The sequence below is a fragment of the Ruditapes philippinarum genome, unplaced genomic scaffold (assembly GCF_026571515.1).
Source record: "Ruditapes philippinarum isolate M1 unplaced genomic scaffold, ASM2657151v2 ctg4827_1_1_1_1, whole genome shotgun sequence".
NCBI lineage: Eukaryota > Metazoa > Mollusca > Bivalvia > Venerida > Veneridae > Ruditapes > Ruditapes philippinarum.
In genome coordinates, this window is record NW_026865223.1 from 27543 (window position 1) to 171721 (window position 144179).

Sequence of the window (144179 nt, forward strand, 5' to 3'; positions counted from 1 at the left end):
TGAGGTTTTCTGTTTCTGGTTTTGTGCTAATTTCTTTAAGCTTACACTGATTGCATTGTCTATACATACAATATTTGTTCTTTGTATCACATGTAATACATGAAATAAGTTGGCGTAGGTCTTTTGTTTCTAATACCTTTTCATCATATAATTTATTGACTTTCATAGTTGGGTTTTCGTGAGTTTTACAAAGGCATGTTACTCTATCCTTCTCAGATGCTCTTATAACCCAAAAAGGTTTCATTCGTGCGAAAAGACTATAGCTTATCCGTTTGTCCGTTTCAAAAAGAAATTTTTCGTGGAGATGTTTAATACTGTCATTTAATAGCCTTATTTGTTTCTTTATCTTTCTTCGTGTAATAGTGTATTTTTTGCCTCCTTTAATTCTAGAGTTATCGTCTTTTTCAAAGAAATCATCTATACTAGACTTCAATATGGTTTGTTTTGTCATAGAAATAGTGCGTGACTTTCTGATACGGATTTCGTTTATTCCCGTCTTCTGTTTGGCATAATGCATGCTGATTTTGTATTTTCTAAGAATTGCTTCTCTGTACAGTAAATTCTTAATCAGTTGTTTCTCGGCAGTTTCTCCTTTCTTGTATCGTTTTCTTATGTTTCTCAACAACAGACAATTTCACTGTCAGATTCATCTTTCTTTCTTCTCATTCGATAATACCTTGATTTGTATTTATTCTTTAGTCTTCTTTCTTTATTTAGCTCAATTCTTAATTTAAACTGATCTCTGTAAGCTTTTGATCGATTTAAATTCTTTTTTTTTTCTACCTCTTAATCTATTTGACTCACTTAATTGGTTACTTGAAGTTGAACTATACGGATCTGGTGTAGATGGTGGAGACAATTGTGCCTGTAAACCCTTCATTAGTTCTTTATTTTTTTTACGTTTAGATCTTTGGTTATATTTCCAGTTCCTCCTTCTTTTTCTTTGGTCTCTGGCACTCAATTCAGAAATAGACTTTAGCTGACCTGATTCTTTTCTCTTTTGGTACCTTTGTTTTTCTTTTTCTTTGTATGCTACGTGTTTTGCTGGGTCCTCTCTTTGTCGTTTTCTCCATAAGGTAGCGCGTTCTCCACTTGTGAGAGCCATGTTTCATAATGCTGTAGCTGATCACTGAAATTCGATATTTCACTTTTCTTCAGTTTTATACAATCTTGTAAAGTTTCAATTTCTTCTATAAAGTTTTGCACAGATTCAGGGTTCTTTTGTTTGATTTGTTCGATAAATAATTCTGCCTTTTTAATTTGATCATTCAGTATTTCTATCTGTTTCTTCACTCTATTGATGTGTTCTGTAATGAGAGAAAGTATCATGTCATTACCGAAACTTAATTTTACGGGTGTAAAATTGTCAATTGAAATGGTTTCAGTTGTTCTAAATATTTCTGATTTACAAGATTGATGCAAACCATCACTATGGTTTTTATTTAAACACATACTTTTAGATAGAAAATGTGTTTTTGCTTGCAATTATGACATATTATCATAATATGTCATATAAACTTCTCCAATAACTTGTTCTGAAAAAACTTATATCTTTTTTCTTAAATCCTGATAACAGTTCACCTAAACATATTAAGAAGAAAAAATTATCAGACAATATGACAAGACATCTGCATATTTATTAACACTTTAGTTAAAAAAGTCATCTCCGAAACATTTTTGTCATTACCAATGCATAAAACCCTGTTTTCGGTAATGACTGTTGCGGTAATGACATTTTAAATATTTTTCTCAATAAGCGTCTGAATGGCCCAGACTGTGTAATGTTTACCGTTATATTTTTCAACGTACACATATTTTTATATACAAATATAGAGCGATTGTGAATAATAGTACAAATTTAGTTGCTATGTAGCATTCGGTAATGACTAGATAAAAACTTACGCATAAAAATCTGAAACTTACCTGGTAAATTTTCAGCGTCAGCCATTTGCATGTCACATGCGCCCAAAACAAATTTTCGCGCCGATTTCAACTTTTCTATGACGTCACGAGTTATTGACGAATAATAATATCGCTGTCGACTAATTGAGTTTATTTGTGACCGTTTTGGTAATGACATGAATTCAAGATACCATAAAAAATGAAGTAAATAAATTGAATTGATGTAAATAATATATTTCTGGCTCAAAAATAGACATCTTATATGTCTATTTAATTCCTTTGAATACAAAAAAGAATTGAACTCTTTTTAACTAGACACCCAGTAAGCGTATAAAGATGGATGTTAAAACAAGTGACATTGTTAATTTTGGACCCCTTGTGTGAACAAATCGCAATTTATTTGTCTTTTTGTAAGAAATGAAATAAAAATCAATCACTTTCTACCTTATAATTATGTTTAATTTATATAACAAATAATTTCGATTTCATTTTTATTTCATTTTCATTTAAATAAGAACTCAAGGTGGAGTGACACCGTTTCGGCAAAAAATTTAGAATCACCCAAAAATGATTCAAACTGATATAATTTATATCTTGATTGAAGTATCTAAAAGATTCAGAAAGAAGGTCTACTATGTTATTAATAAATAAAAAGGTACCCCTTGTACATGCTGGCAATGAAATCGAACTCACCAATTGTACAAATTATAAGTTTTCAATAATACTAGTCTACAGTATAGTTCACATTTTTTTAAACTATTCATAACCCTCTCCAATCGTGACGTCATCAAGTCATGACGTCACAAATGTATATTGTTGAAAAAATAATTATACCCCAATTGTGTTATTTATAGCATACTGTTTTGCTTAATATTTAGTTGTACCCTTCAACGTTTGGTTTGTTTTTATTCAGTTTAGGTAAGAGATACATGATATTTTACCCTTAAGAGAGAAAAAAAAATACACTTACGAACGGGGAAGACCTATCGTAAAGTTACGACAAATTTTGCGCTTAAGATTTTCTTAAGATTTTTTGTGAAAAGGAGATTTATCGTAAGATTTCTCTTACGACAAAAAATTATCGTAAGATTTTTTGTGAAAATGTCTGCTGGTTTTTAGTACTTTTGATAAACCGTGTTGTAATTGTTGGATGATAAATTTTGCTAAATTAAATCATATGGCAATATATTGCACTTTCCTTTGTACTCAGTCATTTCCACTTGAATATGACATGACTTTTTTTCAAAAAAGTTGCAAAAGGACAGGGAATTTGGCCTTTCAATTGATCACCAGCAGTTTAATGTCATATAAATTTGTCAGCGCAAGCGACCCTCCAGTGCTTTCAGTGCTTTGATTTCTTTATAGTTTTAGTATGTCACGATTGGACTGAAGAAGACGACAAGGCAATCATAGCAATGGGGGGAGCAAGTCGCATGCCAATGTATGAACAAACATATTGCGAAAATTGCTTAGGCTATACGTGGACAGAAGAGTATGATCCAAAATATCCAGAATGTGGGGTATGCAGGTGTTGTAAACCAAAGAGGTATTTTTCATTTTTCAGTCATTGATATATAATTTTATTTTCATGTAGGATTTTCCTTTTGCCTTCCACATAAATGTACAGTTTACAACTATTCCGTATAAGATATACATGTAGCATTTAACATTTTTCTGAAAAAATATATGTGTAGCATTTTTCTTTTTTTTCAGTACAGGATTTTTTCACATATCGTTCAATAAAGAAAGTTCAACAGTGTTCTGATGTATTTTTACAGTTAAGGTGCTTGATATGGTTAACCGGTCACTTCAAATAGGCAAAAAACACTTTCTTGGACTAAAGAACAAGGCTGATTAGCATTTCATTAAAGTGGTAAAATCATAGCTAAATTGAATAAATAAAAAAATCAATTTTGGCACAGTTTTGAATATTTTTTTCATGTACATGAGTTGTTTAAATTATTAACGAGGGCTACCCAATGAAATAAAAAAAATGGTCGATTGAATGGAGGGTTATGTAAATAACTTGTTGACCATCCACTCCCCCCTAAATCAGGTTAATTCCCCAAAAATGAATAAAAAAAAAAGTAAATAAAAAAATAAATAAATAAAATTAAAACATCCTCGCAAACAAAGGCAAAAGACCAACAACAAACAAAAGAAAACAAAAACGTGTTTCGTTAAACACAAAATGCCCCCGGCTCAGGTTCTTGTCAAGTAAGCAATATTTCAAAAAAAAAAAAATTTAAACCCATTCACCTCCGTTTGGGACAAAAAAAAAGCCAAAAAATTGTAACCCCCAAAGTTAAAAGGTTTTTTAGCTTGAACAAAGTCATGGCAATTTTGTTTATTTGAAAAATTATAAGTTGCCAGTCCATTGCTCTGACTTGGTTGAAAGTTGAAAAAATATTCCAACTTCATGCCAGTTAATCTTCCTACCAAAAAATGAAAATACATCTTCAATAAATAAAAAACCCTGTTTATGGGCAAAAAGTGTAAAAATCTATTTTTAAGCACTGGGTGACCTTGAACCCCCAACTAACCCCTTTCTCCATCCCCAAAGGAAAAATACCAATGCAAAGTTATCAGCCTACCAAATATGAAATACATATGGTCAATTTAAATAAAAGTTGTATGGGCAAAAATCTGTAAAAAATCTTTTTTTAAGCACAATGACAAATTGACCCACTGATCCCCTTTAACGGCCAATCAAAAAGGAGTGAATTACCCATTAAAGTTATCTTCCTACCAAATAAAAATATATCTGTCACTTTAATAAAGGGGGTTTATGAGCAAATGTGTAAAAATCTGAAATTTAAGCATTTTGGTGACCTTGACCCACTGCCCCTTATCTCCCAATAGGGTTAATTGTTTCTATCAAATTTTAAAAAAAAACGATCTGTCCTATAGCAATAAGGGTCAAATAACACCTGTAAAAAATCTATTTTGGAAAATTTTGGTGACCTTGGGACATTTGGTAACATATGCCCCTTGTCCCAAAATGAAACCCTTACTACACCCAAAGGAAGGAGGGACCTCCCTTGGCAATGTTTGTATTAAACTAAGACTCAAACTAAAAAATAAAGGCGTATGAGCAAAACTGCTTTATTTATTTTTTAAAACCCAGTGACCTTTGACCTTTAACCCTAGAAGACCCCATTACTCCCACCCAAAAAATTAGAAAAGGCCACAAAAGGTATCCCCCTATAAATAATGAAATTATATTATTTAAAGAAATTAAAGCAATTGGAAAAATTTAAATAAATCCAACTTGGCGGCCGAAACAGAGTTTTAACCGACAAAAGGCCCTATTTTTCACAAAGTGAAAAAAGGAAAATAACTAGAAGGAAAATATGGATGGAGCACGTTTATATAAACTTTGGCCCAATATCATGTACTTTGTATCAAAAAAAGAAGTGTGGAAAAAATTATAAAGGGCCATTAGTATGTAGAGGCTTAAGATTTTCCCAACGTGGCCCGTTTTTAGGTTAACCATTTTCATTTTGTTTAGTGGCTTGAAAAGGGCAATAACCCTTGGTAAATATGAAAGCCAGAGGGTTAATGTAACTTGCCCAGATTCGTGTACTTTGTATTGATTAAGTAAGGTGGTGTAAAAATTTGAAAGCCATTGGTACCAGGTAGAAACTTAAGAAAAAATCCCAAGCCTTGCCGTTCTAGGTTTAAAACCTTTTGTACGGAAACGACGAACGGAACGGAACTTCCAACAATTTTGGGCCTTAGGGGCCTATTTTCTTTGTTTAAATTTTCTTTTTTTTCTTAAGGGCCTACTTGCCCCTTAAACCCTTTGATCACGGATGAACTTATTTTTCTCTTTTGTTCTCTTTACTGTTTATATAGCCCCTGTAAACCCAAAATGTTTTCCCTCGGATAGACGGACAGACTGACGGACGGACAGACGGTTCCAATTAGCTATATGCCCGGGGGCAATAAAAAGTACACAAGCCCTAAACAAAAACCAGAAACTAATGACATTCACATTTTTAAGAGAAGTAACAAAAAACAAAATTTTAAAATTGTACCCTTCATCCCAACGGCAATTCAAAATATTTTGGACAATATTTTTATATGCCAAGTATCTAGAATGTCACTTTTCGACGATGCAGTTCTCCTAAAAATATCATGAATGCGAAAAAAAACTAATCCAGATCAGAAACAATGAGTAACATAAGCCTGATCACCGCTGATAATGTTTGGTAAAGAAATTGCAACAAACCAAAACTCACAAACAGGAAATGGTCTAAAGTTAAAGCAGCATGTTCCATGTAAAATTTCATTATCTTACACTAAAGACAAACTTGCTGATGATAAAAAATTCACATTTTTTTTCCAAGACACCAAGGCTTGGCATTATAATAATAATTCTAAGCTTTGATATAGTCCATGAAAATCATAACGAATTCTAAACTGTCGCAAATGAATGAATTTTATACGATAGTTTGTCAAAAAGTACTGCAGTTCTACGTTCACATTTTTGTGATTCACATGGCACAAGTTTACAACAAAAAAACTATCGAAACCTATCCATAAAATGCACTGAACAAATCAATAAAAATATGTTTACAACAACGAGTCTCTGTGAAAATTAACAAAATGACAAGGAGAACGCGATCCGTACAATATATGTTAAAAATAATAAAGAAAACAAAATGTAAAAAGCTTTCATTCCTTCTAAAAGTAATTCTCCCTAAAGCTCTAGGTGTCTTAATCATGTTACTATGGACCAGACCTCGTACGTGAAGATGATGCCAAAAGGAAGCGATCACATTCTTGTTCCAATCTCCAAAAAAGGTTTGCTCGATGACTTACCTATCTTCCCTTTTTTCAGTATTTGTTTTTCAGTTATCATGGATGAAAATAATTCTAAATTGAGTGGAATATGCAGAAAAAAGAAGAACTCTAAGTAAATATTACTTTTTAACAGCCCTGCTATATCCCCAATAATTGTCGTTTTGTCGAGTGCAGCTTGTACAAGTAGGAAACAACTTGTCATTTCTTTATATCTAAATAAAGAGAATTCATTAAAGTGTTTGCGTCTTATTCTTCATTGTAAGAGAAAATTAAAGGTAAAAAGTGATACTCTTCATCAACCTATAAGATTCATTATCTACACGTATTTCTATCAAAAAAGAATAGAGGATGAAGAAAAGCATAGAACAATAAAGGAGAATCAAGAACATTCTTAAAAGTTTTGTGCAGTAAACAATCTTTTAAACATTTTTTAACTTGGTTTGGTAAAAATGATAATGAAACGTTTGAGTTGTTTAAACATCTCAACTATCATTGAAGGATTACGAACTGCCGTCTTGACAAAGTCTATACCATATAATTTTAACCCAAATATTTTCGCCCCCAAAGGCTATGTGTATTTGCCCCCCTACTTTCCGGGTAACACCATTTACTATGCAACAAAGCAAAAAGCTTTTTAAACTATTTCTTTTTTTCGAAAATACTACATAATAACTTCGCCAACTGCATCGATAAATACCCCACTCGGTTTTAGAAAAGTATGGTGCAAACATATTTGTTCTAAAAAAGAAATTACAAAGAATTTTTGTTAGCTTGTAATTTAGAGGATATTTAAATCGTTTTTCCTTCACTTCCAAAAATGCACTTTTATTCCCAAAAATAAGTTTGTTCCCGAAGATAAATACAAAACGATTTCTTCAATTACACAAGTATGATGTCTGACCTTCCTTAGATTTAACCTCCTTCTATAACAACAACAACAGCATCATACGCTTTTTATAAACATTATTTTTAAAATGATGAAGATTAGGTCAGGATGACATTAATTTTATTATAACTTAATAATAATTGGTTTGGATGACTATTAGTTTTTATAACATGCTTCGTTAATAGAAAAAAAAAACAAATAAAAAACCCAATCATTTTTGCATATACTCTACAAAAGAAGAAAGTTTACTAATAAATTATTAAGTGTACAGAATAAAGAAGATAATTTCTAAAGTTCTAGAATATGTTATACCTCTTTTCAATGTTTGTTTTTGTCAAAAATTTTATTCGAAACGAATTAGCAAAATGATGACTAAGTTTTTTATTTGAAGGTTCATCAATATGTTAAAAATACTCTGGGAAAATAATCAACTGGTAATTGATGGTGTTTAAGAAAAGATGACATTCAATGTAACAATACCTAACATACTTTATATAAAAAAAAAAAAAAAAATATATATATATATAAATAAGAAAATAAATAAGAAAAATGAATACAAAATTGTTTATTTTGTGATAAAAAAATAATTATAGAATGCCTAGAACGAATGAAATTGATCAGTACATTTTATTGAAAATTAGTAGGGCAACCACAAAATCGTCGTCAAATCTAATAAAATTGACAGCTAAGTATTTTGTTCAAGACCATTTTATTCAGATTTTCGTACAATTTTCATGTACAATAGAATCATTAATTTTGATGTTAAAAATCTTCGAAGAAACGGCCATATGCTTATTAAAACATCCAAGTAGTATTGTTTTTTTTTAAATATTTTCTTTACATATGGTTTAATACACTTTACACGGATTATAAATCAATGTTACTTGTGCACTTTATAAACAAGAACCGGTTGAACCGGGTGATGCTCCCCGAGAAGGTTCTGGACACAGGAAAGTATAAAAAAATGAACAAAGGGCAAAACCTCCAAAATTAGGCAAAGCGGAGTTATGTTTATTTTGCACTGCACTTCTATTCAATGAGATCTATCTATCTATTATGTTTCCTGATGATATCATAGATATGTCCCGGGTAAAATTCAAAGTGTAAAAATGAACAAAGGGCAATAACTCCAAAATTAGTTCAGGCTTTGTTTAGGCTCTTTAAGCATTGCAGTTCTATCCAATTATATCTAGCTACCTACAAAGTTTCATGTTGATATCTCTAATAGTTTTAAAGTTATGTCCCAGACAAAAGTCAAAAAGTAAAAATAAACAAAGGGCAATTACTTCAAAATAAGGCAAGGCAGAGTAATGATTCTTAAGCACTGCACTTCCACCTAATGAGACCTATCTATCTACAAAGTTTCATGTTGATATCTCTTGTAATTTTAGAGTAATATCCCGGACAAATTTCAAAGTGTCAAAATGAACAAAGGGCAATAACTCCAAAAGTAGGAAAGACAGTGTTACAGTTTGTATGCACTGCAAACTTACTCAATGAGATCTATCTACCTACAAAGTTTCATGTTGATATCTCTTATACATTTAGAGTTATGTCCCGGACAAAGTTCAAAGTGTAAAAATAAACAAAGGGGGTAAATTCAAAAATTAGGCAAGGCAGAGTTAAGGTTCTTGTTCACTGTACACCTACTTAATGATATCTATCTACCTACAAAGTTTCATGTTGATTTCTCTTATAGTTTTAGAGTTATGTCCCGGACAAATTTCAAAGTGTAAAATAAACAAAGGGAGATAATTCAAAAATTAGGCAAGGTTGAGTTACGGTTTTTGTGCACTGCACACCTACTCAATGAGATATATCTACCTACAAAGTTTCATGTTGATACCTCTTGTTGTTTCAAAGTTATGTCCCGGACAAGAAAAGGGGACGGACGGACGGAAACGGACGGACGGACGGACGGACAAGGCGGCGACTATATGCTCCCCCGAAATTTTTCGGGGAGCATAAACCTATTATAGTTTTAAAGTTATGTCCTGGACAAAGTTCAAAGTGTAAAATAAACAAAGGGGGATGATTCAAAAATAAGGCAAGGCAGCGTTACGGTTCTTGTGCACTGCACACCTCCTCAATGAGATCTATCTACCTACTAAGTTTCATGTTGATATCTCTTATAGTTTTAGAGTTATGTCCCGGACAAATTTCAAAGTGTAAAATAAACAAAGGGAGATAATTCACAAATTAGGCAAGGCAGAGTTACGGTTTTTGTACACTGCACACCTACTCAATGAGATCTATCTACCTACAAAGTTTCATGTTGATACCTCTTATACTTTTAGAGTTATGTCCTAGACAAAGTTCAAAGTGTAAAATAAACAAAGGGGGATAATTCAAAAACTAGGCAAGGCAGAGTTACGATTCTTGTACACTGCATACCTACTCAATGAGATCTATCTACCAACAAAGTTTCATGTTGATACCTCTTATACTTTTAGAGTTATGTCCCGGACAAAGTTCAAAGTGTAAAAATAAACAAAGGGGAATAATTCAAAAATTAGGCAAGGCAGAGTTACGGTTCTTGTGCACTGCGCACCTACTCAATGAGATCCATCTACCTACAAAGTTTCATGTTGATACCTCTTGTTGTTTCAAAGTTATGTCCCGGACAAGAAAAGGGAACGGACGGACGGAAAGACGGACGGACGTTCTCAAAGGACAGTAATTATGTGGCTACTCTATTGTTCTCTCTATTGTTCGTTTTAGCCACACAAAAGAAAATAGCCACATAAAAGCATTACGGAATGAATGATATCAAAGAGAAAGAACAGTTACCTATTGTCCCTCTAGCCACATATTTACTCTCCTGTGAGTGCGGACGGACGGACGGACGAACGGACAAGGCGGCGACTATATGCTCCCCGAAATCTTTCGGGGAGCATAAAAAAATGGAGACATCTAACAGTTACTTGCAAACATTTCTGGATTTATCGAACGATCATCTGACAAATACAATTGAAAATCCCCGCTTCCTAGAAAAAAACAACCCATTTCCTTTTCTGAAATAATTTTCTTCCTTTGCCAAGAAACCTGTTTATTGCCAATAAAAATGTCATTAATATAGATTGTAAAGTATATGTAAGAATAAATTCAGTAATTCGACATCATGTGTTTTGAACATTCTATTTGGGTAGCGCTATAACACATGAAATATATTATCTCAATAATTGCTAAGGGATAACAAATAGACAGAAAAGAAAATAATGATATCTACAATCATTAAATTCAAATGAGTATTGTAACACCAAATGTTACCTTACATTACAAAGAATATTCACAGAACAGAATTTGCCAGCCTGTGATTTTTATCTCGTCAGTTTCTGGGGACAAATCTGATTGATAACATGTTTCATACATGCTGTTTCACCTTCCAAAGCACTTTTATATATACAGCAGTAAGGTATATTAAATATGTACGATAAATATCACGAATCAAACACATTTGAAAGGTATCTGCAAGATGTTTCACGTTCTGATATAGCAAAATAGAAATTCATTTGTTGCTAACATGCGTCTTTTAGATAATCCCCCACGTAGTTCAATAGGGATATAATTTAATTAATTAGTAATGTTGGAGTTGCTAGTTTGATCCTTGGAAGAAGTTATTTCTCCATGGCAACTGATCTTGGACATTGAGTCATTGGTCATTTGTCTCTCATCGATACTCGAAATTATATTTGATTAGTCTCAATAGTTTAAAATGACATTTTCTGGAAAGTTATCCGGGAAAGCATGTTAGGTTGATCAAACGCTGAATTATAACAACATATGTAAGATTGGCGTAAAGACCAACCAACTAGCAAGCATGTCAGCAAGACAACCAGCAGGGCAGGTAACCAACCAACCAATCAACCAACCAACCAACCAACACACCAACCAAACAAACAGACATATTACATATGCGAATGTTCGTAAGTATAGTTATAACAGAAAAGTTATAACGGCAGCATAAAGTCGAAAAAATCCGTCATGTGCTATTCGCCATATTATAGTTTCGCTTTTTTATTTCGTGTTTTCGCACTGTTGCATACCAGACACTACAGAATGTAAAACTCCGTTAAACGCAAATCCCACGCTTCAAAGTATAAAATAAATGTGATTATGAAAATTTGTTTGTTTCGGCTTGATTAAACTCGTATGTTGATAAAATGGTTATATCATGATAACTTTCATTCTTTACAAACTTTTGTTTTACTGTCCCTTTGTTTCTTGAAACATAATGAAGATAAAAGCTTATGAAAGCTGCGATTACATATGCTGATAGTGTTTTCTTTCATATAAATGGCTGGAATGTGTATCTACAAAATCAACATTTAAGGAAAAATTTCTCAATTCCAAATGTTTACTATTATTACAAAGAGTTTTCACTGAACAGAGTTTGTGAGACTTAGATTTTCATTTTGTCCGTACTTGAAGACAAATCTGACTGATAAATGACATGTTCATATATGTATAACAAAAGGAACAGACACGGTTTTACACTTTCCATACATACAATAATCTTTACAATCCTGACACGTTATATTACATCATACTATAAATACCACGTATCAAACATACATCAAAGGTATCTGCAAAATGTTGCTCGTTTTATTTATTTATGGAAAAAATTCAATTTTTTTATTCATGTTATTTTATTTTCCATCCCCCATAGCCAAAAAAAAGCAATCGAATTTAATTTTTGTAAATTAGGGGACGGCTTTAAAACCTCTCGAACAGTTACCCCAAAGGCAATTTAATCTTGGGCATTGAAACTTATGGCCATTTTTTCTCCCGCTGGTTAAAAAAACCCAAATTTTTTAAAAAAATGAGTCGCTTGAGGCGAACTCAGTTTTTTTATGAGTTATTAGTTGATTTCCAAGATTATTAGTTGATTTCCAACCTTCCTGATGTTTTGACTTCAACTCCGTTTCAACAACAACAACAACATAAACAGCAGCAGCAACAACAACAACTACAAACAACAACAGCAGAAGCAGCAACAACAACAAAAACAATATCATTATTTTGGCATGAAATTGTATACAATGGTAGATAAATACTTTTTTTATCCAATATTGAAGAGCATAACAGATTAATAAAACTGAACATTGAAAGAGCATGGTGTGTGTACAATTAAGTATCAAACGTAATTTCAAAACAATTACATCTCTTACACAATCAGTTCAATTGAACCATATACTGTATAAACACAGGTATCGGCATTATTAGAAATAAAGATTAGGTTTGGTTGACACTAAATTTATATAACTTAACTACAATATGTTAGAATGACATTACATTTATAAACATACTTAATTAAGGTGTTGTTTTACCCGATATATTGGAATAAACTTAGTCAAGTCAACAACTCTCTGCATTACATCACTATTTGTTTACATTTAACGTTTCTAAGCGTACGTTAGACCGAAATACAGTATCCGTTCTTTATCCGAAGACTGACGGAAACGTTTGATTAATATCACAAAACAACACATAATGTCATCTGGTTAAGCAGGTAACCTCACGTTTAAACAATAATTTCACAGTTACCAATTGAAAATGCACGTCACTCAAGATGACTTGATATGATTGAAGATATATAATGGGATATGTTTGGTTGACAAGCATTCAGAACATAATGCTCAAAATGCTACATGGCGACTGTAACGTGTCATTTCTAAGCTTTCTTACTTTGAATTTTTGCAATACTTCATCTGTTTAGGTGGAAGGTTTTAGGAAACACTATGCGCAAAAATACATACCTGTTGTTACTTGGATAATCTTATAGGGATTTTACATATAAGAATGTACAGAATATATAGGTAAAAAATCCAAAGGCTCCTTATTTTAGGGTTGTTTCTGCTAGTACTGGTGTTCAAAAGCTGTAGTCTATATATTCATTTACAGATTGTACAAGTCTTGCGGTGTCCACAAAATAAAGCCTTGGATGCAATAGATGAAATAAATGAAATATAGGAATGAAATCGGTTGTATTGGACAGTATATGTGGTCAGCTCTATAGTATCAAATAAGATGAATTATCTCCGTGTATAATCACTTATTGCTGAGGGATAACAAATTGAAAAGAACGAATGCAAATAATTATATCTACAATCATTATTATTAAATTATCTCCTCACATAATCACTTATTGCTGCGGAATAACAAATAGACAAGACAACAAATAATGATATCTACAATCATTAAAGTCCAATGAGTATTGTTACAACAAATGTCACCTTACATTATAAAGAGTATTTAACATAACAAAATTTGCAAACTGAGATTTTCATCTTGTCAGTCAGGGACAAATCTGATTGATAAATAACATGTTTAATACATACACAATGAGTACCAACAAGCTGTTTCACCTTTCAAAGCACTTTTAGAAATACAGCAGTAAGATATATCAAATCTGGGCGATAAATATTACGAATAATACACATTTGAAATGAATCTGCAAGATGTTTCCCATTCTAATATATCAAAATAGAAAATTCATTGTTGTTGACAAGTTTATATTTCACATAACCGCCCACGTAGCTCAATAGGGAGAGAACCGGATTTATTAGAAATGCAGGGTGGCTAGTTCGATCCTTTGAAGCGGAAGGTATCTGCAAGATTTTTTCCGTTTTGAATTATCACAATGGACAAATCCATTCCTTGAAAACATGCGTACTTTTCCCGTGTTGGACTTTCTTTAGGGGTTTCGTTCTTCTCTAAACACAACCAACCAACCAACCAACTCACCAACTAACAAACCAACAAACCAACCAACCAACCGAACAAACAAAAAACATATTAACCATGCAACTGTCCGTTAGTATAGCTATAACAGAAAAATCATTGCAGCATTTAGTAAAAAAAATTCCGACAAGCGCTATTCGCCATGTTTCCCAAGCTTCAAAATATAGAATAAATTTAATTATGAAAACGTGTTTATAGCGGTTTGCTTTGATTCAATATGATGCTAAGAAAGTGATAACATTCATTCTTTACAAACTGTTGTTTCATTGTCCCTTTGTTTCTTGAAACATAATGAAGATAAAAGCCTTATGAAAGCTGCGATTACATATGCTGATAGTGTTTCCTTTCCTATAAATAGCTGGAAAGTGTATATTCAAAATCAACATTTTAGGAAATATTTCCTAATTACAACGAAGGAAGCAAAGTAATAAGGTATGTACATTTATGTATTTATTTATTTATTGTTTGCATATTACTTGTTTTTAAATATGATTCTTCAAGTTTGGACAGATCACTTTTAAACTGAACTTACTTTTTTACAAAATTATTTCTAAATCTTACTTTAATAAATAGGACTTTGGTAAAGAGCAAATATGAGTTTCAAAATGTTGAAGCAATAGATGTAAAACTTTTAAGATGTTTGACACCTGAAGAAGCGATGAATGAAAAATGTGTGATAAAGGTGGTTAAACGATAACGAAATAGTATCTTTACTTCCATACAAAATACTCAATCAGTATAATAATTATTGTTCTTATTGCAAAATGTCAAAAATGAATAAATAAATAAATAAATAAATAATAAAAAAATAATAAAAAAGAAAAAAAGAACCTTTGAAAAAAACTGTAACAGAGTATTAAAAAAGAGATTTTGAAAAACATTCGCAATTTTATGCTTAATTGGTCTTTACCAAATGGTATGTGAGGTTAAAAAGCTATATACGAATATGATATACTATCATATTAATTCATGGACGATAAAATGTATTAAACATTACGCGCGTGTTTCGGTTTTGTTCGTACATCGTGTAATGATGTAAACATGTAAAGTTTGAAACTAATAGTATGTCTTGAAGTGAAAATATAGATACATATTAGATTTAGATATTAAGGACCTACCAGTGTTTTAATCAGATTTTCTATAGAATTTCCCATCCCTTTTTATATATAGGCATGTGCTATTTGAAAAAGATGGACGCCATTGTTATAATTGATAAATTTTCAAGTTTCTTTAATGACAGTAATGCTTTAAGCATTTCAACTAAAAGATGAACTATTTTTGCCTTTTTATCCTTTGGAAGTTTATGAAATAATAGTGATTTCCTTTTATTTGCATGAAAGTCAAAATATTACTTTATTTACAAGTTGCTACATTAACACAGTTAATACAATTTAGCGTTACTTCTTTCAGCTGTTTAACATCTAACATACATGCTGTAAAGCCATTATTAAAACATTATTTTAACACATGTTTGATGTTTCAAAAAAAGGTAAAAATGTAGAATTGTAAGGTATAATTTACCTTCAATGCTAATATCTTAACGAATTTGTGCTTATATCAAGTTAACTTTTCTATGAGAGCATACACATCCTCTAATATTCCAGTGCATCATAATATTGGTAACGGACCAAACTCCTAATGTCTGAACAGTTATTCCGCTGAAATACACGTTTTACCAATCTCTTCTACAATATGTTAACTGTAAATCATTTTTATATATTTATCAATTTTAGATCAGGTTTGGAATAATGATGCGCCTAGTTTTACTCAGTGTTATCTCAGTCTTTTTATTGGTGGATTACGCTAAAGCTGGTACGTATTATCGGTAATAACTTAGTGAAAATTGTTTTGCATAATAATTGGCATAATAAGCATAATTTTTTGCATTCATAAATAAGATGAATTAAACGCTTTAAATGATATAAAATAAGACAAGAATTGTCTCATATAAATTTTTTTCAGACATGCAAAGTCTGTAATTTTTAATGAAATTACAATTTGTTTTTGATTTTTCCGGAATAATCACCACTTTTCAGAACTGATATGTTACCGCTGGACTGAAGAAGACATCAAAACGATGGGACCAAGTCGTACCATAGAGACTGAAAGAAATCATTGCGAAGGTGTCTTAGGTCATACATATACAGAAACTTTTGTTGAATGTGGGGAATGCTCGTGTTGTCAACAAGGTATATTGACCTCTAATATGTTTTCAGATTCATCATCTTTTCATTCTTCAGCTTGTGCCAAGTAACTAACTCTAAATTCAACTGTTGTAAATTACCATATTTTTTTTTCATCAAATAATCACCTAAGTTCAGTACCAGGTTACTCACTTTGCACCACATTATCTTATTACCACTCAATAATCTGCATGACGCGCGTTATGGATTGTTTATTTAATATCAAATATAAATGGATCAAACATGTCAGTTTATTTTGAATGGAATGATTTTTCCTTTAAAGTTTTAGTATGTCACGATTGGACTGAAGAAGACGACAAGGCAATGGGATCAAGTCGCTCAAACGAGGATGAAAAAAAATATTGTGAAAGTGTCTTAGGCTATACGTGGACACAAGGGGATAATGCAAAATATCCAGAATGTGGGTTATGCTATTGTTGTAAACCAAAAAGGTATTTTCTCATTTTTTTCTTCATTGATATACTTTTTAATATGCATGTAGGATTTTCCTTTTGTACCTCTCTTCCGCAAGGAACATAGATGTACATTTTATAATAGTTTCGCATCAGATATACATGTAGCATTTAACTTTTTTTCGAAAAGATAATGTGTATTTTTTCTTTTTTTTTCGGTAAATGATTTTTTTAACTAAAATAATTTGAGTTATCAACAATTTAGAAATGTGTCCTTATATTTCAGATATCGTTTAATAAGGTATCGTTCAATAAATTGTCCAACTGTTGTTTTTTTTCAGTTAAGGTGCAAATATGGTTACTTCAAGCAAAGAGCAAACTCTTTTCTGGACTAAATAGGTGATTGATTTCATTTAAGTGTAAATCATAACTCTTTAATAAATAATAAGAATTTATTTGCTCAGTTTGAACATCTTTTTTTGTACATGACATTATTGATTATTTTCGGGCTACAATTGAAACAATGAAAGTATTCGATGAATGAGGTTATTTTACACAACTGTTGACCCTTACTGTGCTAAATACCAGCGTCCTTTTTCAGCAGTATAGAGCCAGGCAAGCTTGAATATCATGCGCGAAGTATGATCGGCATTCACCAATGTTATTACAAGTATCTTTTTTTAAATAAATTAATAAATATTAGCAACATACCCCTTCCAACCATGACCATGCAAATTAAATGGAATACTAACAAACCCTGATAAGAGAAACAAAACAAATTCTTCTTCAAAGCGCGAACAATCTCAACCAGATTAGAAACACGGGTAATTTAAGTCTGATTACCGCATATAATGAAATCCTACACATTTACCTTTCCAAACCCTCACAAACTTATTACTCTTTAGCAGCATGTTGCACGAAAACAAAACTGAATTGGTTATCTAAAGCGTAAAGACAAACTAACTGAGGCATACTTATAAAATATCATAAATATTATAATGCTAAAACATCAATATTACGAGTCAACACAGAACGGTAAAGTTGAAAAAAGTTGCAGGTCTGATTTATCCATTAACAAGAGAAATTTATTTAAGTTACCGTCGACGCACACCAGCGCCGAATTAAACAAGAGTCAATATTGTGACACGACCGTTTAAACGAAATCTGTTCTTCTTATCGACAAGTAACTCTTGAAAGAATTTTTCTCAATATTTATATCAGACATATAAGTTTTTATCAATAAGATTTATCCCCCAAAACGGACAAGATGAAAATCTCAGTCTTTCAATTTTTGTTGTGTAAATACTTATTGTAATGTAAGGTGACATTTGGTGAAACAATACTAATTGGGCTGAAATGATTGTAGATATCATTATTTGTGTTCTTTTCTACTTGTTATCCTTGGCTATCATTGAGATAATTTATTTGATTAAGTTATAGCGTTGCCCACATAGACTGTTCAAACCAAGTGATGTGAACTTTCTATATTCATTCTAACATCACCATCTACATAAATGGCATTTATTGGCTTTGGCATAGAAAAGAGAATGGTTGTTTTCAAGGGAGCGGGAATTTTTCAACTGCATTAGTTACACGATCCGTCATTAAATCAGGAAATGTTTGCAAGTAACCGTTAGATGTCTTACAGTTTGTTAAAGTATAGAAGTGACATTGATATATACTATTCAGGTGCTTTTCAAGTGTGTAAAGCTATATCTGATGAAATATTTAATAAAAATATAAAAAATGATAACGTTATGATATTTTAATAACCATATGGCCGTTCATTTTGATCACAAAATAAATAATATTTGGTCAATCCACGGGACAGCATATATATTTAGGTTTTAATTGGATACACTTTTGTAAGTTTCGTCTTGAGTTATTAAAAAAATTCAAGAAAAACATCTTATCATTTTGCACCACTTTTGCTTTCGAACTGAAATTTAAAGCATATCAATCATAAATCATTCATAATTATAAGTAAACTATGAAGATCATATGTTTATTTTATAATTTAAATCTAAATGCTGGCAGAAGCAAGCACTTATTAGATTAGATAAGTCAAAGAATAACTCAACTTAGGCTCAAGGGAAACAGTTCTTTATTACATGATATTACATATCAAAATCCTAATTTCACAAAGAATTTGTCTGACAGAAATCTGGAAAAATAAAGACAGCATTGATAGCAATGTAAACAAAAGCAAACGGGTGAGAAACGCAGATTTGGTTTAATTCAGCGCATTCTCGAAAGCTGCAACATATCACAGGCCCTGTAGCACTGGCTTAATATAATTGACAGTCAAATGACCATAAGACTCAATGTCCAAGATCAATTGCCATGGTGACATTGTCCATCTTCAAAGGATCGAACTAGCAACCCTTGCATTACTTATTTATTTCGATTCTCTCCCTATTGAGCTAAGTGGATGGAGATGTAAAATACGCATGTTTACAACGACTATATAATTTTCTTTTGTGATATTATCAGAACGGGAAGCATCTTGCAGATACATTTCAAGTGTGTATGATTCGTGATATTTATTGCACAGATTTGTTATATCGTTCTGTTGTATATATAAAAGTGCTTTGGAAGGTAAAACAGCTTATTGGTAATATTTGTGTGTATATATGAAACAAGCTGTTCATCAATCAGATTTGTCCCCAAAACCTGACAAAATGACAATCTCGGTTATGCAAATTTTGTTGTGTCTATACCTTTTGTAATGTAAGGTGACATTTGGAGTAAAATACTCAGTTGGGCTGTAAATAATTGAAGATTTCATTATTTGCAATCTTTTTTTATTTGATAGCTTTGAACATGAAACAATGTATACAGTGGTAAATAGATACATTTTTATTTCTCCAGTATTGAGAAGCATTAACATATTCATAAAACTGAACATTCAAACGCAATGCACATGTAACAAAACACATTTTCAACAATTTATTTGTTACACAGTCTATTCCATTAAAACAAATGTCATATAGAGATTTGTTTATATCTACATTTATCTCATTAATTATACAGTATTAACACGTGTATAGACGTTATTTAGAAAAACAGATAGGTTATGATGACATAATAATAATTTAACTTACTAATAATAAGTTAGCATATAACATTAAGTTTATATAACTTAACAACAATAATAGGTTTAGATGACATTAAGGTTATATATCGAAATAAATGAAACAAACATTTTACTCGAAACGAAAAAGCAAAATGTTGACTAAGTGCTTTGTGTATTTGAATGTTCATCAAAATGTAAAATCAAATAGAGAAAAACAGAATCCTTAAAGAAAGTCCAACACGGCAAAATTGTAAAATGTTGCAGGCTCGGTTTGACTGAGCCTGATCATGGACGGTACTGGAAAGTGCAAGTTACCGTCCACGTCCCCGAGCACCGGCTTAAGCAGAATTCAACATCAAAACACGAAAATGGCGAAATTTTGAATTTAGAAACCTCTGCAGATGTGTTCATACGGCGGTTATCATGGAACCTTCAATGTGACACAGTCGTGTCATTCCATGAAAAGCGGAGTATGGTCCGTAAGTAAAAGAATGCGTGTGCCCTAAACGAGAAAACAATGGGCGGAACTAAATAAGATGGAATTTTGACAGGGGATCAGAGGTTATGAAGCCTGCATATCACAGACAAGACGGGGATCAGAGGTTATGAAGCCTGCATATCACAGACAAGACGTCAAAAGACAAATTGAAAAAGCAGGCAACATATCCTTAGGGTGATTATACAGTATTCAGAAAGGAATACTGGAACCACCCAAATACTGGAACCATCAAGTTGTCTACTCCAGGAAAATAATTAACAGTAAATTGATACTTATTAAGAAAAGATGACATTTAATGTTACAATTCTAACAGACTGCACAATATTTAAGATGAAGAAGAAAATAAAGAATATAAGAAAATATTATAAAATAGAAAATTAAAATTGATAAAATAAATAAATACATGAAATAAATAAAAATAGAAAAAATAAATAAATACAATGATAAATGATAGCATTAATGAGACATAGGATAATACTATTGTAAAAAACGTTAAGTAAAAACTTCATAATAATACATGGAAGTCAAAGTAATTGAAGGCGGAATAAGGGCATGAAATACTGAAAGGCACCTTTAAAACGAAAAATTTAAAATAAAAGTGAACAAAAACTTTTATCTGACTTTCCCGTTCATAGGCTTTGCCCCTAGTTTTTATTTATTTAATTTATCCCCTCCCCCCTTCCCCGGGTCTCATGTCCCCTTCCCCTTAGCCCTTTGACTTTATGGGCCTATTATTCAATCATTTTTTTGTTTGTTTTCTTTTAGTTTCTTATCAGTTACTAATTATTTATTCTTATGTATGATTTTAGTGGTAATCCTGTCCATGCTCTGCCTTGTGCCCTGTCCTGTTTTTTATTTGGGTCCTCCTGGGCTCTTTGCCACCGGCTCTTGTTACTGGGTCGGGTGGGGTTGCGTTCATTGAACGCCGCGTTTCCTTGTTGATCTTGTTTATCATATTTTTTGCCTAATTTCATAATTTTTATATACAATTATATGTAATTGAATAACTTGTATAAGCATTTTGTAATACTATAATTGTGCAATATCTCCCATTATTACCAGAGGCAAATTGAACGGTGCTCTAGCACTGACTTTTTATTGATGTTGTATTAAGGGTTATTTTTATTGCATTCGATAATTTAATTATTAAAGAAGTCAATCTACAGATATAATTGTTTAAATATTTATTTCTCAGTTCTGTGTGTTTTGGACAAACCAAAAGGTGTCGATCATTCGCACATAATAAGTCATTTTCACGTTTGTGTTTTGGTAAAAACTTTTATCTGGCATGATTATTCACATTTTTCTCGTTAGATCTTCCATTTTGTTAATGTAGTATAGAAATGACATTATATAAATAACACATGGGTTTGTGGGTAACAGTAAAAATATCATCCCGAGGAAAATACTGTTACCCGAAGCGTAGCCGAGGGTAACAGTATTTTTACGAGGGATGATATTTTTACTGTTACCCACAAACCCATGTGTTATTTATTTTATTACCCCGAACAAATACTGTGATGATCTGAATTTGGCAACTAAATCTAACTGTAACAAAAATAAGCCAAGAGAAGCAATAACTAAACTGTCCTTACCTTGCAAGTTTTAAGTGCACTGTAGGCCTACTTGAGAAGCTGTTTTTCTTTTATTCTTTAAGCAAGTGATGATATCTACCAGTCATAAACATAAAATAAGCTGTGTTTTAGTCAGAAAGCAAAACACTAACCAATTTATAAGGTTATGATCTGTGAAATCTGATTCTTCTGCATCCAGAATATTCTTCGCATGGTTTTTGACAAAGTGCATTTAGAAAATAACGATGATATCCTACAGATGTATGTCCACAAACTCTTTCTGTAACGTTTCACTGGTTAAAATTGTTAAATTATCCTTTGTTGCATGCTTTAATTGTCTGCATGTTCCAGTTTGACACAAAATTATTTACATTACAATTACTTCCGTTGAAAACGGATGTTTCCTGTTGACTATTCAACAAAAAGATATTTAATACGCGAAAGGGACTCTAGGTTGAAAAGAACTAAATTTTATCAGAGTAATAGTTACTTCGGCGATGCCCTATCGTCAAAAATAAGAATGAATCGAGAGAAAAATGGCGGCCATTTTATTTCATTTTATTTAGAAAATAGACCACGTGACCAGATTTTATACTGTTAAAAATACTGTTACCTATGTACAAGGTTAGCTTTTAAAAAAGCTAGTAGCGACTCGCTTCGTAATTTCTTTCCAGGGGCGTGTTTAAATGTAAAAATGACAGTTCTGTTAGCTGAAAAGACTTCAGCGAACATCAAAATAAAAGTGACATATAAAGTTAACCCATTGCTTCATGAGCATTTTGTGAAAAATGGCTGTTTTCATTGAAAAGTCTCCCGTTACAAGTTCAAATTGCTATAATACTATAAAAACTGCTTCAACACTAATCAAACTTGGCACAAATGTTGACTGGACCATTGTCCTTGCAACAACATGCTCAGGCTTAAATTTTCTGTTACCATGGCAACGAGGGGACATCTCAAAATTGCCAAAAATCACTATTTTGCGTTGATTTTTTCCATCAAAATTGATTTCAAAGTGCTGCAACTTCTCAATGGATTGAGATAGAGTCAAATGCTTTTCAGCGTTGGTTACACGTTACCTTATGATCAATCTGGGGTCATTTACAGCCTCTCACAAGTCCAAAATTTTCTTGGCGATGAGGGGGACTCCGCCCCCCTTCAAACCCCCCAAACAGAAGGGGGCACATCCCCCTTCTGGCAACCCCCCGATGTATCTTTTGGTTGGGGGGCCGCGCCGAAAAAAGGGTCACTTTTTTTAACAACATTTCTCAAACAAAAACAAGTGTTTGGGGCCTAAATAAGGCATTTTTTCATCATTTGAGACAACAAAAAGGGGGGGGGGTGAAAAAGGCGTTAAAAGGCGTGTATATGAAGTAATGGGTTAACAGAAAATGATGAAAATACTTGAAATTACCCTAAATCGCGTTTTTTCATGTTTAAACATGGCCTGTCATATAAATTTGAAGAAAAATTGTTGTTTTGTAGATTTTTTTATTTTTTTCATTAACCCATTGCTTCATGAGCATTTTGTGAAAAATGGCTGTTTTCATTGAAAAGTCTCCCGTTACAAGTTCAAATTGCTATAATACTATAAAAACTGCTTCAACACTAATCAAACTTGGCACAAATGTTGACTGGACCATTGTCCTTGCAACAACATGCTCAGGCTTAAATTTTCTGTTACCATGGCAACGAGGGGACATCTCAAAATTGCCAAAAATCACTATTTTGCGTTGATTTTTTCCATCAAAATTGATTTCAAAGTGCTGCAACTTCTCAATGGATTGAGATAGAGTCAAATGCTTTTCAGCGTTGGTTACACGTTACCTTATGATCAATCTGGGGTCATTTACAGCCTCTCACAAGTCCAAAATTTTCTTGGCGATGAGGGGGACTCCGCCCCCCTTCAAACCCCCCCAAACAGAAGGGGGCACATCCCCCTTCTGGCAACCCCCTGGTTGGGGGGCCGCGCCGAAAAAAGGGTCACTTTTTTTAACAACATTTCTCAAACAAAAACAAGTGTTTGGGGCCTAAATAAGGCATTTTTTCATCATTTGAGACAACAAAAAGGGGGGGGGGTGAAAAAGGCGTTAAAAGGCGTGTATATGAAGTAATGGGTTAACAGAAAATGATGAAAATACTTGAAATTACCCTAAATCGCGTTTTTTCATGTTTAAACATGGCCTGTCATATAAATTTGAAGAAAAATTGTTGTTTTGTAGATTTTTTTATTTTTTTCATTAACCCATTGCTTCATGAGCATTTTGTGAAAAATGGCTGTTTTCATTGAAAAGTCTCCCGTTACAAGTTCAAATTGCTATAATACTATAAAAACTGCTTCAACACTAATCAAACTTGGCACAAATGTTGACTGGACCATTGTCCTTGCAACAACATGCTCAGGCTTAAATTTTCTGTTACCATGGCAACGAGGGGACATCTCAAAATTGCCAAAAATCACTATTTTGCGTTGATTTTTTCCATCAAAATTGATTTCAAAGTGCTGCAACTTCTCAATGGATTGAGATAGAGTCAAATGCTTTTCAGCGTTGGTTACACGTTACCTTATGATCAATCTGGGGTCATTTACAGCCTCTCACAAGTCCAAAATTTTCTTGGCGATGAGGGGGACTCCGCCCCCCTTCAAACCCCCCCAAACAGAAGGGGGCACATCCCCCTTCTGGCAACCCCCTGGTTGGGGGGCCGCGCCGAAAAAAGGGTCACTTTTTTTAACAACATTTCTCAAACAAAAACAAGTGTTTGGGGCCTAAATAAGGCATTTTTTCATCATTTGAGACAACAAAAAGGGGGGGGGGTGAAAAAGGCGTTAAAAGGCGTGTATATGAAGTAATGGGTTAAGGAAGCCAGTTCTCTCAGTTTAACAAAGAGGAATATGAGTATATATGAAGATGTAAACAGATAGAATGAAGTCCCTATGTCTATGCACATTTACTATATGGCCTGTTGACCTTGACCAGAAAAAAATAGATAAGTAGAATTCATAAAAATGTCTCTTTATACGAAGTTAAGTTGTAATATGTTATTTAGTATTGGAATAAGTGACAGATACAAGTCCTAAAGTAAACACAAGTTGTCTATCAATTCAGCCAGAAAAGCCGGGATCCTATTAAAAAAAATAGGATCCCGGAAATTGACCAGTTCAAGAATATAGTTTTCAGAAAAACCGGGATCATATTAAAAAATTAAGAGATCCAAGGAATTGGACAGTTCAAGAATATTGTTTTCAGAAAAGCTGGGATATAGGGATCCCGGGATTTGACCAATTCAAGAATATAGTCTTTGATTTTTCCAATTAATTAGGCATATAATTATAAGTATTGTGATTTTGTTAATAAATAGCTCTAAATATATCTATATCCTAAGTTAAATCAATTTAACTTTCATTACATACAATAAAAAAACTTAACGTTTAATGGCCTTTCATTACGACAATAATCAACACAAATTAATAGTTTATTAGTTTTTTCCCTTATTATCTTATACGATCCCGGATCCCGGCCAGTAAATACATACACTAAATACCGGAAAGGATAAAATGACCGGAAAAAAGGAAAAAGAAAAAATGCACAGAACCAGATGTCGTTTAAATGTTAATTAACCAAACGAAAACTTACCACAGAGTAAACAGGACTGATGAAATCGCTAAATCAAAAGTCAGTGTAAATATGATTTACTGAAAAGAATCCATGAAAACAAACATTTTAATCATCAATATATCTTTGCGCTCAAAACAATACTTGCTGCTTTTTAAAAATGGCGTGAAAATTGAAGGTTTTTTGACGCTATATAAGATCAAATTTGATTGGCTAAATAATTTTGGATCCTAGCCCTGATAGAAAAATTTTGTAGAAAGCTGGAAGCTAAGCTTCGATTAAATTTTTGGATTGATTCGGAGTTTTAGGTTGTTTCTCAGTAAAATCCTATCGTAATACCGGCTCGCCGTGGCGAGCCGGCAACAGTACAAAATTCGTAGTCACGTGGTACACTTGCATTAACAGTAAGAATAACTCCCAGAGGCCTATGGGAAATTAGCATTACGAAAAAAGTGAGGGGTAATAATGATTTATACTATTCAGTTGCTTTTTAAAGGCCCATTACTCCCCTAGAATGCTTTTATTTTATTTCACAAAAGCTTAAATTATATTTGGTGTCCTGTTATAGTTTCCAAAAAGTTACTAAATTACGAATAAACAATGTTGCTTCAGTTGCTTTTTTGAGAATAAGTACAGTTATTGTGATTTAGTATTTTGTATGGAAGTCAATATACTATTTTGTTTACATTTTGCTACTTTTATAACAAATACTTTCACATTCAGCGCTACTATTTTTCAGGTTAAAGGATTCTTATATGCTCGAAAACCACTATTTAAACATAATTAACCCATGTTTGTCCATTCTAAAGAAGACAATGTTTTATTTTTTCTGAGGCATAATGTGACTTTAAATATTTAAAGCTATATCTGATGAAATATTAAATAAAACAATAAAATTATGATGTTTAAATAACTATATCGCCGATTCTAGAACGAATTGTAACAAAAAAATGTGTATGTACTTTATATTAATTTACATAAATATTGTTCGCAAACAGAATAAAATGAAACTATTCCGCTGTCATTTTACTAAGTTTGACAATGATTACACAAAACAAAATATTCAAGAAACAGCGAATCTTCTTGCACTAGTTTTGTTTTCAAACTAGAATTGAAAACACATCAATCATAAATACCAGTCAACCAATAAGATCAAATGGTAATTTTATAATTTAAATATTAATATAGAAAAAAGAAGAAACTTATTAGATTAGATAAAGCAAATAATAACTCAGCTTAGGTTGTAGGAAAACAGTACTTTATCGCATGAAACGAATATATCCATCGTTACAAATGAAAGACCAAAATATTACTAAATAGACCATTTTACGACGTGGTATGTTACTATGAAAAAAAATGACAGCATGTAGTATTTATCGTAGTTATGCTTTCAATGCCATCTTTGACATTTTACTTTATTTATTTTACTTTTTTATTTTTTTTATATCATTCCTATTTTTTTTTTATATCATTCTATTTTTTTCATCGTAATTATCGTACAGTATGTTATGAATTGTAACATTTAATGTATTTTTTCTTAAACATCATCAAATTACAGTTAATTACTTTCCCAGTTTATTTCTAACATATTAATGAATCTTCAAATATATAAATCACTTGGTCATCATTTTGCTATTTAGTTTCGTTAAAAAAACTTAATGTCATCATAACTTATTTTCATTTCTATATAATGTGTTAATACACTATATGAGATCATTGTCGATATCAGCATATATCTGTATGTTTGTTTCAAATGAACGGATTGTGTAAACACATGTTCCACATTTTCATTATATTTTTTTCTTTCCCGCGGTTGGGATAGGGTTGTCGGGTTTCTTTATTTATTTTTAAGGAAATACTTGTTAGTAGATTGGTGCATGTCAGTGGTCGGTTAGACTGCACTCATACTATGCAAGCGACTGGCTCCGTAATGGTACAAAGGGCACAAGGTTTCAGCAAGTTAAGGGTCAACAGTTATGTATAATGAACCTCATTTATCGAAAACTTTCATTGTTTCGACAGCAGCCCGTAATAGTAAATAATTTCATGTACAGAAAAAAGTTCAACTTGAGCAAATAAATTTTAATCATTTATTAAAGAGCATGATTAACACATTGATGAATAAAATCAATCAACTATTTCGTCCAGAAAAAGTGTGTTTGCTCTTTGAGTGAAGTAGCGATCTTTGCACTTTACCTGCAAAAAAGAAAAAAACAAAAAGCTATCAAATACTTAGAACAGTCGGGCAGTATATTGAACAATACCGTAAAAAAACTGAAATTAATTACTATTCGTATATTTTTGATAACTTGAAATTATCAAATAAAAAAATCCTTAACTGAAAAATAGGAAAATGCCACATATATATCCCTTACAAAAGAAGTAAAATGCTACATGTATATCTTATGCGGAACAGTTATAAAATGTACATTTATATCCTATTTACGGAACAGTAGGAAAAATATACTTAAAATGATATATCAATGATGGAAAAATAAGAAATACCTTTCTGGCTTACAACACCAGCATTCCTCGCAATTTGGGTAGAATTTATTATCCCCTTGTGTAAACGTATAACCTAATACATCTTCACACTGTTTTCTTTCATCTTCTGGTGTACGACCTGGTCCCATTGCGTTGACGTCTTCTTCAGTCCAGTCGTGACATACTAAATCTGTAATGTAGTGATTTTTCCGGAAAATAATAAAGAAATGTAAGACATATGTAAGACTAGTTAAAATTGAAGACTTTGCATATCTGAAAAAAAAATGAGAATAAAGATCAACAAGTCAAAGGCAACGTTCATAGGACGCAGACACCGACACACCGCAGCCAAAACACAACAGCAGCGTGCCCAGACGACACCAAACCAAGATCGGGTGTAGACAAAAGGACAGCAAAGGGGGGGATGGATACGCAATAAGTGAAACCATAAGAAGCAATAGAGAACCAAATGAAATAAAAGGGACATTGGCTGAAAGGGGAAAGAAAGGGGGTAGGGACAAGGGGAGGGGAGAAAATTCTAACCGTTTACGACATTTAACAAACCTTTCAATTCTTCAGATAAATCATTTGTTAGAAAATTATTGTTAATAGCAAAAAGTGAATTAAAATATCCTTACAGGCTTAAGCTAAAATGGCACACTGGTGGGACGATATGGGCGTCCGTGGCCGAGTGGTTAATGTCGTTGACTTCAAACCACTTGCCCCTCACCGCTGTGGGTTCGAATCTTGACAGGGACTTTGGATTCTTTCATGTTAGGAAGCTATCCAGCAAGCTTACGGAGCGTCGGTGGCTTTACTCAGATGTCCGTTCGTGCCTGAAATAATGCACGGAATGGCACCTGAGGCCTTTCTCCACCACTAAAGCTGGAACGTTGCCAAATGACCTATACTGTGTCGGTGTGACGTAAAACCCAAAACAAAAAAGCAAAAACAAACAAGATAAAACGCTCTGTGCTGTTTGAATTTTAAAGAAATGAAAGTAGTTAAGTTAGTCATATATCACTTAAAAACTACCTACGTCAGAAAGCAATTTTAATTCAATATACCTTTTGGTTTACAACACCCGCATTCCCCACATTCTGGGTAGTATTTATTATCCCCATTTGTAAACGTATAACCTAATACATCTTCACACTGTTTTCTTTCATCTTCTGGTGTACGACCTGGTCCCATTGCGTTGACGTCTTCTTCAGTCCAGTCGTGACATATTAAATCTGTAAAGTAATGATTATTCGGTAAAACATGTGAAAATTTAGGACTTTGCATATCTGAAAAAATTATAATGGACAATAAGCAGAGCATTATGTCTGACGACTCAATGAATATTACTTAATCCCTTCTTCAGTACACCGGATACCAGCTGATGAATGACATGCTGGTAGGACGGTTAGACTTGTGTGAATTTTTTTAAAAATGAAAAAAATTAAGTTAGCCATATAAAACTAAATAAATACAAAAAAACATTTTAAAGTTAATATACCTAATGGTTTACAACACCAGCAGTCGCCGCATTCTGGATATTTTTCATTATTCCCTTGTGTAAATATATAACCCAAGACACCCTCACAATATTGTCTTTCTTCCTCTGGTGTTCGACTTGGTCCCATCACGTTGTTGTCTTCTTCAGTCCAACGGTGACAAATGAATTCTGAAAAGTGGGGATTAATCCGAAAAAAACAAAAAAAAAATTACTAGCTTTAGAGACTTTGCATGCCTGAAAATGTTGAAAGCAGAAAAAAGCAGCATCAGTATTTTATCATTTAAAGCGTTTATTCATCTGATCTTTTTATTAAGCTAATTATGATACTTCCATATCATGTTAATTATTTTTACTAAATTATTATGTATAATACATACCGCCTTTACAGAAATCCACTAGCACAACTGCTAAGACAATGGTGAGTGAAACCAGGCGCATCATTTTGCGATATCCTTACTAAAACTTTAAAACAATAATCAACAATCAACATATTGTAGAACAAATTGTTATGCATATATTTCAGCTGCAGGACTGTTAAGTGGGGAAAATTGAAATACATATGAAGTTAAATTTGTCACTGCTTTTGAAATGTCAAACATGTGTTTAAAATTATTTAGTTATGGCTTAAGAACATTATGTTAGATGTTTAACAACTGAAGAAAATAGTGTTAAATGTACATTACTGTGTCGTAAATGTAGCAAATTGTAAACAAAGTAATATTTTGACTTGCATGCAAAATACAAAATCACAATAACTTTATGAAGTTCCAAAGAGTAAAAGGAGCCAAAGATAGTTCATATGGCCAATGAATACTTGTTTGGAGACTGTAATAACATATCCAAAATAAAACGTTTTTGAAACGTAAATTTTTTTATATCATTCAAGGACTTAATGGGTCTTAAAGTCGAAATGCTTCTAGCATTTCTCCATCAAACTTGAAAGTTCATCAATAATAACAGTGATATCTGATTTTCTTTAAAATACCCTATTCTTATATGCAGATATATATTTAGGGATAGGGAATTTTATAGATAATCGGGTTTCAAAATACTGTGCTTTTATAGACCTGATCGGTTCTAAAATTCTAAATATGAACTATTATTTACATAATATGTAACAATATTTTCACTTCGAAACATAAAATTAGTTTCAAACTTTACATGTTTACATCATAACCCAAGGTACGAACAAATCGGACACACCCGCGTAATGTTAAATATATTGTAACGTCAATGAATTAGGACTAAAAAGGCGAATGTTTTTGAAAAGCTTCTTATTTTTATTACTATGTTTCTGCTGTTCTGAAAGGTTATTTTTTTATTTCATTTCTTTTTTAAGACTCGTTGCAATAAGTACAGTTGAACTGATTTAGAATTTTGTATGGAAGTCAAATTACTATTGCGTCTACGTTCTTCTTCAGGTGTTAAACATCTTAGATTCTACATTATTATTGCTATAACATTTACAATTATTTGCCTTTTCAACAGAAAGAAATATGTATTCAGAGAAGCTCGTCGTTGGATTGCAAAATTTAAAATTTAAAACTCGATCGTTTAATAAATTTTGTAAACGTCATTCATTCAAGTAAAAAACACTTATTTAAAAATAAATAAAGTTTCTATTTATTTAAACAGTTATCAGTCAACGCTGAACGGTAAATAAAATCAGAGTTAAACTAACAAAAGAAATCTAAAAAAATAAGATCAGTTTGAAGTGATTTGTCGGAACTGGAAGAAACAAATGTTAAAACAAGTGATAATAATAATTAATGCAAGCAATAACAAAAACATAAATGTACATACCTTATTACTTTGCTTCCTTCGTTGTTATTAGGAAATATTTCCTAAAATGTTGATTTTGTATATACACTTCCCAGCTATATAAAGGAAATAAAACGCTATTAGCACATGTAATCGCAGCTTTCATAAGGCTTTCATCTTCATTCCTTTTTAAGTAACAAAGGAGCAGTGAAACAACAGTTTGAAAAGAGAATGTTATCACTTTTATTATCATCATATTAACAAGCCGCAACAAACCAGTTTTCATTTGAAGTGTGATATTTGCGTTTTATCCGGGTTTTACATAAAAGATAAATGTATATGTTGTCACGAGTGATATAAAGAGTTGGAACCATAAGGACCGCTAAATTAAATCAAAATGAATTTTCCCCGACTGGCCGACGTGAGCATTATACATGATGAATATAGTAAATGAGCAACAAGAGAAAAAGTCAATTACAACTACGATGACGGACGTCAAATTCCTATCTGCAACTGAATCTTCAATAAGTTTCTTACAAAGTATCCCTGTTTTAGAACTTTACTTTTTTCAAAAATACATGCAAAGCTATATTACTGCAGTCCTTACAACAATTCCATGACATAATGACACTTTAAGCCACACAAAATGCAAAAACGGAATAAATGATTAAGTTCAATTTAGTTTGTCGCATTCTTGATGTTAAAAAGCAAAAGGGCAACAAAACTTTGCAAACATACGAAACAACATAAATAGGTCGAGATTTTTTTTGCATTTTCGCGGCAAAGTGCAACACCGCGATAATACAAAATAGAAAAAAACAACAACAAAAATACAACATGGCGTAATTTTTCAACCAAATGTTACCAGTTCAGCGCTTGAGAAATGGCAAAAGACTTTAACCACATTTTTGTTATAACTATAACTGCAGTCATTATCATGTGCAATATGTTGGTTGGTTGATTTTGGTCGGTTTGTTTGTTTGTTGGCTGGGTTTTTTTTTCACGCCAGTCTTACACTAATATTTTGTCATCCCAGCGTCTCTAGATAACTGATCAGAAAAGGGTAATTTATCCGCAAGTGACAGCTTACTTATCCTATATAATTTCTGAACTAATGATCAGAAACAAATGCCCAAAAGATTTCATATCCAAGGTCAATTGCTATGGACAAATTATTCTTCGTCCCAGGATCGAACTAGCCACCTCTGTATTACTTATTCATTCGATTATATCTCTATTGAGCTAGGTGAGTATTCATGTAAATACGTATGATTACAAAGAATGAATATTTTCAATTGTGTTATTTCAGAACATGAAACATCTTGCAGATACCTTTCAAGTGTGTAGGACACATGGTATTTATCGCACAGATTTGTTAGACTGTTGTTTATGTATAAATATATGAATGTACTTTGGAAAGAAAAACATGTTGTCGGTATCTGTTATGGTTGAATTTACGAAACATCAATCAGTTTTGTCCATAAAACTGACAGGAATGAAATTCTCAGGTTTGCATATTCTTTTATGTGAATAGTCTTAGTAATCTCAGGAAACAGTTGCTGTAACTTTTATTATTGTAGATGTAATTGTTTCTATTTGTTGTCTTTAGAAAAAAACAACATAATGTACGGGTATAATTAAACTGATATTACTATAGCTTAAAACACAATAAAGATGATTTGTTATGATTGAAGATTAATATATATGTCACGTCCATTTGGTTGACAAGCGTTCAGAAAATATTATATCCGATATTTATGCTTTTAACAATTTCAAAGGGATACGATTCATAATCAACTTCTTCTTCTCATCGAAAAAAATCCGGAAACAAAGTTTTCCTTCGGAAGCATTAATCACAACAACATTACAAGAGAATTGCAGACTCGGTTTGATTGAGTCTGTACATGAGGGATAATGAATAATGAATACGTGCAACATTACTCACGCAGTCGTAAATATCTTTCTCTAAAGCCAAGGACAGAAGGGTAATTTGACACAGACTTATTCATGAATGCCGTCTTCATATTTACCGACAAGAGCTGACAAGAGCTCTCCATTAAAACGTTGTTTTTTGTTGTTGTTTTTTTGTTTGTTTATTTTTGTGCAAGACCATATTGCATTACTCTTTTCATGTCAATTCATTTTCTGAAATTACGTAAATATTCTGAGCCGAAAAATAAACCAAAGAAAATAAAACCTTTCATTACAATTTTTAATCAATTTTTCACACATCTCAATCAAGCTTTTGAAATCTCCTTCAAAGCTCTCAAAAGCTAAATCTACAGGGCGACTGTAAAATGTCATTTCTAAGTTTTTTTCTTTGTATTTTAGCAATTCTTCATCTTTCTGGGCAAGAATACACACAAGTTATTTCTTTGATTATCTTATAGGGAATTCACATATAAGAAGCTACATAATATAAAGGTCAAAAATCTTAAGGCTCATTATTTTAAGGTTGTTTCTGTGCTAGTACTGGTGTTCAAAGTTGTAGTCTATATATTCATGAACAGATTATACAGGTTTTGCGGTATCTATAAAGCCTTGGATACGATAGATGTAATAAATGAAATATATGAAAGAAACCCGTTGTCCTATACCATGTGTATTGAAAAGTCTATGTGTGCAGCGCTATAGTAAAATCAGATATTAGATTATCTCCTCACATAATTACTTATTGCTGCGGAATAACAAATAGACAAGACAACAAATAATTATATCTATAATCATTAAAGTCCAATGAGTATTGTTACAACAAATGTCACCTTACATTATAAAGAGTATTTAACATAACAAAATTTGCAAACTGAGATTTTCATCTTGTCAGACAGGGACAAATCTGATTGATAAATAACATGAATCATATATACATACACAATAAGTAACTACTAGCTGATTCATCTTCAAAAGCACTTTTAGAAATACAACAGTAAGGTATATCAAATCTGGGCGATAAATATTACGAATAATACACACTTGAAAGGTATCTGCAAAATGTTTCCCATTTTAATATATCAAAATAGAAAATTCATTGTTGCTAACAAAAATTCCGGTGCATATTATATGTGTTAATCGTAAAATTCGGTCATATCTAACGCCCGACTGCGGATCGAATACTACATGATCAAGGAGTACTACATGATAATTTTTGTTTTCGATTTTCGTATTGACCGTGCATTTCATACTATGTTTTTCACGTATTTGCCGTTTCTGATAAAATAAAAAAATTTGCCTTCTCGTTTGAAGTGATATTTAATATATGTTTTGGGGGGAAAATATAAAAAGGGAGATAATTTAGCAAAAATACCTGTCAGGATCATCTGTCCTTTAGAAATGCATTAGTACTTTTATATGAATTAAGTTTAAAATGAATATTTTTGAAATTAGCTGTAACCAAAAGGTTAATCAGAGCGAAAACATCTTAGAGAAATAAGGGGAATAACTATATCTAGGATTATCTGCCCTTTGATATTGCATTATATGATCATAATAAACAAATAAACCACTTGTAAAGTAAATTCGGTAGTGTCTGAGAAAATAAATGAAATTACTTAAACCAAATTCTGAGAGCGACAATACCATAATACCTTTAATCTGTTATCAATCAGGGTTACAAATGAAAATAGGAAACAAAAGAAAAATAAAATACTTATCTATTGGGAATTTAGTATCAATTATCCTTTCTAGCCTAAAGATTACATTATATAGCAGCTCAAAACCTCGATATTTAGGTTCATAAAAGAAAACAAGTAAAACAAAGATGGCAATTACAATAAAAATAACTATGAGAATGTTAAAAAGTAATATAATACTACTTTAATCATGATTTTAACATGAATTTACATCTTGCGACATTTAACGGTAGTGTTGCGACATTTAAGGGAAATTCGTGCGACATTTAACGTTAACATTGCGACATTTAACGGCAAATGATTTTGCGACATTTAGCGGTGGTTGCGACATTTAGCGGCAGGTGCGACATTTAGCGGCCTAGCGACATTTAACGGCGCCACACCCAGGACTCGATCAAAATGTTCGTTTACCTAACCAAGGACTCAATCAAAGTGTACGTAGGCCTTTCCAAGGACTCAAAATGTCCGTAGGCCTTACCCAGGACTCGAGCAAATGCCCGTAAGCCTTACCCAAGATTCGATCGAAATGTCCGTTGCCCTTAACCAGGTCTCGATCAAAATGTCCATTGGCCTTAACCAGGACTCGATCATAATGTACGTAGACCTTCCCAAGAACTCTTGTCAAGATATTAAAATCAAAGGGACATTTTTAAAACAAAACTAGCAAAAACAAAATTAATGCCTTTATTTCAAATGTTTCTAACTAACAAATTCTGTGATGCATTCGAGATACAAACAACTGCTAGAAAAATAAGAAACAGTGAAACTTTGTGAAATATACCTTAACTTTAAACAATTTATTTAAATATCGTATCATTATTTTGTTAAAGTTAAAGTAAACATACACTGTAATAAAATATAAGCAGTGCCAGCTTTATTGGGGAAGGGAGAAGACCTTAGGTGCCTTAACTTTGTATTGTATATAAGACAAAACATGACAGTATTCTGAAAAGTTTAACCATTAACCCCCTTAATCTTAAATGGACTGGCCCATCTTTTAATCTGGACAAAACCATCCATCTTTTTACGGGATATTACTAGTATAATGTAATTCTGATTTTCAAAACTTACTGAATCTTTAGATTTTAGGCAATTATGTTCATTTATATCTTTTTTTGCCCCTGTGCTTATTCAAATGAAAGAATTTGTCTTTTCTACTTAATTTAAAACCTTCACCAAACGTTAATTAACAAGGTATATGGGTGGAAGAAACACTGCTTTTTTGAAGAATTTCAGTGAAATCGTCACTAACTGGGAATAAAGTTACCAAAGTATATGGATTTGAAAAACTTCTTTTTTGAAGTGTTGTTACAAAGTCTTGACTAATTGGGAATTAATCAACAAGGAATATGGGTGGGAGAAAGAACTGTTTTTTTTAAGTTCCAGTGAAATCGTCACTAACTGAGAAAAAAATATGGGTCGGAAAAAACGAATCTTGACTAATTGGGAATTAATCAACAAGGAATATGGATGGGGGAAGACTGCTTTTCTGAAGTGTTCTTGTGAAATCTTGACTAATTGGGAATTAATTAACAACGAATATGGATGGGGGATAAGTGTTACAGTGTACAGTGAAAATGTGTATTAACATTATTTACAAGTAAGGAAATGAGTTTTTCACAGTCAATAACATTGGTAATTTAAAAAGGCATTAATGGTGATATCACATGATAGGTATATATACAGTATTAGGAGATAGTAGCATACTCTCAGACAGTCAAGAAATTATTAATTACAAAAGACAAGGTACTAAGACAGAAACAAAATATATAGGTAACTGACCATCCGGTTATCACAACTGACCATCTGGTTATTTTACAGATAACTAACCAATCAGTTATCTTGCACACTACTGACCATCTGGTTATCTTTAAATCCAGTTATCTCACAGATCACTGACCATCTGATTATTTTACAGATAGCTGACCATCCAGTTATCTTAGGGCTTACTGACCAACTGGTTATCTGTAAATCTGGTTATCTTACATATAACTGACCATTCGATTATCTTACAGATAAATGACCATCCAGTTATCTTACAGATAACAAACTGTCCGGTTATTTAACAGATAATAGACTGTCCCGTTATTTAACAGATAACCAACTGTCCGGTTATTTAACAGATAATAGACTGTCCGGTTATTTAACAGATAACCAACTGTCCGGTTATTTAACAGATAACCTACTGTCTTTCTTACAGATAACTGACCATTCGGTTACCTTTTATTAAAGTAGCCTACTCTTTTTATCATTGGAGTATAACTTAATTTCCTTTTCTTTTCATATTTGTAAAGTTATTTTGGAAAATATAGATTGATAAAATTATTCATTATCTCACTAGTTACCATGAAGGTTCTTGTACCAGATTTTAACTTAGTGCAAACAAAAATGTGTTGGGTAAAAATACTGTCTATGAGATGTATACTAGTATGCCAAAGTTTAACAACATAGGCAAACAAAAATTTGAGTGGATAATTTACATCAAATACACATTTGAACAGAATTTCTTATCAATTTCACTCACCATGAGGGATATTTAATCTAAATGTGCCAAATTTTTACAACATTGGCAAACAAAAAAGTGAAAGAGAAAAAAATTACATCAAATTACACAAATGATAAAAAAATTTCAACATTTTTTTTCTCTGCCCTATTTTTTTTATTAATATAGTACATGCCACATGAATAAAACAACTTGATAATGATGATGAATTGTATTTGAGGAAGCAATCTGTGAGCATGGATAAATTTGTAAATCTTGAAATTGAATTGAATTGAAATCATGAAAGACCTCTGTCACTATGAATATGGTAACATTTCAGATCTGACAGAAAAAATGAGCTGTGAAAACTGATAAAGAACTAATGAAAAACATTATTTGGCCTCTAGAAAATATACAACAATTATTCCTTTAAATTATGAAGAAAAGAATATATACACAAAAATTATGAGTTGATAATAAACTATCATTTTTCCAATGTATCAAATTTCCATTGTGAAATTATCTCCGCCTTTTTTCCAATTTATTAAAATGCTCATTATGTTGAAATTATCTCCCCTTTTTAAGTTTTTTTTTTTCTTTGGATAAATGTTAGAAGCCAATTTGACTGTGTTTTTCTTATCAATTTTGATTATTTAAAGGGACTCCACTGAGGTTTAAAAGCCTAAAAACATAACATTTGAATTTCTTACATAAATGAGCTGGGGCACTTTAAATAGAAATATATGCAAAGAGAGTTAGGATGTACTTTGAAATATATTGAAAAATCTATTTTTATGCTTTTCTTAGCCCGATTTGAGTGAAAAGCGTTTAAACGCTTTTCATTTTGGGTCATTTTTTACATTTTGAATAATAATTCTGGAAAAACGAAGTGCGCGAATGATCTGAAATTTTGCATAAAGATTAGTGGTCTAAACCAACATCAAAAGGTACGTTTATCTGGAAAAAATATTTTCAGTTCCATCATGTCAAAAAACCTCAGTCGAGTCCCTTTAAAGTATTTTCAACTTTTTTTCCTATCAATTTCCAGATTATCCAATTAATTCATTAAATACTACTGATCACTGCATTATCATTAGTTGCCATGGCAACATTTTTAAAAAAAATCTTGTTGCAGACTTATTTACATTTCACACTTTCTGCTATAACCAACAAACAAGAGGGCCATGATGGCCCTAGATCGCTCACCTGATTTATCAAACTCATCCAAACAATTACCTAGACAAGCATTCTGACCAAGTCTCATGACAGGTGAGTCAAAAATGTGACCACTACAGTGTTAACAAGGATTATCCATATTTGAGCAGTGCGACCTAGTTTTTTACCCAGGTGACACATATTCAAACTTGACCTAGAAATCATCAAAACAAACTTTTAGACCAATTTCAAGGATACTTGGATCAAAACAGTAGCAACTAGAGTGTTAACAAGATTTTTCTATTTTTAGCTCCGGTGACCTAGTTCCACATGCGATTTCGAACTCATCCAAGCAATTACCTATACAAGCATCCTGACCAAGTTTGATGATAACTGAGTCGAAAATGTGACCACTAGAATGTTAACAAGGTTTTTCCATATTTGGGCGGTGTGACCTAGTTTTTTTCATCCAAGATGACCAATGTACGAACTTGACTTAGAAATCATCAAAACAAACTTTCAGACCAATTAACAGAATATTTGGATCACAACAGTAGCCACTAGGGTGTTAACAAGATTTTTCTATTTTTAGCTCCAGTGACCTACTTTTTCATCCGAGATGACCATGTTCAATTTCTTCCCAGCAATGACCTAGACAAGTTTCCTGACCAAGTTTGATGACAATTGAGTCAAAATTGTGACCACTAGAGTGTTAACAAGGTTTTTCTATTTTTAGCTCCTGTGACCTAGTTTTTCATCCGAGATGACCCATGTTCGAACTCATCCGAGCTATCACCTAGACAAGCATCTTGATCAAGTTTGATGATGATTGATGCAAAAATGTGACCACTAGAGTGTTAACAAGGTTTTTCTATTTTTAGCTCCGGTGACCTACTTTTTCATCCGAGATGACCCATGTTCCCACTCATCTGAGCTATCAACTAGATAAGCATCCTTACCAAGTTTGATGACAACTGATTCAAAATGTGACCCCTAGAGTGTTAACAAGGTTTTTCTATTTTTAGCTCCGGTGACCTACTTTTTCATCCGAGATGACCCATGTTCGAACTCATCCGAGCTATCACCTAGACAAGCATCTTGACCAAGTTTGATGATGATTGATGCAAAAATGTGACCGCTAGAGTGTTAACAAGGTTTTTCTATTTTTAGCTCCGGTGACCTACTTTTTCATCCGAGATGACCCATGTTCGAACTCATCCGAGCTATCAACTAGATAAGCATCCTGACCAAGTTTTGATGATGATTGATGCAAAAATGTGACCGCTAGAGTGTTAACAAGGTTTTTTCTATTTTTAGCTCCGGGTGACCTACTTTTTCATCCGAGATGACCCATGTTCGAACTCATCCGAGCTATCACCTAGACAAGCATCTTGACCAAGTTTGATGATGATTGATGCAAAAATGTGACCGCTAAGTGTTAAAACAAGGTTTTTCTATTTTTAGCTTCCGGTGACCTACTTTTTCATCCGAGATGACCCATGTTCGAACTCATCCCAGCTATCACCTAGACAAACATCCTGACCAAGTTTGATGATGATTGAGGCAAAAATGTGACCTCTAGAGTGTTAACAAGGTTTTTCTATTTTTAGCTCTTGTGACCTAGTTTCTCATCCGAGATGACCCATGTTCGAACTCATCCGAGCTATCAACTAGATAAGCATCCTGACCAAGTTTGATGATGATTGAGGCAAAAATGTGACCGCTAGAGTGTTAACAACTAAAATGTGAACGGACGACGGACGGACGGACGACGGACGACGGACGACGGACAATCATCGATCCTAAAAGCTCACCCTGAGCATGCTCAGGTGAGCTAAAAACAAACAAATTTTGGACATAATTCTGCTTAAAAAATAACACATCTTAAAATCCTGACAATATGTGCCAGGACACTTGATGACAATGATTTGGTGAAAGATTAAATGTAATCTCTTGAATAATGTCAAACTTACGCAAAGGAGAAATTGTTTATTCTAGGTCACCCTATTAGTCTGCATGCTGGCATTCACCAGTCTTTTTACTACCCAGAGATTTCTTTTGGAAAACCTGATCCATCAGCACTAAACAATCTGTATAATATAAACTTCTAGAATATCTAACACCAATATAAATATACAGCTATAACAAACAAAAACTAAAATGGCCAGTAGCCAACATTCTGAGTGTGTGTGTTTTTTTTTTTTTAAAAGAAAGAAAAAACTTAACACACTTATTCAAATATTTACACAATAAAGTAGATATTAAATACATACTTAAGTTAAAACAATTCGTTCTAAGTCCAATATGAAGACCCTAAACAATTGACTGAAACATTTCATTTTCCAATTTAAATATGCTGATAAATCAATAAATATACAAAAAATTTCATTAGTTTTACTTTAAGCATTAATATTTGGATCAAAAAGCAAGTAAAAATTTAATAACCAATATCGTATATACTTAGGAACAAACCTATTTTACTTGTTAAATTTCCCCTTAGTGCATTAATGAGTTTAACCAAAAATTTTATGATTGTATTGAGTTAAGGGGGGTTATCCACTAAAGGTGACAAAAAAAAAAAAAAATTATTACATGGGTAGTAGCAATTTTTAAAAAGGCCAAATTTAATTATTTATGCCTGTTATATGGCACAAAAAAAAAATATTTTATATTTCGAGAATTCCAAAACTATTATCAAGGATTGACTTTTAAAAAAAGGGGAAAGGTAAAAATAAAAGGATATGGAAATTTTATAGGGGGGAAAATTTGGTTTTTTATTATTTAAAACCTTTTTGTTTTTTAATTTTTAATTGTTCCCCCTTTTTTTTTAAAATTTAATTAGAGTTTTGGGGGCAACCAATTTTTTTTCTTTTTTAAACCCGGTTTTAAGGGTCCTTTTTTTAGCCCGTTAAAAATCCAAAATTTTTTTCCCCGGTTTTTTTTAATTTTTAAAATTAATTTTTTCCGAATGAATTTTTAAAACATTCCTTATCCCGCCAAAAATGAAACCAAAATTGGTTTCCCATTTCCTTTTGTAAAAAAGGGAAAAAAGGTTTTTTTTTTTTTGAAAAAATTTTTAAAGATTTTAAAATTTTAAGTTTGGGGTTTTTAAACCCAATTTTAAACAGTTATTAGGTCCCGGGTTTTTTTTAAAATTTTAACAGTTTTTTCTTTTAAAAAAGGGGAAACGGAATAAAAATTTTTCAAAAATTTTAATTTTTTTTATTAGAAAAAGGGGGCCGTTTTTTCCCCTTGTTTTAAAACAACCTTTAATTTTTTCCTTTTTTTGCCGCCTTTTGGGTATCTTTATTGTGTTATTATTGTTTGGGAAAATTTTTACGGAAAAAGAAAATTTTTTTTTTTAATTTTTTCCCAAAATTTTTCAATAATACTTAAAATTACAATTTGCCTTTTTATTTTTATTTTAGCTTAATTAAAATTCCAAAACCATTTGGCCAAAAAGGGCTTTTTAATCTTGGGGGGCAGGATGCCGTTTTTTCCTTTTATGGTTTTTTTTTTGGAAAACCCAGCTCAAAAGTAGAAAAAGGAAAGGGAATCAATATGGCAGTGTTTACATATATATAAATCTTACAAAAACACTCATATTTTGTCAATTTTTTTATGTATATTAACAATGGTTTGTAAATAGCAGTAAGTATTATTTTCATCAACAGTAATTTTGTTGTTTATAAACAAGCTATGGTTACCAATACAGGTAATAAATAAACACCAATTATTCAATGCAGGAGTTTATAAACAGTGTATAGAAACACCAAAAGATAACACCCCCCCCCTCCCGCCAAAAAAAAAAAAAAAAAAAAAAAAAAACACAAAAGGTTAAATAAACCTACTAAATGATCAAGGATTTCCTTATTTGACAATCCAGATATCATAATAATTTAATATTTCAATTATCAACAAAGGTAAGTAATCAGGAAATCATAATTAAGTACACTTAAGTTTCATGATTCCATATTTAGTATGTGATATGTACTGTATCATTAACTACATTACGTTTTTTTCTACAAAAATAAAACTAGTAAAGAGGTTAGCTATTGCTTTGAAGATAAAGGTACATACAAGTTCAATACAGAAATAAAAAACATCCATTTTAGTGTATAATTTGTTTCCCCATCATTTACTTAAAGCTAGGATATAATTTTTAACGCGGCTCTATTTCAAGCAAGACTAGATAGTTTTGGGATACATAATACCTGAATGTACAACCAAGGTTTCAGATCACTAGCCTATTCCTTTAAATTGCAGTTTAGAATACTAAATTATGTACTAAATATGGTTGTATACCACATACAAAAAACTATCCACGTTAAATTATTCAGCCAATGTTGAACACCAATGTTAAACTTAAATGACCATCAGGGTGTTCAATTTAAATCATTCAGTGTAATTTAACATTATGGTGTGACACTTAAGTCTGAATTAAATTATCGATAACACTGTATTACTCTGAAAACTGTGAAGAAACGGTGGAAATGTACATTCCAAATGTGTTCCATTTGAGTATAATTGGGTCGAAAAGGGATGGAAAAAAGGAAAAGGACAGTTATAAAATATTTGGGCCCTTTGACATCAAAAATTTTTTAAATTTAACTAAAGAATTAATCTCCACGGTTTTTTTTAGATATAAAATTGTCAAAAATTTTCTTAAAACAGGAAAAAAAGGGGGGAAAAAACCATTCCCCTATCCAAACAAATTTCCCCAAAATTTTATTTTTTTCTTTTTTACCCTTTTTTATTTTAAACCTTTTTTAATGTAGAAAAAGGGGAGAAAAAATCATTTACTATCCCAAAACAAAAAACCCAAAATTTTCCCCTATATACCTTTTTTTATTTTACCTATTTAATGTAGAATTAATTAAACAATTCAATTTTGTCTCTGGCAGTGTACTTTAAATACAAATAATGTATTTTTGGTTTAAGGCAGCATGCCTCCAGATTCATGCAAATTTTCATGAAATTTTTGAAATTTTATTAATCTATTTAAAAGAAATGTATTGTGAAATGAACAAAGATATAAATTTACACATTGCAAAGGGCGCTTAAAATCTACGTAAATTACCAAAAGGAGGTCAAAAAATGCAAAATTAGCACTAACTTAAGGCTAAATGGTGATAAATACTTCAAAATCATAGAAATATGGTGATTACATACTGCATAATAAGTTATCATTCACACATAACATATTAATTATTACCTGAATCTTTAATCTTTTTACTTTTCCCAAAATTGAGTGTATTTTTCTCAAGTTCTATTTTCTTGAAACATTTTTACTTATCTGGAGGCATGCAGCTTTAACTTGATACAATTTTCAGGAATTTCTATGAAATTCCTTGTCAACTAATTTCTGTAACATGATTGGACAGTTTTCAAAAATCTAACTTTTTAATATTTTATAATTTTAAAATGCAAAATTCAAATTTTCCCAAAAAAAAAACCCCCCCCTTTTTTTTTGTCTATTTTTTTTATTTTTTAAAAGGTTCTACTTATTCAAACTTACCTGGGTTTACTTAAATTTTAAAAAATTTTGATGTTAAAAACAAACAAAACTATTTTCTAGTTTACACCCATTTTAAACTGTTTGGGGAAAGAAATCCCCTTTTTTTTTTTTTAGGGTCTCTTTTTTAAAAGGGGGTCTTTAAAAAACAGTTTAAACCCTTTCCCCGTGCTTAAATTAAACCTTAAAAGGATTTTACTATAAAAAAACCCGGGAAAATAAAGAAATAACAATTCCCCTAGAATTTTAATTTTAAAATTAAAATTTTATTCCCCAGCCCAAAAATAAGTTAAAAAATTGGAAAAAAGAAGTGAATTTTTTAAAACTTTAAAACCCTTTCCTTTTTTAAAAATGTACAAATTTTTTTTTATCATTTTAAAATTCTTTCTACCAAAAAAAAATCTGAAAAAAAAAATTGTTAAAAGGGGGCTTTTAGGGGCAAACAGAAATTACAAAAAATCTAGGTCAAAAAATTTGCCCCCGCCCCGAAAAAATAAAAATTTGTTAGCTCTCACTAACAAAAGAAAATCCGTAAAATTTTTTAAGACAAAAAAATAAAGCCCATAAAATTTTTGTAATATCTAAATCCGGATATTAAATTTTATTTATAAATAAATCTAAAAAAAAAATTTTTGTGTAAAAATCCCAGGGCAGAAATTTGGACCTGGTTTTTTGAACTCTCTTTTTGGTGTTTCCAGAGTTTTTTTTCCCCCTGAAAATTTGAAAAAAAAAACATTCTTGTTAACTTCTTGGACTTTATAGGTGCTTATTCATGGGCCAGGACTAAAAATTTAGAATTTGAAATTTAAGACTTTATGAGGCTAAACAGACTGGTTGAGAAATACCTCAAGTGCACCTTCATGCTTATTACACTGCCACTCTGTTATAATGTGCCCCGTTATAATCTTAACCCCAGTATAATGCATTGGCTCCCAAAATAATATCATATTTCATCAAGGATCATAATTTTAAAATAAAATGTAATTCTGTATCAATTTTATCTTCACAAACTGTACAGTTTTGAATTGTACCATTTATATGCATGCTTACGAAATTGAAATTATTCTATTAAATTCTTAAAACACCAAAAATCAATTGCTAAAGCTTACAGATAAGTTCATTCAAACATGCCAATAAAGTAAGAAAGAATATACTGCAAAATTATTATTATTTGTGGGGAACTCATTTTCGTGGTTTTCCCTGATATGTAAATCTAAAAAATTAAAATCCAACTTTTGTCTGCTATGAGATTATTATGCATCACATTATTTTCATTTTAATCATTTCAAAAAATTAACAGTCTATGAATTTAAGAACCCACGAAAATGTTAATTGAGACAAAAACCACGAAAAGTCATGGCCACTTACAATAACCATTCATTAGTTAATGTGGGTGTGAATTATTTAGAAACTTACCAAATCCCGACGTATTCTCGTTTCTCGATCGAATGAACGTACTAGACATAGATGGAGCAAAGGACATATGAGCTAAAATAATGGCGAGACAGTCGGCTACACGATCATTCGGAGCACAGGACAGAGCCGGAGAATAGCCTGAGATAGAAAAAAATAAATAAAAGATTAAGAATATAAAATCATGACCAGATAAGTGTAGATATATAGAAAAATCAGCAAGCTTTTCATAACCATTAACATGCTAAGTTTTGTATAATAAAAAATTGTCTGGTTGTGTCTTCAGAAGTCTACATTGGTAATAGGACTGGAATTTGACATCAAAATGCTGACATAAGGAACCATAGTCTAGCAGTTAAGATGTCTGACTTTAGTTTATACAAAATACATTTTAGTTTGATTGTGAAGGAAGCTATAAGCATTTCTAGAACGAAACCGAACCAGTACTGAGATATATGTATTTTCTTGCTCAAGGAAACAACAGCTTTCTCCTGATGACGTCTGAACCCAGGCGGCTAGCAAATATTTATATTACTTTTTTGACATATTAACCACTAGGCCATGCAGCCACTTATATATGCCTTTTCGAACCAAGGGATCATGGGTTTGTGCCCTTTTCTGCGTCATGCCTATGTTCCCTCATATGAAGCTAGCACTGATTAGTTTCAGTAGCCTTAGACTTTAACATTTATGATTTATTCCAAACAGTAAGCCTTTGCTTCTTAATCAGGAGTGAGTTAATAAACATAAGACTGAGCAGCCTAGCCCTATACTGTTGGCATAGGCATCTTATCACTGCAGCTAGCATTCAAAAGGTTAAATAACATTAAAAAAATGCTCCTAAAATAACAGAATAACCAACAGTTTGATTAAGATCATGCAATCAGAGAGTGAGACAAGAAATTCAAGCATGTTTTTTCGATAGGTTCATGCATGACTGACTATTAAATGTAATCCAAAATGATTCCATAATCAGAAGTGAGAGACAAATGACCACGAGACTTAATGTCCGAGATCTATTGTCATGGAAAACTTTCTCTTTTTGGTGGATCACTCAAACAACCCCTAGATTACAGATCCGATGCTCTCCCTATTTAACTATGTGGGCAGACACTTATTCTGGTATCTTAAACGAAAGACTAGTGATCATTATCTCTGTATAAGAGTTTATACAAAATATATTTCAGTTTCCTTGTGTAGAAAGCTATAAGCTTATAGACAGACTCTTGAATCTGTTCCTGGAACCAACCAATACTTAGCAATGAGTGAAAAGTTTCTTGCTTAAGGAAACAATGGCTTGCCCTGGTTAGGGTTTTAGCCCACATGGCTAGACAAATTTTGTCTGACATGTCAACAACTTGTCCATGCTGGCACATATTGAGCATACCTACAGCTTACCAATTTATTCTTAAGAAGTACATGTGACTGGAATATTTTACTAAAGGTAATTAAAAAATTATGTTTGATTGTGTTGGTAGTTTTCACCCCGGATCACAGCAGTAAGCCACATTGATTAACCAGAGCACTGTTCAGCCACTGCATCTTGTCAAGCAGTTTACCAGTACTAGTTGCCTTCACTTTTGCAAGGAACTGATAACATCTGTACATGCCAGAGCAGAGGTACTGTGTGAATGACCATAGAAAGGATTTAGGATCAAGCACAACGGAAGTGACTTGCATATCGCAGGAGTCCAACACTCTACCTATTGAGCTAATCGGACCATACTAAACTTACGTATTATGTGAGATTTTTCATATATAGGGGGAAGTCAATACAACAAGTGGGTAAATTGAAGTTACCTTTATTATCTACAGCTGTCAGACTGGCTCCTTTAGCAATTAAATCTTGTACTACAGGTGTTAATCCTTGTTTAGCTGCTATATGAAGGGCACTGAAAACCAACAAAATAAATAACATGTAAAATTAATCATTATAATACTGCACGTTTGTAACTTCACTTTTCATTGGATAATCATGATGTTTATATGTTTTTTGATACTGCATGTTTGTAACTTCACTTTTCATTGGATAATCATGATGTTTACATAGTTTTATATACACAGCTGCTGTCAATTTATGAAGCAATCTCAATTTTCTTTCTCTAAAAAAAGAGTTGCTTGCTGTTTTATAAATTTGTTACAAATATTTTTGACAGGCTGTATATAATTGGTTGTTTGCAAAATAACCCTCTACTAGACGAGGGTTATATTCCAAACAACCAGTTATATACAGCCTTTTGTCTAGGGACTTGGGTTATATTTCCAAACAACTGTTTATATAGGGCCATTATTTCAGGCAGAGGCCAAAATATGCAAAAATAGCCCTTACTGCGTTTGTAACGCAGTAGTAAAAACGCAGTAGTAACCTGGTGATATATACTCCAAAACCAGTCATTAATCGCACATAACATGTAAATTATTACTTAAATCTTAGATCTTCTTGCTTTTCTTAAAACTATAGTACATTTTTCTCAAGTTCGATTTTTTATCAATATTTTGGCACATCTGGAGGCATGCAGCTTCAAGAGAGAAAACACTACTGAAACTACTTACGTTTTCATATCCTGATTAGCTTTATTTATTACATTTTGGTCATCTATCTTATCTAGAATTAACAGTGCAAGATCTTCATGGTCCTGAAATATATTTGTTGTATATAAATACTGGTTTTAAGTAAACAAGAGCCACCGCCGGGCGGGGGCAACGCTCGACTTTTTACTTTTTCTAAACGCAAACATAGAAAGGTTTGAACATATATATTGATGTTTCCTTTTTATAAATTTAGTTGGTCTGTTTTGTCACATTAGTTTTGTTTATATATTTTGTATATATATGAATAGAAACATTAAGCATATTTCTAAAAATAGCAACAGTACGCAATTTCTAAAAATAGCAACAATGACGCAATTTCTAAAAATAGCAACAATGACGCAATTTCTAAAAATAGAAAAAATGACGCAATTTCTAAAAATAGAAAAAAATGACGCAATTTCTAAAAATAGAAACAATGACGCAATTTCTAAAAATAGAGAAAAAAAATGACGCAATTTCTAAAAATAGCAACAATGACGCAATTTCTAAAAATAGAAAAAAAATGACGCAATTACTAAAAATAGAAACAATGACGCAATTTCTAAAAATAGAAAAAATGACGCAATTTCTAAAAATAGAAAAAAATGACGCAATTTCTAAAAATAGAAACAATGACGCAATTTCTAAAAATAGAAAAAAAAAATGACGCAATTTCTAAAAATAGCAACAATGACGCAATTTCTTAAAATAGAAAAAGAATTTCTAAAAATAGAAAAAAATGACGCAATTACTAAAAATAGCAACAATGACGCAATTTCTAAAAATAGGAAAAATGACGCAATTTCTAAAAATAGGAAAAAATGACGCAAATTCTAAAAATAGCAACAATGACGCAATTTCTAAAAATAGAAAAACATGACGCAATTTCTAAAAATAGAAAAAATGACGCAATTTCTAAAAATAGAAAAACATGACGCAATTTCTAAAAATAGAAAAAAAATGAAGCAATTTCTAAAAATAGAAAAAAAATGAAGCAATTTCTAAAAATAAAAAAAATGACGCAATTTCTAAAAATAAAAAAAATGACGCAATTTCTAAAAATAGAAAAACATGACGCAATTTCTAAAAATAGCAACAATGATGCAATTTCTAAAAATAGAAAAAAAAATGACGCAAATTCTAAAAATAGCAAAAATGACGCAATTTCTAAAAATAGAAAAACATGACGCAATTTCTAAAAATAGAAAAAAAATGAAGCAATTTCTAAAAATAGAAAAAAATGACGCAATTTCTAAAAATAAAAAAAATGACGCAATTTCTAAAAATAGAAAAACATGACGCAATTTCTAAAAATAGAAACAATGACGCAATTTCTAAAAATAGAAACAATGACGCAATTTCTAAAAATAGAACAAAAATGACGCAATTTCTAAAAATAGAAAAACATGACGCATTTATATACATGTATATATATATATATATATATATATATATATATTTGATATATATATATATATCTATATATGTATATATATATATATATATACACATGCATATATATATATATTTATATATATATATATATTTATATATATATATATATATATATATATATATATATATATATATATACCTGCATATATGTATATATATACACACACACATTTATATATATATTTATATATAATACATTTACTATACATACACACACACCGATAAATGCACAATCTGAGAAAATTCAGTAATATAACCTTCAAGGTCAAGGTCATTAAAGAGCCCAAGCAAATTTGGGTTTGATAAACAACAAGGTCTGGTCCTTAAGAATGTTCTGTTATAATATGAAGTTTATCCCTTCAAAAATAGCAAAGTTACAGTCAGTTACTGCCAAAACAATGAAAATTTCAATAATTTGACCTTCAAAGGCAATGTCATTAATGAGTGAAGGTCAAGGTCTTTCGGTATATTTTTAACAGTTATATTTGAAGATTATTATGTTCAAGTTTGAAGACAATTCATTCAAAAACAAGAGCTGTCCGTAAGACAGCGCGCTCGACTTTTTTATTGCTTGCCAATAAAAAAAGTTTTTGCAGTAAAAGGCAATACAAGAATCTCTGTATTTTTAAAGTGAACTAGTTGTTTGATACCCTTGAATATTACAGCAATGTTTATATGACATAATTTATGGTAAAGTGAACAAGTGGATAGGAATGAATTTTTTTAGATTTTTTAAGTTTTTTAGTGCTTGCCTATAATACAAAACATTGACAGTTAAGGGCCATAATTCAAATAAAATCTTTGACAGAATTACCTTCTCCTGGACATGTTTGGGAATCATGATTGTAAACAAGTATTCCAACTTTCAAATTAATATCTCAAACAGTTCAGTCAAAAAGTGGACTGGTACTAAAAACTTAACCAAGATTCTAAGTCGATAAAAGGCCTTAATTTTTAAAACAAATCCTTGACAGAGTTACCTTCTCTTGCGTACAGATGGGGGTAATGATGTGAAATAGCATTAAAAGTTTCAAAGCAATATCTCAAAGGGTTAAGGCAATAAGTGGATTTTACCCATATTCAATGTATTTTCTAAGTCAAAAAGGGGCATAATTCTGTCAAAAACCTTGACAGAGTTATGTCCTCTTGTCTGTTGATGAAGGTCGTGATGGTAAACAAGTATGGTCAGTTTCAAAGCAATACCTCCAATGGTTTTGAAATAAAGTGAGGTGGTACAAAAAACTTAACCAAGCTCAATACACTTTCTAAGTCAAAAAAAGGGCCATAATTCTGTCAAAAACCTTGACAGAGTTATGTACTCTTGTCTGTAGATGGAGGTTATGATGGTGAACAAGTATGGTAAGTTTCAAAGCCATACTTGTAATACTTCTGAAATAAAGTGGGGTGGTACGAAAAACTTAACCAAGGTGTGAGGCCGACGCCGACGCCGACGCCGGGGCGAGTAGGATAGCTCCCCTTTTCATAGAAAAGTCGAGCTAATAACAAAGTTACAGCCAATAATAGCCAAAAAAATGAAAATTTCAATAATTTGACCTTCAAAGTCAAGGTCATTGATGAGTGAATGTCAAGGTCTGACTGGTTATTTTTAAGGGATATCCTTGAAGATTATTATGTTCAAGTTTGAAGACAATCCATTCAAAAATAACAAAGTAACAGCCAATAACAGCATGAACAAGCAAAAATTGGACTTTTAACCTTGAAGGTCAAGGTCATTTATGGATGAAGGTCAAGGTTAGTGTGGTCTACTGAAAGGTCTTGTCCCAAGGGTTGTTGTGGCCAAGTATGAAGACAATACACCAAGAAATAAAAAAGTTATGATCCAGGTACAAGTTTTCGGACGGCAACGGCAACGGCAACGGAGACGGCAACGCCGACCTGACTATAACAATACCTCTACTTTTTTTTTCAAAAAAAAAAAAGTCGAGCTAATAAATTAGATATCATACAACCATTCTGCACAAAAACACTCTAAATAACCATGATGAACTATCAATAAATTTTATAATATATGTAGAAGAACTCCACTGAGACGTCTTTCTTGATCAAATAAAAGGGAGACAAATCAATAATGAAGCTGATTTCATACTTACATTCATACATGCATAGTGTAAAGCTGTATTTTGGGACTCATCAGCAAGACTCAAATCTGCCTTGTTCTGTACTAACAATTCTGAAATGTATAATACGAGCAAATATTGTACTGCAAACAATGAGTACGAGGGATGATCCAAAATAATGTAAGATTTTTGCTATTGCTTATAAACAGGTTGTTTAAATTAAGTAAACCACATATTGAAATAAATCAGAACATTAAATTAATAAGATAAGATAGAAAAACAATATATTTTGTAAAAATTGCAAGCACACTAAGAGATTCTCACATTCTCTTCAAGTGACCTTGACCTACTTACCAAATGAGGCTAAATGATCCTGAGAAGCTGCTAAAATCGAATTATCTTCCAGTGACTTTGACTAACTTACCAACTAAAGCTAAATGACCTTGAAGATCTGCTAAAATCATTTCTCAAAATAAATTTACCTACTTCCCTCCCTGGGGCCCTTAAAATGCCCTTTGAGAAGCTGCTAACACCCACGGGTTTGTTCTACAAAGTTGTGGGTTGTATTAACTAAGGCTTTAATGTCAATAAAAAACTGTAGAGATTCAATTTGGGGCCCCGAAAAGTCCCTCCCAATGAACGGGGGCCCAAAAATATAAATTTTTTTCATTGTTAATAAAATTTAAAAACCGGTTTTCCTGTTTTAACCCTTTTTTTTAATTTATTAATCGAGCCAGCTAGTGGCAACTGACCTCATCTCAGGGAAAAACCATGCAAAACCTAACCCAGGCACATCATTGTCTGTCGGGCACTTTTTCGTCAGTATTTTTGTTTTTTTGTTTGGGGTTTAACGTCAAAACCAAAAACAGTAAAAGGTTTCTTTAATGGAAATTTTTTCCATTTTTACTGGTGGAGGAAGACCTCAGGTGTCTTTCCTTATATTATTTCTGGCACAAACGGGCACCTGAGTAGAACCACCGGCGTTCAGTAAGCTAGCTGGATAGCTTCCTCACATGAAAGAATCCAGTCCCTTTCAGGATTCGAACCCATAGCGATGAGGGACAAGTGGTTTGAAGTCAACAACCTTAACCACCCTGCCACAGATGCCCCTAGTCTATATGTCATTTAAATTTTTTCCCTAAGAAATAATGAATGTTTTTGTTCTAATGATAAGATAGATGAGTGCATTTAAGATTTTTAGTGTGGTAAGGTTAGAGATTGTACTTTTATAAATATGATACATTATTATAGGTAAAAGCGAACACTAGAGTAGAACTGCCAACATTGTGTAACCCTTTACCACATGAGCATATTGTGAAAAATGGCCGTTTTCAAATGAAATATGTATTTTGGGCCCAAATAGGACATTTTTTTCACTATTTGAAGCCTAAAATTGGGGGTGGGGGGGGGGGGGGGGGAGGGGTCCAAAGTGCGTTGTTTTGCGTATATATGAGGTAAAGGGGTAAGCTAGCTGGATAGCTTTCACACTGAAGTGATTCTAGAGGAGGAGAATCAAAAAGCTTTTCAAGGATTCAAACCTACATTTATTGGGCAATTAATCTGAAGTCAGCAAACTTAACCACTCAGCCACAGAGGCCGATTCTTAAATAATCGAGGTTTGTATGGAAATAATTTCACTACAAATGTTGTAAAAACTGTCATTACCTGCCCTTTGAGTCCTGGAGGTTAACTATGGTATCCCCTAAAATGTCCAGCAACAAATCTGTACAACTGTCATTACCATTTGACCTGTAATTAAGTTAAACACACATCAAATTACAACCAGCAAAGATAACTGTATTTGTCACTGGATTATATTTCCATAAACTCTTGCCAACAAAACAATGTAAATCTTAAGCTTATCACTTGGCCCTTTCACTGCCTACAAGATTGGTATATATACACGTCCCACTCAATGTATTATGGATTTGCCTACAAGACATATAAATTTCATCACCTTAGTGTAATAACAGGTAAACTCCTATTAAATAATAACAGGATTTAACCCGTTATTGCAATAAGGTGGCAACTTGTCCTTGTTAATATTTTTTCTGATTACTGATTGTTCTTTTATTTTTAGCTTGTCTGTTTAGAAGAGAAAGTCCAGCAGTTATGATCACTGCGACATCATTGTTGTCATCGTTGTTGACATCATACAAAAACTTCAATGTAGCCCATTTATTAACATTTTAAACATAAAACTTGGAATGCTTGCATATCATGACAAGGTGCAGTTCTACGACAAGGGACATAATTCTGAAAGCAATATATTTGGAGTTACACTCCATTTTAACTACGAATTTAAAAACAGATTGTTAACACCACTTTGGTGCTCTTGTTATCATTACTATAAGCATACACAACTGAATATAATGTTGAGAATTTTTTATATACTTACACAGCACAATGTAAAGGTGAGAAAGAGTTCCCTGAGAATTGCCGATGTTCTTCGTTCTCCAATAACAGGTCCACACACGCCTCATGACCTAAAAATAAAATTGAGGAAATAATTTAATGGTCTACTTTCTTAATCTTTATAGTGTAAACTGCGATAATGAAAGGCCTCTGCAAACAGGATGAAAATATACCAGCATCTTTGCATATCCATGGACCTGACAGGGCCGCATATCTGTAACAGGGTGAAAATGGAAAAAGTCTATTACAAAGATTCAGTAAGATATGTGTTATTACATGTATGTTTGATTTCAGCAAAGTTTTACCATCAATTTTAGAATGTTAATGTACATATCATGACATACAATATTAATTATACTGTTTTTTTTAGTTTGTTCAGTTTTCAATTTTAACAATATTTGGTTATATCTTGGTGATCCTATCCACCAAACTAGCTTCCCTGAAAAACTAACAAGTAATATTAAACCGATTTCTCCATAAGGAAGCTTCTACTAATCTCACATTATTTCTGAATGAGCAGTGAGAGACAAATGTCCATTACACTGAATGTACGAGTCAGGATCAAACAAGCCACCTCTGGATGACAAATCTGACGCTCACCCTATTTAGCCAAGCCTGCCAACAACAAGGAGTGAAAATGGAAGAACTTTTTGCAGGGGTTTAGAGGGCCATGTAGGCCCCTTGCAGGTCCAGGACAATGCTCTTTTGGGGGCCCCCTTCAGCTCCTGAGATACATGCATGTATCACCAGAGCAAAAACTTCCGGGAAGCGTCTAATACCTTTATTGAAACTAAGACCAGAATGGATGTCTTTATTGCATTTACACTGAATTTTTGCAGAATGGTCTCTGGCACATAAAAATTAAGGAATTCTGCGGAATATTGGCAGCACTTTGAGCTAAGCTGACAGACACATTGAATATACCATCAATTTTTTTTATGTATCAGGTAGTGATTAAAATGAAGTAAGATAAAAAGTTACCATTATAACAGGCAAAATGAAGAGGTGTATAGCCTTGTCTATCATGAAGTTTCTCTAATGGTCCCATCTGAAAAAATAGACAAAACAAAACTGTATCCTTTCATGTTTCTTTTACAAATATAATCTAAAATGTTGTTTAAAAAACCCCCGCAACAACAACAACAATAAATATATCTACTTTGAACTTTTAAATCAATTGAAAAAATAGAAAGATTTAATCAGAATAAATAACAATTTCAAATTAACAATAGTACAGTACAAAACTTTTAATATAAAGAACTAAATTTAAGTGGTTCAAATTCACAATTTTAAAGAAAAAATAGCTAACCACGCCTACCACAATTTATCACATGTCATGGAAGATTGAGAAACCAAATGTGTAGCCTCGATAAATAAAGTCTTTACTTACATTTGCTTACTTAGCTAAGTTAAAGTAGGCCTTTGAAAAATATATTCACTAATTGCTTAAAAATGGTAGACATACATAAATTTCCAGGGGCAAAAAATTGGCAAAAACAATCCCTATATAATGTGTATAAATGTAAAGTATTACATACCAATAACATTGATCCTAGAAGCCCTACATGTCCGCACAGAGAGGATAAATGTAGTGCTGTACGACCTTTATGATCCTGTATTGATATATCAGCACCATTATGTAACAAGGCATCCACACATTCTTCATGACCATTAGCAGCCTATAAATAGTAACACTGACATGAGACAAGTGTCACATGACCAACAGCAGTCTATAAATAGATTGACAGACATGAATGTTTGTTTCATGGCCTTTAGCAGGCTATAAATAGATATACTGACATGAACATTTGTCACATGACCATTAGCAGTCTATGAATATACTTCAAGACATAAATTTATATAATTTTCATGAATGTTTGCCATGTGATCATAAGCAGCCTATAAATAGATTGAATGGCATAAAAGTTTGTCGTACAACTTTTGGCAGGCTAAAAATAGATTTACTGACACAAACACCTATTACATGACCATTAACAGTCTATAAGAAGATTTACTGACATGAACATTTGTCAAACGACCATTAGCAGGCTAAAAAAAAGATTTACTGACTTGAATCTTTGTCACATGACCATAAACAACCTATAAATAGATTTATTGACTTAAACATTGATCATATCACCAAAAGGCAGTCTATAAAAAGATTCACTGACACAAATGTTTGTCACGTGGCCATTTCAACCTATAAATGGATAAACTGACATGGACATGAAAATAAGATGGAATACTAGTACTACTATGTATGGTTAATATTTCAAATTCAGACGGTCATCTTGCGGATATATAAACATTAATCTATTGGCCATTAGTATCCATGTAATAAATAAAGGTTATAAATAAGATGTCAATTAAGCAGTTACTTACCCCTCTATGAAGAGCTGTACGACCCTGAATATCACGAGCATTTACTATGGCACCATTTGCTATCAGATATAGAACTGTGTCCACATGGCCATTCTCAATGGCTAACATGAGAGGTGTTCTGTAAGAAAAACACAAACGTGTGATTCACAAATGTTCAATATTTTTCAGTTAATAAAATTAAGTTGATACGTCTTCATTTTATATTGGAATTAACCGATCCTAGTGAAATGTCTCAGTGGGTCAAAACTGGTTGACCTTATTATAAAATGATATCAAAATACCATAGTATTTAACATGTTGATCTCCCCTTCTATAATCTTGTTAATACTTTGTTTTTGCTATCAAATATTAAAGTTTGGCTGGCCTGGCTCTGTCCTTGTTTTAGTTTGTTAAAATGATTTCACATTACAGCAGTCAATCCATATAACTGGCTTTCCTGCATAACTTCCTAGTAATTACAAAATTCTCTGCAAGTGACTTGACTACGAATCTCACACAATTTCTGAATAAGACAAATTGGACTTAATGCCCAAGATTAATGGTCATGGAGATATACCACCTTGCATGAGGATCGAACTGACAAGCGTGTGAAGTTTCAAACCATTCCCTTCAGTAGTTATGGAGATACCAGCTTGCACGCAAAAACTTAACAGAGAATTTTAAGTCGAAAAAGGGGCATAATTATGTAAAAAAGCACATCAGAGTTATTGGACTTATGCCAATCATGTTAGATAATCACAGAGAACAAGTGTGTGAAGTTTCAAGCCATTCCCTTCAGTAGTTATGGAGATACCAGCTTGCACGCAAAAACTTAACCAAGAATTTCTAAGTTGAAAAGGGGCATAATTATGCAAAAGAGCAAATCAGAGTAATGGGACTTGTGCCAATCATGTTAGATAATCACAGAGAACAAGTGTGTGAAGTTTCAATCCATTCCCTTCAGTAGTTATGGAGATACCAGCTTGCACGCAAAAACTTAACCACAGGGACGCCGACGCTGACAAATGGGTGACTGCATTAGCTCGATTATTCTGCGAATAGTCGAGCTAAAAACAAAAATTGTGACCCCAATTTTTTTTCCGCTTAAAACGTTTCTGATATCTTATTCTAACAACATGCCAAGTTTAAAGAAATTCTATTGAACAGTTTTAATTTTGCCTATGTCTATATGAAAACGTCCTTAAATAAATACTGTTCCACTAAACAATGAAGCACATTAAACTGTATATACCTATCTCTGGCATCGTTGATATCTACAATATTATTATCATCAGATGTTTCCATTAGTAACCGTAAACATTCTGTATGACCATTTATAGCTGAAATATAAAAACAGTCACTTAACTAATTAATCCCCAACCTATTGCAACCAAAGTGATTATCCTATGTCACAAGTATAAGGCCAGGCCAGCCTACACAATCGTGTAGTCTGACCTGGCTCTATACTGGTGGCTGACAAATTTACATTACTATGTACAATACAAAGAGTAAAGTTTTTGTCATTATTGTCACAGCTGCAGCATCGTCACAGCTAAAATATCGTTACAGCTGAAGCATTGTCACAGCTGAAGTATCATCACAGCTGAAGCATTGTTACAGCTGAAGCATTGTTACAGCTGAAGCTGAAGCATTGTTACAGCTGAAGCATTGTTACAGCTGAAGCATTGTTACAGCTGAAGCATTGTCACAGCTGAAGTATCGTCACAGCTGAAGTATCATCACAGCTGAAACATTGTCACAGCTGAAGTATTGTTACAGCTGAAGCATTGTTACAGCTGAAGCATTGTTACAGCTGAAGCATTGTTACAGCTGAAGCATTGTCACAGCTGAAGCATTGTCACAGCTGAAGTATTGTCACAGCTGAAGTATCGTCACAGCTGAAGCATTGTCACAGCTGAAGTATCATCACAGCTGTAGCATTTCACAGCTGAAGTATCGTCACAGTTGAAGCATTGTTACAGCTGAAGCATTGTCACAGCTGAAGTATCGTCACAGCTGAAGCATTGTTACAGCTGAAGCATCATCACAGCTGTAGCATTTCACAGCTGAAGTATCGTCACAGCTGAAGCATTGTCACAGCTGAAGTATCGTCACAGCTGAAGCATTGTCACAGCTGAAGTATCGTCACAGCTGTAGCATTTCACAACTGAAGTATCGTCACAGCTGAAGCATTGTTACAGCTGAAGTATCGTCACAGCTGAAGCATTGTCACAGCTGAAGTATCGTCACAACTGAAGTATCATCACAGCTAAAGTATCGTCACAGCTGAAGCATTGTCACAGCTGAAGTATTTCACAGCTGAAGTATCGTCACAGCTGAAGTATTTTACAGCTGAAACTTCATCACAGCTGAAGCATTGTCACAGCTGAAGCATTGTCACAGCTGAAGTATCGTCACAGCTGAAGTATCGTCACAGCTGAAGTATTGTCACAGCTGAAGTATTGTCACAGCTGAAGCATTGTCACAGCTGAAGCATTGTCACAGCTGTAGTATAGTCACAGCTGAAGCATTGTCACAGCTGAAGCATTGCAAAAGCTGAAGCATTGTAATAAAATTATACATTTACAGAATTTATGCTCTAAATTGCTTTCAAAGCAAAATATGTTGTGTTTTGTCAAATTTTGGAAATTTATGCTCACTAAAGAACAATTAAACTATCTATATACCTGCAGCGTGAAGTGGTGTCCTACGTGAGATGTTATCATGTACGATTATACTGGCACCTTGAAGTAGTAACGTCTCTACACATTCTGTATGACCATTAAAACACGCTAGGTCCAGCATGGTTCGTCCTGTAGCAAGATTATTGATTACATCTTCATATACTTTGTAATGAAATAAAAAAATATCTGTATATGTGCATTTTTAAATTAAATTAATATATCGTTAGAGTTTAGTGTTACTAATTTTTTGTTGTGTGGTTTGGATGCTGTTAAAGGAACTCCACTGAGGTCCAAAAGGCTTAAAAACATAAAGTTTAAATTTCTAACATAGATCAGCTGGGATACATAAAACAGGAAGACATGCAAAAGATAATTAAGATATATACTCAGAAATAAAAATCGTATTTTTGTGATACTCTTAGCCAAATTTGAGTGAAAAGCATTGCAACCTTTTCATTTTTGAGTGATTTTTAACAATTTAAAGAATTATTCTAGAAAAAAAATGCCTCTGTATCAAAAGTCCCTGACTATACATTAATTCTGTCCATTTTGCCAGTATACATGTAGCTATACACTTTAAATCAAACTAACTTTTTAAATTATATGGAAAATAGTGTGTGATGAGATATAAATGATATCTCATTGAAAACATAATTTTTTGTTAGTAAACATAAAACAAAAACATAAATATACCATTAACATCTCGGATTTCAAGGTTCATAACACACGACAACAATACAAGCAGTGCTTCATTATGTCCTCGAGATGCCTGAAATATATAGTGAAAGAGTGTAAACTTTTACCTTTAGTCCCCTATATTTGTGAAGTGGACTCTTCCTGCTTCAAATTCTAAACAGTCACTTGTAATGTACCAGTTAACTGTGACAACAAACTCCTAAGGGGTGGTAGGATTTAGACTTTCAGATTCCAGACGACTGTTGTGTTAAGTTCAGGTATACTAGTATATCAAGGTTTGTCTGTTTGGTTTAACAGCTCACCAACTCATTTTAGGTCATATGGTGCCGAAACGGAAAGTTGATTTTGGCTAACCTTAAAAACAACAAGGCTTTTTTTCCCTTGGTTTAGTTTGATTCACTTAGACAATGTTAATGTCATCAGGCAACTTTCCAGCTATAACCATTGGACAGATATGCAAAGATATCTATTTATATTTTTTACCAATCACATACAGGCACCTATTAGTGCTTCGAACTCGAAGCTTTGTAGGAAAAATGATTCAGAACCAATGATCTTAACAGGGAAAGCAGTCACAAAAGAGAAACACTTTCAATGATTGGGAAAGATTGAGGTCTATTTCAAAACAGTGAACAGGTGTTCTAGAATTTTAAGTGTGGTGTAACAGCATACCAACACAATTTAGGTCATATGGTGCCGAAACAGGATAGATGATATTGGCTAACTTCGGTTGTTACAAACTTGAAGCAATACAGAGGTTAAAACTACCCCACCTGCTGGAGATAAGAGATGCATAGACACCAGTAATTTTAAGTTGCCTCTTATGATCAAGCAGGGATAAGATATGTATATATATTGTAGGAGCAGTAGTCCAGTGGTAGGACGCGCGCTTAGGGATCAAGAGGTCCCGGGTTCGAACCCAACCAGGGGCACTGCTAATTTCCTTGAGCAAGAAATTTACCTGCGATTGCTTCACTTCACCCAGGTGTAAATGGGTACCTGCGAGGGTGGTATAATTCCGTTGCGCCAAGTGTCGGCTGCACTAAGCGGAGTTAAAAGACTCCCCAGGGAGATTGATTGATAGATACCAGTAGCCCGATGACCAGGGGTAATAGCTGTAAAGTCGGTGAACGTGCGTAAGCATGAAACTTAGACTATAAAATGCAATTACTTTTACTTTTTACTTTTATAAGTCTCCTACAAGAATAGTGCAAATCTATATGGGACAATTAGCATGGTTTGCGATGAGCAAAATGTCGAAATTTTATAATACTGCTTAAATGAAATATTACAGTAAAGATGGACTGACACAACACCTTGCCCAGTCACATTATATTAACAATGCAATGACCAGACCTATTATCCTGGTAAGTAAAGTAGAGGAACCACTACATCAAGAGGGCAAAATATATAAATAAAATGCCTTGAAAGAATATGAAATGCAGATGTGGATATGCAATATGTTGAATTTCTTTTTTAAATTTCCTTATATAAAACATGCTAAACCACTGCAATATGGGGCAAAGTGGGGATGCTGGGGAGGGGGATAATGCTCATACAGGGGGATTAAAAAAAACCAAAACATTCCATCAGTGAGGCCAGTCCAGAATTGCCTGTATTATAGATGTTGGAAACACTTGCACAGAGATGAAATAATCAATTTTCCTTGAGTAATTTTGTTTTTAAAATAAAGTGCAATATTTTACAATATTTGTATCATTATTAACCAATCAAATCTGTTGAATGCATTTTATTTAGGAAATAAGAATAATATTGACTTACACTCAGGTGGGCAGGAGAATAAGGGGCTTCCCCTTTAACCAAGTTTATTGCTGATACATCTAGTAACTGAAAATAACAATAAAATATTGTGTATAAATTTATATATTTTTAAAATTGTGGCTGAAATTAACTTAAGATGTGCTGAATGTGTATATATCAAAAACAGAAGGCACATTTTTCCTAACTTTGCACTTAAAATAGCTTAAAGAACCAATATCTGAATTAAAACAGACTTATCGCACATATCTTTAAATTGTAAATAGATTATGTTTTACACATAACAAATTCTTTAAACTAATATATGTACTTATGAAATTAAACTGATTCTAATTCTGTCTTATTAAATTAAGCTTAAAGCTTAAAGATGAATAACATTTTTTAATAACAATCAAAACATTGCTAGTGTTGGTAGAAATTATAAGATTTTTTTTTGAGTTCATATTTTGTTCTATCACCTTCTGAGGGATCAGATATTTTTTTATATAATTTATTCATTCTAATTTTATTATATCTATTACATCCATATTAATATTATCATCTATTACATCCATAAATAACAATTACCATTTCAAGGGCTAATCATGTGCCCCTTTAAAGCTGCGTAATGTATAGCATTGTATCCCTGATTGTCAGAAATTCCTGGCCGAGCCTCGTGCTTCAACAGTAACTCCAGTACCCTGAAAATATATAAAAACCATTCAATATATATTTGTAAGATCATTTTTGATACAGTACTACACATGGAGTATTCCTCTGAAGTTTCTTTAACAATGGTTGTTTGTTTGTTGGTTTTTACAGCGCACCAAATACAGTATAGGTCATATGGAAAGATGATTTTTGGCAAACCTCGGGTGTTAAAAACACAATGGTTTGAAGAAACATATATATGTAAGCTAACTTGTATTATATGAATAAGGACTGCTAAGTGCATTTGAATTGATACTAATCACCATTATGAGTACACCACCTATTCGTAACCCTGGCCCCTTCGACCCGAGGAAAAATGGGACAGGAATCAAATTATTGTCCTTTTGTCTGTCCTCAGTCCTAATAAATAACTGGGACAGAACATTAAGGGAAAGGTCCATAAAATCATAAAATGAGGTTATTAGGAGGAAGTTTAAATTTTTTCGTTTTCATTCAAATAAAATTTCGTTCTTCAAACAACCAACTTTCACATTATTAGCAATTGATATATCTAATATTTGTTCAGGTATTTTAACTTACTTAGCATCATCATCAGCAGCGGCTGCAGCAGCAAAGTTGTAAACGGTGTGCAACCCGCGTGATCCTGTACATCTACTGCACTCCCCCGCATTTAGCAGAGAAAATACACATCCATGTGTACGTTTGCAGCTGCGTAATGTATAGGAAACCTGAAAAAAAACAAGAGGGCCATGATGGCCCTGAGGTCGCTCACCTTATATAGCCCCCCCCCCCCCCGGGCCAATTTTTACCCAAGGGCTTTTATTTTTTTATTTGAACAGACTTGGTAGACCCCATAAGAAGATGTTCATGCTAAAAATCTAAGTTCTAGCTCATTGGGTTTTTTAAAAGAAGATTTTAAAGTTTTTTACTATACACATATAGTTAAAAACAATGACACCCCCTGGGGCAGGGCCAGTTTTTTGACCCCGGGCTTTTTATTTGAACAAACTTTGTAGATATTTACTTAAAAGATGTTTCATGCTTAATATCTAAACTCTAGCTATTTGGGATTGAAGATTTTTAAATTTTTGCTATATACATATAAGGAAAATCAATGACCCCCCCCCCCCCCCGGGCGGGGCCAGTTTTGACCCTAGGGCTTTTATTTGAACATACTTGGTAGACACCCATTAGAACATGTTTCATGCTAAATATCTTAGCTCTTGCTCTTTGAGTTCTTTAAAAGAAGATTTTTTAAATTTTTACTATATGCATATAGGGAAAATCAATGAGCCCCTTGGGCGGGACCAATTTTGACCCCAGGGCTTTTATTTGAACAAACTTGGTAGACACTCATTAGAAGATGTTTCATGCTAAATATCTTAGCTCTAGCTTTTTGGGTTCTTTAAAAGAAGATTTTTTAAGTTTTTACTATATGCATATAGGGAAAATCTATGACCCCCTGGGGCGGGACCAATTTTGACCCCAGGGCTTTTATTTGAACAAACTTGGTAGACATTCACTAGAAGATGTTTCATGCCAAATATCTAAGTTTTAGCTCATATGGTTCTTTAAAAGAAGATTTTTTAAGTTTTTACTATATGCATATAGGGAAAATCAATGACCCCCCGGGGCCGGGCCAATTTTGACCCCAGGGCTTTAATTTGAACAAACTTGGTAGACACTCACTAGAAGATGTTTCATGCTTAATATCTTAGCTCTAGCTCTTTGGGTTCTTTAAAAGAAGATTTTTTAAGTTTTTACTATATGCATATAGGGAAAATCAATGACCCCCTGGGCCGGGGCCAATTTTGGCCCCAGGGCTTTTATTTGAACAAACTTGGTAGACATTCACTAGAAGATGTTTCATGCCAAATATCTATGCTCTAGCTCTTACAGTTCTTTAAAAGAAGATTTTTTAAGTTTTTACTATATGCATATACGGAAAATCAATGACCCCTCGGGGCCGGGCCAATTTTGACCCCAGGGCTTTTATTTAAACAAACTTGGTAGACACTCACTAGAAGATGTTTCATGCTTAATATCTTAGCTCTAGCTCTTTGGGTTCTTTAAAAGAAGATTTTTTAAGGTTTTACTATATGCATATAGGGAAAATCAATGACCCCCTGGGGCGGGGCCAATTTTGACCCCAGGGCTTTTATTTGAACAAACTTGGTAGACACTCACTAGAAGATGTTTCATGCCAAATATCTAAGCTCTACCTCTTAGGGTTGTTTAAAAGAAGATATTTAAAGATTTTTCTTTCGGTTTCCATGGCAACCAGAGTTCTGCATGGAATTAAATTCTTTGAACAATTTTTAAAGGTGACCACCAAAGGAACATTCCTGTGAAGTTTGGATGAAATTGGCTCAGTGGTTTATGAGGAGATGTCATTTAAAGCAAAAGTTTACGGACGGATGACGGACGGACGGACGCCGGACGAAAAGCTATCACAAAAGCTCACCCTGTCACTTTGCGACAGGTGAGCTAAAAAATTATACCAGCGTAAAATTAACATTGCTTTTTTGCATGCCTGTAAATTGATCTGGGGTGAAGGTGCAATACCATTATAACATTAAAGGCCCATTATGCCCCAGTATTGCTTTTATTTTATTTTCAAAAACTTTATATTTGGTGTTCTGTTATAGTTTCCAGAAGGTTACAAATTTGCCAATTACTTGAACCATCTATTATTGCTGGAGTGTTCAATAATAGTGATTTACAATTTCGTATTGAAGTCGAAATTTGCCCTTTTTAACGAAGAAAATATTTATTTGTTTCTGAGGAATAATGTGCCTTTAAATTATTGTTGTACCACTGGCTATTTTTCTACCTGTTTCTACCATCTCTCTAAAGAGAACTTAAAACATAACTATAGTACAAATTCATTCTGTAAGCTAGAACCATCCATACATGGACACAACAGTTGGACAAAAAATTACATGTTAACCTATTTAAATATGAACTAATGTTGACCTTCAAGGTCAAAATTTGAAGATTTTAGAAAATTTTGCCATAATTCCTATTGATAAATGCCCCTATAGTGACTAACTTGCTGACAATAAAATTATCATACCTTCCGGCTGTGTCCTCTTGATTAACATTGGCTCCCCCTTTTATCAGCATCTCAACATTGTCAATCTTCCTGTAAAATAATATAAAACCCCATAACTTAGCATATATTAAAAGATGGACAGCTTTCAAATTCATTCAATAAAAACTTTGAAAAGGAGTTTTGTGAGATACATTTTGATTTCAAAATAATAACAAGAGCTGTCACAGGAGACAGCGAAGCTCGACTAATAAAATACTGGACGCAGTAAGGAGGACAAAACTATGAAAGAAAAATCAATTATGTATAATTATGTATTAAGTTATAGTAAAAAAATAATATTTGTTAACATAAACTCCAAGATCAAGGGGAATAATTCTAGAAATAGTCATGCTAGAGTTATGGACCTTGTCACACAACATTTGTGTAATGATAAGAAATATATATTTGAAGTTTGAAGTAGATACCTTAAAAAGTAAAGAAGTTATTATATTTCTTAAAGAAAATCCTAAGTTCAAAGAGAGATTAATCTGTAAATATTGCATCAAGAGTTATGAACAATGTCACATAAAATGTAATTGTTTGATAAGGAATAAGTATTTGAAATTTGAGGTAGATACCTTTAAAAATAAAAAAGTTATAATAAAAAATAACATTTTTCTAGTAAAAAAATCTAAGTTTATGGGGAGATAATTCTTGCAATATTGGTGCTAGAGTTATGAACCATAAGATGTGGATGATGATAACGTAAACATATTTGAAGTATGAAGTTGATCCCTTTAGAAATAAATAAATAACAGTAAAAAAAAATATTTTTTATGGAAAATTCTAAGTTCAAAGGAGATAAATCTGAAAAATATTGGTGCTAGAGTTTATGAACCTTGTCACATAAGATGGGGATGATGATAACGTAAATACATTTGAAGTATGAGGTTGATCCCTTAAGAAATAAGGAAGTAACAGTAAAAAATAGTATTTTTTAAGGAAAATTCTAAGTTCAAGGGGAGATAAATCTGAAAATATTGGTGCTAGAGTTATGAACCTTGTCACATATGATGTGGTTGATGATAAGGAACATATATTTGAAGTTTGAAGTTGATACCTTAAGAAATGACAAAGTTATAGTGAAAAATATTTTACTGCACCAAAACTTTAATCTAAAATCTGGACGCTGACGCGGACGCCGGGGCGAGTAGGACAGCTCTCCATATACTTCGTATAGTCGAGCTAAAAATTAAACTGGCTGTGTGTATTAAGTGAAATAGGTAGAGAGTAAAATTTATCTACAATGACACTAAACAACTTCATACACCTTTATTTACCTACTACATTTTGCTAATCTAACCTACTAATATATATTAACTTAACAATTACATTGACAATTACTTACCCACTCCATAGACTATAATTTTACCAACTGCATAGAGCTCAACTTACCCACTACAAGCAGCAGCATGAAGGCAGGTTCTACCACAGTCATCAGGGACGTTAAGATCTAATTCAGGCATCACAGATAGTAATTTTCTAACACAGTCCATATGACCATACAGGGCCGCCACATGTATTGCCATCATCCCGTGTACACCACGTCTATAATATAATATAAGTACATTTTAAAACAACCTGCCAAAAACATCACCAAAATGGTCATTCTTAGAGATTTTATTTTTATCTGAGGCAACAGATGCGCCAATGAAAACAACCGATTTGGCCAGGGTTCAAGGGGGATATTTTAATCTAAAAGTTGAAAATATGACAGATTTGTATAACAATTCAATCAATGATATGGATCGCCAATCTATTAATAATGAAAACCCTGCATTCTCTTTCCTGTTTTTATTTTGGACGTTCTAAATTATTTTTTAATAATAATCAGGGTTGTAGTTATTTTTGCATAAGATATTTCACACTATTATCTTCTTTCTTAAAACAGAAAAATTGACCTGTTTCAAATAATTAAAAATTGAAATTTTTCCCAAATGTGGACAATAATATTCAAATTCATTCTACATGTAATATGATTTTTTCACCAAACTACCTTATTTCATGACTATTTTATTGTTGTTGTTGGGTTTTATGTCGCACCAACACAGTATACATCATATGGCAACTTCCTATATTTTTACTGTAGAAGACGTCAGGTGCCCTTTCCATGCCTTATCTCAGGCACAAAAAGTCACCCGAGTAGAACCACAAACATTCTGTAAGCTAGCTGGATAGCTTCCTTACATGAAAAAATTCCAAAGTCCCTGTCTAGATTCAAACCCACAACAGTGAGAGGCAAGTGGTTTGATGTCCACGACCTTAACCACTCGGCCATGGACCTGTTCATTTTATGTCTAAAATATTTTCCAACTGGCCAGATCTAAATCTCTTCCAAAGAAAGAGTGAAAAAACACTACTAGTTCAACTTGAACACCCTGACCAACTTACCTTGTTGGATCAGACCCGTTTTCTAGCAAGGTATTAATCAGTAATTCGTGACCGTATCTGGCAGCTATGTGGAGTGGCGTGTTCCCCACTTTATCACAGCAATCAACCTGAGCACCTGGCAAATGTAATAAAAATCATAAATATGATATTATATGTACTTTTTTGTAGATGTAAAAATATAAAACATAAAATAGTTAAAATTCAAAACGCTATAACAGACTAGCGGTCACTCTATTTTTTCAATATTTTTACAGCCAATTAAAAATTTTTTTTGTTTCATATCATAATTTAAGATAATTTGGTCAAGTGCCTATTTTTTTTATTTTTATTTATTTTTTGTTTTGTTTTTTCCTTAGAATTTCAAGTTAAATAATGTTAGTTGTCTTAAATAAAAGTCTAAATTAATGATACTTTTTGTTCTCTAAAAAGAATTGCACAAAAAGGATATCACCAATATTATGGCTGTAACAAGTATATCAGATATTTGCAATTCAGACCTTTACAATACAGATTGGGTATCCATTAGTCAAATCAATGTGAATTTTTTTGTTATTATAAAACTCTTCAATTATTGCATAAAACCTTGAGAAAAACTATCATTTCACTGTTAAACTTTATCTTCTTTACATTCATATGCATTTACCCTGTTCTCAAACATTTACTGTCAGCTAAACTTCATATTCATATCTGTTGTTATAGGAATTACGTAGAACTCATTTTTTACATATACTTTTAGTTTTTCATTTAAATTTCTTTTTAAACAACATTTTTGATTCATTAATTTCATTCAGAATTAAAACAATTAGATGATTCATGATATGATTTGTGAATTGACAGGTCTGAATCAGAGATTGGATTGGAGCGCCACCTGGCTAGCAAACACAGTCAAAACCAGTGCTTTTTTTTCAAAAATCCTGGCAAACAATCAAAAACCTTCCCCAGGGCCTTCAGTACGGATAATATCTCCCCATAAGTCTACAGAAAGTAGACTCCAACTCAGTGCAGCAATAGTCACATAATAAAAACATCACTTATCTGTTTCTTGTATTCATTACCACGGTAACCCTTAAACCAAATTTCATTTGCACAGCAAATTTCATAATCTGCATCAAGAAACCTAAATCTAATTCCAGCCTGCATCACTTAAAATCTATAGAGACTACTTTTCCCCATAACCTCTCTAATCAGTGGAATATTCTATCCTAATTTCAAAAATTTCTTTATTTATATCCCAAATTTTTCCCCCTTCCAAAAATATACAGATTTCCAGCTCCTACCCGTAAAATAACAAAAAAAATCTGTTCCAAAATGCTTTATATAGAAAAAATCCCGGAACTAAGAATTTTACTATGATTTTTTCATATGTTAACTGTCATGTCTTTTTATGACCTTAATATCAATGGTATTATTCTTTATTTTTTTATGAATAATTACTGAATCTATCAACAATGTTGGTCATTCATTTGACTTCAGAGACCGAAAATTCCACTTGTCGTAATTACGAGTAGAATTTAAGAGAACTCAAAGCAGGACTAGTAGAACAATGTTGTCTGCACATTGGATTTAGAAGCTACTTGTTCTGCAGGACAAGTGACTCTGAAAATATTTTTCCATGGCTGAACTTCTTAAGCACGATAAGCTGTATACACCAAAGAAAATCATGATGAATCTTATTTGTTGGTAAATGTATGTACTAATGCTTTTAAATGTAATTTTACAAAATAATTTCAACCGAATTAAAAAAAGTACATCTAACTTTACAGCATTATGTTGAAATAAATAAACTTGTAAAAATTATATGTATAATTAAGCAATGAAAATAAATAAGAAACCAAATATGCACAATTTTTGTAACTAAATATTAAACTTAAACTTGAAATGAGTATATATAATAATCTCCATCAAAAATATCAACCCCATACCCTGCTGGAACCAAAAATGATTAACCCTTGCCACACCAGTATAGTGCCAGGCCAGCCAGTACGTTAGGCCAGCGTAGCCTGTACATTAGGCCAGCCTAGCCTGAACATTAGGCCAGTCTAGCCTGTACATCAGGCCAGCCTGAACATCAGTGCAGTCTGACCAGGCTCTATACTACAGTGCTGATTGACAAGGCTCTACATACAGTTGGCTCACTAAATTAAAATTTTCATTCTGACATCCCCACAATTGAAAATGGACAGTTCTAAAAATAGAAGCTGGACAAGTCCATTAAAAAATTCCAGCATGTTGGGTTAATCACAGTATACACATGATTGTGCAACATGCATATGTCACCATTCAATCATGCATTCATAACAACCAAAATAAATAGTTCTTATCCGGAACCCGGCAAATATTGGATTTTCCCTTTATATAATCACAGAATACAAACAAACTTTTACCATTTATTAATTTATAACTTCACAGTGTACTACCATTCACAACAGTGATCAATGCACTGTAATTATTATTAATATCTTTTTCGAATTGTAACTGTAAAAGTTTGTTCCCTGATAAGATGGGAAAACCCCAATATTTTCCGAGTTCCGGCATATATCTTTATTCTACTATGTACTAGGAAGGAAAATCAAATTCCATACATGACTCATGCTAGAGAAGATACCATATGTACCTAAACCATGAATATATTTCCTAACATCTGACAGCAAACCTGTGCCAAAAAATAATAAAAAAAAGTTTTCCATAAATTTTATAAAAATATTTTCTATTTTTTTCCAGTAATTTATCGAAATCAATCATTTAACCCTATTAGACCACAAAAATATTGTTTTCTTATAAATTATAAAAAAAATCCCTAAAATTCACAAAAAAATCATTTTCCGACAAATTCTTAAAAATAGTTTTGAATTCTAAAATTCACAAAAATACTCTTTTCTTATAAATTCTCAAATAATAATTATATTTCCAATAGATTTTCAAAAGAATTCCACTCTTCCCTCAAAATAATTTCTTTTTTTTTTACTATTGTCATTTTCCAAAAAGGCTATTTTTAGAACCTCAATGTGCCGTTTAAAGTGTAGTTATTAACTCAATGGGTGATCGGTCAAATTGATAAATGATGCATATTATGGTATTGAAACAGACTGAGTCAAGTGAAGTTTAATAATACTTAATGTTATTTTAATTTTAATAAATTATTTTTACTCATATAATATCCTTTTATTAATATATCAAGATGCTTAAGTAAATGCATCAATGATCCTAAATTAATGCATAAATATGCCTAAATTATTGTATACCTAAATGCATTAATGTGCCTATACCAATGCATTAACATGCCTAAATCATTGCTTTAATGTACATAAATTATTGCATTAATGTACCTGAATTAATGCATAAATGTACCTAAATACATTCATGAATGTGCCTAAATTATTGCATTAATGTCTCCAACTTATTAACTCCCACATCATTGCTTTAAGTTAAATGTGCCTCAGTTAAGTTTAATGTGTCTATGTTACTGCTTTAAACAGTTATTTTGTGACAAAAAATGCAAAATTCATACAAGCTAAAGCCACAGTTTAGTGAGGATAAGTTACCATGGAAACCACTTTTAAGTTGATTGAATTCTATTAACTGATAGACTGTCGAATTTAATCGTCTGATTTCTTTTTGTATTCAAGAAAATAGCTTACAAGTCTTACAATTTCCATTTCAACGGGATTAAACTTGTATATATTTGGAAAAAGAATAAAATTCCCTACTTCAGTTGATATAGGGAACAAAAATAAATCCATCATCTACTTCAGTAGATAAAGGTGACAAAAATAAATCCATTTATTTGAGAATCAACTCAGATACAGTTATAGATAAATCCTTGTAACAGATAAATACTTTTAAGTTTCCTGCAGATAAATTTAGAAAATTTTCATCAAATTTGTTGTCTCCATAAAATGAAAATGTATCAAGTAGGAAAATATTTTTAAAAAAGGAAGTCAAGTATATCATATTCATTAATAGGTCTGGGAAATACTACATTTACCCATTAAAAGACAGAACCCTCTGAGTAAAGTAAGATGGTAGGTAGGGTAGTTTCAACCAAACCATGATACTTGAAAATTGAATTGTTAAAATGATAACATTGGAAAGTTGTCTAAAGTTGTTGAAATGAAGGATATCAAATTATGAAAATAAATGTTCCTTTACAAATTTATTGCTTTCTTTCAACAAAATTGGAAATGGGTATGTATTCATTACTTTCAACACAGAATACTGCTACAGCAGTGGTTTTTAATTCTCATTTTTGGGAAATTTTTATTGTACTGTACCAAAACAAAACTAGGGGAAATATATAATATTATATCAAATGATCATTAAGAACGTTAAGAATGATTTTGTAAATTAAATTTAAAAAAAGTTTGTCATAATTTGTTTCACAAAGTTGGGCAAAAACTTACAGTTAAATATTTTGGATTAAGACTGTGTCTATTTAAAACATTAATTTCATAATTTACAAAAATTTAAAAATACAAATGTACCAACAATAATATTTGCTTTTTCCTAAAGATTTTTTTTCTCTCATTACTTCCCTGAAATATTTTTTTTTTCCCTGACTTCCGTGAAATATAATTTAAATTTAAAGTTGTTTCCATGGTAACATTAAAGCATTAGTAAGTGGATTAATATTGTCAGTAGTCTCACCATGCTCAATAAGGGTTTGGGCACGAGTAAACCGTCCATGCAAGGCAGTCATGTGTAACGGCGTTCTCCCGTCATCACACTAGAAAAACAAAAACATTCATTTTGTCAATCATATTCAGTCATTCTGCTGTACCATTCCCTTTAGGGTCCAGTCTTATCATATTCTATCTTTCTGCTGAACCATTCCCTTTAGGTTGCAGTCTTTTCCAATACAATACTGCACAAACTGTTCCAAATCCTTCCATGTTTTTTGACCACTGGGTTGCTTCTTTTTTTTCCTTGAAATGTTGCTTAGCACTAAAGCATGTAGATATTTTTTGCATAAGGAAAAGATAAAAAAGAATGAAATTCCTACATTTTACAGCAAGAGTTCAGGACCATGCATTTACTTTGTTTCCTACATGATCCTCGAAGGAATTTTCAGATTGCAAGAAAAAGAGATTCTGTGGAAATTATGCAGAATTTAGGCAACAAAACACACACAGACAGGAGTGGTAAAAAGCTTATTTTGAAAGGAATGTTGTGGCCCATTTGGCTCAATAGCCAACCAGAAACATGTCTTAAAATTAATGTTCCTGGTCTCGAGCATGTTTCAAAGACAAAATGGTAAGACTATTGACCATTTAACAGCTGTGGTAACTCCCATTTACCAATCTTTACGAAAAGAGAGCATCTAAGGCTAGTGCACATACAATGCAAAAAAACTACTGACATCAACAAACCCAAACAACAAATCATTGTAATTTTTTTTACAACACCCCCACCCAAAAACAAGAGGGCCATGATGGCCCTGAATCGCTCACCTGACACAACCGCATCGAAGCAATGTCTTGAACAAGCATCATGGCCAAGTTTGATGACAACTGAGTCAAACATGTGACCTCTAGTGTGTTATAAAGATTTTTCCATATTTGGGCAATGTGACCTAATTTTTGACCGGACACGACCCATATTCAAACTTGACCTAGAAATCATCAAATCAACCTTCCTGACCAATTTCCAGAAAATTTGGATCAAAACTGCAGCCACTAGAGTGTTAACAAGCTTTTTTTATTTTTAGCTCCTGTGACCTAGTTTTTGACCTGAGATAACCCATCTTCTAACTTTACCTAGAAATCATCAAAACAACCTTCCTGACAAATTTCTAGAATATTTGGATGAAAACTGCAGCCACTAGAGTGTTAACAAGCTTTTTCTATTTTTAGCTCCTGTGACCTAGTTTTTGACCGGAGATGACCCATCTTCGAACTTAACTTAGATATCATCTAAACAACCTTCCTGACAAATTTCCAGAATATTTGGATCAAAACTGCAGCCCCTAGAGTGTTAACAAGCTTTTTCTATTTTTAGCTCCTGTGACCTAGTTTTTGACCGGAGATGACCCATCTTCGAACTTGACCTAGATATCATCAAATCAACCTTCCTGACAAATTTCCAGAATATTTGGATGAAAACTGCAGCCACTAGAGTGTTAACAAGCTTTTTCTATTTTTAGCTCCTGTGACCTAGTTTTTGACCGGAGATGACCCATCTTCGAACTTGACCTAGAAATCATCAAAACAACTTTCCTGACAAATTTCCAGAATATTTGGATGAAAACTGCAGCCACTAGAGTGTTAACAAGCTTTTTCTATTTTTAGCTCCTGTGACCTAGTTTTTGACCGGAGATGACCCATCTTCGAACTTGACCTAGAAATCATCAAAACAACTTTCCTGACAAATTTCAAGAATATTTGGACGAAAACTGCAGCCTCTAGAGTGTTAACAAGCTTTTTCTATTTTTAGCTCCTGTGACCTAGTGTTTGACCCGAGATAACCCATCTTCGAACTCAATCTGTATTTCATTGAGACAAACATTCTGACAAAGTTTGATGATGATCCAATTAAAACTGTGACTGCTAGACTGTTAACAACCCAATTGTTAGAGTGTTAACAAGCTTTTTCTATTTTTAGCTCCTGTGACCTAGTTTTTGACCGGAGATGACCCATCTTCGCACTTGACCTAGATATCATTTTAAAACAACCTTCCTGACAAATTTCCAGAATATTTGGATGAAAAACTGCAGCCTCTAGAGTGTTAACAAGCTTTTTTCTATTTTTAGCTCCTGTGACCTAGTTTTTTGACCCGAGATAACCCATCTTCGAACTCGATCTGTATTTCATTGAGACAAACATTCTGACAAAGTTTGATGATGATCCAATCAAAACTGTGAATGCTAGACTGTTAACAACCCAATTGTTGACGACGCACAACGCACGACGACGGACGACGGACATAGCCCCATCACTATACCTCATCTTGACCACTTCGTGGTCAGGTGAGCTAAAAAGCACAAGCTGTCCGTCGACTATTACAGATATAGGACTTGGAGAGAGTCCTATTATGCTCTCAAAGAAGAGTATAAAATTTCAACTTGTTTCAAAGCAATATGTCAATGGACTTTGAAAATATTTGAGGTATTACAAAAACTTTAACGTAAATTCTAAGTTGAAAAAGGGGCACTATTCTGTCAAAATGCTTGATACAGTAACCTCCCCCTGTCAACAGGTTAGGGTTATGATGGTGAACAAGTGTGCAAAGTTTCAAAGCCGTATGTCAATGGACTTTGAAAATATTTGAGGAATTACAAAAACTTTAACAAAAGTGGTTACGCCGACGCGGACACCAACGCCGACACTCGGGTGACTACAATAGCTCTACTTATTCTTATCGAATAGTTGAGCTAAAAACAACATTTGCACATGCTATGCCATCAGCCATTCTAAGACCCTAGTTAAACAATAACATAGGAAAAATACCCTCAAATCCCTAGATTGAGAATGTTGTAGCCCCCCCCCCCCCCCCCTTTGACCCCATTCACTCCACTTTGAAATTCTAAACAAGAATAATAAAAGATGCTGAGATGCTTTTAGATGGAAATACGAAAATATGCAAATAATATTTGCTACAAAAGGATGTTTAGTACTTTATGCTTTATCTAAAAAATGTCTTCAAATCTCAAAGAAAATCATGCTGGTGAGTGTTACTAAGGTGACCATGCTAGAAATGCTTAAAATAAAACGAGCTATTAAAATATAAAGCTGAGAAGAAACAAGAATTAAACAAGAGGATATACAACATTTTTCTTTTTAGTTTCTCACTAAGATTTGAAATAATTTATTGCTGTTGGCTAAGGTTTAATCTTAAAATAGATTTCACCTTTTGCATGCAGCTCTTGCAAAAGAGACAGTTTCAGATGTTTTTTGGTTGTTTTTTTTTCATAACAAGGTTTACAATTTGGCTGTGAGTCTGCAGCTATTGTACAATAGGCAATAACTAATAGATTGTCATTGTTTCTATTTGCTTTTTTATTATTGCTTCTAAAGTCTTGTGCAAAGAATGGAAATAATTTTCCACTATTAAATTTTGTAAATTTGATATAACAGAGAAAGGCTTTATGTTATTCATCTCCTTTGGCAATTTGTATTAAATGGCATTTTGTAGTTAATTTGCATTTTGTAGTTACTAGTAAATCAGCATTTTGTATTTAATAGCATTTATTTAATGTGAATTTTTGCACAGGTTGAATTATCTTTATTGAATAAACTTTCTGCATTTTAATAACATATGATACAGACAACCTTCCAGCATCAAAAGTATTCAGAAACAAATTGAGCTATATATATACAATATTTCTTATACAATACATTGTATACATTATTGTAAACCAAGGATATAAACAAAACAAAGTTTTGTTTAATCTCTGCCATATTGGACAACTTTTGATCTTTATCATTCCTTTCTTTGCAATGTTAGGCAACTTTTATCAGTTCTATCTTTGCCATGAAGGGCAACTTTTTAAGGTTCTTATTTTTGCCATGATGGGCAACTTTCAGGGTTTTTGTATTTTTGCCTTGTTGGACAACTTTTAGCAGCTCTTATCTTTGCCATGAAGGGTAACTTTTAAGGCTTGTACCTTTGCCATGAAGCACAACTTTTAAGGTTCTTATTTTTGCCTTGTTGGGCAACTTTTAGCAGCTCTTATCTTTGCCATGAAGGGTAACTTTTAAGGCTTGTACCTTTGCCATGAAGCACAACTTTTAAGGTTCTTATTTTTGCCTTGTTGGGCAACTTTTAGCAGTTCTTATCTTTGCCTTGTTGGGCAACTTTTAGCAGTTTTTATCTTTGCCATGAAGAGCAACTTTTGGTTTTTTGAATCTATGCCCTGTTGGGCAATTTTTTGCTTCGCAATTCTTGCCATAAAGGTCAACTTTAAGGTTTGTACCTTTGCTGTGAAGGGCAACTTTTAAGGTTTGTATCTTTGCAAAGTTTGGCAAATAGAAGGTGCCTATCTTTGCAATATGTAGAACAACTGTAAAGGTGCCTGACTGTACAATATTAAAGATGTTTTAAAAATATTGATCACAAATAAAAAATTTCCTTGTTCCTTCTCAGTATCTCAGAAAAAAAAAGAGAATTATTAATTCTAACATGAACGTTGTTATTTAAGTCTGAAGCTGTTAATTATTCAAAGCTGTTACTAAACAAATAAATAAATAAAATAATAATAGAACACAATTCTCATATTTATCTAGCGCTTTCGTACCCCCGTCCTGAATCAGGGTTTGTGATCTGGTCGCCCAACCGTGCCGCGCTGTTATATGAAGTGGGGTCAAACCATCTCTGGTCTAAAATTCACACACATGTATATGTAAATATAATGATTTCGTATCTGAAAATACTGTGAGTTTTCTTAATATGGGGCAAAGACAACTTCAATGACTACCTCAGTCTAGGAAATTTATGAATTCTGAAAATAAAAACATCTTAATATTTCATGCAAAAATGGTGCTCAATTCATACCATTTCATAGAAAATTTAAAACAAGAGGGCCATGATGGCCCTAAGGTCGCTCACCTGTATGTAGGCCCCCGGAGCGGGGCCAGTTTAAACCCCAGGGCTTTTATTTGAACAAACTTGGAAGACACCTATAAGAAGACGTTTCATGATGTACATGTACACACTTATAATGAAAAACAATGATCTGCCCTCCCCTACCCCCGGCAGGGCCAATTTTAACAAGGGCTTTTATTTGAACAAACTTGGTAGACACCCATAAGAAGATGTTTCATGCTAAACATCTAAGCTGTAGCTCATTGTGTTTTTTTAAAGAAGATTTTTTAAGTTTTTACTATACACATATAGTTAAAAACAATGACACCCCTGGGGCGGGGCCAGTTTTGACCCCAGGGCTTTTATTTGAACAAACTTTGTAGACACTTACATAGAACATGTTTCATGCTTAATATCTAAACTCTAGCTTATTTGGGTTTTTTTCAAAGATGTTTTTCCTATACACATATAAGGAAAAATCAATGACCCCCGGGCGGGGCCAATTTTGAACCCAGGGCTCTTATTTTGAACAAACTTGGTAGAACACCCATTAAGAACATGTTGCATGCTAAATATCTTAGCTCTAGCTCTTTTGGTTCTTTAAAAGAAGATTTTTTAAGTTTTTACTATATACATATAGGTAAAATCAATGACCCCCAGGGGCGGGGCAATTTGACCCCAGGGCTTTTATTTGAACAAACTTGGTAGACAACCATTAGAACATGTTTCATGCTAAATATCTTAGCTCTAGCTCCATGAGTTCTTTAAAAGAAGATTTTTAAATTTTTACTATATGCATAAAGGGAAAATCAATGACCCACTGGGGCGAGGCCAATTTTGATCCCAGGGCTTTTATTTGAACAAACTTGGTAGACACTCATTAGAAGATGTTTCATGCTAAATATCTTAGCTCTATCTCTTTGGGTTCTTTTAAAAAAAAAGATTTTTTAAGTTTTTACTATATGCATATAGGAAAAATCAATGACACCCTGGGGCGGGGGCCAATTTTGACCCCAGGCTTTTATTTGAACAATCTTTGGTAGACACTCACTTAGAAGATGTTTCATGCCAAATATCTAAGCTCTAGCTCTTCGGGTTCTTTAAAAGGAGATTTTTTAAGTTTTTACTATATGCATATAGGGAAAATTAATGACCCCCTGGGGCGGGGCCAATTTTGACCCCAGGGCTTTTTATTTGAACAAACTTGGTAAGACCACCCATTAGAACATGTTTCATGCTAAAATCTTAGCTCTAGCTTTTGAGTTCTTTAAAAGAAGATTTTTTTTTAAGTTTTTACTATATACATATAGGGAAAATCAATGACCCCCCGGGGGCGGGGCCAATTTTGACCCCAGGGCTTTTATTTGAACAATCTTGGTAGACACTCACTAGAAGATGTTTCATGCCAAATATCTAAGCTCTAGCTCTTTCGGTTTTTTAAAAGAAGATATTTAAAGTTTTTTCTTTTTGTTGCCATGGCAACCAGAGTTCTGCATGGAATTAAATTCTTTGAACAATTTTTAAAGGTGACCACCAAAGGAACATTCCTGTGAAGTTTGGATGAAATTGGCTTAGTGGTTTATGAGGAGATGTCATTTAAAGTAAAAGTTTACGGACGGACGACAGACGGACGCCGGACGAAAAGCGATCACAAAAGCTCACCCTGTCACTTTGTGACAGGTGAGCTAAAAAATAAGTATTTAATATATCATATCAACTAATTCTGTGCATATATGTAAAATCAACAAAAAAATTTGCTGTTTTATTTCAAGCCTTAACTCAAGTCCATATATTTTCCCCTTCAAAATGGATTCAACCTTAAAGTTTTATTAAAAAATTATGATGTTGTAAACTAATAAATATTTTGGGACCATTTTAACATTATGTTCATAATGGAAAAGAATATTTTTCTAAGATCAATGTATGTAAGGGATTCAGACACTGAAAAGAGTGCAGCACTGTATACATGACATTCTGAATAATGCAAAGGCTGAAATAAGAAGAGAATGATATATCTAGTATAATACATGTACATTCATAGTCCATCACAAGACTTGGAATATTTCAAGAGAATATCTGTTTGTAAAAGATCTTTATTTAATCATGATCTATATTTAATCATTCAAAAGCTGGTACTGAAAATAAATAAACAGTCTTTGCCATAAATATAGAGTCAGATCAGTCTGCCTTCATAATAAATGATATCTTATGTACAGTCATCTTTTCATTTTGGTCATAATCTTTTGGAGGGCAGATATTGCCCATACATTAAATAGCACAATATCTTAATAAAGCAGCATACCTCCAGATTTACGCTAATTTAACAAAAAAATATGAAAATTTATTAAAAAGTAAAATGTTGTGAAGGGAACAGAGGAAATAATTTACAGTCTCTGCAAGCGGCACTTACAATCCAATCAAATAACCAAAGAAAGGTCAAATTATGCAAATACAGCCCTTGCTGCATCAGTCACGCAGTTGAAATATAGAGATTGTTTGAATTGTTTTGGGTTTAACGTCACATTGTCACAGTATAGGTCATATCGCGACGTTTTATCTTTACTGGTGGAGGAAGACCTCAGGTGCCCTTCCGTGCATTATTTCAGGCATGAACAGGCACTTGGGTAGAACCAACGACGTTCCATAAGCTAGCTGGATAGCTTCCTAACTCGAAAGAATCCAAAGTCCCTATCGGACTTTGAACCCACAGCAGTGAAAGGCAAGTGGTTTGAAGTCAATGACCTTAACCACTCGGCCACGGACGCCCCTAATATAGAGATAAATACTGCAATGTGTGTCATTAAATCGCACATAACATGTAAATTAATACTTGAATAACACGTAAATTATTATAATTACTTGACTATTGAATCTTTTCACCTTTTAAAAAATATCATTACATTTTTCTCAAATTTGACTTTCTTGAAATAGTTTTGCTCATCTGGAGGCATGAAGCTTTAACTAGTAGTAAAATGTGTTTGGCTAGCCATCTGCCCAGACTCTACACTTTTAGCTACTTATTTTAATCATATGCAGAAGTGGAACCCTTTAGATCAGCAATGGACCGATCCAAATTCAATGCAGGTCAAGTCCATGTCACAAAATATGCAAATTCAGGATTAATTTTTTTTTTGAAAAGTGTCCCTTATTTCAAAAACATTTCAATTAATGTTTGAACAATGGCTCATGTTATTTTTATATCTTTTATCATTTTATCCTCTTTTTTTTCTTCATCTACTTCATAATTCAGAGATAAATCTTTTACAAAGCAGAATCTATAGTACAATAAGAGAGTATCACAGATCTTGATGGCATTATATTTAGAATATCATGCACATGAATATTCATGACCACTGGAATATGCAAATATTTCCCCATTGACAAGGGAGGTAATTCTCTGCTGGATTAACATACTTCCTGTATTACTGCCCTTGGCATCTGCAACTTTGGTTACATTTTCTTGTTTATTTTCCTGCTAATAAAAGAATGTAAAGGCTTTTGCCATGAATAGGCTGTCAACATAGGGCTTAATGTTAAAACTGCTAAAAGAACATAACAAATTTTGACCTGAAATTAAGAAACGGTTATCATAGGATTCATCTTTAAAAGTAAAAAAAAAAAAACATATTCGGTTATAGACTAGGATACATTTAATAGCTTTAAAATGGAAATGGCATTTAATCATTCATCACCTAAATGCAGTAATGGTCTAAATCCTATTTTAAACCAATGGGACTTAACCTGTAACTGCACTTAGGTGACAATATTTAATATTAAAAGAAAATCGTTTACATGGCAAAGTCTTCAAAAAAAAGCTGAAATAATCTTTGACAAAACTGCTTTAAAATATGGACGTGGTATTGAAATTTATATCAATATGTATATTAAAGTATATTATTATACTAAATATTCAAGAACCCAATTAAAACCTAATGTGAAGCAAATGTGTGTATTGTCATGCTGGTGCAGTCACAGGTTAACTCCATATTCAATTTTATAGAAGTTAACCCATTACTGCACTTATAAAAAGACTAGTATATGGCCAAAATATATCTCTGCTTCGAGAATATTATAATTGAACCTTTCGACAATTATTCAAATAACAATGGAATATTTACTGTAATTTTGTTTGAGGCCCCTCTTTGATTACCAGGATCTCAACACATATACCACCATGAGTAGATGCTGCGGCATAATGTAATGGTGTCTGAAAAACATAAATATTCATGTATATATAAAAGTAACATTGCAATAATAAACTCGCATCATGAATTCGCACAGCAAAAGAATTGCGAATAACAGCGAAAATTAAAACATTGCGAATAATACTGGATTTTCAGTATAACATGAAATTAATGTGTCTGCAATGTTTATTTCATTAATATTTATGATACGCAAATATCCAAAAATTAATTAATTGAGTCTAAAAAAAAATTTGAACAAGAGCCACTGTAGCTGTACATCAAAGGACAAAACAGTAGGTCACTTCATCAAATTACGTACAAAGTTCAATTTTACATCTAAAACTGTGCCTATCCACCAAAATTCATTGCTGTACATCATAGGACAAGACAGTAGCTCACTTCATCAAATTACTTAGGTCAGCTGATATCAAAGTTCAATTTTTCATTTAAAACTGTGCACATGTATGCATTTTCTTCATTGTTACACAATTAAAAACCTTTTTTGTTAAATGTGTATTTATTAGTTTTGATCTCAAGTAACTAGATAAGAACTAGAAATGTGTCCATAGGACACGGGTGCCCCCACCGCGCCACTGTTCTGTCAATCTTTTTACTAAGTCAAGGGAAATAACTCTACAAATACTGGATAAATCCACAAGCGAAACCCAAGGTGCAAATCTAAATATGCTGAGCAACCTGCCCATAAGGTTTAATGACTATGTCAAATCCTTTTTGAGTAACTTTCAACACCAAGTTGAAAATTGCAAAAATTTTCTAAGTTGAAGGGCAATAACTCTAAAAAAAATACTACATAAAAAATCCAGACGAAAATATCTGGTGCACAACTACACATGCTGATCAACATTCCTGTAAAGTTTCATGACTCTAGATCAAATACTTTTTTAGTTACGTGCGACACAAGTTGAAAATTGCAAAATTTTACTAAGTCAAGGGCAATAAATCTGAAAATACTAAAAAAATATCCCAGACGAAAATACCCAGGTGCACAAACTACACATGCTGATCAACATTCCTGTAAAGTTTCATGACTCTAGGTCAAATACTTTTTTAGTTACATGCGACACAAGTTGAAAATTGCAAAATTTTACTAAGACAAGGGGCAATAACTCTGAAAATACTAAAAATATCCAAAACGAAAAATTTACCCCAGGTGCACAACTACACATGCTGATCAACATTCCTGTAAAGTTTCATGACTCTAAGTCAAAATACTTTTTGAGTTTACATGCGACACAAGTTGAAAATTGCCAAAATTTTTACTAAGTCAAGGGCAATAAAACTCTGAAAATACTAAAAATATCCCAGACGAAAAATACCCAGGTGCACAACTACACATGCTGATCAACATTCCTGTAAAGTTTCATGACTCTAGGTCAAATACTTTTTGAGGTACGTGCGACACAAAAGTGAACGGACGGACGGGCGGAAGGACGGACGGAGAAGGGTAAATCTAAATGCCTGCCACTAACGTGGGGGCACAAAAATATTCACTTACCAGTCCAAGATTATTGACGGCATCAATCTGTGCCCCGTACCCAAGTAATTCCTGAACCACCACATCTTGTCCGTTATGACAGGCCACGTGAAGTGCTGTGTTACCATAGCAATTGACTGCATCCACCTCTACACCTAACTCTAGCAGTAATTTGGCAACACTCACTTGACCACTCGATGAGGATGCATGAAGTGGGGTATACATCTATAAAATAAAGGGGCGTTTATTAACATGGAAAAATAAGTATCTTCTACTTAATTAAAGACAAATAAAGTAACAGAAATTAAATGGTCTTAGATGTGGCAGAAATTTAAAAGGCATTGAACATAATTAACAGAAATTAAATTTGACCATAATATAATTTTCAGTAACCTCCCCCCCCATCCCTCCCTAAACTTGTATAGTTCAAGTGACATTATGCTATTTTTCCATTGTCAAGTTTGCTCATTTTTCCGTGTTCAAGTTGAGCTGAATTGACTGTACATTTCAAAAGATTGACTTTATAATGGTGATTGACAAACAGTTGATATTGGAAAATGTTCAGGATAAAACATTAAATCTCCCTAAAATATAAAAAGACTGTCCCACTCTTTTTTATAAATTGAATTTTACGTGTAAATTCTGATGGATATTTTCAGAATTTCCTTGAGCCATGTGAGTTATGGTTCATGCAAAGTAAATTATAAAATTAAAAGGAACTAAGGCAAACTATAAACTTATACTGACTTTCACCTGCATACTCACTATATACCCTTGAATGAGCATAATACCATTTTATCTTTTTCTGCTTCAAACTGCATCTTGTTGTTGTTTAATTTGCATCAGATTGTTTGAATGCAGTCGCTGACCAGGCTCTATAATGGTGGCAGGGGTTAAATTATTTTGGTTTCAAAGATTCAAAAAGTTGACATACCTGTTTATCTTGACAGTTTAATTCAGCACCATGATCAACCAGCATTTTAACAATCTCTACATGACCCATGTAGGCCGCCCAGTGTATTGCTCTACGGTCCTTTTTATCAAAGGCATTAATGGTCGCTCCTTGGTCTAATAATAGCTTTATCATCTAAAAATAACCACAAAATATAATATATTTGTATATCAAAGAAACAGAATCATAACTAGATAATAAGAGTAACCAAAAAATCCAAATTGATGCCAAGTTTTTATTACTAGTTATTATTCTAGAACTGAAAATAAGGCAGTGATGCTAATTTCAACACATTCATCCATTGGCCATACCTAAGTAATCGGTCCAACTTACCATCTTTCCTGGATATCTAACCAGTAATGGCCAATTTTTTGTGAACAATTTACAACTAATTTCTGAATCAGTGGTGAGAGACAAATGACCACGAGACCAATTCCCCGCAATAAATTGCCAAAGGGAAATTTTGCTGTTATGACCAATAGACTCAACGCTTGAGATCAGTTGTCATACAGATATTCACCTAACTTGAACAACTCCCAATTATAAAGCTGATACTCTCCCTATTCAGCTAGGTGGATGGTCGCCAGTAGAGTATGAAAAGTGGGTCCAAGGTACAAGTATAATAACTGACATCGACTGTCATTGAGATATTGACCTCATCCAAGCAACTCCAAGATCACAAATCTGATACTCGCCTTTTTGAGCTAAAAAAACAGACCCCAGAAGTGTACGAACGTAGGTACAAGGTACATATATCAATTTCTAGACATTTAAAAAAGCATAAATACCTCTTTATGGCCGTTGAAAGCAGCATGATGTAGACTTGTCCGGCCTCCTCTATCTGACACGTTCACATTGGTTAAATGTGGAATAAAAGCCTCGGCACATCGCACGGCATTATTTGCTGCGGCCACATGCAGCGGAGTCTGCCAGTTCTTGTCACGTGCATTCACATCAGCTTGATGTTTTAGGAGGGTTTTTACTGTGTCCTGTTGTAGATAAAAGAATAAAGTATATAGGACAAAATTGTCGTGTTGTAATTAAAGGAATACTGTATATAGGACAAAATTGTCGTGTTGTAATTAAAGGAATACAGTATATAGGACAAAATTGTTGTGTTGTAATTAAAGGAATACAGTATATAGGACAAAATTGTCGTGTTGTAATTAAAGGAATACTGTATATAGGACAAAATTGTCGTGTTGTAATTAAAGGAATACAGTATATAGGACAAAATTGTCGTGTTGTAATTAAAGGAATACTGTATATAGGACAAAATTGTCGTGTTGTAATTAAAGGAATACAGTATATAGGACAAAATTGTTGTGTTGTAATTAAAAGAATACTGTATATAGGACAAAATTGTCATGTTGTAATTAAAAGATATGATTTCTGTATATATAAAAAAATTGTTAAGTTGTAATTAAAGACATGATTTCTGTATATAAGACAAAATTGTTGTGTTGTAATTAAAAGGCAAAAGAACACAGTTAAGTTTAAATACATGTATATGGTTTCTATAAAATTTTACTAAGGGAAATAACCCCCAAAGTCCAATTAAGTTGGCGTCTACAGATAGACAGTGGCGGGCATATTGGGAACTACAAAATAAGGTTTAAATCTGAAAACATTTATTCTCTAAAACAAAACGGAAAATGGTTTGAAATTGTGTACTTTTACATTTTATTCAATTCTCAAATATCTGGTAATGTTTAAAATGTTGGTGTTAAGATGGTCATACCTTAATGAAAATCAAGGCTATATTATAATATATGCTATCTATGTGCTGCTATGATGTGTTTAATACTATGATATATAGGGGACAATAATTAACAAAATAGAATTCAACAAAACATTTATACGTATAATTCATAAAATATTAAAACAAGAGGGCCATGATGGCCCTGAGGTCGCTCACCTGTATATAGCCCCCCCACCCCAATTTTTACCCAAGGGCTTTTATTTGTTTATTTGAACAGACTTGGTAGACACCCATAAGAAGATGTTTCATGCTAAAACATCTAAGTTCTAGCTCATTGGGGTTTTTTAAAAGAAGATTTTTTAAGTTTTTACTATACACATATAGTTAAAAACAATGACACCCCTGGGGAAGGGCCAGTTTTGACCCCCAGGCTTTCATTTGAACAAACTTTGTAGATATTTACTTAAAGATGTTTCATGCTTAATATCTAAACTCTAGCTATTTGGGTTTTTTCAAAGAAGATTTTTTAAGTTTTTGCTATACACATATAAGGAAAATCAATGACCCCCACCGGGCTGGGCCAGTTTTCACCCCAGGGCTTTTTATTTGAACATACTTGGTAGACACCCATTAGAACATGTTTCATGCTAAATATCTTAGCTCTAGCTCTTTGAGTTCTTTAAAAGAAGATTTTTTAAGTTTTACTATATTTTGGGGCACCGGGGGGGGCCAATTTTGACCCCAGGGCTTTTATTTGAACAAACTTGGTAGACACTCATTAGAAGATGTTTCATGCTAAATATCTTAGCTCTAGCTCTTTGGGTTCTTTAAAAGAAGATTTTTTAAGTTTTTACTATATGCATATAGGGAAAATCTATGACCCCCTGGAGCGGGGTCAATTTTGACCCCAGGGCTTTTATTTGAACAAACTTGGTAGACATTCACTAGAAGACGTTTCATACCAAATATCTAAGCTCTAGCTCTTATGGTTCTTTAAAAGAAGACTTTTTAAGTTTTTACTATATGCATATAGGGAAAATCAATGACCCCCCGGGGCAGGGTCAATTTTGACCCCAAGGCTTTAATTTGAACAAACTTGGTAGACACTCACTAGAAGATGTTTCATGCTTAATATCTTAGCTCTAGCTCTTTGGGTTCTTTAAAAGAAGATTTTTTAAGTTTTTACTATATGCATATAGGGAAAATCAATGACCCCCTGGGGCGGGGCCAATTTTGACCCCAGGGCTTTTATTTGAACAAGCTTGGTAGACATTCACTAGAAGATGTTTCATGCCAAATATCTAAGCTCTAGCTCTTACGGTTCTTTAAAAGAAGATTTTTTAAGTTTTTACTATATGCATATAGGGAAAATCAATGACCCCCGGGGCAGGGCCAATTTTGACCCCAAGGCTTTTATTTGAACAAACTTGGTAGACACTCAGTAGAAGATGTTTCATGCTAAATATCTTAGCTCTAGCTCTTTGGGTTCTTTAAAAGAAGATTTTTTAAGTTTTTACTATATGCATATAGGGAAAATCAATGACCCCCTGGGGCGGGGCCAATTTTGACCCCAGGGCTTTTATTTGAACAAACTTGGTAGACACTCACTAGAAGATGTTTCATGCCAAATATCTAAGCTCTAGCTCTTAGGGTTGTTTAAAAGAAGATATTTAAAGATTTTTCTTTTGGTTGCCATGGCGGCCAGAGTTCTGCATGGAATTAAATTCTTTGAACAATTTTTAAAGGTGACCACCAAAGGAACATTCCTGTGAAGTTTGGATGAAATTGGCTCAGTGGTTTATGAGGAGATGTCATTTAAAGCAAAAGTTTACGGACGGACGACGGACGACGGACGGACGGACGACGGACGGACGCCGGACGAAAAGCGATCACAAAAGCTCACCCTGTCACTTTGTGACAGGTGAGCTAATAAATAAACACTTAATTGTTTTTTTAATTATTAAAGTATTCAATTAACTAAAAAGAAAAATGCTCCTTTTATTATGTAAGTCTAAAAGAAAACAAGAAGCGCCGCAATGCGACGAAAACCAGGTTTTCAACGACCAAGTTTTGATGTGACAGCAATCAATAGGTCAAAGTGCACTGAAGTTATTGAGTAGAAGCTGAAAATTATATTGTAAGCAAATGACCTTGAACTTGCTCCCAGATATGTAAGTGGCAATCCAAAGCTGCCACTCAGCAAGTTTGGTGAAAGGTCAAAGCAAACTCAAGTTATAACATGAAAACTAAATACATTAACCTTGATCACAGACACATGGGTAGCAATCCCAAGCTGCCTCTTGATATAAGCTTCCCATTCATCAAGTTTGGTGTCAATAGGCCACAGCAAACTCAAGTTATTGAGCGGAAACTGAATTTCTGTTTTTAGTAACAGTGACCTTGACCTTGATCACAGACACCTGGGTAGCAATCCCAAGCTGCCCCTTGATATAAGCTACCTACACACCAAGTTTGGTGTCAATAGGTCAAAGCAAACTCGAGTTATTGAGCAGAAACTGAATTTCTATTTTAAGTAACAGTGACCTTGACCTTGATCACATACACCTGGGTAGCAATCTCAAGCTGCCTCTTGATATGAGCTACCCATACATTAAGTTTGGTGTCAATAAGTCAAAGCAAACTCAAGTTATTGAGCGGAAACTGAATTTCTATTTTTAGTAACAGTGACCTTGACCTTGATCACAGACACCTGGGTAGCAATCCCAAGCTGCCTCTTGATATGAGCTATCCATACACCAAGTTTAGTGTCAATAGTCCAAAGCAAACTCAAGTTATTGAGCGGAAACTGAATTTCTATTTTTAGTAACAGTGACCTTGATCACAGACACCTGGGTAGCAATCCCAAGCTGCCTCTTGATATAAGCTACCTACACACCAAGTTTGGTGTCAATAGGGCAAAGCAAACTCAAGTTATTGAGCGGAAACTGAATTTCTATTTTTAGTAACAGTGACCTTGATCACAGACACCTGGGTAGCAATCCCAAGCTGCCTCTTGATATAAGCTACCTACACACCAAGTTTGGTGTCAATAGGGCAAAGCAAACTCAAGTTATTGACCGGAAACCAAAAGTTGATGCCCGCCCGCCCACACGCCCGCCGACTTCGGCATTACAATAACCCGGTTTTCGTTGAAAACCTGGTTAAATATACATTGATAGAATATAATAGATCATTCAAAAGTAATACAAGACTAAGTACAATTTAGACAAGCATTCCGCTTTAAGATACTTTCATGTTATCTCTGAGACAGTAGCTTTAAAGATAATTAAATTGATCTCGAGAATTAAGAAAACTCATTTTTCCTTCTTGTATTTAAGTAATTTCAATAATGTAAATAGATTTTACATGATGCAGTGAGACAGATTTATCTTCCTTCAATGATATTAAAACCTAGCTAACACTTGTCTTAATTCTTTGGTTTATACAGAATTTGTTTTAGTTCATTTGTGTAGGAAGCTACAACCTTATAGAAAAACTTTTGAATCCGTTCCTGGAACCAACCAGTACTGAACAATGAATGTAAAAATTTTTGCTCAAAGAAACAAAGGCTTGTCCCCGGCAGGGTTTGAACCCATATGGCTAGTGATCATAGGATTATTAGTTTGACATATTCACAACTCGGCCATGCAGCCACTTTTTAAATTAGTTATTTATTTATTTTCTCTATTTGGATGGATATATACAAATTTATATTGTCTCTCATTCATTAAATGATGTAGTAAATAAATAAAAAAGTTTTATCCTGGCAAACACTTCAAATTATCTCAATCATGTCAATACTACAAAAATATTGTTAAATCCAAACACACTTAATATCAGAAATGGCCTGGTCCACCCTTCAATCTGGACAAAATCATTAATCATTTTTAGGGGAGATATCAAAATAAGTACTTACTGAATCTATATGCAAAACTATGATTGGACAGGATGGACATGCACGCTGATCTCGGCCTGCACTGGTTGCATGGGTACAACCAGTTAAAACACTAAAGGTAATTTTTTGAGGGCATTTTATGTCGCTCCGACGATGCCTGTTGTTCATTATTTCAGACATAAACAGGCACCAAAATAGAACTAACAATGTTCTCTAAGCTTGCTGGATATAAGCTTTTTCACAAGTAGAATCTGACAATGCTTGCCCAGCTGGAACCTACAGCGCTGAAAGGCAAGTGTTGTGAAGTTGACGACCATAACCACTTGGTCACAGATGCCCAAAAGGCTAACGGTTAAATTTTTTTACACTTACCTCACTTTTTGAACAACAAGCTCTATGTAGTGGTGTCAACCATTTGTTGTCTTTTGTATTTACACGTGCACCATTCAGTATAAGCAGGTCAGCAATTTCTGCCTCTCCACAATAGGCTGCAGTATGTAAGGGACTTCTTTTCTCAGTGTCCTGAAATTAATAAATTTATCTGAATTAACGCTTCAATGTACCTACCTAAATTTGCGTTTTCCTTCTAGAGCATGGGCCATTTAAAGGCTGCTTGCCCTCGCGAAAATTCCTTAAAATCTTGAAGTTTTCCCCCCTAAAATTCAATTTACAAAAAGTTTTTTTTCTCCTCCTTAACCTTTTGCAAATACACAATGTTATACTTCCTAAAATTTAAAAATTGCCCTGCATTTTAGACTTGCTATGCTTTGAATTTAGAACAGTCTATTAATACTAGGGCTGTAATTGAATATCGCAATATCGATGTATCATCGATATTCATCATCCGATTCAATATGATATCGATACACACTTTCAAATATAATTTTTTTTATTTCTGTTAGTTAATATACCTCTCTTTTTTGCCTAATAAGAGAAGTCACTCTTTCTAGTTTTCTTGGCTAACTTGAACTTTAAACTCTGTTTTCAAATGTCAGTGACAAAAATAACAGAAAAAAAACAAACTTTCTGTTTGTGTGAAGTATTTGTAATGTCTAATAGAAGCATGCATAACACCATGATCCCAATTTAAAACATACATTTAAATGTTTTTCATTGGATTACTGTCAATGCTAATATATCAATATATCGTCGATATTTGTCTCTTGATATATTGATACAAAATTTTCCATCAATTACAGCCCTAATAAATACATTGTAGTTTTCACAAAGAAAATACAAATAACAGCGCCTCATCATTTATATATGCCATTGCAGCACACACTGAATCAGAAAAATTGTATGCAAGGGATACATGTAGTTGTACATTGCATGTATAGTAAAAATTGTAGGAATTGTCAAATGCCAGATCTTCTAAATGTTTGAGATAATCTAAATTGTGTATCAGCTAAATGCCACAGCAGTCTAACAATAGATGAACAACACTTAACACTATATCTTTAAGACCAGAAACTGTCTTCCTGCAAAATTTACCACTATTTATGATTAATACCGGCAGACGCAGGCACTAATTAAAACCACTGATCTTCCAAAAGCTAGCCAGATATTTACATGTAAATGATATAATAGGATTTGAACTCAGTGATTACGGGTAAGTCTTAAAAGTAAGTGGTCTTTACCACTCAGCTACAATCAATAGGCTCGCAGACAAGAGTTTCAAAATCTAATATCCCACAAAGATAATTTCTTTATTCTTTATTTACCTGATAATTGACATCTTCTTTCTTGTATAACAGAGCTCGAACTTCATCAGGATCACCATGGAAGCAAGCTTGAACTAAAGGAGGCTGCAAAGTAAACAAGGAGTATATTTATATCTAACCTTGACTACATGTACATTAAAAATAAAAGCAAATTTTTATGATACTCTATACCACATAGAAAAAACTTTTTGCACCTCACTTTAGTGGGGGCCGATGTAACAATGTACTGACAAATTTGAACTTCTAGACAAGGCTTAAATATTGTGTAGATCAGGTCACTGAAACTTACCTGAAAAATATGCCTGACCCTACAGGCTTTTTAGCTTAGACTTGTAAAAAAAAAAAATAATAATCCCAAATTTAGTGTACAGAAGGGCCTGATACCTAATGTGTACAATCAGACAGGTAAAACTATTGCCTAGTATAACAAAAATGCCGACTCTTTCTGTTACATAATATGTATAATGTATCCATGTTTTATAAAATCAGGGCTCTAGCAACTGGGCGATTTGGGCGACTTAGTCGCCTAAAGTTTCAGAACTTCGCCGAGTTTGAACATCAAAGCGAAAACGACTTCGCCGCGCTTTTTTACTGACCACATGTACATTAAAATATCATACAGCGCATGTTAATTAAGTTAATCCTCGCCTCCAGGCATAAATCAAACTGAATTAGTGACGCACAGTTCCTGCCAATAATTGACATCAATTAACACATTTAAGTGACATGATATGCAGATGCATCGGAGTCCGGGACATTATAGCCATTTAATTCGCCGATGTAAACATCACATATTTTAAGCATAATTTTACGGCACCTGCCACTATTTTATCAGCAAGTGTGAAAAGATTACACCCTGAATTGCTCTTACCATATTTGACAGTAAATACACGCAACCTCACACAGACCGTGTAAATTTACTTGCATATAAATTTATTATAAAGTAATACACACAGAAGCACAAGTAAATGGTTTGATACCGGTTTGATAGTAAAAATGAAATTTGTTAAAGAACTTAAAAAATATTGACCCACATTAAACCAATTTTGGACAAGTAAAAAACAGCAGTCAAAAAGTTACATAAACGTCGGTAAATTATGCGGTAAACTACAAATTTGAACATTTTGTTTTACAATGTCAATGCCTGTTGCAATAGCGGATGAAAAACAATCTAAAAATAATCATTGGATATTTAATTTAATATAATCAAAGTCAACAACAACTAGAATTGTAAGTGTTTTTGCAGGAAACAGACACATTTTCATTTGTCACATATTTTCGCGATGCCGATTTTTACGATGAAAAAATAAAGTTACCAAAAGGAAAATTTGTTTTGTTAAAATGTGTCCAATAGCACTTAAAATGTAGTTTAGTAATGAAAATTCCTTAAGGTATTGTTTACATTAATTTTGATTAAGAATTTTGCCAGTATGTGTTGTACAATGAATATTTTCTTAAGGGAGGGGGGTGTGTGGAGTTAATCAGGAAGAAATTATTATAATGGTCTGATGATAGAGGGTTTTAGAATTTATACTTCAAATATCACTATCAATAAATAGGTAATACTCCTTTTTATAGATCAATTTCAAATCAATGTGCTAAGCACTTTTTCACTTCTCCTTATGTCGTCAAACTTCTCCCTGATAGGACCTGAGGGAGAAGTCACTTCTCCCTAAAATTTTGGTCTAGCTAGAGCCCTGAAAATGGTTCGTCAAAGTGATTCCCAACACACTTCGAGGTGTCATTTTTCTTTTCTTTTTTTCAATACATCATATATTCTGACATTTAGTTTTGAAACTTGGAAGTAGGAGACTGCAAAATCTCTGACATGTGTATGTATATACATTAGAGAAGAAAAGGTGAAACATTTTGGAAGTCATAAAACAAAATAATGGAGTAATTGACTTCAAAACTTCCTTTAATGTTGATGAGGTTATTTATTGTTGTCCCCGGGTACTACTTAATTCGTCTTAATGGCACCCCATGGATGATGCTATCATTTGCAATAACTCAACGGTAAGAGACGCTTTATGTAAGTTGTTTTACTACAACAATTTTGTTTAACTAAACTCTTGGGGCTGTTCAGCATTTTTGGGTACCAATGAGTATTTTTTAAAAGGGAGGGTACTGTCTTGTATACTAAAAGATAGCAGTCGGGTCCTGTCAGTGGTTCTTGGGACCACAAATAACACTAAAAGTTTCACAAAAAGCGACCCACAAAAAGAACCCCTACAGCTACGCAGGGATTTTTTTGGTCTTATTTTATAGCCGATAATCGGTTATATTCCCAATTGAAAATAGTATATTATATTCCCAATCCACAGGAAATAATTCCCAATTCACAAATAAAAATTAGCCGCGTCACGACAAAACCAACATAATGGGTTTGCGCATCCGCCCAGTCTGATCAGGATCCATGCTGTGCACTATAAGTTTCTGTACTCATAATAGGGTTTGTAAACGAATAGTATGGATCCTGACCAGACTGCGCAGATGCGCAAGCTGGTCTGGATCTATGCTGGTCACAAACCCACTATGTTGGTTTTGTCGTGAAGCGGCTCAAATAATGAACAACAACTTCTAAAATCTTTGAAAATAAGAGCTTCTTTACTGTTACAGGTGTTCAAATGTTTGAAAATGCCATCACAGACAGTGATTCTTTGCATTTATTTAATCAATGCAAAATCTAAGTCATGCAATTCCCCCCAAGTTGTAACAAAACATTGATGATTTTCCCAATTCCATGGGTATGGGTCATATTCCCAAAATCCTGAGCACTACTGTCAACACATACAAAACTAAATTAGACCATCAATGGCGCCAATGGAATGTACCCACTGATAAGCGAAGATATTGCCATCCGATTCCATTTTAATTCCCATACAAAATGTAAATTTTTAATGTAGAAATTATGACTAAGCACTTACTTCCAGGTTTCAAAATAAAATTAATAATTGCAGTGTTGTAGACTGCAAGATACACCGGCCACCGATGATAAATTGTGAAGATTTCTGGTATACTGATTAAATGACAGGAATCTTTACTCATACAAAATTAGGTATGAAATAAAGGTGGTGAGTTTGTATGCAAGGTGTGAGTAACAAGTGGTCATGAGAAAACACAAAAATTGCACATCAAAAATTTATTTACCTCGTCTTCCAGTTGCTGCAAAACTAACGTTCCAAGTCTCATTTTAAATTGCATTAAATATTTCTGCTACAAATGATTTACTTCTATTATTTTTGAACGATTTAAAGCAAGTTTAGTTGCAACTCACGAAACTTGACATTGTAGACTCCATTTTGCATTTTTCGGCATACCTCTAAATTCGTCCTAGGAAGTAAGATAAGTTTTGATTGGTTGATAAGTTAGACGGGCACACACCTGTTTTTCACGGCGGGTAATTTGGTATCCAGTATAGTTTACGGCAAGTTTCCCATGCTACATAAAATGTTTTTGCACGACGGGTAATTTTGTATAAGAAAAACATTTTACAGCTTACGCAGGGTATATTCACGGAACTAGACATGTAGGCCTATTACTACTATATTATATGTACATATGATTTAGTGTTAGACAAGTATAATTACTATTTTAACAACACTTTTACCCAAATGCCGTGATTTTTTAAGCCGTTACTTTGACCAAAAATAACATATTAATTTTTGGTCCAGACAGATATAAGGGCGATATATATTTTTTCGTTTTTAAGTTGTTTTCTAAGTTTATAATACTACCTTAGTAACTTAATTAAAAGGTAGAGTCTAATATATGCTATGCACGTCAAACAACAAGATACTCAACGACAAATTATTTAACAATAATTAGCCCGAACACAATTCTTTCAAAAGGTCCAAAACATCTTTAAATTACGTACCACTCAAAGGGAAAGCTTGTAATATAGAGACAACAGTTACCTCCCCTTACCTATAAGCCTATCGCATGAGAACCGTCTTCACAGGATGTCTACCTTGTGATAGACACAAATTTAATGTTTATTAATCATAATATTTTGAAGACAAAAATAGAGCACATGTATCTGGGTACTGATACAAGTTTACCAAGTCTAAGCACAAACGATATATAATTAATCCTTTGAACAGGCCTGGTCTTTCTATTTGAAAGACCCTGCTTTGAAAGACGGTGACACAAACATGTAATAGAAAGAGCATCGAAACACGAGGCTATCTGATATGTCCGAAGGGGCGTAGCCCCCGAGTATTAATCAGATTGCCGAGTGTTTTGATGTTCTTTCTCTTTTGTATCATAGTCAAACATAAAATCACGTTCCCTGTTGTCACAATATGAAACCCCGGAAAAAAGTAACCAATGAACGAGCATCTGAATATGATATTTCTGTCGCTTTCCCTTTCTCTCCCGTCACAGTATGTAAATCCTAGCAAAAATGAGCCAATCAATGGGCATTCTCTGGAGTGCGGGTAACTAATACCTGCACTCCAGTTAACGCACTGTGCATGTATATGTATACGATTTAACTCTGACACATTTTCAACAGAAAGGTCCCCAAACTATGATACAACTAATATTACCACATATATTCTACATATTTTGCACTGCTTTATGACACCGGACTTTTTGTTACAGAGATATAAAGCTCCTTGATGAAACAGAAATTTTGGAAAAACAAGTTGCATATCGACGATCGATTAAAGCAATTGCATTTGTTTTTACGTCTTTACCCAGCAAACATTTTATATCGGTCCAATATCAGCCCGATATCAGTTATGTCGGCCCGATATCGATTTCTTATATCGGACAGATGTCGGATGTGCAACCCGGTTACAAGTCGGGCCGATATCGGCTGTATATCGTTAGATCGATTTGAAACCGGTGTCATACCGACATAAATTAACCTTTAATTTTTCTTCTAATAAAACATTTTACTTTGATTTTTTCATTCCAATTAACAAAAAAACACAATTGAGCTTAAATATAAGCTTTTTATTTTCATTTGGCAAATATACATGTATATCATAGAATCAATATTTTTTTTTAACAAATGTATGTTAATTGTGTACAGCAGTTAACATCACAGTCAAAAGAGAATTTAACAAAGATTGGAAAAAATATATTTGTATTTTTAAAGGACAATGGTACTGTAAACTAGTATTTGTTGCTTTATCAAAATTAAATTGTTTATCGCAGACTGCAAATAAAACCCAATAACATAACAGCAAACAATCCATTTTTCATCGTTTTGTTATAAATATTTGAGAAGTATGTGAGAAAAAGTGCACAACACCCCCCCCCCCCCCCAAAAATGGACTTTGAAAATATTTGAGGTATTACAAAAAACTTTAACGTAAATTCTAAGTCGAAAAAGGGGCATAAATCTGTAAAAATGCTTGATAAAGTTTCAAAGCCATATGTCAATGGACTTTGAAAATATTTGAACTATTACAAAAACTTTAACGTAAATTCTAAGTGGAAAAAGGGGCATAATTCTGTCAAAAAGCTTGATACAGTTACCTCCTCCTGTCTACAGGTTGGGGTCATGATGGCGAACAGGTGTGCAAAGTTTCAAAGCCATATGTCAATGGACTTTGAAAATATTTGAACTATTACAAAAACTTTAACATAAGTGGTTACGCCGACGCGGACCCGACGCTCGGGTGACTACAATAGCTGTACTTATTCTTATCGAATAGTCGAGCTAAAAAAGATATAAAAGACTAGTAATAATTCAATTTAGTTCTGCTTCCTTGGTAAAACATTATAAACAAACAAATTAAAAATGCCAATAATAAAACTCAATATGTTCAAAAGCTATGATTTAAATTCCATTTAAAAACTGAGAATGAATCTACAACATTGCATTTTTATGGGTGTTTTTTTTCTCTATACTTCAGCTATTATGCAATAATAGAAAAAAATAAATAAAAAATATCAGCAATTATGCAGAATTATTAAAGAAAATAAATGTAAGAATAAAACAATGTAAAATACAATGCAAAAAATAAAGACTAGACTTGACTATACATTTGGCAAGGCATGGTAATAAAATGGATTTATAATATTTTTTCAAAGCATAAAACAAAAAAACAACCTATAATAACGAATCAAAAACAATAATTGAATTATAGATTCACAAATCGCAGGATTTAGTATTATAATTGTAAAAATTATTTGATTATCATGAAGCTATGACCATAATCTCAATATTTGATATGTGCGATTGAAATACTGAATGAGTAAAAACAATAACAATATGTACATCTTATGTAAATCTAACACTCCTTGAGATTTTGTTTCTATAACAAAGAAGGATTTTAACGGCGTAAACTTCCAATAAGCACTGATTATGGACTACACAAATATGCCGCTGTTTTTTGTTCTCCCTCAATAAAATAGTTTTCAAATTCTTTTTACAGCAAAAATAATAACGCACTTTTTCTGATGTTTTCAGTTCACTTTTTTTCTTCTTTTCATATGATGCTAAAGTAACATCTCACATTCACCGACCAACAGATTGATATAAGTTTTATAAGACAAATTGACGCGAACTCGTAAGCACCATAAAAACGTCATCCCAAGTATGCAGCTTGTTCATACAAGTGCCAGAATGGCGTCACTTTAAACTGGTCAGGGGCTGAAGAATCATTAATCCAGCAACGATGTAAACACAATATATATAATCCTGCCTGACACACAAGCTTAAACTGATTTTAAATAGCCGATGAACAACACAGAAACTGATATTGTTTCTTAAATATATCTCAATAATGTTTAGTTTAACTATATCACTATTTATGTATGATTTATTCTTCTTAGGCTATATGTTCTTGAACTATTAGGCTAGAATGACATTACATTACTTCCAAATTAAAAGAGCCATCTTTTTTCTTTCAATATCGCTATAAATATATTTAAAAGTTCTATTCAGTGGGTGTTTCTGGGACACCTTCATTGGTTTTTTGTCTTCTTTTACGGCCCCCGTCTCTGTCACATGCACTTCGAAACCATTCTCTACAATCTAATTCGACTTCAGCTGCTGTACATTTTTTACATTTCATGACTGCTTCTGTAAGTATAATTAAAAAAGAAAATAAGATCTACCTACTTATTTGTTCTGGCAGAACTTTATAGACACATGTAGTGGTAGACTATATATACTCCTTAAATTTTTGTGATATACTTAATTAAAATATTAACTTCTCCATACATTCAAGTGTTCTAAACTGAATATTATGCTTTTATCAATTAACACATCAAGTAAAGGTATACATCATAAAAAATATTAACTTTATCCAAAATTTATATAATATTCTAACACAACCCGCATTTTCCTCTATTAAACACAGAAGGACCTGAAGTGTGTTATTATGCAATAAAATCACTGTATTTAAACATGTGACGAAACCATTTACAGATATGTGACATTAGCATTTAAAAATGTGAGGCGCTGAAAATGAGTATGGAAACAAATCAGACGCAGTGTACCTTAATACTAGGTACGGCAGTATTTATCTGTTGTTGTTAGAATCGAAATAATATATCCAAAAAAGTGATTTCACTGCATTATAAAATCACTATGATATTCGAATACAATCATTATATCAATCAGGCTACTCCCTCCTGATATAATTCCTCGCATTTGAACTCCAAACATTAAATTAAGCAATAAAATCACAGTTTGGGATATATTATTTTTTATAAAATATCCTTTTCTATGCAGAGGTGAGAACATAGTGATATATTTTCTTCTTTTTAATCAAATATCTAAGTCAAATATGCAGGTTTCTTACTGTCTGTAACAATTATGTGTTTGGTTATCCATAAAATTTTAAATGAAAATAAAATAATTACTTTGCACTGCCTTGGCCAGCTTCAGTTTCCCAAACGCTCTCTTCCCTTTCTTGCCAAACCAGTTGAACTGAAGTGCCAACTGATTTGACATGCAGTGTTTCATGACTCTTTTTGACATATCGCTTCTTGTGATACCTCCTTGCAGTGTCAGGTATGTGACCTGAAATATATGATTTTTGTTCTAAACACATTTCTAACGTTTCAAAAAGCATTTGACACATAATTCACAGGAGTGTAATAAGGCCATTCAGAGCAACAGATAAGCTTTAAAAGTGAATTGGGTATTTCTCCATCATTTCCTTTGGAATTGGGTATCGACTCCATTTAATTGGGTATTCCAAAACTCGATACCCATGATTTCAAGATCAATTGGGTATTCAATTATGAAGATATGAATTTTATGGTTTCAATATCAATAAAATTTAAACTGTTTTAAAAAGAAAATAGGATTAAAAATTCACCAGAACTTTTCACAATTGTTTTATTTTTTATATAAAATGCTCATGTTATATTTCGTAATATTTTTAACAAGTTTGTTTTCTGACTAATTTTTGATTTACGAATGTTTTGTTAAAAATCATTTTCCCTTTTGTACGACGCCATATTGCTTTCAAAGCATCTATTGATACAGCTGGGACCTACTTATTGACGGTCTCCGCAAAATCAACGGTCTCTGCCGGTCTATAAAGACCGTCGACCTGAGTAGACAAATCGACGGTCTCGTGCTTTATTGATATGGCTTAGTCGGTCTTTGGAGACCGGGGACAGTCGAAGACCGGAGATCGTTGATAAGTTAGCATTGATTCGGGAATATTCGGATAGCATGCATATCAATATAATTTGTCCAAAACTACGAGCGTACGACAGATTAATTTTGCGGTGATGAAAATGACAATACGCACGGGTTTTTAAGACAATTGCATATTTTATTTTTTTTAATGGGTTTTGATACGCATTCTTAAAAAATCAATTGCATATTTTATAAAATTAATTGCGTAAATACGCAAATACGCACCTTATCTGTTGCTCTGCCATTTATTTCATGCTTTTCCAGTGTTTCACTGTAATAGATAATATTTTGATAAACCACTACTGAAATTTATAATATATCATTTTCACTGTAGCCGGACTATATCTGAATGCAGATGAAAAGAATATAACTAAATGGAATAACAGGCCCAAAAAAATGCCGTCATACGTAAATGTTCTTTCTTTAAGAAAAGAAAGTCGATGTCATCATTTATCATGTTAAAAGTGTAACAAAATTGGATTTAACAGGATTGTATTTCAAAATTCAGGGCTCTCGTTTGATAAAATTTGGGGCCGAATATCGGCCCCATTCCCCCACCAAAAAAGTGTGTTTTTTCCCCTAAAACCGAAAAAAAATCCCCCTTGAAATCCCTGGAAATTAATATTTAACAGGCATAGAAAATGCCGATCAGCGAATATATATTTTGCAAACGGCAACCGGAAATAGGTACGTATTCCGCGGACGGCAATCAGAAATTAGTATGTATTCCATGACTGGCAACCAGAAATTAGTATGTATTCTTGGGAACGGCTATCGAAAATTAGTATGTATATATAAATAAAATGTTCCGGACAGTTTTTAGCATTCCAACATGTCGCACAATTTCAAGTCTTACCGAAAAAATAAAAAATCCCCTTTAAATGAAAAATATTTGAAAATCATGCAAAATTCCCCCTCTGCATGGACCCTGGCCCCAGTCTCAAAATGCTAACGAGAGCCCTGAAATTGATGATGTGACAGGAGAATGCGCGACGTCAGGCAGCAAATCAGTAAAAAATATTTAAAATCACGAAAAAAGCATGAAATAAAAAGAAAATTTATTTGTTTTACATATAAGATTGAAATATATTTCATTCGTGAACACCAGGTATTTTATTTTCATTCGTTGCAATGCAAGTCATGAAATTAATATTGCATCTGGTGTTCGCTCAGTGAAATATTTTTCAATCTTACATGCAAAACAAACAGATATTCTCTATTTAAGAAATACTATATTACACTAGTTATAATATAATGTCTACATATTACACTAGAGTAATAATATAATGTCTTTTGTGTTACAAACAAAAGCACACTAATGACAGGCCAAAAACTTTTAAGAACACTCAACAGTATGACGGACAGGAAACTAGTGTGCAATATTTTAGTGACATAAAAAAGTTTAGCAAAAAACACTTTTGTTTTCAAAAACAAAAATAAATTCATTTCGTGCAAAGATAAAATTAACATCTTTCTAACTAATGAAAATAAATTTACCAAGCCATTGAAACAACCAGGTTCTTGTAAACCTGTCTCAACAAACTCCAGCTCTTCAATGCTTGTAACTGGTAAATGAATATCATCAGGCAATTCAGTTGGTCCACCACCATCTTGACTTTCCAACTTTGACACGACACCAAATACCTGATGAACAGTGTCCAATATTTGTGTCTGTTGTCGAGACATTTTTTCTAATAGGGTAAAAATGCGGATATCTCGTGCTAAAATACAAAAATATTATTTAATGAGAAACATAACTTTCAATATAATTAGATCTACTGAAGTAAAAAAAAGGAATATTCTTTTTAATTAAATCATCCTGCAGTGTCCAGACCAAGTGAACATCCTTAAATGAAGAGACATGGACAAACTGCTAAGGTCCTATAGGTTTAAAAGAAATTATTATCCCGAAACAACCAATTTTCAATCACAACCTAAATTCAAACACATTCTTAATTCTGTTGCACTGATTTTATGTCCAACTAAATTGCATAAAGTCACATGTTGTATTAACTTCAAAACTTCCAGAAATGCCACACTTGATTAATTGTCAAATGTTATCAGAAAAACAATAAGAAACTGTTTGTTTTAATTGACACAATATAAATTGACCAATTTTAACTATATCAAAATAGTCACTCGTTTAAAATAGTGGTAATATTTTTCCAAACAAATAAGTTTTTTTATAAAGTATTGGCTAAAGAGTTTTACCATTTACCTCAGTCCTAGGTGTATTTAAAACATTTATTTATATGATGTACCACTAAATATTCATCAGACTTTACATGGGGGTCCTTATTAATAAAATCTTATATTGTTATCAATTTTTTTCATGTGATGATTGTAGAATAATTGTTTTGTAAGCGATACCAGCAGGCAGATCTAGACAAATTTCCATATTTGCTAATATTATACAGTGGGGAAGGTAAAATGGCTGTAAAGATTGGATGTATTTATCATTTTGCACCCTAAATATCGTACTAAGACATGACACCTTCAACTGGCTTTTTATACACATTAACATTAGTCATACCAATGCATTGTACTGTACATATGGTATTACATTTAGTGTGAGTTTTTAAAATCTTGAAAAAAAACTGTTGAAAATCGTTGAATATAGACTGTTGTGAAATTTTCTACAATTTTAAGAGGCCCTGATTTATCTTGAACAAATTTTCCATGGTGATTACCCTGCTGTTTGAATTTAGGTTAAAATATTCCTGGGAGTGGCCCAAGTGGGTCATATCATTTTTATTGAATTTCTAAGAAAGATCAAGACTTGTTGAAAATGTACCAACCTTAAAATGAATAAGAGTTGATAGATGCATTAATAGCTAAAATAAATTTAAAGTATTATTTCCTGTTCCATTTAATATTGGCTAAAAACAGCTTAACTGATTGAATATTGGTTGTCCCGGCGTTAAAGCGAAAGTCTATACAGATTTCATGCCCCTTGTCTATACAAATTTATCTGCCGATTTTCAGCAAAACATCAGGAAAATGGCCGCCAGCAGATGTTTTCAATAGACGAGTATGAAAGGGAATACAGTGTTAGATATCATCGAGGATATGTGACCAAAGGGTTTCAGAAGTCTTGGTATGGTTATTTTGTTATGTTAAAAGGTTTATTTTTACAAGATTAAAGCTAACATCTTTATCAGTTTATATCTTTGCGCCAATTGCGCAAAGACAGTCTTTTGTGATAAATTCATAAAATAACATTGTTGAATCTCTTACTTGTCATAATCATGACAATCAACGTTCATCATAATTCGCAGATGGGGTTCAGATAGTTTCACTTTCTTATATGCAATTTGCAGTTAAAACCATAGGCACTTGGTTTCGGGATAAAAACTTTAAAAAAAGCCTTTTGAACGTTTTGTAGAACTCAAATTTGATTGAATGTAACGATTTTTTAACGTAGATGTCTCTATTCTAAATTCGCCATTTTTCCTATATTACTAAAAAAAAGCGGCTTAGGGCAACATGATACCCTCTCTAATGATTTTTGCGAATGAGTGAAACAAAAGTGTACGTCGCATTGAATGATTGATTTGACATAAACATTTGTTTAATCTTGTTATTCATTTAATATCAAAATATAGAAAAGATGAAAATGGAAAAAAATGGATTTGTGTTATATTGTTTTAATGTTATGTAGAGGTGCAACGATACCTTTCGATGCACCGAAAACCGGTTTTATGAGCGCCGATTCGATTCCCGATGCCAACTGTTACATTTTCGATTCGATTCCCCACCCACAAATAAACATGGAAAAAAGTGAGAGTTTTAGTCTTTCCCTTCGCGCTTCATCACGTTACATACGATTGGCCAGTTAAAACTCGGTCATCCAATCAGTGGGCGCGTAATGTTTTATTTTTGGCAAACAAGTCAAAATGGCTACCAACATCAATGTTGATAAAATAAAATTAAAAAATCCTCCTAAAAAATTAAAATCAAAAGTTTGGGAACATTTTGGGTTTCGGGAAGGCCAGGACACGGATAAAGCTACTTTCAAAATATGCTTTACGGACGTGTCATATCCAAAGTCCTGCAGTACGTCTAATTTAATGCAACATATGAAACGAAAACACGAACACGATCATGGACGTGGACTTGTTTTGTAAGCTTTATCCGTGTCCTGGCCTTCCAAAAATAAGTTTGATTAGTACTACAGTAAGTAGGCATATTTGGGATTGATGATTATTTCTTTAGTCAAGTGTGAAAAAAGTGATAATTTCATGAATTTCATTTTTTCTGTATTGTTTACTAGACTAAGAAGTATTATGTGACAACACTGACATTAGGATTGATTATTCATTTTACATATTATGGGAATTAATTTATAAACAGAATATCTGAATATTCATTTTACATATTATGGGAATTATAAACAGAATATCTGAATATCAGTTCTGACAACCTTGTGAAACTTTGTTCATTATTATTTACTTTACAATTTACATACTTTGTTAAATTTCTAGTCAGTAGTCAGCAGAAGGTATCTGTGATAGTCATGTTACTGAGATTAATGATTATTTGCCTGATTAAAATTATTTTCCAAATAGACAAGAGCTTTTTATTCTCATAAACACAATTATTAAGTCAAATAAGTTTATATAATAGTTATATTACAACAGAAAAGCAAAGCACTAGGTTGAAGGCCACTCACTTATGGAACAGACAAGCAGAATTATATACCAAAGATAAATTAGTAATCAAAAATGTATCGAATCGAAAAAAATCGAATCGAAGTGTCTAAAATCGAAATCGAATCGAATCGAACATTTGGTGTATCGTTGCAGCCCTAATGTTATGAATTACGGACAGGGCGGACCGTGAGACAGGGCAGACCGTATGTTTGGATGGGGTGAACCATATTTTGGGACAGGGCGGACCCTGACTCAAGACGAGGCGGTTCGGAATTAAATGTTATAAAATATCTAAATAGTGTCAATTCATTTTCTTTTTTTTCTTTTAATATCATTATAAACATATACAGTCTACTCCACTTAACAATGAGAACAGTTTTAACAAGGACAAGGTACCGCTTACAACGTACATTCTACTGTGTCCCGGCCTTTTTCCATCTATTTTCCTTTCATTTTTTATCGTTTATAATGAGATCGTTTCGGTTTTAGTGAGATATCGGTTACAACATACATAATTTCGCTGTCCCATGCATATTTTTCAGAATTTTAACGAGGTCACTACATTTGCACTTCATTTGCACTTCGTCTGCATCAGTTTGTCACCTTGAGAAAAACCATGATGACCAATAATAAAGGTCAATTAAGGAAGAAATGATTGATGTGGGACGAGATAATGGGTCAAGCAATTAGAAATCAAATGTGTCAGCTTTGTTTTTTCTGCACTCCGGGCTAAATTGTCACAAGAAAGGAAGCGGTTAATGTCTTGCGGTGTTATTCGCTGTTCGTGAGAAATGCAACGTTTTCGAAACAAATTTTAAAATGTACATATTAATGAAAAAACACACGCGGTTAGACCTAGGTTGTGTTTTCATGTTTTGTTGAAATTCGATGATAGCTAGATATATTTATATACATGCATATTTAAATAAAACAAAAACTTCTGATTGCAAAGAGTTACCTCCCATTATATACTTTTCAAAAAGGATGCACACGAAAGTAGAAATTAATGATGCTGGACAGTGTCGGATTTCCCCAATTTGTTCTGTCCCGGTTATAACGAGACTCGGTTATAACAAGGAATCATCCGAAGTCCCAACGATCTCGTTGTATCTGGAGTGCACTGTACATACATTAATGCAGTTTATTAATTTATAATAAATTTGTTTAATGAAATTATTAATAACGCATCGAGTTGGACATTATGCAGGTGATAATTGACCAATTACAGAGATATTACAAGTCATTGTTTCTTAAATATGACAGACAGCAGCAGGGCATTTTTTGTCAAAATTATGAAGGGGTCTGGACCTGTTCATTTTGTGAAAAAAAGCGCGATTTGTCATAAAATTGTGAAAAATATTACATAATATTTGGCATTTAGCGACACTATGAAACTGGAAAAGTTGGTACTTTAATCCGCTTAACATGTGCTAAAACCATTTAATTTGATTTGATCTATTTCTATGTTCTTGAAATTGGCGTAAATCAAGTTTTACAATGTATTTCAAAGACAAAGTCCCAATATTTTGTGAAATTTCTTTTGAAATTGTGAATTTTTTTCTGCCACTTTGTGAAAAAAAAGTTCAATTTTGAATTGTGAAGGGGCCTTATATCGGCCCCTGTTATAGAAGGAAAAAAAGCCCTGCAGCAGATATAAATAATAAAAGGGTAAAACTTCATTTAACAACACATAAAGAAAAGGGCTGTTATTCACATCTGACATACAACACAATAGCATAAAATGATGATGAGTGACATTACAAAATTGCGCACCTATCCAGAATTTATTTTTTTTTGGTGGAAAGTGTCTTGATGGAATATTTTATCTTTTTTGACTGCTTTCTCCTGGTTGACTTCCTTCAATTTTGATTCCTTTGACAAGTGTTAGTTTACATCATAAACTTTAAGATGCTGTCTGTTTAGCGAATTGATATACATTGTATATAAACTATTCTTGGTTGTCCTATAGTTAGTAAGGAATTAACTAATATAAATAATCATTTTTCCTTTATACAACTTAAATGTTATGAATGGATTATATAAAAAAATATTACAATTAAAGTAATTTTGTCAAGTTTATTAACTTCAGTGCAGAAGGAAAATATGTTTTACTTATAAGATTTTTTCAATCCATTCCCACTATCTTACGCTACCTATTTTATACTTATAATTGCAAGGGTACTGTAAATGTTAATACTCTAAGTATACATTGTATACATGTACTAGTATAAAATCATATAAATTTATTTTTTTAAATTTTTTTTTGTTTTTGATAATATTGATATCAAAAGATAAAAAAATAAATAAATGAAATAGCAGTATTAAATTTGAAATTAATCACGGTCCGCCTCTTCCGAGTCATGGTCCGCCATTTCCAAACATATGGTCCGTCCTGGTATGGTTTGCCCTGTCTCACGGTCCCCCCTGTCCTACGACCATTGTTATATCTTGTTCAATACTGTCTGGTGCCATATAAGATGTTTGCATGGGACATTACAGATTGTTACCTTCTGATGCCACATAAGGCAATATAGTTAATAAATCATATGAGCTATAATAGATTACATTTCACACATATTTTTATTACTTTTTGTGAATAATTGTATTTATCAATCATATGTAGGCCTACAGAATGCAAATTTAAATTATCTGTAAATAAATTTGTACTGCTTTCAGAGAGATGTATGTAGATCAAACCCATCAAGTAAGCCAACACCATGTCTACAAGGTCATACCTCTAGAACCTCTCACACCTCTACAGCTGAGGACAAATCTAAAAGTTTGTATTCATATTAAATGTATTCGAACTTAAGATTATTTGAATAACTGGAGGACTTTTATCCGTTGCAAGTCTATGTTTGCAGCAGTGCTAGACTTGGTTAGGGTTGTGTATGCAATTTTAAATTCCATATTTTAAGTGACATAATCATTTTTAGCTTGATTTAAAACCCAGGGAACAGTGTCTCTGTTTCATTCATATATGAAATAAAAAGTTGCTTATTTTAATGTAAATATTTATTATTTACTTACTATTGAAGTATTATAGCATTTATCTCCCATGTGTTGCAGGTGGACAGAGGGATAGTATGAATGCTTCAGTGAAATTAAGGAGCTCAGGTTCTAACAAGGTACATGTATACACATGTTTGTATATGTAATGGATTCTTCAGATTTGATACTAAATTAATATTATACATATTGTCATGTCTATCAATGAATATAACTTGATAGGATTCCATAATTGTTTTTAAATAACAATACAGTCAGAAATATTTTTAAAAAATCATTGGAAACATGAAGAAGTCCACATTTTCATGACTTTAATATAATATTCAATTTGAACAATGGAATTCTTCACAAGTCTCTACTGTTGGGATGGCTAAATGCTTTTTTGTGCAGAAGACCTCCTGGCCTTTAATATTTACTTTGGTGCCATGCATTGCATTATTATATGTGACATTAACTTATATTAAACTCCTGTAGTGCAAGTTAACAATTACTAGTAAACTTGGTAAACTTCGTAGCAGGGCAAGTATTTACTGCCGTCGTGATATGACTGAATTATTGTTGGAAGCAGCATCAAACCCTTTACCCATAATAAATTGTTTAAACAATATTTTTCTCTTCCATTCAAGCGTAGTAGAGCAGTGCAACACAGAGGTACTCCAATGTGCAATTTTACAAGTTTTTCCAGACAGTGATTACAGCGAGGCTTGCAATTGAAGACTACTGTACACAATTTCTTAACAAATCCAAAAACAAAGCTGTGTAACATACAACTAAGTATGTATTTTTCATTAACTTCATACATATAGCACAAACTCTGCACGTTTCTGAATACTTATTTTAAAGGTTGAATTATATCTTACCGACCAACTTCAGAATGTCAGAACTTAGAAACATCATTAGATGTGTAGTCAATTTAGTCAGTCATCCAGCCACCTCGGTGATGTCCCTATTCAGTGACAATAAATTTTGAGACATATTTTACTTAAAAGACCAAACTAAATAGCATTTCACAAATTTATTATTTCAACAGAACCTTCCCTGAAAATACTTTCCTAAAACGTCTCAAGGGAATTGTCAGACTTTTCTACTTATTTGAGGTCATTTCAAGGGCAGATAACTTATACATACTCAAATGAATTCTTGTTTTTACTTCTGGATTATGTTTTTCTTTTTATTGTTGAGTACAATACATAATAATATACAATTCTTTACATCGTTTCCATTAACTTTTTTTCAATGAAAATAAAGGTACTTTAAATCCTTAAAAAACAGGCCATTTTTTTTAAAGAAAAAATGCACAGGTTAAAAGAAGAAGTGGGAATAAAAACTACCCACTCTAAATTTGTTCTTGCAATTTTGCATATCAACTAAAATGAAGGTAAGCTTGATGAAAATAAGAAAAAAAAATGTATTAATTCCCTTCATTGTAAATTATCTGCCCTTGAATTTAACAAAAAAGTCCAATTCAAAGGCAGATGACTCAAAAACGAGAACGGTGACCCAAATTTTTTTTTCACGAAAAATGTTTCTGTTATCATATTCTAACAACATCTTACATGCCTAGTTTAAAGAAATTCTATTGAACAGTTTTAATTTTGCCTATATGTCTATATGAAAACTTCCAAAAACATCCTTAAGTGATAAAAACTGACAAGTAAATAAATACCACATTTTGCCATTCCCATGAGTGGTCTTTACTTACAGGTTTAACTGTACATAAAATCTAAAAATATCAAAGCACTACATGCTTTGGAAGAAAGCCTTAACCAAAATTGAAAACTTAGTGCCCGAATTTAAGTTTAAAATTTGTGTATTTATTTAAGTGATCACAATTTTGGTAGAAACAATGTTATAAATGTTGCTTTCAATGCAGAGTAAAGTAAACTTTTGTCATTTTTTACAGGTGATTCAAAGAAAACCAAACTACAAACAAGAAAGGGTCGATTGAATGGAGTGACATTTTTACCCTGAAGCGTCCTATTAAGATAAAGAAAATCTAGTCGTTTGTGCCACGGCACAAAATTATCAGACACATAAGTAACATTCAAGTAGTTATGCATTTACATGGAGGATATGACATAATTGTATTTTCATATTGAATTTATCATATAAGTTGCCAGTTGATCGAACCACACACTTAATTGCCAACATGGTTGGAAGGGTCTTATTGTCCAAGCTGCAAAGAGTGTATGCCCTTATAAACTAGCTGGCACAGTTGTGTATCAGTTGATATCAGTCTGTGCTGGTTGCAAATTAAATCCGATGCTGTCATAGAATTATATGTTTTTATTTAATGTTTATAGCATCAATAAATTGATAATCTGAAAACATATTGCAAGTCAGGTTTTCAAGTAAAATCCTAATTAACTTTTAGAACATTTTGCATAAAGTAAGGTGATATCTCTAAGTTGTCAAAGAAAAGCTTTTGCAGCTCTTTATAATTAAAAATGGCATGGCACTTGTATCTATAGCTTTGTTCACCATCCAAGTTATACATGTACTCAAATTTTGTGACGTTTTTTAATATATTTTTCCCCATATTCCTAGTACAGTAATTTGTTACATTTCTCTTTCCTCTATCATTCTTAGTTTTTGTATTTAATATTTTCCAAGTGGTAAATAAAAACAATAAAATTTCACAATTATTTATAATATTTTATTTACTTGTGTATTTCATGCAATGAGGCTAAAAATGTAAAAAAAGTAATTTTTGAAGAAATTTTTTTTTAAAGTTAGACCAGTGTTGCTTCAGCCATCAATATGTTAACTTGTCATGTAGTATGTACACAAACATACTGGGAGAAGAAACAGATGTTTGGCTTAATGAAAGTACAAAATGTTTTTGCTTATCGTTTTCCAATGAGAAGTTACAATGTACAAGGTTAAATTACTTTTTTGGATGATGTTCTTTTCTGTGGAAAGACCAGGTGTTGCTTCACAATTGTTTTTTTTTACCTCATTAATATCATTATATGTAATTTCCATTTTTGGCTTTTCGCTTGATATATTGATGTCCTGTGTGAGCATCTATTAGCAATACATGTATCAATGAGTGTCATGAGTTACTTTTAAGACCATAAAGTACAAAATAAAACTATATTACAGCTGTTAATTGTTTTGTCTTTTCTTTCCTGTGGTCAAGGTTTGGTACTGCTATGACTTACTCTTTCAGGGAGTGAACTTAGATATACAACTCTTATTACTGGTGTAGAGGGAATGTCCACTTTTATGTTGACACTAAGAAATTAAAATTGTCTTGGTCTGCAGTAGCAATGTAGTTTTGAAAAAGTTCTTGCAATTTTAGATGAACATGATTTGCTCCTACCAGTACTTTTATGGAAATGACCTTATATATCTTAAACAATTAAATATATATAAAAAATGTTACTTATGAAAATGGTAAATTTTTAGATTCATACAAAACAAAGTCAAGCAAAATGTGTATAAGAACATCATACAGATAGAATAAAGTCAAATTGGTAAAGACACATCATGTCCAGTGAAATCTGAAACCTGTAAAGACAGATCATACTGATTGAAATCTGTATAGACAGATCATAATGAATGAAGTCTGGTTAAATTTGTATAGACAGATCATAATAAAGTCTAGTGAAATCATAAAAAAATGAAGCAGGGCTCATCCTTGGGGGAAAATTTAGGGAGAAGTGACTTCCTCGCGAAAATTAGGGAGAAGGGAAACAACCCAATGTGTATGCATTAACATGCATGGCTATACATCCTTTAATTATAATATAAACTTCAGAAGTCTAGTGAAATCTGTATAGACAGATCATAATGAATGAAATCTGTATAGACAGATCATAACGCATTAAATCTGGTGAAATTTGTATAGACAGATCATACCAAATGACTTCTGGTGAAATCTGTATAGACAGATCATACTGAATAAAGTCTAGTCAAATCTGTATAGACAGATCATAACGAATGAAGTCTGGTGAAATCTGTATAGACGGATCATAACGAATGAAGTCTAGTGAAATCTGTATAGACAGTTCATAATGAATGCAATCTAGTGAAATCTGTATAGACAGATGATACCGAATGAAGTATGGTGAAATCTGTATAGACAGTTCATAATGAATGAAGTCTAGTGAAATCTGTAAAGACAGATCATACCGAATGAAATCTAGTGAAATCTGTATAGACAGTTCATAATAAATAAAGTGTAGTGAAATAAATCTGTATAGACAGATTATATATAATTAATGAAGTCTAGTGAAATCTGTATAGACAGATCATAACGAATGAAGTCTGGTGAAATCTGTATAGACGGATCATAATGAATGAAGTCTAGTGAAATCTGTATAGACAGTTCATAATGAATGCAATCTAGTGAAATCTGTATAGACAGATTATAATAAATAAAGTTTGGTGAAATCTGTATAGACAGATTATAATAAATTAAGTATAGTGAAATCTGTATAGACAGTTCATAATGAATGAAGTCTAGTGAAATCTGTATAGACAGATCATATGGAATGAAGTATGGTGAAATCTGTATAGACAGATCATACCGAATGAAATCTAGTGAAATCTGTATAGACAGTTCATAATAAATAAAGTCTAGTGAAATCTGTATAGACAGTTCATAATGAATGCAATCTAGTGAAATCTGTATAGACAGATTATAATAAATAAAGTATGGTGAAATCTGTATAGACAGATTATAATAAATTAAGTATAGTGAAATCTGTATAGACAGTTCATAATGAATGAAGTCTAGTGAAATCTGTATAGACAGATCATATGGAATGAAGTATGGTGAAATCTGTATAGACAGATCATACCGAATAAAATCTAGTGAAATCTGTATAGACAGTTCATAATAAATAAAGTGTAGTGAAATCTGTATAGACAGATCATACCGAATGAAGTATGGCGAAATCTGTATAGACAGATCATACCGAATGAAATCTAGTGAAATCTGTATAGACAGATCATACCGAATGAAATCTAGTGAAATCTGTATAGACAGTTCATAATAAATAAAGTGTAGTGAAATCTGTATAGACAGATTATAATGAATTAAGTATAGTGAAATCTGTATAGACAGTTTATAATGAATGAAATCTAGTGAAATCTGTATAGACAGATTATAATAAATTAAGTATAGTGAAATCTGTATAGACAGTTCATAATGAATGAAGTCTAGTGAAATCTGTATAGACAGATCATATGGAATGAAGTATAGTGAAATCTGTATAGACAGTTCATAATGAATGAAGTCTAGTGAAATCTGTATAGACAGATCATATGGAATGAAGTATGGTGAAATCTGTATAGACAGATCATACCGAATGAAATCTAGTGAAATCTGTATAGACAGTATAATAAATAAAGTGTAGTGAAATCTGTATAGACAGATCATACCGAATGAAGTATGGCGAAATCTGTATAGACAGATCATACCGAATGAAATCTAGTGAAATCTGTATAGACAGTTCATAATAAATAAAGTGTAGTGAAATCTGTATAGACAGATTATAATGAATTAAGTATAGTGAAATCTGTATAGACAGTTTATAATGAATGAAATCTAGTGAAATCTGTATAGACAGATCATACCAATTTAAGTATAGTAAAATCTGTATAGACAGTTCATAATGAATGAAGTCTAGTGAAATCTGTATAGACAGATCATACCTGATGAATTTTTGTGAAATCTGTATAGACAGATGATAATAAATAAAGTGTAGTGAAATCAATGTATAGACAGATCATAATGAATGAAATCTAGTGAAATCTGTATAGACAGATTATAATAAATAAAGTATGGTGAAATCTGTATAGACAGATCATAATGAATGAAGTCTAGTGAAATCTGTATAGACTGAGTTCATAATGAATGAAGTCTAGTGAAATCTGTATAGACAGATCATACCGAATGAAGTATGGTGAAATCTGTATAGACAAATCATAATGAATGAAGTCTGGTGAAATCTGTATAGACAGATCATACCGAATGAAATCTGGTGAAATCTGTATAGACAAATCATAATGAATGAAGTCTGGTGAAATCTGTATAGACAGATCATACCGAATGAAATCTGGTGAAATCTGTATAGACACATTATATATGATAAAATATTTTCAAATAAATATAGACAGTGGTCTATTGATCATACGGAATGAACTCTGTTGAAGTCTGTATAGACACATTATATAGGGTGAAATATAGTAAAATTAGTGAAGTTAAGTTTTTTAGTACACATAACTTGGTAAGATCTTTCAAATCAGGACACATATTAGGATAGTTCAGTCAAATCTGTATAGACAAAATATCAAGAGTAAAATTTGGTGGTCATGAACCTTTTTCAGTACATGCGGTAATGCATTTTTTTATGTTTTTGTTCAAACTATTCCTTATAAAAACCTAATTTATTTTTCATGAAAATGAAAAAGTTTCAGAAAAACGTATCTTTTATTCCTTACAGTAGATCTATATTTACTTTCACGACATCATGCAGATTTTACGACTTTCAAATCTGTATAGACGAGTACCTTGTAAAATTAGTATAGACTTTCGCCCTTTCCTTGTCCCGGGATACCAACCCAATTTAACGTGATCGCGAAATTGTATGACTAAAGCCCTCTTGTCCATATATTTTTTTATTTATTTTTCAAAATTTCAATAGCACTCAACCAGTATATCAATTATGTTAATGATATTTTATCAAAAAGGTATTAGAAAATGCTAAATTACCCAGCGATTGTAAATATTCGAACTTTTGTCCCTTGTTGAGTTTTGCGCCAAATGTAAGCGTGCCCGGATGTACGGTGCGTAGGTAACTATTTACCATTGTGCAAATTACGATAAATATCCGTTCAATGGTTAAACGCGTTAAAATTCGGAAATTTTTTCCCGGTTTCATGGTCCTGTATCAAGGGGCAGGACGTGAAGTAGTTGCACACTTGGTTCAAGCGAGCGAATTGGTTGCAAACTTGACAAAATGGCGAACACTGCGTGATTTTTTGAAACGGGTGAACGAATTTTTGCCAAGCAAGTGGGTTTCTTTGTTATTTTGAAGTTCATTAGTATGTCTATTCCATAATGCAATATATATGCCTCACTCGGTTAAAGGTTTCAGCATCCTAGATTCTGTTTTGACGAAGTTATTGAAGATATAAACTGATCATGTAGATATTTTGAAATTTGACATGTGACCGTTCCGGTCGGTTTTTCTCCCAATTTATTCGAATTTGTAAGTTTTGAACTGCATTTAACAATATCAAAATATGTTTCTGTCAATGCTGTACAAATGGTTTAGTTCGCAAGTCCAAAGATAACGTTCAATACACAAAAATATCTTGTTCAAGCACATTTTGGTTGCAGACTTATACTTCAAGCATTTTTGGTTGCAAACTTTTGTGTCAATAATGTGGCATGCATATTTTTAGCGAGGAATAACTAATCATATAAATAATTAGCAATATTAAGGCAATTATACCCGTTCATCTAATAAGAAATATAATCATATACAAATTGTGCATGCGTGCAGATATATCCTAACACAGGGTATTTCAAATAGATATAAAACACAATATGCTAAATTGAAGTTCAGTTATGTTTATCTTCATCATTTTCACTCCTCACTATATTTCTTTTCTTTTTATAAAGTCTTAGAACTTGGCATGACTAACTGTAATGGAAAAGAAGAAAAAATAGCAACAAACAGCTTTCATTATTGTCTTTTTTTTTTAGATTTGAAAAAAAATGATTATATAGTAGATAAAAACTATATTAACATTGACACAATGGCATTATTCACATGTTTCTTTAAATTTTTCCTTATTATTGACCAATCGAAACTTCTTCCAAATTCCCTAACTCGAACAATAACTTTAAGGTGATTCCGCTTTGTCAGCCATGTTTGTTTTCACCAAGTCTGTCCAAAGTGAAAGTAGGCCAAAATTCATATAATAAGAAAGCTCACAATGTTAAATGATGAGCCATTTGCATGTACACTTCCAGTTCTATGATTTTAGGACTGTTTTAAACAAAAATAAAAATGATAACAATAAGAAAATTTAGCTTGAATGTGCTAAATTTCTGAAGACCAAGTACAATCTGTTGTAAAGTTTTACGCACATTTCATGAATGGCAAAATCCAGTTTAAAGTCAGTTTTAGTGCAGACAAATGCTATTTTTTGCAGAAAACACAAAAAACTTGCAAAAACTTAAATCTTAGGAAAGTAGTTTATCTGACCTTGAAAAAACGTGGCCTCCATGCCATGTGAAAAAGTAGTACCATGAAAATAAACATCATTTACCTATTTCTTGAGTACACGACAAACAGACACACTTCACTATTACACAATATAAAGGTTAGATTTGAAAGTCTGATGTGTTTTCATTTTTATTGTAGTTCATAAGGCTATAAATGGTGACTGTCTTCTTGCACTACTTTTTTACAAAAAATAATGGAGGCCATGTGCTTAGAAGGACATGAGATACTGATTTATTTGGAATTAAGTTTTGAAAGCTTTTTGTATTTGCTGCAAAAAATAGCATTCGTTGGCACTAAAGCAGACTTTAAAATGGATTTTGCCATTCATAAAATGTGTATGAAACTTTGCAACATAATATTCTTGGTCTTCAGAAATGTAGCACTTTCAAAGTAAATATTCTTATTGATATCATTTTTATTTTTGTTTAAAATAGTCCTTAAAACATAGAACTGGAAGTGTACATGCAAATGGCTTATCATTTTACATTGTGAGCTTTGTTATTATATAAATTTTGGCCTACTTTCACTTTGGACAGACTTGGTGAAAACAAACATGGCTGACAAAGCGGAATCCCCTTAAGTAGTTTTGTCACGTATCAGTCAATGTAAATAACCAATTGTATATCATTTATATTATGATCTTATAATCAAAATCATCTTTAGAATACAAATTGACATATGATGTACATCAAATCCGAAATATTGTAAACAAGCATATCATTTTAACTTTTGGTTTGTAAAAATATTTAAGTACATTTGCATACTTTATGTCTAAAGCAACTGCTGATCTTTACATACGAAACAAACAAATTAACATTTCTTATGGTTTTGATAAACTTTGGAAATTTTGCCGAGTTACATCGTATGTGTGCACATGTCCTTATGTTTATGACGAAAATAATTCACTTACATACAACAGTACTCTCACATACGTTCGTTTTGTATGTAGTTTTCATTTGCATTTTACATATGATGACATATTTTAGAATTGAAGTATCAATAAATATTTTTCTATATGCTATTATTTTGTTTGCAGGCTTTTACTGATGATTATAGTATTGAACTGAGAACCATGTAATTTGAAACATAAAGTGCATAATTGTTGTAAAAGAAGAAAGTATAAATAACATTTATAACAAAAACAAGTAACAGAACATAAATGTCAATAATTGCCATTGAAAATAGGTTAATAAATATAACCTTCTACACTCCTTTTGCAAAGTTTTACTATGGATTTCAATAGAATAAGAATAAGTTTGCAACCAAAAATGCTTGAAGTATAAGTCTGCAACCAAAATGTGCTTGAACAAGATATTTTTGTGTATTGAACGTTATCTTCGGACTTGCGAACTAAACCATTTGTACAGCATTGACAGAAACATATTTTGTTATTGTTAAATGCAGTTCAAAACTTACAAATTCGAATAAATTAGGAGAAAACCCGACCAGAACAGTCACATGTCAAATTTCAAAATATCTACATGATCAGTTTATATCTTCAATAACTTCGTCAAAACAGAATCTAGGATGCTGAAACCTTTAACCGAGTGTGGCATATATATTGCATTATGGAATAGACATACTAATGAACTTCAAAATAACAAAGAAACCCATTTGCTTGGCAAAAATTCGTTCACCCGTTTCAAAAAATCACGCCGTGTTCGCCATTTTGTCAAGTTTGCAACCAATTCGCTCGCTTGAACCAAGTGTGCAACTACTTCACGTCCTGCCCCTTGTGTATGCTAAAAAACGTTACCATGATAAAACTTTAATCATGTCAAACGAATATAAATCGGACCGATGTCGGACCTATATCAGTGAAATATGTCAATATCGGATAGACATCGGTCCGATATATGGTAGCCGACATAGATATTCCATCATATAGCCGATATCGGCCCGATATAGGTATGTTTGCTGGGTACGAATATGAACAACATGTATCTGGAATAAATCTGGATACAAATCAATTCAAATCCCGTACTACATGTTCATCTATACGTATAGATGTAAACGAGTTCCTCATGTATTAATTTGTTTTTTACGGAATTTATATTTCACTGATCAATAAGTGATCATTTTTTCGTATTTCCAAAAAAGCAAGATATGAAAACAGTTTTCCCTTTTTAAGGCATAATGAACAAAGACTTAACCTCCAATATTTATAAAATACATTTTAAGTAATTTTGTTTAAGATATGCTAATTTAAGGAAATATAATTATATATTTAAACAAAGAGTAATTTACAAAGTAAATGACACAAATATAAAACCCACCAGGAACATAAATAGACGATTACAATGTTCCCGATTTATACAAGTCTACTATCTATTTCACCATTAACTTACTTCGATAAAATTTATTCTATATGAAGTGTCCGACCTATGTTGATTACACAATCGCAACTTTCCGGCTTTTTCCGTCAAACTTCGGTTAATGACGGTAAATGACAATCCCATCATCTTTGCCCTTTCGTCAAACTTTGGGTAAGTACCTCGACTAACCTACGCTAAGAAACAATCGTATCTTCTCGTCAAATTTCGGACAGTCATTTTGAATTATAACCGAGATGTTTCGATTGTATAAATGATAAACGGTAACGAGATAGATATCAACATATATATAATATTATCACCGAATGATAAAAAGAAAAGGTTTATCTACATCATAAGATAAAACATTGATTGTGTATTCAAACCAATTAATAGTCATGAACATGTATAAATAAATAGTACACACTCGCAATGGATATATGTAAATTAAAACTAATATTTGTCTCCGCGGTATTTGTATCATGTCTTGGAGTAAATTACGGCCAGGGTGTCTGTACGGGAACGACTCCGTGTTACTGTAAATTTGATAACGGACAGTTCCTACACCTAGTCTCGCTTGCTAAAAGCGATGGGTCACCAAGGTAATGTAAACATTCCATTTTATCTCGCATTATGTCAAAACTATGGGAGAGGAAAAGGAAATGTTTCATATTTGTACTACTCATATTACATTTTTTCTAAAGTTTACTGGATATAAAAGAAACTGATGTTACCCGAGGGCAACATAAATTGTAGAACATTACACCGTATTTCAAGATTAGATGAACTATGGGGATTAGATGTCATATATTGTTCTAAGTCATACCTTACCTACAGGCTTAAAAAACGCTAAATCGGGATCTTGCATACTAAAATAATCTAAATTCTTCTTATGATGCAACCCATCATTGGAGAAAATAGGATATGTACAAGCTTAATCTTAAAACGAATATATCTGAAAAAACGGCTAAGAATTTATAGTCAGTATGACGTTGATCTTGTAACAAAAAGTCACATAATTATAAAGCATAGGATTATGTCTGTCATATGGTGGCCTTTTGCGGCCATTTCAAACCCACCGGTAAAATTTCTCGCGACTTTAAAATGGACGCTACCGGCCACCATACTGTCTTGCAGCACTGTCCATCATAAAGTATGGAAGCAGATGTTCGCCAATAAACGCATGCTACTCCTTTTCATTAATATGTGTGCTCATGATACATGCATATTGCCATATGATAATTTCATCTTTACTTGTAAAATGTATACTGACAAGTGCGAATCATAGAATATGATTGTATAACAACATGCTCAGGGTTTTTTTCCCCACTATGACACGCTATGTACTTTGTGAACAATACTCACCGAACTATACTTGGCTTACTGAGCATTAGTTTCTTATAGTTCATAAACAATATGCACTGAAAAATAATGACCTCACTGTGCACTTTTCATCCTATGAAGACACCCCAATGATTCATATACAAGTCAATATTTGAACATTGTCACAGAGAACTACTCAATGAGCTCTACTGAAGTACATTACTCAATGATCAGTATATTCACCCCTCTGTGTATCATCTATACACATATTGTCTACTGTTTTAACAACAAGGCATTGTGATAAGTGGCTTTAATATTATTAAATAAACAAAAACCATATAGAAGTGTTGGTTGGGGCTTTTCAATTGTACTAGCTGTTGTCAGTTACAATTACAATAGGTTTGCCGGCCACACGACCGTCACGAAGCGGGGTCAACGTCATGAACTTGTATTTATAAGCACAGCCCTTTAATGCCTTTGTAAATAATTATACATGTATTTAAGTCGGACTCCATCAGTTTACTATGGAAACGGTCAAGTAGGCTAAAACCACCTTATGTCGTATTTTGAGCGCTTGAAATCCCTCTGTAACAATCTGCTAAATTACTGCTGATGTACTCCTAATAACTCTAATACCAAATATGATATTTGATAAGCTAACCCAGTAAACAGCCGACGTTGACACAACGTTGGATTAACGTTGAAAATTGGTCGAAACGTCGGCGACATTCATATAACGTCAAACCGACGTTGAAACCCCGAAGTGTAATAGACGTTTATTTTGACGTCGACTCGAAGTCGGGTTTTGGTCGGTAATCTGACAATAGGTAAATCCAATTTAATAAACTTGTTTGATGTTTAATTCTAATTTTATTTTCAGATTTGTTAATGTGACCGACACACATGAAATGACATACTCATGGAATCCATGTTTCAATTTTACAGAGGGTGCTTGTAAAGAAGTAGCGGTATGTAGTACAGTATTATCACAAACTAATTTTTTTTCTATAAAATGAATTCAACATGTAGAATGAATTTGTATAGAGTAAGGTTAAAGAATACGTTGCGGTAAAATATTTGCTATGGTTAAAGGAATGAGTTATCCAGTGCCTTTTGATAAGAAAACATGTGCTAAATTCTTTATATAAATCTATTTTAGAGCATGTCTGAGCAGTTGAATGAAAAATAAATGTTACGAACTTGCAGTATTATAAAGATAATTTATAAACATATCGAATGTCAACGAAAAGAGATGATACAAACGCGCAAATCTATCAAGATAATGTAAAAACGTTCAGAATGTCCGAATAAAAGTTATGTTACGAACGTGCAGTTTTTTTAGAGAGCACACCACAAAACTTATTCATTTCAGCTATGCGGTATACAGCCATCAATTCCACATGACTTATATTTACCACTCGGTAACCAGAACACCGCAACATTCCAAACGAATAGGACCGATAACTCTGTAACTATTGTATACAAAACGCAAACAAAGCCACTAAGGTAAGGCACATGTCTACATGTCTGTACATAACTTTTCTAAAATCATTTCAAACAATTAGAAATTAGTAACTGGTTGCAAGTATATATAGATCATAGCAAACAGCATAGCAAATTACATTTTATTCGATAAGTAAGACGAGCTTATTAAGTGGACTCCACTGTGTGTCATTTTTACTTGACGACACTTGAAATATTTTTTTCTTTCGAAAAATATGTACCATTTGTTGTAGGTTTGGACCAATTACATGTTTGTAGACTTTTCCGTTTCAGAATTCTTACTTTAACGGTGAAAATATTCCAAAATTGAAAAGCGTTAATAATAAACGATTTTTATTCAAATCGTGCTAAGAAATGATCAAACATACAATTTCCAATGTAATTCTGAGAGTATCGTATCATCTTTTGCATATCTCCGCAAGTTGCAAAAATGCCTCTGTGGATCTGTGTTAAAAAGTCAAATTTTATATTTATAGGCTTTTGGGCCTTAGTGGAGTTCCTTTAAACTAATAATTTTCGTTACTTTTACGCGTTTTTATACTTTTGTAACCACTAAATTTGTCTATCTTTTCTACAACAATTTATTGTCGTTTTTCGATCTTTTATAAATATTCACTGAATTTCATTCCTCAAGGACTTTAGTTTGCATTTATAAAGGTAAGGTTAATTTAAGAATGCATTTGAAAGGTCAAGACAAGAAAACTATTTCGAATAAAGAGTAAATGGCGTAAGTAATGATAATATTTGTTTCACAAAATAATTTGCAAATATGTAGATAATAGATCATTATCATGTTACTTTTGTAGAACATCTTACGTGTCTTTAGTATGTATAAAAGGAGATACCAAAGATAGTTATTTCAAAGCTATCGGACAAAAACAACAGTTATCTACAGATTTTGTATGTAAATAAAACCTATTTTTTAAACGTTTTTTACCTCATCCATCTATACCTGTTATGCACAACACACGTACAAATATAAGTAAGCCTATATTCTATTACAATCTTTATACACTGTGAATGAATGAATGAATGAATGAATGAATGAATGGATGAATAGATAAAACATGGATGAATAAATAAATAAATAAATAAATAAATAAGTAAATAAATAAATAAATAAATAAATAAATAAATAAATAAATAAATTTTAATAAAATTTAATAAATAAATAAATTGATTGATTGAATGAATGAATGAATGAATGAATGAATGAATGAATTGAATGAATGAATGAATGAATGAATGAATGAATGAATGAATGAATTGAATGAATGAATGAATGATAAATAAATAAATAAATAAATAAATAAGGTAACAATATTTGTATATTTATTTATTTTTGTAAGGTATTTTTCTTAAAAAAAATCAAAATATCTTTAATGGACGTGTCCGTCTGTCAATTTTATTTTTCCGGGAAAATTTGTACTGACTGAATGCAGACGATGATAAAACTACAAAAGACCCATGTTGACATTCCAATTTCATGAATTCCCGATTTCATCTTCGTGAATTCACAATTTGAACTTCCTGAATTCACGTTTTCAACATACGGAATTCATGAGTTCACGATTTCAACTTTATGAATTCACGATTTGAACTTGTAATCGTGATATCATGATGATGAAATCGTGAATTTATGAAAATGAAACCGGGAATTCACGAAGTTGAAATGTCCCCACCGGTCTTTCGTATGTGCTTGTTGATCTTGTTCTGCACTTGTTGCATGGGTAGCAACAGTTGTCACCAGCAAGCTATGGATTATATCTTGTTAAAAGAATTTGTAACACACCCTATGTATTGAAAAAAAGTGTAAACAATATCGGAGCTTGTAAATTAATTTTCTTAATTAGGATGGTAATTAAGGATAAAAGCATTTTTCATCTTCCCTTGTGGCAATGATTAGCCGACTCATATTGTAACATAAAACATTCCATTCTTTGTCATCACTGTATACCGATATTTGCACGCTATATTTGACCATAGGCATAGAAAACTCGTGCCCTTGCACATTTAATCCAATATATATTTTATTACCCCGTGAATGGAGTTGAGAATTTCCTTTTAAGTTGTGCTGCATCGTTATATTAACCGTCACGATATTTTAGTTTTAGTAGCCACATGCAATTATTGCCTTTATGCCAAATCAACAGAGCATTCTGTTGTCTATAGTTCAGTGTGTTTTTTTCAGAGAGGAATGGGTTTTCAATTTTGCATCACTAAGTTTTTTTTGTCATTAAAACAACATATTTTATTGTTTTGTACTGTGGTTCTGTCATAATTAACACAGGAAACGTCTTAAAGCTGCATGTCTCCAGATGAGTCAAAATATTTCAAGAAAATGAAACTTAAATAAAAAGTACTAAGATTTGAAGAAAAGATACAAGTAATAATTGACATGATATGTACGATTAACGACTAATTTTGTAATATAAATCACCATATACCTGATGCGTTACTAACGCAGTAAGATCTATTTTTGGATATTCTGATCTCTATTTGGTAATTTCGGTAATTATAAGCACCGTTTGCAATGCATAGATTACTTTCTTTGTCCACTTCAAAATATTTTACTTAGAAATACATTTCAAAATTTTCATGTAAATTAGCATGACTCTGAAGCTTTACATATCATAAACATATAACAGCAACGTATAGCATATGATTTATCTTGCAGTATTTTGAATTACGAAGTCCTCTAGCTTGTCCACAAGGCGAACCAATCGTTACATCAACACAAAAGCCATCGTCATCGTCAAACAAGGCGTTAGAAGCTGGTCTCATAACTGTCTCGTAAGTGATTTTAAACTAAAACCAATTTTTCAAATAGTAGTTATTTTGTATTGAAATTTATTTGTTTTTGTAGTATAATCACAAACAAGAACTTCCCACTGTATTTACTACATTTATAGTAAAAGGAGGATACATGCTCATCCAAACCAAAATTTCCGAACACTGCTGTAGACATCGTCGGATACCCACGACCGATCCATTAACATTTATCCATGTTATGTTATGTTATGTTACATTTTTCTTTCTTTAGAAATGGCAAGCATGAATTTTATATCGTTTAAAAAAGGTTTATGAGCATGCTGAATGTTTATAACATGGAAAAAGTATGGATGAATGTGAAATATTTGTCATAAAAGTAGAAAAATGTAAACAAAGTAGTATTTTGACTTACAAAATAACTGTCCTATTTTCCAAATAGGCAAAGGATGTTTCGTGTAAATGGCCAATGAGTAACCTTTTAGAAACAATAAGAGAACATCAGAAATGAAAAGCTTTTTAGAAATAAAAATAAATGCATTTCTGTGACATAATGTGCCTTTATAGAATTGTAGTATTTGTGCTTATAGTACTGTGACAATATATCTATATATAGAAATGTTGCATATGCGCACATACATTTGTAGAATATATTCTATTTATAGAATCGTAGCATTTGCGCTGATGGTGGCTCTGACAACAGTTGTGTTAAAAATGAAAGGAAAGATCTGCAAGGGCGGGGAGAACTATGACCAGCTGTGAAAATAAGTTAACATACTTCGATATCTTTTATTGTGGTACTTACAAATATTGTGATTAAAAACATGAAATATAATATTAACATATGAAGTTTATTATCAAACAGTTTTTGTGGTTCTAATAAAATAATAACATGTGTTTCGTTTCAAGAAATGCTGTTTTCGAATAACAATAAGAAATGGAATAAAAAGTTTCATTGTAGCAAATAAAATGCGAAAAACTGAGTTGTTAGCGTGTCTTTACTTGATCCTATAATATACATTTATCTGTATAAAGATATTCAAACATACAAATAGTTTTAGTGATTCATGTTAATGTTTTATTCATCTCCTGCAACACAATCATTTCATGGTGTAAAACCAATAGACACAATATTTCGAGAGTAATCACGCATATATATCCATCACAGATCCCTTGTATAAGAAATTACTTATACATGTAATAACAATTTAGAAAGTGCTTGTATACGATAAAGCGTTTCTTAAAATCTTAATGTGCATTAAAGCTGCATGCCTCCAGATGACCCAAAATATTTCAAGAAAATTAAACTTGGAATAAACATAATAAAACTTTAAGAAAAGTAAACAAATTAAAGATTCAAGTGAAAATTTATATCTTATGTGCAATTAATGACTGTATTTTGTATTATCACATAAACCGCGGCGCAGGTGTGTAATAAAGCTATTTAATAAAAACGATATTACACTAGTGTAAAATAACACTTTGACCTGACGTCATTTGTGCGATATAGAAACATAGCGTTAAAGCGCGCTAATGTTAGCGTTACACTATAGGCGCGTCATTGAAAAATTACTCATTTTTACAGTTTACTGTTCTTATTTTATATATATATGTGATAAATAGAATATTATATTCGTGTAGATTCAATACTAAATTTATTGAACTCGTTAAATAAAACAATATTATGCTCGCCAGAGACTCGCATAATATGATTTTATTCAACTCGTTCAATAAATTTAGTATTAAACTACACTCATTTAATATCCTATATGTATTTATCACCATATTTCTACTACGTTACTAACGCAGTAGGGGCTATTTATGCATATTTTGACCTCTTTTTGGTAATTTACGTGGATTTTAAGTGCCGATTGTAATGTGTCAAGTACTTTCTTTGTTCATTTCACAATATTTTACCTTTAAATACATTTTCAAAATTTTCATGAAAATTAGGATAAATCTGGAGGCGTGCTGCTTTAATACAAAGGCTGAATTTCTTACCGAAAATGTGATAATTAAGGGTTTTATGTCGAAGGGGGGGGGGGGGGGTCATAGTCTTCATTGTGTTATTATATCTATATCCAAACTATCCGTTCAGCCATTAATTATCTTACGGAAAAGTTGCATATGCTAAAATCTTATCTATGTTTAACAATAACAAATGTAAAATCTGAAACACGGAAGTAAATTCTGCAATACCATGTTCTAGACCTACATATTTTAGTAATTCAATAAATGATGTTAACTTACAACAGCTGATGACATAAACAAATTAATACATTTACACAAAAATGGTTTCCCAAATTAATTTGTACTTAACTATATAAACAAAATTACGAAAATCACGAATTTTCCTAACTTGGGTTTTTTGTTTGTTTGTTTGATGTTACGCCTTTTTCCAACAGTATTTCAGTCATATAGGCGGGTAGTTTCCGAGCCATCGTTCCTGGAGAGTTACACCAGTACTAGACTACCTTCCTCCGCGCTAAACTACCAAAGCATCTCCCGGGGATCGAACCCACGCCAGAGAGGTAAATGATTAGAAGTCATCGACTTTAACCCCTCGACCACGGAGGCAGTAACTTGGGTTTAAAGTCTCTTTAAACTGTTTTGAAAACAATAATACTTTAAGTAATACCACCGCCAGTTGGTTCATTAATTGTCTTTAAAGAAGTGAACATATGGTTTTAGCACATTACTTAGCATGGCACTAACTTCTGCCTTAACATGTTTAAGTATTATCAAGAGAATTGTTTGCTGTAAATTGTGGTGGATATTTTATCACAACAAAGTTTTACCGTTGTTTGACCTTTTTACTTATAATATTTTGGTGCTTCCGTCCTTATTGGAATTATCAGTTGTTTGTCAACAGAATTGCTGCCAAATTCATTTCTTTAGAAAAAAAAATAAATGAAAAAAGAACAGTTCAAAATAACAATGAAGTAAAACCAAAACATGTTGCAATGATGAAGGAAAATACAAAAAAGTGAAATCGAAATTGTAATGAAGGTATCATACAATACAAATAATTATATTTTCAAACCCTCCACCATGAAGTCAATAAATTGTATGATCGTTATTCTAACACCAATTCTACAAATATCAACATATTAAGAGCATATACATTTTGTAAAGCTAAGTAAATCAATAACAATATAAAAGCTTGTTTGTAAACAAAATTGCGACCAAAATCCTACAACAATTTAAAGTGAAATCGGAACTATTATGAAGACATGATACAGATATGTCTTCAAACACTTCACCATGAAGGCAATTAATTGTATGATCTTTATTTTAACAAAAATTCTAGAAATGTCAACAGTTTGAAATCATATACATTTGTATTTATACATGAACTAATACATTTTTTTGTAAATACAATATGAGAAAACATTTATTGAATGATCTATATTCTAAATTAAGCCAGTACATAAAATTAAAGAGAAGTCTTTTAAATTATATGGTCAAAAAAGTCAAAAAGTCTATAATAAACAGAAAATTCAAGTTTTTTTTTTTAATTTACGATTCATTTTCATCTTGTGGTATGAACACTATTACATACTTGTGGCTTCCGCCACTCGTGTAATATTCTTTTTGTGGCTTCCGCCAATCGTAAAGTACATGTATGCATTTTCATTTCACTTGATGAAAATAAATCCCGTAAGTAATTTTAGAAAAAAAAACTTGATTATTCTCTATTCTCAGAATATCTAGTGAAGAATGATAAAATAAATAAGAATATTAAGCTTCTATGTAAAATTGTAATCAAACAAAAAGGGGTCATGCCACTGCTTGCTTTAATAGCGGACACTTTCAGAATATTTTACTGTTTACAGATTTTTATTTTGTCACGGAATGAATACAGTTTACTGACAATAAAGTGCTAGAAAAACTATAAATTGATCTTAAGATGGGCTAAGAATAATTTCCTGGTTTGTTAATGTAGTACTGAGCCCATAAAAAAGACAACGACATGTAGAATTGTTGTTTAATCTACAATAAAACAACGCTACATTGCGTGACCTGACACAGAACATCTGAAGTGCCGTCTTTGTTCATGTGCATGATTCCAAGGTATGCTTCGCCTCTTTAAATGTATTATTTATGTTCATGCTACTCTGAACGAATTTTGCTCACATCCCCAATATAATTCATTGAAATACAAAATCACACACATCAACAAAATATAAAGACAAAATAAATAAATAAATAAATATTATAAAAATAATAAAATAAATAAGTAAATGATAAGATAATAAATAAATAAATAAATAAATAAATAAATAAATAAATAAATAAATAAATAAATAAATAAATAAATAAATAAATAAAAATAATAAATAAATAAAACTAAAAGAAAAAAGATAGATAATACAACTTTACAGAATGTGAATGAATGCGTTTTTCATACTACATATCGTTACAATTTTACTGGAAGTATCAGTTCCTTATATGCATAATAGAGAAAATAAATAATCTAAAACTTGTTTACTGATACATAATAATAGGTATCCATTTTATAAGGGTTATTTATAACCTTAATTCAGCTGTGATTTTTATAACTTGTAATTCATGCATACATTTTTTTTTGTTAATTTCAGCTATCAATTAAAAATATAGTATGCTAATCTTTTGGTAAAATACTTTTAATGCAGAAATGTACTGAAATCTAGTACATTCTTCCTAAACATGTTTAATTTGAGTAAGTGAATGAATAAAGCATGTGTGGGAAGCTGCATTCCCTTTTACTTGTCAAATTAATGTGTTTTTTTTTTCTTATAAAAACTGCAAAAAAGTTTTTGTAATGACACCATGTAATCATACTGTGATTACCCGTAGTGTGTAGAGTGTAAAACGTTATATATTTTCTCTTCGTGTGTTCAAAAGATGTTTATACTATATTTCATTAGAGACTGTCTAGTAATTATATAAGTTTTTTTAAATATCAAATTTGAGCATAATATATTTTAAACCACGCGTACGTGAACAATGCCTTTAACGACGCAGACATGAAAGTGATATGGAGATAGTCCGATGCCACTGATGGTTACCTGAGTAAATAACATTTGTCAGAAGTTTTCAATAATTTATAAAATATCATTTTAATCAAATGCAACGTGTACTATTCCTTAAGGGACGTATACCTGTATTTTGATAACGCTTGAAACGTTATCAAAATAAGTCCTTAAAACATTACTTAAAGATACAAATTATCGGTATTGAAAACTTTGTTTGTTATGATAAAATGTCTTTGATGTACGGGAATTTCACTTGTAATTTTCGTTTTGTAACCTACGAGATGTTAAGGACGAAAATGATCAAGGCACTAATGTAGAAAGGTAGGAGATCACGTCATACTTAAAAAAACCATAACACCATTTATCTATGGCAAATGCTGTCTTTGAAACTTCGCACGGTACTCCCCGAAGAAGCATTTTTAATTTGCATTTCGAAGCAAACATAAAATAACTGTTTCGAACACAAGTGTTTGAATATTTTTAATACGAAACTATTTTTATACATAAACGTTCGGTTATGATCTGAATGGCTTACTAGATTTAAAGAACCAATGATTGCAATGCAGGTGGAATACCATGCATAAATCATAGAAATCCCAAGACAATGTTTGAACTTTTATTATATCTTCAGATTAATAAAATGCTTCTGTATTATGTTTTACCCAAAAACTTATCGAGTTCTATCTTTCACCAAACTCTATATGTTCAAAATTTTTTACATTTCAAAGGCAAACAAATTAAATGATGTAATAAGATGTCAATTACTGAAAAAATTTGTTTAAAGTAAATACTTGGAATGCCAGGTAAACATTTCAACAAAAATATGTTTAGTAGTATAAAAGTAATCATCATCCGTTTGCGCACACGCACGCACACGCACGCACTCACTCACTCACTCACTCACTCGCGCACTCACGCACGCGCGCGCGCGCACACACACACACACACACGCACACGCACACGCACGCGCACACACACACACACACTTAATGTTAGATTTTGAATTATTGTGTTTTTTGTGTTTTGTTTTGGTCAATTCATCAAAATAGCCAACAATGTGAGTCATTGTTTCCAGATAATTTGAAACAGATGTTACCTTATGAAATATACATTGGGCCGTCCTTTTGTGATATATTTATAATATTTTTGCATAAACTTTTGCAAAAGCATTGGCTTTTGGGCATGTGCAGATGTATGAAATGGCCAATGGCACAAAAGTCAAGACATCTGACCTAATTTGCGTACATTGTATATGAACAAGTGAAGCTTTTCATCATTGTAATGCCAAAATAATCCTCACAACACAATAAAAATACTTAAGTTGTATATATATTCTGTAACATTATTCTACCTTGAAAAATATTTGAATTCTACCGATTTGCTTAATCGTAGCTACAATACAAATTTAAGAGTTGTTGGTAGGACAGCGTGCTCGACTATCCTCAGTGCTTGATAGTAAAACAAAAGCCTGGATAACGTTAAAAAAGTGTCATACTTATTTAAAAATTTATGTAAGATGTATTGGTCTTGGTTATTAACCACATATGAATGCGGGCTGAGTCAACATTCATATTTATTTTTGGGGAATGCTTTCTCAGATGCTTTTCTCTGACAGTCAGTGGATTTAGTTATTCATTTCTTTATCACAAATTATAATGATAATCCTGGTTATGTTCTCCCAACACGGTTGAATACTGCGATTTAACCGGTCACATACCTATAAATAATCAATATATTTAGTACTGCGCGCTGTAAAATTGTACGTAGTTCTAAGCGACATGGACTTTTTTATTGTTTTTCCTTTATATATATATTTTATTATGTTTCGTGAAATTATACATGTATTCAAAATTCACATACACATTTCTTTTTTGAAGGTGTCCAACGCAAAAATAATTGCAAATATTATTTTAATATGATTCTGAATTCCTGTAAGAGGGGACATAGTGCATTCATTCTTGTATTCAAAATAGACATATTCAGTAAGAGATTCATAGATTTTTCTATAACTTTCTGTAATTTTATTTTACTCAAGGATGAGCATAGTAAGTGTTTATTGTATGTATTGTATTAATTTTTTTAGACTACTGTTCCTTTATACTTATTGTATGTGTCTTTATACTGTTTACTATATTCTGTTCGGCTTGACATGAAGTTTTTTTTTGTTTTGCTGTCTATATCTATTATTAGACTGTTCTGATAAAGCCTCGTTGTATTTTCTATTGTTGTCTGTCCTGTAGTGTCAGTGTCTTGTTGTTGCGTTTCTGTTCTATTCTGTTATATGTGTCTTGTTGTCTATATTGTTATGTCTCTTATTGTCTTTTCCATTGTTTTCGGTCCTATTAAGTATTTATTTGGTGTGTTCCGGTTTGTTTTCTGTTCCTGTAGTGTCAGTGTCTTGTTGTTGCGTTTCTGTTCTATTCTGTATGTCTTGTTGTCTATATTGTTATGTCTCTTACTCGTTTTGTTTTTTTCAATTGTTTTCGGTCTTATTAAGTTCTTACATTGTCTGTTCCGGTTTGTTTTCTGTTCTCGTTTTTTTTCTTATCTGCTTTTGTTTTTGTCTGTGCCCTAAAGTGTCTTGTCATGTATTGTTTACTCTATTTTTCCGTTTCGTTATTCAGTGTACTGTAGACTTTTCGTAGTGGACTGCTGTATTTTCTGTTAAGTATTTTGCTCCGTTTATGGTTTCTTAAGTCTTTTGCTCATTGACGTCGGTATATGTATCATTTTAACTGTTAAGTTCCATTCGTTTAGTCTCTCAAATATTGTCAGTCTCGTAGTCCTTTCATCCTTTTATTGGAGTAGCGGGGGATCGAACGCACGACCCCTTGATTGGTAGGCAGACAGTGTTACCACTGCACCATAGCGCCCGCTCTGAATAATAACTATTTTGAAAGTCCTTTATACATTATTACTTAAATAGCTAACACAAAATGTACTGCAATTAAATTTTAACACCTCTATTTAGGTAGCCAACCCACGTGACTTTTTATATATCGCCATAGAGAGAATTATTCGATTAAAGTAATATTTCATATATAACTTTGCTGTTACTGGAAGATAACCTTGACATTTAGTGCAGGGTACCGAACATTGTTAGGTATGATAATATTTCTTCTTGTAGAGTTTTCCTAAAACATAGACGAATTCCGAAATTTGCAAGAGCTGCTGTAGTATCGTAAGCAAACGTAGCAAATAAAAGGGCCATTTTACATTCCATGAGAAACTGGTCATTGAATTCATTTTATGACAAAAGAAAATGACATTATCGTGAACACTGCAGTATAGATGAGAGCGCTGAAAACCGAATGCGACGGCTTATCTCAGGTTAATATGACACAAATTTTACAAATAAAAGAATGCGACATGTCATTGCGTCCTATTTAATTAGTATCTCGTACATATGCAGTTATGTTATTCAAAGGTCCTCTGAAGGTGCTGTGTTTTATGCTGTAAAGATAAAAAAGAATAAACTTTTTATTAAAAAAATGCATTTTAACCGCAAACTCTTTTTAACATGAACGTTTACACTCAAATTTATGATACAACACTTTCCATTATCCGTTATTTAGATACATTAATAGTTGACACGTTGCTAGCTTTAAAAATGGCGAATGCCACTAGGCAATGAGTCAAATTTACATTGTTGCAAACTATCTTACATGATTCGCAGTTTTCGTCTGTGAAGTAAAACACGTAACTGCGCCATGGTTCCTGACAGAACAACTTGAAACTTTGTAGGTGATTAAGTTAGTGAAATAAATTAAAGCACACATTTTTTTATATTACATGTATAATATTTACTGTGTCATACAAGAGGCTTTATTGATCACATGTTAGATAATGACACGTTCTGTTTTCGATGCTATATTGGGTGCCCTGAAGATGATCTGGTGCAACTGGATATTGTTTGTGCTACCTTCTGTAAACTGTCCATCTCCATTGTTGATATTTTTATTCATAACATTAAATTATATGATGAAATCAATAATACACAACGAAAAGGTTTTCATAATCTTGGCAAAGATTTAATCTCTTACTTTAACTTTGAAGGAGGTACAAAAGTACGTTTTTTGTTTTTGTTTTTTGCAAAAATTCCCTAGCGCTATTGCGTTCTAGTAAATTCTTTGACCACCAGTCTACAAACTTATATGCACAAGTCTTTCCATTAAAACATTATATCTATGTAGCAAGAATTCTATTCAGTCTTCCGAATGTTAAAACTGACAGACAGCAGGGATCTGGTCAAGTATCATAATTAGAAAACTCATTATACTCATACAGATAAAGTAAAAAAGAAATAATGTCAGTTTATTTCATTCATAAAAAAATTCAAAACAAATTACGTATATGGTTTGCAAAAATAAATAATCTTATAACAGTAAATATTTTGATACACGTATAACAAAATATGTATACTATATTCAAGTATACCCCTTGAGAGTAATGGTAAAAAGATTAGTAAGTGAACATAGCAGATATAATATCGCAGATATATTAAAATTGCAACATATGTCGCCATATTTACCATCTCCCCCAGCACCAGATTAAAGATTAGTCAACTTTCAACACTAAAAGCATTTACATTATTTCGAAATAAAACTGCAATAAACCATATCAACTAACTGGCATTACTTTTGATCCGAAACAAGCTTAAAAATATAATATTCACTCATTTCTACACTACCTTCCATTGTACATGCTTATATTAATATTTTCATTTAATTAAATTCGTTATAAACTATGTTTTAGTCCTTTTATTAATTTGCATTTTGGCATTGCTTTTAAACATAATTTTATGTATTAATAAATAAATTTCGTATTCCTTATTGGCGTTTTCACTTTGACTTTGGGGAACTGAAAGTTAAGCTTCATTGCAATGTTTATTTTAATTTACAATAGTTACATTGTGTATTTCAAAGCAGATATGAGTGAGCAGCAACTATTTCGGTCTACAGTACGTACAATAAATTCATAATAACAGTCAATAAACTATGAAACGCCATAGCTGCCTTATGTTGTTACATTTCTTTTTATCTTGCCTAGAAAGCGTCTTTTTATGTTAGATATTAGTGTTGTGTTGCCATAGTATTTTGTCAAATTGTCTAAACATTGCCTTATTATGCGTAGCAGTAGTCTTATCTCTTCAAAATGTGATGTTGACTTGTCTTAACATTTTTAACTTATTTCAAGCAGTAGTGTTATCATGTCAAAATGACGTTTTGGCTTGTCTGAAATGCGTCATATTATGTCAACTAGTCGCGCTATTTGGTCAAATTGTGGAGCTATTTTGTCAAAAGACTGTCTGATCATTTGAAACAGTAGTGTTCTCTTGTCGAAATTTGATGCTGACTTGTCAAAGCACAGCTTTATTTCATCAAACTGCTATGTTATTTTGTTAAAATACGGTGTTAAAATGCCTTAACATTGTCTTATTGTGTCAAACAGAAGTGTTAATTTGCCAACGTACAATACTGAATTGTCTTATTATATCAAATATTCGCATTACCTTGCCGAAAAAGGGTGTTGACTGAACTAAATCATGCCTTATTATGATATACTGTATGCTATTTTGTTAAGAGCAGTCTTAATATGTCAAAAATTTCGGTATCTTGTCGAAATGTGGTAATGACTTGTCATAACTCTTTCTTATAATGTAAAACAGAAGTGCTACATTGTCAAAATTTGATGTTTTCTTGTAAAAAACAAAAACAGTCTTATTATGTCTAATAATTGTGTTATTTTGTTCAAATTTAGTTCTGTCATGAGAACGCGCTGTCTGATTTTGTTAAACCGCCCGTTATCTTTTATGCTTTATCTTTTCACGCTCCGCGCGGACTCTGGTCACGTGATACTAAATTTGGACAACATCGCATCTGGACAGGATAACACGATTATCTGACATAATAAGACGGGAGTTAGACAATGTAACGTAATAAATTGGCAAGTCAACGCCACTGTTTTACATAATAATACTGTGTTTTAACAAGTAAACACCACATTTGAAAAGGAAAAAAAGATACTTCGCCATAAAAGGACGATGTTTAGTCTAATTAACACTGAAACTTGACAAAATAAAATGACACTTTGACAAAAAGATAGTAATTTTAGACAAGTCATCACCACGTTTCGACAAGATAATATTACTATTTGACATAATAAGACGAATCTAGACAAGTTAAATCTGTATTTGGACATAATAGCGTGACAGTTTTGCATACTAAAATAGTGTTTTAACAGTTTATAACCATAATTTGTAAAGATACCACCATTATTTCACATAATAAGACGGTGTGTAGGCAGGTTAACATAAAGTTTGGATAAAACAACATGGCAATATGAGAAAATAAGGCCGTGTTTAGACATGTCAATACCATCTTTCGACAAGTCAACAATACTGTTTGACATAATAAAATAACGTTTACACAAAAAAACATAATGTATTGGCATGTCAACACTAGTATTTCACATAATAAGTGTATTTTTAGACAGGATAACAACAGTTTTAGACAAGACAGCATGAATTTTTGGCACAATAAGACAGAAGAACACCAACACATACAAAGCAACATAACAGTTTGACAAAACAGGGCAATACTCAGACAAGTCAATATAAAGGTTGAACAAGATATCACTGCTAGGTGACATGATAAGACATGAGTTTGACAAGTTGGCACCAAGTTCCGACAAGATAACACAACTGTTTCACATAATAAGACAATTTCTAGACAATTTACCACCACAGTTGGACAAGACAGCATTCTATTTTGACATAAAAGACATTCTTTAGGCAAGATAACGCCGAATATGAACACAATGTCATGGCAGTCTGACAAAATGTGACGGTGTTTAGACAAGTCAATACCACATTTGGACAAGACAAAACGACGGTATAACATAACACAACAGTGTCATAACAAACCGGGATCATATTTGGACAAGATGACACCAAGTTCCGACAAGATAACACTTCTGTTTAACATAATAAGACAATTTCAAGACATTTTAACACCACATTTAGCAAGGCAGTGTTTACACATGTTTAAATATTAATTCGAAAAGATGGCGTGCATGTTAGACATATTAAGACTTCCATTGGGCATGTTAACACCTGATTTGGACATGATAACATGACGTTTTGAAATAACAAGAGTGTGATTAGACAAGTCAGCACTACGTTTTGACAAGATAACACGAATATTTGACCTAATAAGACTTCGTTAAGACAGGTTCTCATAAAACGATGGCAAGCCAACTCCACTATTACACATAAAAAGACCATTTTTTGGGAAAATAAAGCGAAATGTAACAATATGAGGCAGCTATGGCGTTCCATAATAAACTGACACTACGTTTGCTCTGATATACATTTGAACATTGTACTGTAATGCGTGGCGTAAATAATTGTTTCTAAGAGATATATGGAACGTAAGAAAGCAACGTTATAAATGTCACAAAGCGTATTTGCTTCTTCATTACCCGCCGAGCATTTAACATAGCCGTTAATTATGAATGAAACTATAAAAAATAGACACAAGTATATGTATAGTTTCCTTAAGTCGGACAACTAAAATATTTCATCTTTAATAATTTTGAAGATCAATAAAAATGATATGACAAAGGTGACAATTTCTGACTTCATTTTCAACATGCTAAAATATGTTATAAATCTGATAATAAATATGTGTAAATTAAGTACATGAAGTCTGAAATTCAATTAACAGTTACAAGTAAAAAACAGAACATGCTTACAAAAAAAAATTAAGAAAAAAAAATCAGATGTACAACATGCCCGTAGAAATCCAGTTTTACATCTTTAATCTTGATTTAACTTGTTACTATAATTTCCTGGGAATTATATGATGAATGTGAAATAAATGAACATTACATCATTACCTAACCCAATAAGCAATTGCAAATCGTAATTTTCAAGATAAAAAGTTTCACATATATGCACTGAGGGAAATGTTAAGTTATAAAGAATTTTTGATATGTTTTATGTTCTTGGTCAAATGGCTATTAGCTATATAACCCTTGTCTAGCGACTATGATTGTATTTATTTATAAGCTTTTTATCCTTGATTCTAAATCATGTAACTTGTCAAAAGTTGCTTTACAAAATTATGTCTCTTATAACTTAATTTTATTATTGTCTTACGGTAATTAAATTTGTTTGTAAATCAACCTTTACCAGTTTACCGTTTCTTTCTCTTAAATTCCTTTTTGCTGAATTTATGTTGCATTACTGGAAACATGAATTATGTATTTCTTTCTCGTTTTTGTTTGTAAAGAAATAATTAAATAGAAGATAAAAGGGATTATCAACGAAATAACTAAGTCAATATTATAGTTGGTCCCGCTGTTTTTCAACGACAATTCTTCTCAGACTGTTAAAAATAATTGAAAAAAAAAATTTAGGTGTTTGTCATAAAGTCAAAGAACAACAGGTTATAAAATCACACAACCGTTTACCAATCTTAATTGTTTTCAATTCAAAAGCGTTTAAAAGTGACATGCTTTCAAGGAAAACCTTTACATTTTAATATACTTACTGTAAAACTAAAAGTAACTCTTCGAGACTAATTAGTCCAATAAGTGCCTTTATATAGCAGAACAGATGTTGCTCTCACTCTACCGAAGTTTGCATATTAACTTTTAGCAAAGCATGCTTATTATACTTCTATGCTAATTGACTTCTGTGAATATAGTGACATGGTGGTAAAATTAATGGTGGTAATTTTACCGCACAGAATGCTTAAACTTTGTATGACCTTAAGTACGTCTTTAAATATTAAGCATTTGCAAACAATATAGCAGATAAATGAATACAAAACATAACGCTACTTAACGCAATATTACAAAAAATCGAAATCATCACAGAGAAAATGAAATACAATTATTCATTTCGGCGAGTTTATATTCGAGTTACATGTCACATAATTGTATCATTATTGAAAAATATGACATGCATACTAAGACTTAAAGTAGCAAGAACAATCGTTAGAGGTAAATGCTGAGATATTAAATGTGAAAAACTGGAAACATTTACCTCAGAGAATATCATAGAAGAAAGCATTATAGTATTAGAAAACACAAACAAGTATTTCTAGCATTATTTTCTAGCATTCCTATCATTGATGTAAATAAAAAGTAAATTGTCTGAAAAGGTACATATCAAACTTTAGTAATCTATCTCCTTTGTTTTCTTGTTATGGATATGGTTATATTATTTCGAATAAAATACATTTAACATTTGCGTGTCACTCCGTAAGCAAAGAACTATAACGTAATACTGTTCGACGTTGATGAAAACATATACATACAATTTGCCTTGTTATGAAATAATACAAGGTGCCAATATACTTTAACTTCTGACTTTGTTTTCATACTACATTTACTATGTAGTCATTATATAGAATAATTGGCAGAAATACTAGTTATTGATTTTGGAATGGACTAGAAATACATTTACAATGTGTCCAACCATAAGATGATAGTAAGGTTGCTTTAGCGGGAACACAGTAACGCTATGTTGCGTGACACTGCATTTTCTGCCAATATGTCGTTTTTTCCTTCTTGTGTTTTATTTCATGATTGTCTATGTCTAACAAATACAAAGATGAAATGATGGCACGGGTATTATGCATACTATTTCCTCATGAAAATAACGTAAAATCATTCCAGCGAGACAATGTCTACACGTGCTGGTCTTTGGGAACATTTTTTTCGTGGATTTTTTTTCTAGTAGACCAAACTGAATGTATAAATTTAATACACGCTAAATCTCTATGTTAAATTCATAATGTTAGTTTGACAGTGAATTAAAATTTGAGCTTTAAATGAAGCCTTGTATAAAAAACTACCTCAGCCGGCTCAAATTCATTACATAGCCTACAAACTTATATATATTTATTAAAAACATCCTCGGTTTCATGAATGTTATGACATGTTATGTTATGTCATGTTACAAGAAAAAAAACCACTAATATATCCTAATATGTTAATGGAACAATGATATGACGAATGACACAGTTTTAATTTCTTTTTTTTACTCATTTGTGTTATTTGCAAAGGAAATAAAACCAACATGACCATACGTATTAAAGTAGTATTATCACATGTTCATGGAAACTACATCTCCATTTATGCACAGACTTTATTGTCTTCACATAGTTGAAAAATGTTGCAATATTTATTGTGTGTTCTCTAATCCATTAAAACTCTAATAAATGTCAACAACAACTCTGACCATAAAATTATTAAAAAGACAGACATTTTTCAAGAAACACTTAAACTGTTTTTATTGTCTTGACTCTTGCCAAGGAGATTTAAATGTCTTACACAAATGCTTGCAAATTTTATTTAATATAATATATAGTTTTAAGCAGCCCTGACTTTGTTTTATTTGATAAATTAATTATATACTTTTGACCTGCAATTTCAATACAAGTAATTGAAAAGAAAATACATTTCAAATTCAATTATACAGTTTAATAAAATATATGCAATCAATTTCTTTACAATAACACTCAGAATGTACAATTCACAAAATTATAAACAAACAAAATGTATGTTATTCTGTACAAATATTTATTGCTTATTAAAATACATTAAATAATAAATAATAAGCAAATTAAATAAATAATATTGATTGAAATAATTATTATTAGTAATATTTCGCTTATATCCATTACAGGCTATACAATACAAACCTAACAAAGGGAGAGAATAAAAGCGGTGACAATAAAATAATATTTGTGATCGACCAAAACAGAGGCTTATTTTTTAATGTATTAAATGTTGTATCAAATAATGATGAACTATATTCATTGATAATAACCACGGTATTTATTTAAATTTTTTAAAATGCATAAAAATCACCTTCAAAGTGATTTAAAAATAACTCTAGAAAATCGACAAATATATCCAAAACCAACAAATAACTTCACATTGGGCAGCATATGAGCTGATAAGTTGACTTATATGTCCGATTTAAAAAGACAGTGTACCTACCAGCCTTCATTCATCCTCGACATGTCTGAGCTTGGGTTTTCGAAGTAAAAGTATCACTGAAAATAAATATTTCACCTAGGTAAAAGTACTTTCTTATATCTATCAAAATGTTTAAAAAATGTGGAATGTAACATTTACATTAAGACTTTAATGCGAACCAGTTTGGAAAGCAATGCACAAGTCATCAAAGAATTGAAGACAGTTTTTCCCCGAAATAAATATCAAAGAAGAAAACAGATAGAAAAGGACCCGCCTTATTTTAATATCTTGAAAATCCTCGTTGTTTTTCTCTTACAGTACCAGCAACTTTTTATAAGTACTTTTAGAACTGTTTACATGTCTCCGCACAAATATAAAATAGATCAAGGAAACTATTTCAAAATAAAATACACCCCTTGCATATTAATATGCTGAATAATTTCGCACAACTGTTGACACAGATAGCTTAACGCATCCATGGACAGTCACTTCATTCATCTTTATTTTGACAAAAGACATGAAAACCAGTTTCTGAATATTTAAAAGTTTCACACTATCAAATGTAATTTCATCTTTATTTTGAAAGACTAAACTATTTCATTCGGCTTTCATTCAGTAACCCATGTACAAAGAACTTCTTTACGGAGTTAAAAGCTGACTATGTAAATGATATCGTAGAAATTGGCGCTCTGTCAAAGAATGTCTTATTGACAAGGATAATTCATAATAACGAAGCACCAAGAAAAGTTTTAAACAAGGAAATGGTTGGTGGTTAATAGAAGAACATCATCCAAAACTGTTTGTTTTTCGTCGATTTTTACACATGTTTGGTTATATTTCGTTTTACCTTACCGGCTTTCCTTTTGGACTTTTCTCCAATGTATTCGCAAGTGACCGACTTCTAGTACTTATCCCTCATGATTTCAGAATAAACATTCAGAGACAAATGTCTATAAGACTTCAACTTTTTAAGATATCAACCCCAAACAGTGTTGATACTGGGAAGAAATGCGATAACATTTTTTTGAGTTGATCTTCGAAATTAATCCTTAAAATTAAATGAATATAATTTTTTTGCTGTATTTCATTTAATATATAATAATTTAATCAAACGACAAATTTATGTTATTATAATTTAACTGTCTGTAATGTATTTTTAATGAGGTACATCTTGCAATTCATTATTTATATGTTTAACCAACATTAATCGTGTATCACATTTTCTTTTAGACCGCAATACCATCTGCAGCTGTGAAAAGTTTCATCTCATTGTGATACCTTGCGTGGAATTGTTTCTAACATTTTAATTTTGGGAATAAATACCGCATAAAACGATTCCAGTGGCGTGAGAGTTGATTGTCATTTGCCTATGAACAAACTCGATGAAGCCGAGCATTTAATTTTCAAGTAATAGTTTTATTTTCATTTCACTAAATGGGAGTACCTCTTTCCAGAATTGTAATTACAGTTTTATGAAATTCTTTAACGTAGCTTATGAACAGAAACAAACAAATTTCTTGCATATCAGGCGTTTCAGTGATTTTTACCCATGCCGGAAATTATCTGGCACGGGGGGGGGGGGTTCCAGATGAGTCGCGTGCTATACAAAGGCACGGTTAGGGCAACGTCATTTTACCGTTATGAAGGAATGTGTAATTCATACGCTGTTGTAAGAAAGTAGTTACGTTTGTAATGATATAAATTTTCATTGAAAATAAAGATAAAGAATTTGAAATATAATGGAATATGGTAGAATATGCAAGAAAAAATATCTGACATATCGTCGCCTAACTCTAAAAGTGTCCTATGTCCATTTTTGCAAAATTTGAGATAAATGAACCATTCTTTTAACCTTACATTGCTCTATCTTTTAAGCTTTGGGTTCAAGGTTATGATGACCTTGAAACGGAGTTACCGAGTATGAACTTTGCCCTATGTCAACAGTTCGCATGATTGTTTTATCCTTATAGTAGGGTATGTACGTTACTTATGACAATTTAATAGTGAAACCTGAAATAAGCCAATCAAAACACGAACTGATGGTCATGTGACCTTGGTCGTTTTCGCAATGATAGTGCGCTAAGTCAAAACTTCCGGTAGAGAATTTTCTTGCCAATATTTTTTGTAATGCCATTGATTGTGTTTCCAAGGAAGATAAAGTAATAATATGTGAGTGTATTAAACTAAAATATCTGTACGTGTAACTGCAATTTGCTTTTTTAATGTCGAATGCACTGTAATCTCAGAATTTCAAGAAGTTTTGCAAAATCAAGTGAATATATTTCGGATAAATAATATTTCGGATACATAAATAAGTAAATTAAAGTTAACCATTTCATTTTTATCGTGAGCTATGCTAAAATCACTGATATCATAAACTACTTAAATTTAAATATCATTATAGGTTAAACCTCGTGTTGTTGCCCGACGGCGTCCTCATACACATTTTGGGCTATATCGGCATTCAAGATCTGTTGACAAAAGTGAACAAAGTTTGTAGAAAATTTAACGACTTGATAAGCAATTGTCAAGACTTTGGTGTGATTTTTAGATTTATTATCCTATTATGTCACTGCTCTCTGGACAAAATTTGATATAATGTTATATGGAATGAACAAGTCGCTAGACGAGGATCTAATGAACTTGCTAGTGCTGTAACTGTTATCTTAGAAAACGCTTTGAAGGCTCACCCTCATGTTAAGAAAATAACGTTGTGGTATGACCACTGCTTTATAACTATTTCAACAAAATTATCCTGAAGAGGTTGAAATTGTTCAGGTATTTTGTACTTCTGGACATTCCAGTATTCAGGAAATTGATAACATTCACTCACATACAGAGAAAAAGCGGAAAGTTTCTGAAATTTACAGTCCTCTAAGTATAATTAGAAAACGTAAGCAAGTCCGTCGGGATAAAACCGTAATCATACAACTGAAAATGACGTGATTTTCGACTATCGAGCGGTTGCAGAGAAATTCACATTTAACGCTGTCCCATTTACAAGAGTTAAAGCATTGAAATATGTGAACGGATTGCCGTTTCAAGTGTTTTTTAAAGAGTAATTTGATGTCCAGTACGCAGAGGCGACAATTCTAAGGACAACAAGTTTATCTGGTAAAGTAGACTTACTTCCTTTGCCTAAAATTCTAAAATGTGGAAAGGGTTTGTCTGATGACAAGAAAAAATATATAGAAACCATGCTACGATTTATGCCGACAGAGGATCGCGTGTTCATGAAAAGTCTGTGCAAAATATTAACCTTTATAGGTGCAAGTGCTATAGTATTACGCAAACAGAAATAATAGGAATTTGATCGAGGTATTATTCTATAACACAATTTATCAAATACTCATCTACATCTACAGGTGATTAATATTATGTTTGAGAAATTTACTGAATTCAATGTTATGATGAGAAATTGGAATACATTTTCTTTTTTGATGTTTTACTTTGGCATAATGTTATTGTTGCATTTATGTTTAAAACTGTAAGCCACATGAACAGCAGATTAATGTTTAATATTAATGACTACTACATGGTAGATTTGATGAAGTACCTTGGCAACTGGTTTTCTTACATTGTTAAAGAAAGTAAATAACATTTTGATAATGTTAACCTTAGTCCATTGAAAAAAATGTTAGATAATAGAAAATTCAAATTGTTCATGATTTTTTTTTCACGGTATGACGAGACGCTGTTTTATGTTTTTGTTTAATACAGACATTTTGCATTAATGTCAGTTGTATCATTATGTTAATACATACAGATTGAGATTTTGCAAAGTAACATGCTGTATATGCAAATGTAAAGACAAATATTATACCTTTTATATGATGTATATCTATATTTGTCTATAATCAAGATATGTTTCTTTGTTACGCAACTTACGATCAGTATTTATGTTTAAGATATCAATTTCTATTTGTCATGACAAGAAGTAATATTTATTAATTTTACAAAAGTTATGATCAACAGTTATAAATTGTTTAACTTGTTGTGACTAAATATCTGGGGACCAATATCATAAAGTCTTAACACTTTAGGTTTGATGCATTACGTTACGTTGAGGTCGGTTTTCTGAAATTATTTTCCCTTAACTTATTTAGCAAGTTTTATACTATCATACAAAGAAACATCCAGTCGCTCATTTGCGTTGAAAAATTATTGCGACGGCTTGTAATGATTTACAATAAAATCTAATTGCACATACGGACAAGCATAATAAGTGCATTTTGAAGGTTAAAACAGCCTGTGTATGTAATAATTTCTACCATTAAAGTATCGTATCTCTAGCTCCTTAATTTAATTTTGGTATTACTTTGCTTTAACTCCAATGACGCACTTTTAGAGTGACTTTTTAAGAAATATTTTGACCTTTTGCTCTATCTCAAATTTGTTTTTTTCATATTTACTCTCAGTCTTTCTCCAGAAAGAAAAATAAAGCCTTTTGT

General features: G+C 32.3%; 8 protein-coding genes across 11 annotated transcripts in view; 4 read left to right on the forward strand and 4 right to left on the reverse strand.

Moving 5' to 3' along the window:
• LOC132728243 (uncharacterized) overlaps positions 1–3597 on the forward strand; it is a 14297-nt gene extending 10700 nt beyond the window's left edge. The window contains exon 2 of the mRNA XM_060713850.1: positions 3268–3597. Within this exon, the coding sequence (XP_060569833.1) occupies positions 3268–3473 (206 nt within the window). The 3' untranslated portion in view covers positions 3474–3597. The remainder of the gene's footprint in view (positions 1–3267) is intronic.
• An 11097-nt stretch (positions 3598–14694) lies between these two features.
• Positions 14695–17392, forward strand: LOC132728244 (uncharacterized). Its single transcript, XM_060713851.1, has 5 exons — positions 14695–14773; positions 16075–16153; positions 16378–16530; positions 16808–16976; positions 17279–17392. Exons 2-5 carry the CDS (start codon positions 16090–16092, stop codon positions 17280–17282), a joined length of 390 nt encoding a protein of 129 aa, XP_060569834.1. The 5' UTR covers positions 14695–14773; positions 16075–16089; the 3' UTR covers positions 17283–17392.
• Positions 17393–27776: 10384 nt separating this feature from the next.
• Positions 27777–31632, reverse strand: LOC132728242 (uncharacterized). The gene is made up of 6 exons (XM_060713849.1): positions 31489–31632; positions 30063–30147; positions 29686–29853; positions 29252–29419; positions 28206–28374; positions 27777–27896 (listed from the first exon to the last, which is right to left on the reverse strand). Exons 2-6 carry the CDS (start codon positions 30124–30126, stop codon positions 27893–27895), a joined length of 573 nt encoding a protein of 190 aa, XP_060569832.1. The 5' UTR covers positions 30127–30147; positions 31489–31632; the 3' UTR covers positions 27777–27892.
• A 9087-nt stretch (positions 31633–40719) lies between these two features.
• Positions 40720–52208, reverse strand: LOC132728245 (serine/threonine-protein phosphatase 6 regulatory ankyrin repeat subunit A-like). The gene is made up of 6 exons (XM_060713852.1): positions 52169–52208; positions 51778–51857; positions 48194–48276; positions 47441–47532; positions 45644–45781; positions 40720–40802 (listed from the first exon to the last, which is right to left on the reverse strand). Exons 1-6 carry the CDS (start codon positions 52206–52208, stop codon positions 40720–40722), a joined length of 516 nt encoding a protein of 171 aa, XP_060569835.1.
• A 10042-nt stretch (positions 52209–62250) lies between these two features.
• On the reverse strand, positions 62251–94473 carry LOC132728246 (serine/threonine-protein phosphatase 6 regulatory ankyrin repeat subunit A-like). Its single transcript, XM_060713854.1, has 13 exons — positions 94432–94473; positions 91282–91365; positions 89933–90082; positions 84752–84952; positions 83946–84098; positions 83033–83236; positions 81483–81539; positions 80747–80804; positions 67816–67930; positions 66820–66972; positions 65407–65475; positions 62910–63038; positions 62251–62359 (listed from the first exon to the last, which is right to left on the reverse strand). Exons 1-13 carry the CDS (start codon positions 94471–94473, stop codon positions 62251–62253), a joined length of 1524 nt encoding a protein of 507 aa, XP_060569837.1.
• A 1749-nt stretch (positions 94474–96222) lies between these two features.
• On the reverse strand, positions 96223–114456 carry LOC132728241 (uncharacterized). 2 transcript variants are annotated; one of them, XM_060713848.1, is made up of 5 exons: positions 114284–114456; positions 101396–101619; positions 100124–100169; positions 99109–99268; positions 96223–98323 (listed from the first exon to the last, which is right to left on the reverse strand). In XM_060713848.1, exons 2-5 carry the CDS (start codon positions 101506–101508, stop codon positions 98178–98180), a joined length of 465 nt encoding a protein of 154 aa, XP_060569831.1. In that variant the 5' UTR covers positions 101509–101619; positions 114284–114456; the 3' UTR covers positions 96223–98177. The 2 variants fall into 2 exon arrangements, with proteins under 2 accessions (XP_060569831.1, XP_060569830.1); XM_060713847.1 differs by lacking the exon at positions 100124–100169.
• Positions 102877–110666, forward strand: LOC132728239 (uncharacterized). Of its 3 annotated transcripts, none has more exons than XR_009625457.1 (5): positions 102877–102995; positions 107227–107329; positions 107620–107678; positions 108186–108333; positions 109463–110666. XR_009625457.1 is itself a non-coding variant. In XM_060713843.1 (5 exons), exons 1-4 carry the CDS (start codon positions 105439–105441, stop codon positions 108249–108251), a joined length of 462 nt encoding a protein of 153 aa, XP_060569826.1. In that variant the 5' UTR covers positions 104854–105438; the 3' UTR covers positions 108252–108333; positions 109463–110666. The 3 variants fall into 3 exon arrangements, 2 of the variants coding, with proteins under 2 accessions (XP_060569827.1, XP_060569826.1); XM_060713843.1 differs by lacking the exon at positions 102877–102995 and adding an exon at positions 104854–105672; XM_060713844.1 differs by lacking the exons at positions 102877–102995; positions 107620–107678; positions 108186–108333 and adding an exon at positions 104713–105672.
• A 4014-nt stretch (positions 114457–118470) lies between the features above and the next one.
• Positions 118471–124698, forward strand: LOC132728240 (uncharacterized). The gene is made up of 6 exons (XM_060713846.1): positions 118471–118722; positions 120324–120411; positions 120816–120949; positions 121753–121846; positions 123624–123739; positions 124381–124698. Exons 1-6 carry the CDS (start codon positions 118553–118555, stop codon positions 124475–124477), a joined length of 699 nt encoding a protein of 232 aa, XP_060569829.1. The 5' UTR covers positions 118471–118552; the 3' UTR covers positions 124478–124698.
• The last annotated feature ends 19481 nt before the right edge of the window (positions 124699–144179 follow it).

What these genes read in the sequence shown, in the direction of transcription:
- LOC132728240 (XM_060713846.1), top strand. Translation starts at nt 118,553, where the DNA reads ATGGATATATGTAAATTAAAACTAATATTTGTCTCCGCGGTATTTGTA. An exon ending in AAAAGCGATGGGTCACCAAG is followed by an intron (nt 118,723 to 120,323) that starts GTAATGTAAACA and finishes TTTTATTTTCAG; the next exon opens with ATTTGTTAATGTGACCGACA. An exon ending in AACAGTTATCTACAGATTTT is followed by an intron (nt 121,847 to 123,623) that starts GTATGTAAATAA and finishes TTTATCTTGCAG; the next exon opens with TATTTTGAATTACGAAGTCC.
- LOC132728244 (XM_060713851.1), top strand. Translation starts at nt 16,090, where the DNA reads ATGATGCGCCTAGTTTTACTCAGTGTTATCTCAGTCTTTTTATTGGTG. An exon ending in GGTGGATTACGCTAAAGCTG is followed by an intron (nt 16,154 to 16,377) that starts GTACGTATTATC and finishes ACCACTTTTCAG; the next exon opens with AACTGATATGTTACCGCTGG. An exon ending in ATGCTCGTGTTGTCAACAAG is followed by an intron (nt 16,531 to 16,807) that starts GTATATTGACCT and finishes TTTCCTTTAAAG; the next exon opens with TTTTAGTATGTCACGATTGG.
- LOC132728242 (XM_060713849.1), bottom strand. Translation starts at nt 30,126, where the DNA reads ATGATGCGCCTGGTTTCACTCACCATTGTCTTAGCAGTTGTGCTAGTG. An exon ending in CTGGTGTTGTAAACCATTAG is followed by an intron (nt 29,420 to 29,685) that starts GTATATTAACTT and finishes ATTACTTTACAG; the next exon opens with ATTTAATATGTCACGACTGG. An exon ending in CGGGTGTTGTAAACCAAAAG is followed by an intron (nt 28,375 to 29,251) that starts GTATATTGAATT and finishes ACTACATTACAG; the next exon opens with ATTTAGTATGTCACGACTGG.
- LOC132728239 (XM_060713843.1), top strand. Translation starts at nt 105,439, where the DNA reads ATGATAGCTAGATATATTTATATACATGCATATTTAAATAAAACAAAA. An exon ending in AGCTGAGGACAAATCTAAAA is followed by an intron (nt 107,330 to 107,619) that starts GTTTGTATTCAT and finishes CATGTGTTGCAG; the next exon opens with GTGGACAGAGGGATAGTATG. An exon ending in GGAGCTCAGGTTCTAACAAG is followed by an intron (nt 107,679 to 108,185) that starts GTACATGTATAC and finishes CTTCCATTCAAG; the next exon opens with CGTAGTAGAGCAGTGCAACA.
- LOC132728246 (XM_060713854.1), bottom strand. Translation starts at nt 94,473, where the DNA reads ATGAGACTTGGAACGTTAGTTTTGCAGCAACTGGAAGACGAG. An exon ending in CCGTCAATAATCTTGGACTG is followed by an intron (nt 81,540 to 83,032) that starts GTAAGTGAATAT and finishes TATGTTTTTCAG; the next exon opens with ACACCATTACATTATGCCGC. An exon ending in CAAGGGCAGTAATACAGGAA is followed by an intron (nt 67,931 to 80,746) that starts GTATGTTAATCC and finishes TACATTTGCCAG; the next exon opens with GTGCTCAGGTTGATTGCTGT.
- LOC132728241 (XM_060713847.1), bottom strand. Translation starts at nt 114,452, where the DNA reads ATGAAACCGGGAAAAAATTTCCGAATTTTAACGCGTTTAACCATTGAA. An exon ending in CGAATATTTACAATCGCTGG is followed by an intron (nt 101,620 to 114,283) that starts GTAATTTAGCAT and finishes TTTGTATTTTAG; the next exon opens with CACGAGATATCCGCATTTTT. An exon ending in GCTGGCCAAGGCAGTGCAAA is followed by an intron (nt 98,324 to 99,108) that starts GTAATTATTTTA and finishes TTATACTTACAG; the next exon opens with AAGCAGTCATGAAATGTAAA.
- LOC132728245 (XM_060713852.1), bottom strand. Translation starts at nt 52,208, where the DNA reads ATGATTTTAGCAGATCTTCAAGGTCATTTAGCTTTAGTTG. An exon ending in GACAGCTGTAGATAATAAAG is followed by an intron (nt 45,782 to 47,440) that starts GTAACTTCAATT and finishes TTTCTATCTCAG; the next exon opens with GCTATTCTCCGGCTCTGTCC. An exon ending in CGAGAATACGTCGGGATTTG is followed by an intron (nt 40,803 to 45,643) that starts GTAAGTTTCTAA and finishes TATATTATACAG; the next exon opens with ATTGTTTAGTGCTGATGGAT.